Raw genomic sequence first — 143,702 nt, 5'->3', positions numbered from 1 at the left:
CTTGATAAAGTAGCGACGTCAATTGTATTGCCCACTTAGCCAAGTTCTCAAACCCACCAGGCACTGGAGAATTTCTACCATCAGTGTCTCCGCAGGATACTCTAAGTCATACGCGAAGAAAGGCTCCAGTATCCTCACTGAAAGCAATTCCTCCAGTATCACAACCATGATCGTGTGAAACCAGCCCCACCGTTCAGGACTCTGCGTCCACATGCAAGTAATCAGCTTCTGAAGGAGGACCCCTTTTCACAGCTTAAAGGTGCCACCTGATCTCAAAGAGGTCAGAGAAAACGTTCCAAGGATGCTCTGAGGGCCTCATACAAAGGCAGACAAATTGGAATGTGAGAGAAACCTGCCGCAAATGGTGCCACGTGGCAGAACCTCATCCAACAAGCCACAACACAGTCGGAAACTGAGCACATAAAGTCTGCCACGGAGAATAATAATAATCTTTATTATTGTCACAAGTAGGCTTACATAGAACATAGAACATACAGTGCAGAAGGAGGCCATTTGGCCCATCGAGTCTGCACCGACCCACTTAAGCCCTCACTTCCACCCTATCTCCGTAACCCAATAACCCCTCAGAACCTTTTTGGACACTAAGTGCAATTTAGCATGTCCAATCCACCGAACCTGCACGTCTTTGAACTGTGGGAGGAAACCAGAGCACCCGGAGGAAACTCACGCAGACACGGGGAGAACGTGCAGACTCCGCACAGACAGTGACCCAAGCGGGAATCGAGCCCGGGACCCTGGTGCTGTGAAGCAACAGTGTTAACCACTGTGCTACCGTGAAGTGATGCCAGCAGGAGACAGACCAGAACCCAGGCTTGAGAACCACCGCCCCCCCCCCCCCCCCCCCCCCCCCCCCCACCCCGGCCCCCCACTTTCCTCAGGGACACAACACAAAACCTGTGGCTCCAAGATTGACCTGCTGAATCACCGAAGGACACACAAATCATGAAGCCAGGGAGGCACAATCTTGTTTCGAGGGACTGTCGATAACAATGAGGAGGATGGTGGTCAAGCACAGATCATTTCAGCATTTAATGGGCTCTGGACAATAGTGTTCATTCATAGAATATCTACATAGTGCAGAAGAACGCCATTCAGCCCATCGAGTCTGCACCAACCCACTGAAAGAGCACTCTACCTAGGCCCACTCCCCCACCCCATCCCAGTAACCCATGTCCATTGATCATGACACTAAGGGGCAATTTAGCATGGCCAATCCATCTAACATGCGCATCTTTAGACTTAGGGAGGAAACTGGAGCACCCGGGGGAAACTCACGCAGACACAGGGAGAATGTGCAAACTCCACACAGACACTCAATGTCAGCGTCAAACCCAGGTCCCTGATGCTGTGAAGCAGCAGTAACTCCCCTTTGGCTCAACACTGATGTGATATCTGAGAAGGGACATATCTTACAGTTCATTCATCTAGTATTCTGATCACCACAAATAAATATGTTCAAATGACTTGCATCCAGAGAGTAAGGGGCAACTTGATTGAAGCATATAACTTCCTAAATAGTCTTGACAAGGTGGACATTGAAAGGGATGTTTCCTCTTGGGCTGAGTCCTGAACTCGTGACCACTGTTTTAAAATTAGGAGTCGCCCTTATAGGAAAGAAATTAGGAGAATTTTTTCTCTCAGAAGACTTTGTAACTTGTCTCAGAAGGTGGTGAAAGCGGAATCACTGAATATTTTTTTTCATTCTTTTTTTTATAAATTTAGAGAATCCAGTATGAATATCATCCTATCTCCAGTTCTCTAGCTTTGAGAAAGTCATCCAGACTCGAAACGTTATCTCCATTCTCTCTCCACAGATGCTGTCAGACTTGCTGAGATTATCCAGCATTTTCTGTTTTTGCTTCTAGGAACGTGCTGTGTTCCTAGCCGCCCCGTGACGTGGTGCCGGAGGACACACAAATCATGAAGCCAGGGATCATTACTGGCTTCCACAAACGGAGACGGACGTGATGACCATGCCAGGGGGCTTGAAGGCCATTGTAGGCATGGGTGGTCAGAGACATAACGGAACAGTGCCCTGGCCCCTGACCCTGCCAGCTTGGTACTTCCAGGGGAGACCTGAATAATGGGCATGGCCATTGAAGGGGGGGATTCAGCGATGATATCTCTTAAAACTGAATCGTTAGCATGCTAAAACAGTTAACTTTTGTGCTCCAATTCATGTATCTTTGTCATTTCTCTGTACTTACCCTTTTATCCGCAGCTGCTCTAAGCGGTGGGGTTTCAAACCCTGTTAAACATACAACCTCAGAATAACGACACCAGCTTTGTCTGACTGGTCACTTACTCTGAGCCCCTCTGGGGTTTTCTGTTTTGGCCTCCATCGAGTTGTCGTGAGGCCGTACCCTTTACAATCTTTTTGACGCGCGATGGTTTATCCTGCTCTGTTCATCGGCATGGCACAAAAGTCCGTCTTTGCCCACCCAACATTAGCACATTCTCAGTGTTGTGTGTGCCCACCGCTACCTACTCGCAACTTTCGCACAACTTATGGATCTGACCGCCTGATCCGTAACTCCTCTATCTACTGGGTGGCAAATTGAAATACACTCACCCGAATTTAGGAAGCGGATTATTCTGCCAGAATCCTGTGTACACCTGTGCTCGCAGTGCGCCAAATAATGTAGGAGCGAGTTCTTCCATGTGCGGTTATTCCCTGTGGCTCAGCTCAGTACAGAGAGAAACAAAAACACCACAACCTGGACAAGATGGCTACTTAATCAAGCTTGTTACGTGTACACGGAGAACGGACTGGATATCAGCCAAGACCTGTTCTACCGAACAAAGAGCCGAGCACAGTAATTATACAACGTTGAAAAATGCACAGCCCACCCCAGTTGAACACGATCCATTCCCTGAAGCTGCTTCTTTTAAACTTATCCAATAGAATTGCAAGCAGTGTTTAAACTTCACCCAATAGAGTCGGAAGCAGCGCATGATTGATCATCATCCTGACAGCTGCTGACAGTCCCAGCAGCTTGCTGACTGTTTGTAAGAAACAGTACATGTTTAATGGTTAATAATGATGACTCAGTCCTATAATTCATCTCAATCCTTAATAAACCAATTTATGTAAAACTACTCATGCTAACGATTCGGTTTTAAGAGATATCATCGCTGAATCCCCCCCTTCAGCCATAAGGGGGCAGGGTCTGAAAAGGCGGCGCATATAGGGTGATCCATTGGGAGGGCCCCAATTCTGGCGGTCTATACTGGGTGATGGTTGGGGGGGGGGGGGGGGGGGGGGGTTCCGGCGGTGGCAATATGCTATCAATGGCGGTGGAGAGGGAGTCCTGCTATCCTTGAGGGGGGTCTTTAATTACACTTTGCCCCGATCTCTGTAAAGTCAGGCTTGCTGGCGTGTTTAGGCACCACCCCTCACAATTATGGCATAACGCACGTCCCCTTCAAAAAAAAAGGCAAAGTGTGGATGGCTGAAACCTGGCCCACATAGGTTTTCTGTCTGAACCTGGCACTCTGCCATTTACTGGTAAAATTTCTGCCCTTTGCCAATTTGTTTCAGGTTGCTGCTTCTGTGACATTAAATTTACAGAGTGAAACATATTTCTAATTAGTGCACAATAGCTTGAGCTTAAGTGTTTATTACTGAATGAAGACATCATGTGCTTCTGTGGAACACATATTCAATATGGAATTGTACAGAGCGGCATGAGTGATAATCAGCATTGCAACATTTAAAGCAAATTTAAATAATCAAATGAACAAAACATCTAATTTTTTATTGCTGTAAAAGGAAGTTTAACTCCACCCCACCCTCCTAACCCCCGGTTATCTGAAGTGATATTGCTAAAAGAATATTAAAAATTTCAGCAGATTTTATCTCACAAACCATTTCGATTTGATTTTTTAAAATATAAATTTAGGGTACCTAATTCATTGTTTTTCCAATTAAGGGGCAATTTAGCGTGGCCAATCTACCTACCCGGCACAGCTTTGTTATGGGGTTATGGGGGTGAAACCTGTCTTGTTATGCTCCTGGCGTAGGATAAGCGGCTTCCTTGATGTGCACTCTGACAAAGGAAGGTTCAGACATGGAGATAACTTCAACACATTTATTAAACTATTTACGATTCTCCTACTCAGGTTTCCCACTACTGTTAATCCTTCTATAGCTACTCAGACTGACTAACCAGTCTGCTACAATCCACGTGGTGGATGTAATATAGAATCAACCCAGTGTCGCTACTCACTGACTGTCTCCACTGGAAAGAGGAAAATCATGTGTGTTGTGTCCTTTATATATGGGTTGGTGTAATGACCCCCTGTGGTCGTGTCACCTCTGTGTGTATCGTGAATTCCCATTGGTCGTGTCCTATCTAACTGTTCTATTGGTTGAGTGTCTGTGTGTCATGTCTCTGGTGCTCCCTCTAGTGTCTAGCTAGCGTACATGTATTTACATTAACCCCTTGTGTATTTACAGTGATGCATATCACCACAAAACCCATGCAGACACGGGGAGAATGTGCAAACTCCACATGGACAGTGACCCGGGGCCGGGTTTGAACCTGGGTCCTCATTGCCGTGAGGCAGCATCGCGCCGCCCCTATTTCTATGTGATTTTAAAACAATGTTTTCTTTATTTTAGGGGAAGTGGGCATCTCTGGCAAAGCCAGCATTTGTTGCCAATCCCTGATTGCCCTTGAACTGAGTAGCTTGCCTTCGTAGGACGGGGTATCAAGTACAAAAGCTTGAAAATTATGTTACAATTATATAGAATGCTGGTTAGGCCACATTTGGAATACTGTGTCCAATTCTGGTCACTGCACTACCAGAAGGAGATGGAGACTTTGGAGAGAGTACAGAAAAGGTTTACCAGGATGTTGCCTGGTATGGAGGGCATTAGCTATATGGAGAGATAGAATAAACTGGGATTGTTCTCCCTAGAGAGACCGAGGCTGAGGGGCAACCTGATAGAAGTTCATAAAATGATTAGGGGTATAGATAGGGTGAACAGTTGGAGGCTTTTTCCCAGGGCAGATATGACTATTACAAGGGGGCACAAGTTCAAGGTGAGGGGGGAAAGGTTCAGTGGAAATGTGTGGCAGAAGGTTTTTTATACAGAGGGTGGTGGGGCCTGGAATGCACTGCCATTGAGGTGGTTGAGGCAGATACGTTAGCGACCGTTTAGACTTATCTAGAGAGGCACATAAACAGATGGGGTATAGAAGGACACAGGAGGTTGGTCTAGATAGGACACGTGATCGACGCAGGCTTGGAGGCCCGAAGGGCTTGTTCCTCTGCTGTACTGTTCTTTGTTCTTGTTAGGCCCTAACAGCACTGTGGATGTACCTACACCACATGGATTGCAGTGCTTCAAGAAGGCAACTCATTGCCACCTTCTCAAGCGCAGTGAGAGATAGGCAATGAAACTGTTAGCTCAACCAGCGACACCCATGTCTGGTAAAAGGTTTTATAAAAATTTCAGAAGGCAGTTAAGAGTCAATCACATTGCTTTGGGTCCGGTCTCAAATGTAGACCAGGCCAGGTAAAGGCTGGCAGATTTCCTTCCTGAAAAGGGCAATAGTTAACCAGACTACAATTTACCACAACTGATGATAGTTTCATGCTCACCATTACTGAGACCAACTTTGCATTCCAGATTTATTAATTGAATGCAAATTTCACCAATTGGTGTGGTAGGGGTTGGCCCCATGCCCCAAAGGCATTAGGCTGGACTTTAGGATTACCAGGTCGGTGAGATTACCATTTATACCATCACCTCTCCAAAATCTATAAAATATCAGAGACTAGAGCCGAGATTTTATTTGTAAGAATACAGTAAATCAGTGAGCTGAAGGTGGTGCAAGCTATTTTGGAGACGAGGAAGGCCTTCAATTGTGGGATGCAGGAGGCTGACCCACAGAACCCTTAAGGAATCAAGCTTTGAAGTGACACACTGCAGTCCCAGCAAAGGCAGGGTGGATTTTGGCAGCGTAACAGAGTTGGAGGGAAGTGGTTTTGGGGAGGTACTGGATGTCTTGAAAGAGGAAAGCTCAGCTGATGGTCAAGTGAAGTGCCCCCAAAATATGAATGTAGTTCACACGATGTTCATTCAATCTTGGCTGTGTGGTTACAAACTCTTATCATGTAATTTAAAGACAATATAAAATGAATTATTTTGCCTTCCCCTTCCATTTGGATGGTGCCAATTGTGACTCAGTGGGCAATACTCTTATCCTCTGAGTCAGAAGGTTGGGAGTTCAAAACTTGACCACAAAAATGAAGGCGTATTCTCCAGGGTAGAACTGAGGAAGTGCAGCACTGTTGGAGCCGCTATTGTTTGGGTGAAATGTTAAATGGACACCATTCTGTTCTGGATGTAAAAGGGCCCATGGCGTTATTTCAAAGGGAAGTTAATGCTGGCCAATATCAATCCTTCAACCAAAATGACAAAAACAATGGTCATTATCAGTTTGCTGTTTGTGTGAGATCGCTGTGCAAATTGACTGGCAAGTTTTCTAAATGACAGAATTTCAAAACACTGAATTGATTGGTGATGATTTCCCCTTTAAGAGCAACATCACAGAAGAGGGTCACCTGTCTTGAGGGACCAATTGGGACGAGTGTGGGTAACTACCCCAGGGGGGCTGGAGTCCTCTCTTAGGCAGAAGATTTTCGAAGACATGTCGAGACCAGGGTGGTGGGGGAGGGTACTGCTGGCCTCTGTACAGTTTTCTTGTTCATGAATACCTTTGCGTTTCTAAAGAAGTCTGCAACATGCATCCTTACAATGATAAAGTACTTTGGTATGTCCTGTGGTTGTGAAAGGCATAAATGGGCAGCACGGTGGTGTAGTGGTTAGCACTTCTGCCTCACGGCGCCGAGGTCCCAGGTTCGATCCCGGCTCTGGGTCACTATCCATGTGGAGTTTTCACATTCTCCCCGTGTTTACGTGGGTTTCGCTCCCACAACCCAAAGATGTGCAGGGTAGGTGGATTGGCCGCACTAAATTGCCCCATAATTAGAAAAAGTGAATTGGGTACTCTAAATTTATTTTTAAAAAGTGAAATGCATAAATGTAAGTCTTTCTTTTTTATTGCCAGCCGCTCATACTAAACAAGATGTACAATTTTGAAATGTATCCCTACAGTAGACCAATTGGGCTTGTGATCCCCTCCCCCACAATCCTTTGGTGCAGTTTAGTTTACACACTGACGTGTTGCATTGATATGGAGGCTGTGGCATAGTGGTGATATCACTGGACTTGCAATCCAGAGAATTTAAACTCAATTAATAAAAATTTGAAATATTACAGCTCGACTCCGTAATGGTAACCCTGAAACTATCATCACTGGTTGTAAAAACTCATCTGGTTCATTAATGTCCTTTAGGGAAGAAAATCTGCCAACCTTACCTGGTCTGGCCCACATCTGATTCGAGACCCGCTGCAAGGTGGTTGACTCTTAACTCTTTGTTGGCTTCGCTAGCTCAACCAGCTGCCTGCTCCTAATTGCGCTTGAGAAGGTGGTGGTGACCTGCCTTCTTGAACCGCTGCAGTCCATGTGATGTAGGTACGCCCACTGTGCTATTAGGGAGGGAGTTCCACGATTCTGACACAGCAACAGTGAAGGAACGGCGCTATATTTCCAAGTCATGATGGTGAGTGACTTGGAGGTGAACTTCCAGGTGGTGGTGTTCCTTTCCCAAGTCACCCACTGTCCTGACTTATCCTCAATTCAAAGGCAATAAGGCATAGCCAACAAATGCTAGCCTTGCCAGCGCCACCCACATCCCACGAAAGAAAGCACCATGGATATTGGCAGCATGAAAGTTCTCCCAGCCTAAAATGCTGTTCAACAATATCCTTTTATCTTTGGGTGTTCTTATTGTGTTCTTTACAGAACAAGAATGATGAATGCTCCTTTAGATTATTGAAAGGGAAGTTACAACACTCAGGCAAAGTCCTAAAGCATATTTTACTCCTTGGGCATGCAGCACTCATTAATTTAAGAAATTGTATACATTTTACTCATTCAATTACCACGTCTCGCAAAAATTGTGTTAACAAACTACAAATTAATTGAGCCTGCAACGCTGAATGAACGCACATCAGTTTTTCACAGCATATTAACATCCTCAAATTTCTTGGACCGATCTTGTGCTATGTAGTACAAAGGACCACATCATTACGCATCTTGGAGCCTCCCATTGGCACGAGGCAGAGAGCCAAGATGTTTCTGCTTACAATGTGGTTGAGTTGCTACTGGGCAAGCAGCCCTTCTCAGGAGAGTGTGAGTGTCTGCCAGCATATTATGTTCAGCATTTGGTAATCCCAAAGAGATGGATCCATGTGTTTAGGGTGTTCGGAACATAGGCTTTCAAAAGAACACGAGTCATAAAGTAGCAATCTTCATTTTACTACCATGAACAAGATTTCAATAATGTTGCTCCAAGTGTTTCAACCAAATATATGAGTAAAGGAAAAAGACACACACCATTGAGCACTACAATGTGCCGTTAATGCAATAAATGTGGCAGAATGTATTAATCACCAACTCCCCATGTCTGCGTGGGTCTCGCTCCCACAACCCAAAGATGTGCAGGTTAGATAAATTGCCCCCTAATTGGGGAAAAAAATAATTGAGTACTCTAAATTTTAGAAAACAGTTAATCATGAAGACTGTGCTTCAGCTCGCAAAGAAAATCCTTATATTAATAAAAAAAAGAAAGTGTTTCTAGAGGCAGAAGGATCAGTAATCAGAAGAGACAGATTTGACGTGATTGACAAAGGAACCAGAGGCGAGATGTGGATTTCAAAGTATGTATACATAGTGAGCCACTGTGATTTGGAATGCAACGTCTGAAAAAGTGGTGGAAGCAGATTCAATAGAAACATTCAAAAAATAATTGGATAAGTACTTGAAGGGGGAATATTACACAGAATGTAGAGGTTCAAGAAAGGCAGCTCACCATTACCTGCTCCAGGGCTACTAAAAATGGTGAATAAATGCGAGTCTTAACAGCAATGCCCACATCCCATGAATTATTTATTTTAAAGTATAGGGCTTGTGGAAAGAACATGGGAGTGGGGTTGATTAAATAAGCTCAATGAGGACGGAATGGTGTTCTTTGTGCTGTATCATAATCTGACTTTATGATTAACACACTCTACTGTAATATGTGTTTAGCCCTTAATGACTGGTCTGCTAGTCATGGATAGAATTTGACAGCGTAGAAAGAGGCCCATTTGCCCATTTTGTCTGCATTGACCACCTGCTGATAACCAGAGAACAGTATTTCATAACTTGGCTACGTTGAGTTTGTTTAGTTTCAACCAAGTTAATAATTGGACATCATTATCGATAGGGTGAGGGTGGGAAAGGGAGTAGGCACATTTCCCAATCCAATAGTTGTTTACTGATTCTTGTTGGAAAATGTAACTGTGGGTGATTTTTGAATGCTATATTTGATAGAACCATTTGTCTACCATAAATTACTCTTCTTCACTTCCTTATGACTAATATTGTGCTCCTAAAATATGTACATTAAATTTCACTATCCTTTCATTGCAACGGTCTTTGTCAAAATCATGTGGATAACAAAAGTGTCTTTTTTGTTAACTGTAAGGACTTTGAATCCATTGAATCCCTACAGTGCAGATGGAGGCCATTCGGCCCATCTCCACCGACCTTCTGAAAGAGCACCCTACATGGGTCCACTCCCCCATCCTGTCGCTGTAACCCCACTTAACCTTTAAACATTCCTTTTGCAATCAAAGTGATTTCCATAGAATCCCTACAGTGCAGAAGGAAGCCATTCAGCCCATCGAGTCTGCACCAGCCCTTGGAAAGAGCACCCTTCTTAAGCCCACACCTACACCCTATCCCCGTAACCCAGTAACCTCACCTAACCTGCACATCTTTAGACAATAAGGGGCAATTTAGCATGGTTAATCCACCTAACCTGCCCACCTCTGGACTGGACACCCATAGGATTCCATCACAGACAAGGGGAGAAAGTGCAAAATCCACACAGTCACCCAAGGCCGGAATTGAACCCGGACCCTGTGAGGCAGCGGTGCTAATCACTGTGCCACAATGTCACTCCTCTGCTGCTGAGGAAATGAACACCCATTAGTTGACTGGACATCCATAGAACTTAGTGATGTCACTGGGTCACAGCTCACAGAAACCTCTATAAACACTAATTACAAACAAAGTGAGATACATGCACCTGATTGATAATGTGAATCGACCAGTGGGTGAGCATAGAGCACCTTTCACTGAGTGGCATCTCACCATTGACCTTACTCTACTGAAGAGATTGGGAAAACCATTGGTAGCAGTAACAGTACAGTGGGCATATTTTATAACCACGACTTTTGAATGAACTGCACTGTTTATACAGAGCATCCTACACGCACTAATATCCTGTGCATTCTTTTATCACATTGGCACATCCCTTTCCATATTTAAATGAATCTCCTGTTTATTGAGGATGGGAACTTATTGCCCATGCCAACACCTGCTTGAACAAAAAAATGAGCAGAGGTTAACTAGGACCATCTCTGCCCAACTCAGCACTCCATGAGACTCGGCCGACAGGAAAAGCTCAACAGCAGTACGTCACCAGAGGGGTATTAAAAAGCAGAATAGAGGAATTTGACATTATTGTTACACCCAAGATTCATGATACTGGCAATTGGTAGAAAAGTGGCAAATCCCTTTGAGAAGTTTAAGAATTTATCAAAGGAAAGTTGAAACATTTTTTCGGAGAAGTCTCTATGACAGTCATTAGATTCAGTGTGGCATTTGGCGCAGGGCACAGCTTCCTGTGCTCTGTGTTCAAATAGCACCTGATGCTCCACAGTGCATGTTCCTGGTCTCAGCTGTGCAATAACTGAGGAGAAACAATCAGGTGTGTGTGTTTACTGTATGGAAATACCTTGTATGCTAGGTGATAAAATCTCCACCTGGGGCTTTAACATAATTAAAAGGAAGACCGTCAAAAAAACCTTTCTGCATTTCTGTGCCCGGGATAGAGTAATAGAATGCCTGCAGAACAGAAATTGGCCATTCGGCCCATCATCTGTACCCTCTGAAGGAACAATTCACCTTCAGTCACACTCCCGCCTTCTATCCATAGCCCTGCACCTCCCTCCTTTTCAGATAACCTAATTCCCTCTTGAATGCTTTGATTGAACCCACCTGCACTTTACTCTCAGGCAGTACAGTCCAAATCCTAACTACTTACTCGGTAAGAAAATCTTTCCTCGTGTCCCCACATTACTTATTTTCCCAATTACCTTAAAGCGCTGCCCTCCAATTCTCAATCCATCCACCAATGGGAACCGACTCTGTCCAGACCCCATGATTTTGAATACCTCTCCTTTGAATAGATGTCATGCATAAACCACTGGCTCGGTCTCAACGGGAGAACTGCAGTCTGTTCTGGGCGGCACACTTTAGGAAGAGTGGGAAGGCATTACACAGGGTACAGAAAGGATTCACAAGAATGGCTCCAGGATAAAATTAACATCCAATAGGATCTCTCGGTTCAGAATTAAACTAACAACTTGATCGACAACAGCTTGCATTTATATAGCACCTATAATACCTTCAAGTTGCTTTGCAGGCATGTTACGGGACAAGGCTTTACACTGGGCCCAGGTAGCGGAAGGGGCAACCACCAATGAGAGAGGGATTAAATCAGGAATGCTCACAAGCCCAGATCAGGCAGAGCACAGAGATTCACTGGATTGAAGGGCCAAAAGAGAGTATAGGTAGGGAGGCAGCAAAGAGATGGACTGATTTGAAAACAAGGATGAGAATTTTAAAATTGAGGCATCATTGATACAGGAGTCACACTATAGGAAGGATGTGATTGCACCAGAGCAGGTGCAGAGGCAATTCACCAGGTTGTTGCTTGGGCTGAAGTGTTTCAGCTACGGAGAGTGGATGGCTAGGCTGAGTTGTTTCCCTTGGAGAAGAGAAGGTTGATAGGGGGTCAAGATCGATGTGCACAAAATTCTGAGGGTCATAGACAGGGTGATAGAAACAAACTTTTTCCCATAGTAGAGTGGCCAATACCCAGGGGCACAGATTTGAGGTAAGGGCAGGAGATTGAGAGGGGATGCGAGGGAAAACCTTTTCACCAGGGGGTGATGGCAATCTGGAGGAACTCACTGCCTGAAATGGTGACAGAGGTGGGAACCCTCACAACATTTAAGAAGCATTGAGATAAATGCTTAAAACGCCATAGCATACAAGGCTATGGATCAAGTGCTGGAAAATGAGATTAGAACAGATCGGTGCTGGGGTAGCACGGTGGCAGAGTGGGTTAGCCCTGCAGCCTCATGGCATCGAGGTCCCAGGTTTGATTCTGGTCGCTGCCGCGGGGAGTTTGCATGTTCTCCCCTTGTTTGCGTGGGTTTCGCTCCCACAACCCTAAGATGTGCAAGCTAGGTGGATTGGCCATGTTAAATTGCCCCTTAATTGTAAAAAATGAAGTGGGTACACTAATTTATAAAAAACAGATAGGTGCTTGACAGCAGGTGTGACAAGATGGGCTGAAGGATCTCTTTTTGCTCAGTAAATCTCGATGACAATGAGCCAAAGGTATCAGTGAACCTGCGACGGGGAGATGGGTGAGTGGAACTTGTGGTGACTTCAGATACATTCAGCAGTTTTGAAATCATCTCAGGTTTGTGGAGGGTAGGAGATGGAAGACTGGCAAGGACTGAATCAGAATAATCAACTGCAGGGGTAACAAAGGCATTCGGAACTCTAATGCCTCCTAAACAGGTGACTTACATTTATATGTCCCGCTTGATGACCAAAATGCTTTACAACTGATGGAGTAATTTTAGAAGCGTAGTCACTTTGGAAATGCTGCTGCAAATTTATGCACAGCAAACAGCAGTGTGATAATGACCAGACCTTCTGTTTTAGTGATGTTGGTGGAGGGAGAAATTTTTTCCAGGTAGGGTTGAGGGGCTCTTTCCGTACTGTAAAACTCTATGACACAAGGGATAACTGCCCTGCTCCTTGAAATAGTCCTTTATATCCACCTGAGGGAGCAGATGGGGCCTCGGTTTAATGTCTCATCCAAAAAAAGCACCCTCAGTACTGCACTGGGGTGTCAGCAAAGAATAGAACAAAGAACAAAGAAAGGTACAGCACAGGAACAGGCCCTTCGGCCCTCCAAGACTGCGCCGACCATGCTACCCATCTAAACTAAAATCTTCTATACTTCCGGGGTCTGTATCCCTCTATTCCCATCCTATTCATGTATTTGTCAAGATGCCCCTTAAACGACACTATCGTCCCTGCTTCCACCACCTCCTCCGGCAGCGAGTTCCAATCACCCACTACTCTGTGTAAAAAAAAACTTACCTCCTCTCTTATCTTACATCTCCTCTAAACCTTGGCCCTCGCAACTTAATCCTATGCCCCCTAGTAATTGAGCCCTCTATCCTGCGGAAAAGCCTCTGACTATCCACTCTGTCTATGCCCCTCATAATTTTGTAGACCTCGATCAGGTCCCCCCTCAACCTCCTTCGTTCCAATGAGGACAAACCAAGTTTATTCAACCTCTCCTCATAGCTAATGCCCTCCATGCCAGGCAACATCCTGGTAAAGCCTCTCTAAAGCCTCCACATCCTTCTGGTAGTGTGGCGACCAGAATTGAACGCTATACTGAAGTTCTATACAGCTGCAACATGACTTGCCACTTTTAATACTCAATGCCCCAGCCAATGAAGGCAAGCATGCCGTATACCTTCTTGACTACTGTTGACTAATCGTTGCACTCAAGTCCTAATCAATAGGGTTGGTATGATGGAAGCCTCCAACATTGAGGGGCTAGGCCTGCGCCGGAGTGGTTGGCGCCCCGCCAGCCAGAACAGCCTTTGGCGCCACGCCAGCCGGGGCCGAAGGGACTTCGCTGGCCGGAGTCCGCGCATGCGGCGGAGTGTCAGCGGCTGCTGACATCATCTCCGGGTATGCGCAAGGGAGGGGACACTTCCGCCTCTGCCATCGTGAAGGCTATGGCGAAAGCTGAAGGAAAAAAGTGCCCCCACGGCACAGGCACGCCCACCGATTGGTGGGCCCCGATCGTGGGCAAGGCCACCGTGGGGACACCCCCCAGGGCCCAGATCGCCCCGCGCCCGCCCATGCTGCCTGGTCCCACCGGTAAGGTAGGTGGTTTGATCCACGCTGGCGGGACCGGCATGACAGCGGCGGGACTTCGGCCCATTGCGGGCCAGAGAATCGCCGGGGGGGGGGGGGGGGGGGGGGCGGGCGCACCGACAGGCGCGGCATAATTCCCGCCCCCGCCGAATCTCTGGTGCTGGAGACTTTGGGACACGGCGGGGGCAGGATTGACGCCGGCCCCCTGTGATTCTCCGACCCGGCCGGGGGGGGGGGGGGGGGGGAGAATCTCGCCCCTGGATATAAGCAAATTCAAATTGCACAGACTGCCAATAGAAACAAACAGAATATGTTTTCTATATGTAGCTCAAATTACTTTGCTAATTAATTAGATGTAGAATGACTTAAATAAACAAAGATATTGAACTATATTGTTAACACAATAAAGACTGAGAACGTCTTGCCAGAAGGGATATAGCTCTGCTTGGACTTGAGCTTGCAAGCTATATCCAGGAATATATCCAGGTATTGATTATGTGCTGCCAATTTGCACACAGGAAACAACAATGTGATGGTGACCCGATAATCTGATGCTGAGGGGGATAAATATCACCCAGGACACTGGGGATAACCCTCCCGTTCTTCTTCAAAGTAATGCATCTTTTACATCCACCCAAGCAGGAAAAAGAGACCTTGGTTTAAAATGTCGCACCCGAAAGATCCTTTGATTACATGGGTGTTTTTGGGAGGCTGAGTTAGGTTTGGCCTTATGGAGGAGGGTGTATACCAAAGGGCCATGTGGTTATGCCATTATCCCGAGATCCCCTGCTCTTTTTGGTATACCTTTATTTTCCGTATAGAGGGAGTCACCGACCACGATGACTATTTTCTTGTCTTCTCTGCACGCAAAACCCGTACACACAGGATATGCTCAGAAGAGGAGGACCGTAACAGACATCTACAGACGCTGAAAGATGCCCTCGTACGAACGGGATATGGCGCTCGACTAATCGATCGACAGTTCCAACACGCCACAGCAACAAAACACACCGACCTCCTCAGAAGACAAACACAACCAACCCTTCGTCATCCTGTACTTCCCTAGAGCGGAAAAACGACATCATCTTCGCTGTCTTCATCAATGACGTGTTGAAGTCTAACAACTTGCCAAGGCCATTCCCACACCCACATTACTTGCCTTCAAACAACTGCACAACCTCAAACAGACCATTGTTTGCAGCAAACTACCCAGCCTTCAGAACAGCGACCACAACCTTGCCATGGCAACCTCTGCAAGTTGTACCAATCATTGACATGCGTACCACCATTACAAGTGAGAACACCACTTACCAGGTATACAGTACATACTCGTGCAACTGGGCCAACATTGTCTGCCTCATATGCTGCAGGAAAGGATGGCCTGAGACGTAGTACATTGGCAAGACCGTACAGACACTGCGACAACGGATGAATGGACATTGTGCGAAAACCGCCAGGCAGGAATGTTCCCTTCCAGTCGGGGAACACTTCAGCAGTCACGGGCATTCAGCCTCTGATCTTTGGGTAAGCATTCTCCAAGGCGGCCTTCAGGATGCACAACACAGAATCGGAGAGCAAAAATCGATAGCCAAGTTCTGCACACATGAGTACGGCCTCAACCGGGACCGTGGATTCATGTCACATTATATTCACCCCCCCCCCACCATTTGGCCTGGTCTTGCGAAATCTTAACAACTGTCCTGGCTTGAGACAATTCACACCTCTTTAACCTGTGATTATCCCTCTCTCCAGTTGCTCTGTCTGGACCTGTGGATTTAATTACCTGCAAAGACTCGCATTCAAAGTGTCATCTTGCATCATTGACTTTGTCTATACATGTGTTTCTGGAACCCACCTCTTCATTCACCCGAGGAAGGTACTGCGCTCCGAAAGCTAGTGATTCAAAACAAACCTGCTGGACTTTAACCTGGTATTGTAAGACTTCTTACTATATGTATGCAAAATAACGATCACTGTACTGTGCCAGATTTTGGGGATGAACTGCATCTTGTGGTTATTTGGGAAGTATCCTCTTAGAATTAATGTCTTTGCAGATTTTCTTCTGTATGTTTATTTTGGGGTTAAAGAATCCATAACTGGCTCCTGCAGAGATACAGACAGGCCTCATATCCAATAAAATTACATTGTAACTTGTCACTGGTGCCTCTGTTATAATTAGAGGTGAGAGAGGTATGCTCTGGTGCATGCTCGAACAGGTACAAAAATCTTATGCTATATTTTATTTTGTGATCGCTAATGTGCAGGCAGCGTTTTACCATGATATTGTCTTTATCCTCTTTTCCCCATTCTCTTGCTTATCTGTCCACCATTGGTGCTTCTATTTATACCAAGAACAAGTTTACTGATTAATGGATTGCTTAACTCCTATCCTTTTCTGTATGCATGACCCTTTGACAAAGGGTCATCTGGACTCGAAACGTTAGCTCTTTTCTCTCCCTACAGATGCTGCCAGACCTGCTGAGATTTTCCAGCATTTTCTCTTTGGTTTCAGATTCCAGCAGCCGCAGTAATTTGCTTTGATGCAGTACCATTTACGCTGCACTGTACTGGTTCTGAGGGTCTGTTGCAATATTTGCAAAAATGGAAAAAGTCGAAATATATATCAAACAATACTTCTTACAAATATAACAATTCACCATTAAAACAAAAGATTTAGAATGATCAAACATTGAGATGGCATTTTACTATGATTGAAAACTATATATTTTTCTGTTACGGTTAAAAGTTTGATTGATTTCTAGATTTGCTCACTCAGATCAACAACTATTCAGGCCATAGATCAGAACTCTGTCTGTTTGTTAGAACAATTAAAAGACCGCACACATTTTATTTTTCTGTTCTTGGAGTTGCTCCGTACATTCTACATCAGGGGTGGGAAAACTTTTCCGTTCAAGGGCCACATTCAGAAATTCACAATTTTAAAGGGCCACATAGTATATTAATTAATAGTCCCGGTTGTAACCAATTAGCGTGCGGCATATACTTCAGCGCTTCCCCCGGCGGCATCCTGCCTTTAGCCCTCTTTTTCTCTACTTTTCAAAAATGGCGCTTCACCCGGTTATGATTCTGGGCGCCTCATATAGAACATAGAACAGTACAGCACAGAACAGGTCCTTCGGCCCTCGATGTTGTGCCGAGTAATGATCACCCTACTCAAGTCAACGTATCCACCCTATACCAGTAACCTAACAGCCCCCCCCCCCCCCCCCCCCCCAATTAACCTTATATTTAAAAAAAAAAAAAATTTTTTTAATGACTTGATCTTGGTGGGCCGCATAAAGGCCTTTGGCGGGCCGCGGGCCGTAGTTTGCCCACCCCTGTTCTACATGGTTGCCTGTTCAATTTCAACAGCAATGGAGGGGAACTAGATAAGCGACAAGAAAAGCAAACATGACCCATTCTGATTAAACACCATCAAAACTCTTACAGTATCACTTGAGAGCATATTGTCTTATAAAGATTCCATTTGAAAGATTACTGTTCTGTTTAAGCCACTTTTTAAAACTACAAACTGCATAAAAACCAACTAAGAGCTGTAGTTGGTGCTTTAGGACAGCTCCTTTACCCTCTGAAAATGTAAAGATACCCGAATGTGGTATGAGCGAGATAAGACAGGAAGAATGGCCATATCATTTTTTTAGATAACCCTGTGACAAACAAATCAGGGGATGTACTGATCAGCACAGGAATATTGCTATACAGCACAAGGAAACTTTAAACAGGTTTTGTTCAAACTTTAACCTTATTTGTATATCCCGATTAACAGGTGGTCGACATTGCAGCTCTGGAGCATGTGTTTGTATAATCCAAATATGCTTTTATTTCTACATACTTATTTCACCCTCTCCCAAAACATGACAAATATCCTTCAGTGTATGACATCTATGTGACAAAGCAAAATGCAAATTCCAATGTTTACAAAGATATTCAATCGATCCTCTTCTCCCTTTCCAACAATTCACATACACCATGCATTATCATAATGGCTTTATGCAAATGAAAATCACTTATTGTCACAAGCAGGCTTCAAATAAAGTTACTGTGAAAAGCCCCTAATCGCCACATTCCAGCAACTGTTCGGGGAAGCTGGTACGGGAATTGAACTGTGCCGCTGGCCTGCTTTAAAAGCCAGCTATTTAGCCCTGTGCTAAAGCAGCCCCTATATGCAAACCTATTAAAACACCCAAGGGCCAGTGAACTTGTAGATTTCAACGTCAAACTGAAAAGTCTATGCCTTGCTTGGGTGTTGTCGTGAGCCACTGAGGTTACAATCTGAAGTCCGAGTCTGATCTGTGGTCATTCACCCCATCCCAGTGCGGGTGCGAATATTTGTACTTATCTGGGGGGGGGGGGGGGGGGGGGGGGGGGGGAAAGAGAGAGAGAATAGTTACTATTGCCACTCTCACCATCCTATCAGGTCAGAAAGTGCATTGTGTGTACACACAACTGCAAGGACCACTGTGATGAACTCAAAGTGCGTGACAAATCTCAGCATCCAGGTTTACTCAGAAGTGACCACTTAGGCACTTTTAACTTGCAGCACTCATGGAACAGAAACGTAACAAAGTTAGCATGCTTATTTCTCCACGGCCCAGGAAGGTAATTGGCAAAATCTGGCTGCTTGCAAGTGTAATTAAAAGTATGCACATCCATCCACAGATGAGAGCAGAAATGAAAAAGAGCCTTTTCATATATGCCAAGAATTAAGAAAAAAAAATCAAGCAAACTTTATTTTTTCTTATGATAAATACCAAGGAAAGAGATAATTAGAGCCAGTCACCGAGAGAAATCTCACTCCATTGAACCTATAAAATTCTCTGCCCATTTATGGGTAGGTTTCGACGCCACCAAACATCATGTTATGCAGTAATTATATCCCCTACTACCATATCCATAACGCAACAAGTTTTCAAACTGAATTCACATTTGCTCAAATTGTACTTTTCCCCACTTCTGAAAAATAAAATTATTAATACTGAAAACAGTAGGAACACCAGGACATTAGATACCTTTACTGCACATATCCAACAATTGCCGTCTCATTATTCAACCAGACATGAATCATTTTCATTTATATTAACACACACACACACTAGAAACGTGGATTATACAAAATTAACCACTGGAGTTTTAATCTTATATCTAAAAAAAGTTGACAATTTATTAAAAAATGACCATTTCAATGGTTTACAGTAAAAAAAAATCAGACGACATGCTGTCTAACCTGCTCATTAATGCACAGGAGTGTGGACACCTGGAAAATAATTAGTGACTGTTCACTGGCTGGTGATTTTTAAAGAACATTTTTAACATTTCTTCCGAGCAGGCACTTCCCAAATCTGAAGTAGTTAGTACTCGCCTGGTTAACATCCAACAAGCAAGCCCCCTGTGTCGCCAAAACAAAAAGGGGTGTGGGGGGGAACTGGTGCGTAGGTTAAAAAAATAGATCTCATTTTTTAAAAAGTCGATCCTGCAAAAAAATCCTAATCAAAATGTTTTTGTTTTTAAAAAAAGAAAATGACTGCCTCTGGAAAGCAATGAGTGGGGGAAGTAGGGCAGTTCCTGGTCCATGTTGAGGGAGGTGTGTCCAACCCTTTGGCGGGTACACAATAAAAGGAGAAGGTTGGAAGTGTTTTCTTTTCGCTGTTAGCTGAAGTATCTGCCGGCTCTGCCACTGCTGGGGGTGTGCAGGTTGCTGTATTGCTGGTTAATGTCAGACACACAGACCGGCTCCAGGTTAGCCCATGGGTCCTGCAGCATGGAGGCTTTGTAGTAATGCTCCACCGGGGCCGGCGATCTCCTCTCTCCTCCACCGCTGAACGGGGTGGACGACCTGGGCGAGCCCTGATACTTGCGGTGGGCCGGGCTGGGAGAGTGTTGCTGAGGGCCGGGGGAGAGCGGGTGCTGGAAGGGGGGCGAGGAGTAACGGCCCCGGTGCCGGGGGCTGAAGCCCTGCGGCGGCTGCTGGTGCCCGGGGGACGGGCTGTTGTATCGGTGCTGGAAGGGCCCCGAGCCCGGGCCTGGCTGCTGCGGGAGGGGCGGCTGCTGCTGCTGGGGGGACTTGTTGTAACACCGGTGCCGGCCTCCGTAAGGCGGCGTGGCCGTGCCGCCCCAGGGGTACATGCTGCCGGCCTGCCCCACCCCGGGGAACGGGCCTGGGCCTGGAGGCGGCGGACTCCGGAACCCCGGCTGCGACGCTCGGAAATTCGGCCGGAACATATCGACACACCGGGCTGGAAGTCTTCTCAACTAAAACGGGCACGCACACCGGCGGGCGGGCCCTCCGCGGCCGGCGGCTCACTCCTCAAATCTCCGCGCCGCGGATCCCGGGGCCTACTCCAGCCGAAGCTTCTCGAAACGTGTTCATTCCTTCCCCCGCCGCCGATTTCCGGCTCCCAGCTCGTCATTTCCGCACAGGCCGTTGCCTGGCAGCCACCACGTCCGTTGCGTCACTTCCTCTCTCTTGGGGGGGAGAGCCGGCCCATCGTCACTTCCGCTTCCTCTCCCATCGAGAGGCGGGCAGCAAAGTGGTTGCCCTGGTAACCGTTCCTCTTGTTTCCAGGGCTCCCGGGATCCTATTGTTCTCTCAGCCCAGGCCCCGAATCGGGGACAAAACCCCAATGACCTTCCCTGTCCTGCCTCAGGCACTGCTGTTTACCAGATAGTGATCGGTCATGACTGGGTGCAAACAAAGGTGTGGAAGCAAATCTGTGCTTGAGCTGAGCAGGCAAGTTAAGGTTCACTGTTACCCCCGGGGGCATCGTCTCCCGAGCTTTCTGCATCTTCACTCTGTGCCTGAATCTACTTGCAGTTTTGATTTATTCCAGATCGACCAGCTTGAGCTCCGGGTATATCCTCCCCGTGTCTGCGCGGGTCTCACCCCCACAACTCTCCGCAGTCACTTGAAGTGGGCAGCATGGTAGCATTGTGGATAGCACAATCGCTTCACAGCTCCAGGGTCCCAGGTTCGATTCCGGCTTGGGTCACTGTCTGTGCGGAGTCTGCACATCCTCCCCGTGTGTGCGTGGGTTTCCTCCGGGTGCTCCGGTTTCCTCCCACAGTTCAAAGATGTGCAGATTAGGTGGATTGGCTATGATAAATTGCCCTTAGTGTCCAAAATTGCCCTTAGTGTTGGGTGGGGTTACTGGGTTATGGGGATAGGGTGGAGGTGTTAACCTTGGGTAGGGTGCTCTTTCCAGGAGCCGGTGCAGACTCGATGGGCCGAATGGCCTCCTTGTGCACTGCAAATTCTATGTAAAAAAAAAACCAAAGATGTGCAGTATAGGCGGATTGGCGGCGCTAAATTGCCCCTTCATTGAGCGGCGGTGGGGGGCATAGAATTGGCCCCTCTAAGTTCACGTAAAAAAAACCTTGAGCTCCAGGTTTCGGAGCTTGAGCGTGGGTCGGACGCACTGAGGGGCATCCGCGAGGCTGAGAGTTGCGTGTGTAGCGGGGGCTGAAATGTGTGGTCACCCCGCAGTTTAGGGAAGTGCAGTCGGAGAGGGAAGGGGTGGACCACCATTCAGAAGGAGGGAGGCAGCAGGCGGAGTTGAAAAAGCTCTGGCAGAGTGCCTCTCGCCCGAGAACCGTGACTCCGTGTTGGAAAACGGAGGGAGCGACAGATCCCCAGGGGAGTGGAGCTGCACCGGGGGGGGGGGGGGGGGGGGGGGGAGCAAGAGTGGAAGAGCAATACGATTAAGAATGGCAGTGAAGGGTGAAGCCAGACGTTTCTGGGACCTTAGGCATGACTCCAGGATGGTGTGTTGCCTCCCTGGTGCCAGGGTCAGGGATGTCACTGAACGACTGCATGGCATTCCGAAGGGGGAAGGAGAACAGATAGAGGTTGTTGTTCACATTGGTACCAACAACATCGGTGAAAGAGGGGTAAGGACCTGCAACAAAATTTAGGGAGCAGGGTAGCAGATTGAAAAGCAGGACCTCAAAATTGTAATCTCTGGATTACTCCCAGTGCCACATACCAGTGAGTATAGGAATAAGAGGCTGGAGCAGATCTATGCATTGCTGAGGAGATAGTATAAGAGGGAAGGCTTTAGATTCCTGGACCACTGGGTTCGTTTCTCGGGATGGTGGGATCTGCACAAGTTGGACGGGTTGCACGTAAACGGAACATCCCTGGGGAGAGTGCTGAACCTAGTTTTAGGAAATGAAGTAGGGGAGAATTAATCTCCACTTCGGGAGGCAAGGATTAATCAACGATAGTCAGCATAGCTTTGTCAAAGGGAAATCATGTGTTACAGATTTGATTTAATTTTACGATGAGGTGACTAAGTGTGTAGATGAGGGTAGTGTAGTTGATGTAGTCTACATAGACTTTGGAAGGAAGTGATTACACTCAAGGGGGTGCAGAGGAGATTCACCAGAATGTTGCCTGTGCTGGAGTGTTTCAGCTATGAAGAGAGGCTCGGGTTGTTTTCCCTGGAGCAGAGAAGGCTGAGGGGGGACTTGATTGAGGTAAGGAGGCCCTTCGAGCCTGGTCCGCCATTCATCACGGCCATGGCTGATCATCTAACTCAATAGCCTAATCCTGCTTTCTCCCCATAGCCTTTGATCCCATTCTCTCCAAGTGCTATATCCAGCCGCCTCTTGAATATATTTAAAGTTTTAGCATCAATTACTTCCTGTGGTAATGAATTCCACAGGCTCACCACTCTGTGTGAAGAAGTGTCTCCTTATCTTTGTCCGAAATGGTTTACCCTGAATCCTCAGGCTGTGACCCCTGGTTCTGGACACACCTAACATTGGTAACATCCCTGCATCTACCATGTCTAGTGCTGTTAGAATTTTATAAGTCTCTATGAGACCCCCCTCATTCTTCTGAACTCCAGCGAGAACAATCCCAACCGAGTCAATCTCTCCTCATATGACAGTCCCGCCATCCCTGGAATCAGTCTGGTAAACCTTCGCTGCACTCCCTCGAGAGCAAGAACATCCTTCCTCAGAGAAGGAGACCAAAACTGCACACAATACTCCCAAGTGTGGCCTCACCAAGGCAATGTGCAATTGCAGTAACACATCCCTGCTTCTATACTCGAAACCTCTCGCAATGAAGGCCAACATTACATTAGCCTTCGTTACCGCCTGCTGCACCTGCATGCTTACCTTCAGCGAATGGTGCATAAGGACACCCAGATCCCGCTGCGCACTCCCCTCTCCCAATTTACAACCATTCAGGTAGTAATCTTCCTTCCTGTTTTTGCTTCCAAAATGAATAACCTCACACTTATCCAAATTATACTGCATCTGCCATTGGTTTGCCCACTCGCCCAACCTGTCTAGATCTTCATGTAGGATCCCTGCATCCTCGACACAATTCACCCTGCCACCTAATTTGGTATCATCTCCAAACTTTGAGATGTTACATTTTGTTCCCTCATCCAAATCATGAATATATATTGTGAATAGCTGGGGTCCCAGCACCGATCGCTGTGGTACCCCACTGGTTACTGCCTGCCAATTTGAAAAGGACCCATTAATCGCTACTCTTTGTTTCCTCTCTGCCAACCAGTTTTCTATTCACCTCAAAACATTTCACCCAATCCCATGTGCTTTAATTTTGCACAATAATCTCTTATGCGTGACTTTGTCAAACGCCTTCTGAAAGTCCAAATATACCACATCGACTGGCTCCCCCTCGTCAACTGTACTGGTTACATCTTCAAAGAATTCCAACAGATTTGTCATGCATGATTTTCCCTTCATAAATTCGTGCTGACTCTGACTGATCCTGCCACTGCTTCCTAAATGTTCTGCTATAAAGTCCTTGGTAATGGATTCAAGCATTTTCCCCACTCCCGATGTTAGGCTTACTGGTCTATAATTCCCTGCTTTCTCTCTGCCTCCCTTTTTGAATATCGGAGTGACATGAGCTACCCTCCAATCTGCAGGGACAGTTCCAGAGTCCATAGAATCCCGGAAGATGACCACCAATGCATCCACTATTTCCAGAGTATAAGATTATGAGTGGCATAGATTGGGGTGGATAGGAAGGAATTTTTTCCCTTACCGGTGGAGTCAATAACCAGGGGGCACAGATTTAAGGTAAGGGGCAGGAGGTTTACAGGGGATTTGAGTGATTCACCCAGAAGGAGGTTGGAATCTGGAACTCACTGCCTGAAAGGATGGTAGATGCGGGAACCTTCACAGCATTTAAGTGTATAGACGGCATTTGAAATGCTGTAGCACACAAAGCTACCGGCCAAGTGCTGAAAAATGGGATTAGAGTAAATAGGTGCTTGATGGCCGGTGCGGACATGATGGGTCGAGGGGCTCTTTCCTTGCTATGAAAATTCTATGACTGGACAACACCCTAAGGATGAAATGTGATTTCTTAAACCTGGACATTTTTCACCAACTGTTAATATTCATGACCATATGGAGGAACAGTGCCAGGGACCTGGGTTGATTCCGTCCTTGAGTGACTGTACAGTTTGCACGTTCTCCCCGTGCCTGCGTGGGTTTCCACCAGGTGCTCTAGTTTCCTCCCACAGTCCGAAGATGTGCAGGTTAGGTGGATTGGTCATGATTAATGCTTGGGGTTATGGGAGTGTGGTGAATGTAACGTAGTAATTCACACTGTACTTACCAATACCATTGTAAGCGCAGTAGCATTATCCGATCACTAGGGGGAGCAGCTCTGGGAATGCTCAGGAGTTTGTACAGGGCACCACCCTTGGCTCCGCCCACGACTCCTCTCCCTTGACTGCTGTATAAATAACCGTGTCCAGAGCCAGCCTGCAGTTCATCGAGAGTTTAACGGGTAACAGGCTGGCTGTGTCGTAAGTAGATTAAAACCACTGTTCATATCTTAAAGCACGTGTCTCGTGAATTGATGGTTCCATCAATTTAATCTAATTAAGAACAGTCAGGATCGATCATGGAATCAGCCCTCAAGTCTGGACGCCTGGAACTCGACCCACAGGATGCAGAGGCAAAATAAATCTTCTCCCACTGGCTGTGGTGCTTTGAGGCCTACCTGGCAGAAGCGAGCAAAGCCGAAACAACAGAGGAACAGAAGTTAAGTTAAGCACTGCACGCGAGGGTGAGCCACAGAATCTACGCAACTAAACTCGGCTGGTTCAAATACTGCAGCGCTAGTGATACTCGATAAGATGTATGTAAGGCCCATTAACGAAGTTTACGCATGCCACGTGTTCACGAATCGCCGCCAGCGGCCTACAGAATCACTCGCTGAATTTTTAAGAGAGCTCAATAATCTAAATAATGACTGTAACTATAAAGCGGTTACCGCGGCTGAACATATAGAACTTGCTGTATGCAACGTTTTTGTAGCGGGCCTCAGGTCTAATTATGTGCACCAACGACTGCTGGAAAAGGGGGCCCAAGACTTAGAAACAACTGCGGAAACTGCTACCACGATGGAGGTCTCCTTCCGCAGCCTCACCTCGTTCCCCGCGGACTCCGCGACCCAATCATGGGCCCCCGACCAGCGACTCCCCAGGCCTGTGCCACGCGGCCGCCCAGCCACCAGGCTGCTCCAGCCTGCCATTTCTGCGGCCAGAATCAGCACCCGCGGCAGCACTGCCCGGCCCGCAACGTGACCTGCAGCAGCTGCGGGCGGAAAGGCCACTACGTGAGAGTGTGCCTCGCAAAAAGGGCCCCAGCTTCCAACTCCCCAGCGGCACGAAGTAATCGCTCCCCACACCCGCAGGCCCGAAACGCTGCGGCCTATGCCCCAACCCCGCTCCTTCCCGCCACGTGCGATCCATGGGGGGCGCCATCTTGGCAAACCTCCACCACACGGGCAGCCACATGCGACTCATGGGGGCCGCCATCTTGGACGCCATCTACCTCGCCGCCCGCCACGTGCGATCCACGGGCCCTACCTGCATCTCCACGCTCGGACAATTCATCGGAAGAGTACGACCTCCCCGGGCGCTCATCACGCGGCCCGCAACTCGGCGCAGTCACCCTGGATCAATCACGCCCGAAGCATCTGCGAAATTCAATGGCAGAGGTCCAAATCAACGGGTACAACACGCCATGCCTTTTTGACTCCGGGAGCACTGAGAGCTTCATACACCCAGACCTGGTAAGACGCTGTTCGCTCCCCGTTTTCCCAGTGTGGCAAACTATCTCGCTCGTTTCAGGCTCCCATTCTATACAGATCCAGGGGCGCACCGCCGCGACACACAATCCGAGGCGCTAGCTACTCAAAATTGCAACTCTACATTTTGCCCGACCTCTGCGCGCCACTCTTATTAGGCCTAGATATTCAGTGTAACCTTAAGAGCCTCACCCTCAGCTTCGGTGGGCCCCTGCCCCCACTCACTATCTGCAGCCTCGCCACACTGCGAATCTCCCCCCCTCCTCTCTTCGCCAATCTCACAAAGGACTGTAAACCCGTAGCCACTCGTAGCAGGCGATACAGCCTGCAGCATAGGGTATTTATCAGATCAGAGGTCCGAAGGCTTCTCAGTGAGGGGATTATAGAGATCAGCAATAGTCCCTGGAGAGCTCAGGTGGTGGTCGTTAAGACCGGGGAAAAATTCTGCATGGTTGTCGACTATAGTCAGACCATAAATAGATTTACGCTCCTTGACGCGTATCCCCTCCCCAGGATTGCAGACATTGTAAATCAGATCGCCCAGTATCGGCTCTTTTCCACGGTGGATCTGAAGTCTGCATACCACCAGCTCCCAATCCGCCTGGAGGACCGCCATTACACGGCATTCAAGGCCGATGGCCGCCTCTTCTATTTCCTCCGGGTCCCCTTCGGCGTCACTAATGGGGTCTCGGTGTTCCAACGAGCAATGGACCGAATGGTGGACCAGTACGGGCTGCGGGCCACGTTTCCGTACTTGGACAATGTCACCATCTGCGGCTATGACCAGCAGGACCACGACGCCAACCTCCACCGTTTTTTCCTGACGGCACAGAAATTAAACATCACCTACAACAAAGAGAAATGCGTTTTCCGCACAAACAGACTGGCCATCCTCGGCTACGTCGTGGAAAACGGAGTCCTGGGCCCAGACCCGGACCGTATGCGCCCCCTCTTAGAACTTCCCCTCCCCCATTGCCCCAAAGCCCTCAAACGGTGCTTGGGCTTCTTCTACTACGCCCAGTGGGTCCCTCAATATGCGGACAAAGCCCGCCCACTCTTTAAGGCCACACGATTTCCCCTGTCAGCTGAGGCACGCCAGGCCTTCGACTGCATCAAGGAGGACATCGCCAAAGCGGCCATGCGGGCGGTGGATGAATCCACTCCATTCCAGGTTGAGAGCGACGCCTCAGAGGTAGCTCTAGCAGCCACACTAAATCAGGCAGGGAAACCAGTCGCATTTTTCTCCCGTACCCTCCCCGCTTCAGAACTCCGACACTCCTAAGTCGAGAAAGAAGCACAAGCCATTGTGGAGGCTATTCGTTACTGGAGGCACTAACTCGCAGGTAGGAGGTTCACCTTCATCACCGACGAAAGATCAGTTGCCTTTATGTTTGATAACTCGCAAAGGGGCAAAATAAAAAATGATAAAATTCTTCGGTGGAGGATCGAACTCTCCACCTACAGCTATGATATTAAGTATTGGCCCGGGAAGCTCAACGAGCCTCCGGATGCCCTATCTCGCGGGACATGCGCCAGCGCGCAGATTGACAGACTGAAAGTCATTCACAGCGACCTCTGCCACCCGGGGGTCACCCGGCTCGCCCACTACATCAGAGCCCGAAACCTGCCTTTCTCCAATGAGGAGGTAAAAGCGGTCACCAGGGACTGCCCGATCTGTGCGGAGTGCAAACCGCACTTCTATAGACCAGACAGGGCCCACCTGGTCAAGGCTTCTAGGCCCTTTGAACGCCTCGCGATTGATTTCAAAGGGCCACTCCCCTCAACTAACAAGAATGTTTACTTTCTAAACGTCGTAGATGAGTTCTCCCGTTTCCCATTTGCTATCCCGTGCCCCGACATGACCTCCCACACAGTCATTAGGGCCCTGCATAGCATCTTCACCCTGTTTGGTTTCCCCAGCTACGTGCACAGCGACCGGGGTTCGTCCTTCATGAGTGACGAGCTGCGTCAGTACCTGCTCGACAAGGGCATTGCCTCGAGCAGGACTACCAGCTACAACCCCAGGGGGAACGGGCAGGTGGAGAGGGAGAACGCGACGGTCTGGAAGACCGTCCTACTGACCCTCCGGTCTAGAAAGCTCCATGTCTCCCAGTGGCAGGAAGTCCTCCCAGAAGCGCTCCATGCTATTAGGTCCCTCTTATGCACAGCGACCAATCAGACCCCTCACGAGAGGCTCTTCATTTTTTCCAGGGGCACTACCACGGGGGTCTCGCTTCCGGCATGGCTGAGGCCACCGGGCCCTGTACTCCTGAGGAAGCACGTCAGGGCACACAAAACCGACCCCCTTGTTGAGAAGGTGCGCCTGCTCCACTCCAACCCCCAGTACGCCTTCGTTGAGTTCCCTGACGGCCGCCAGGACACAGTAACCCTCCAGGATCTGGCACCCGCTGGATCCAGCGCCCCCTCTACCCCCACAGAAGGATCCCTCACCCTACACCCCATGCTGCCGCCCCCTCGCGCTCCTGAGACCACGAGCTCGCTCCACCAGTTCCGTGCACCCGTACCGGCCAGCCCCCAGTCCCCGGCCGAACCAGAAGAGCATGAAGCTCGGACACAACCCTCCCTGGAGTCCGCCATTGTACCCCAGCACACAACACCCATCCAGCCACCGCAAGAGGCTGCAACCCCCGTGCTCCGCAGATCACAGCCGACAGTTTGACCACCGGACAGACTTACTTTGTAGACCACCACCCCCGCCGGACTTGATTTTTTTGCAGGGGGTGAATGTAACGTAGTAATTCACACTGTATTTACCAATACCATTGTAAGTGCAGTAGCGTTATCCGACCACTAGGGGGAGTAGCTCTGGGAATGCTCAGCAGTTTGTACAGGGCTCCACCCTTGGCTCTGCCCACGACTCCTCCCCCTTGACTGCTTGATAGCTTCTTTTAGTGGCCTGGTGTTCAGAAGCACAGGATTTTTCAGTTGAATCCCAAAGGTACAACAGATTTCACTGAGCACTAAAATGGGAATAAATAACTTGGGCAGATAGTTCAGCTGCATGGATAAAGAGTAGCAATCTTCTTCAATCATGCCCGGAGAATATAATGTTAATGTGTTTGATGCAGGTTAGTGCCAAGAGATCTGTAATTTGTGTGCAGACGATGTTGGTCTGATGATTTGTCACGCTTTGTATTATGTTTCTGTTGAAATAATTTGTACAATTCTGGACCTCAGACTGTGGAGTCACTCCAGGCCTTTCTGTTGTACGTTATTCTAGTTACATCTCACTGTATCAGTGAGAGAGCCAGCAATCGCCAGCATACAACAGAACTCTTTGTATAAATTGTTTGCTGTTTCCACAACTTGTGTTCTATCTGACCTACATCTGCAGATTTATAACAGTTTAAGTTCTCAGTTATCCATCCCGGATTTAATGTGTAATATTGTGGTTAGCCTAAGCAGCGACATAATCTTGGCTATATTAAAGTTCATTACAGCAAACTCTTAATTTTGTCAAAAATATTCAGGTTCTTTATTAACATGACTTGGGAGTTTCTGTGTCTGCGTCAAAATGTGAGAACGGGCAGCACGGTAGCATTGTGGATAGCGCAATCGCTTCACAGCTCCAGGGTCCCAGGTTTGATTCCGGCTTGGGTCACTGTCTGTGCGGAGTCTGCACATCCTCCCCGTGTGTGCGTAGGTTTCCTCCGGGTGCTCCAGTTTCCTCCCACAGTCCAAAGATGTGCAGGTTAGGTGGATTGGCCATGATAAATTGCCCTTAGAGTCCAAAATTGCCCTTAGTGTTGGGTGGGGTTACTGGGTTATGGGGATAGGGTGGGGTTGTTGACGTTGGGTAGGGTGCTCTTTCCAAGAGCCGGTGCAGACTCGATGGGCTGAATGGCCTCCTTCTGCACTGTAAATTCTATGATTCTATGACTGCTGTATAAATAACCGTGTCCAGAGCCAGCCTGCAGTTCATCGAGAGTTCAACGGGTAACAGGCTGGCTTTGTAGTAAGTAGATTAAAACCACTGTTCATATCTTAAAGCATGTGTCTCGTGAATTGATGATTCCATCAGGGGGATAGGGCCGGGGGTGGGGGGGGGAGGGGGGGGGGAAGCGGGGAGGGAGTGAGCCTAAGTAGACTGCTCTTTCGGAGGGTTGGTGCAGGTGCGATGGGCCAAATGGCCTGCTTTTGCACTGTAGGGATTCTATGGATTCTACATGAGCTTCAAAACAAGTTCTCAGGGGTAATCGCTGATGCTACAGGTGCTGTACTCCAGCCACAACCTGAAAATAAGCATAAAATTATGAGGGGCATTGATTGGGTGGATAGGAAGGAATTCTTCCCCTTACCGGAGGGGTCAATACCAGGAGGCACAGATTTAAGGTAAGGAGCAGGAGGTTTAGGATTTGAGTGAAAACATTTTCACCCAGAGGGAGGTTGGAATCTGGAACTCACTGCCTGAAAGGATGGTAGATGCGGGAACCTTCACAGCATTTAAGTGTATAGACGGCATTTGAAATGCCATAGCGCACAAGGCTACCGGCCAAGTGCTGAAAAATGGGATTAGAGTACTTGGTATCGGTGGGGTTTTCAGTAACTGGTAACTAGCAGTAAATTGAGACTAATAATAGGGAAAACTATTAAATTTAGGATCTGAAGTAACAAAAGAAAATTCTGACATCTAATCAAAGCATCAAAAGGAGAGTGGTAGCTTTAATGTGAGAATGAACTTCATTCACGGACAGGGTATTTCATGTTCTGTTGCTCACAGTGAGTCAGATAAATTCTATAATGACAGGAGCTTCATATTATTTAGGACAGAATATATTCATACAATCAGTAATAATTTCAAGTCTTACATCTCCTTTTAGCAGACAAAACTTTACTTCTTGTTGTCACAGTCAATGTCTCTTCTGTGTCACCAGGGCCATCTGTTCCCTCTTCCAAGTTGCCCAGTGACACTGCTTACCTTTGTTCTACCATTAACACATTCTGATCTCTTAATGTCAGCACCCTTCTCAGTCATGATCCACCATTTACATTCCCTTTGTCCTTTGTCCCCAGCTTCCTCCTATTGCTGGCCCTCTATCTAACCCACTGCTCCACCCCCCACAACAGTATAAATCTTAATCTGTTTTCAGTTCTGTTCAGCTCTGACAAAGTGTCATCCAGGTTCAAAACATTAGGTCTGCTCTGTTCTCTATCCACGGATGCTGTCAGATCCGCTGAGATTTTCCAGCTTTTTCTGCTTTTGTCTTTAATTTCTCTCGAATCTTCCTTAATGTGAAACTAATGTGACCTCTTGCTCCTTTGATCCCATTCACAATCGGTTGTGTTAAGTGACGCAAGCATTGTCAATAGCAGTCTCTTAACACTGGTGCTAACCACTAACCGCTAACCAAACCACTTGCTCTTATTCCTAACCGTAAACCTTAAATCACATGGGCAACATCACAATATAAAACTGGCTCAGCCTTGCTGTCCTTGAAAGTTACTACCACATCTTCAAGTTTCTTTTCCTCTTCAAACTATTGTTGCCTCACAACTCAATGCTCATCATTCCTGTAACTCTATGTTTGACCTCTCCAATCAGGTTCTGCCCATCAAACGGCTCGAATCCATTTCACAAATGATGTCTATATCTGTGACTGTGGCAGATCTTCCCCTCTTGCCATCCATCACCCCTCTGCAGTCTTTGACATAATAATAATCTTTATTAGTGTCGCAAGTAGGCTTACATTAACACTCAATGAGGTTACTGTGAAAATCCCCGAGTCGTCACATTCCGGCGCCTGTTCAGGTACACTGAGGGATAATTCAGAATGTCCAATTCACCTAACAAGCACGTCTTTTGGGACTTGTGGGAGGAAACCAGAGTACCCGGAGGAAACCCACGCAGACACGGGGAGAACGTGCAGACTCCGCACAGACAATATAAGACCGAGCGGGAATCAAACCTGGGACCCTGGCGCTGTGAAGCAACAATGCTAACCATTGTGCTACCATGCCGCCCATGGTCAACCATACCAGTTTCCTTCAATGCCTTCTCTCCATTTTTTACCAACTCAGTGGTACTGCCTTAGTTCCCCTTTGCTATCTTGTGGCCGGTGCATCTCTAACAATGGTTTCTCTTCCTGCTGTCGCAACATTATCTCTAGCATCCCTGTCAGTACTTGGCCCCTTTGTTTACTTGTGGAACCTTGACAACCCGAAGACATGAGTCAGCTTCCACGTGCAGGCTGACGACAGTCAGCTTTATCTCTCTTCCAACCCTCTCAACCCCTCTGCCACCTCTGTGCTAATTAAGTCAGATGATATATTGTTATATGCAGACAGTATGATTTATGTGATGCATAATGCATTATTTAGCCAAAACAGAACTAATGGTGTATCTATATATTTGGTTTTGAAAACATTTGAATCGTTGAGGGATGCCATGTCACCTTGTGACTTCCGTCATCCGATTCTGTATGATTGCAAACAAAAACGTTTGCCACACTGACGAGGAATTCTCCTTTAAACGTGGAGTAAATGATAGTCACTATATGTGAAACAAAGTCATTAAATAGTAAATAGGATGTCTTATTTAATGATTTTGCTTTACCTTGAATGTAATAAGGCATTAACTGCAAGCTTCACTTGTTTGACAGGTAAATTATCTAGCGAAAACCTTACTTGGAAAATGGAACTCCAGGAGGAAGGCATGGTCGACCGTAAAAGAATAGCATTCTCCAATACTCTTGAAAGTAACAATGAAATGGCGCTAAGTCCCACCCATTTCCTTCATTCCTGGGAATCTGAAAGAAAACTCATAGAAGTTCTGATCAAAGTCAGTGAGAAAACCTATGAAGATGACCAAAAGCAAATGGACCAGATCATCATCTATAATGGATGGGATGATGCAGTAAGTAGTCCGGCTTTCTCACTTCAGAATTCTCTCGTTAAATTTGACTAATTAGATTACATTTTAATTGTGAAGAAAATATTTAACATGGCTGGCTTACTTTATGGGACATTTTAAATGGAGGGAAAATAAAATGGGCTGACATTCCAGAGTTCAGAAGAATGAGAGGTGATTTCATTGAAACGCGCAACAGTCTTTTGACAGGATAGATGCTGAGTGCTGTTTACACTCGCTGGAGAGTTTATGACTCGGGTGGCAGAGTCTCAAGATAACTGATGAGGAGACATTTCTTCACTCTGGAGGGTTGTGAGTCCCAGGAATTCTCTATCCCAGAGGGCTGTGGATTCTCATAATTGTGTATAATCACAAATAGGTTATGAAAAGTACAAAAGTGGAGTTGACTTAGAAATTCAGCCACAATCTTATTAAATATTGGATCAGACTTGAGCCCATTCCTGCTCCTATTTCTTGTTACATTCTTCTTTCCATATTAACTGATGCTGGGTTGGAGTTCCACAGGTACTTTTACCCTTCAGACCCTCCATTATCTGGCCATCCTCCATACATATAGGAATTGTGCAGAGCGTAGCTCACCTCCTGACTCCCCAAAGCCTGCACCACCTACAAGGCACAGGTCCGGAGTGTGATGGAATACTCTCCACTTGCCTGGATGAGTGCAGCTCCAACAACACTCAAGAATCTCAACACTATCCAGAGCAAAGCAGCTTACTCGATTAGAATCCCATCCACAAATATTCCCTCCCTCCACCACCAATGCTCGGTGGCAGCAAGATGCACTGTTTACAAGATGCACTGTTTACAAGATGCACTGTTTACAAGATGCACTGTTTACAAGATGCACTGTTTACAAGATGCACTGTTTACAAGATGCACTGCAGGAACTCACTAAGGCTTCTCAGACAGCACCTTCCAAACCCACCAGTACTATCTAGAAGGACAAGGGCAGCAGATAAATAGGAACACCACCACCTGAAAGTTCCCCTCCAAGCCACTCACCATCCTGACCTGGAAATATATCCTTGTTCCTTCACTGTCACTGGTTCCAAATCCTAGAACTCCCTCCCTAACAGCATTGTGGGTGTACTTACAGCACATGGACTGCAGCGGTTCAAAAAGGCGGCTCACCACCAACTTCTCAAGGGCAATTAGGGGTGGGAAATAAATGCTTGCCAAGCCAGCAAAGCACATATCTCACAAATGAATAACAAAATAGACTTCACAGTATGAAAAGACCAGCTGATCCGTCAAGCCTGCCCAGACCTTCATTTGAAAAAGAATATTTTTATCAAGGCCCCAGACCAACCTTCACATTGCATTTAGTGCCATTTTGCCTGGAGTAAACTGTAGTATGAACTTTGATTACCTTGTGATAAACTCTGATATCCAATGATTCAACATTAAACCATGTTATTGGCAAGTGATTCAACTTCACTCGGCATAAGCAAGCCTTGATCTGAGCAGCTTCTGTCACACAACTTGCCAAATTTCTTTACTCGAGCTTGTTGAACTTCAGTCAAGCTTACCATTCTCAGTGTTCTGTTGCTAACACAACTGGCAGATTACAGAGTCTGACACCCCCAAAGTTTCCCTTCCTTAACTGGCCACATTACATTCACCACACCAGCCCTTGGACTTCACTCTCACTAAATAATTAAAAACTTAAGGAGTCAACTGTCCATCAAAGTCCCACCTCAGTTGACTATTTATTAGTTGTTGATAAACACTCATATCCAACCATTCAATGTTGACCCAAATTGGTTGTGGTAATTAAACTTGATTCAGCACAAGCACTTGATACATTACAATGATCAAAGACTTCAAGTGCAGGGGCAGCATGGTGGCAGAGTGGTTAGCATTGCTGCCTACGGCGTTGAGGACCTGGGTTCGAATCCCGGCCCTAGGTCACTGTCCGTGTGGAGTTTGCATATTCTTCCCATGTCTGCGTGGGTTTCACCCCCACAACCCAAAAGATGTGCAGTATGCTAAATTTCCCCTTAATTGGAAAACATAATTGGGTACTCTAAATTTATTTTAAAAAGACTTAAGGTATAACAGAGTTAAAATTACCCCATTTATACCTTGGGTAAAAGGCACGATGATATGTTTTAACACCCTCTGAATCAACCTCTGGTTCACCCTTGGAGTTTCTCCTGAACTACCTCAGCAATCTTTTCCACCTGCTGTCCGTGCAGACCCTCCTGTACCCCCACCCCTTCCTTGATCCTTTATTATCATTATAATTGATTGGATTTTGCAAGACTAATTATTGCTACAGTTACATCTGTAAAGTAGACACCATAAAGACATTATAGCACAGGAGGTAGCCATATGGCCTATTGATTCCATACAGGCTGATGTGACCATCAATTCACAAGACACGTGATTGGAAGTAAACAGTGGTTTTAATAGTCTTAAAACTGAGCCTGCCTTCGACGAGAGGAACTGAGAGCAGCCTTACGACTGCAGTGCTTTATACTTCTGGTTAGTGGGAGGAGCCATGGGCGGAGCCATGGGCGGAGCCAAGGGCAGAGCCCAGTACAAACTCCTCATCTCCCCTTTGGGCAGAGTCGCGCAACGGTTCGTATACAGAGCCCACAAGGACACAATACATGTACGGCAATACAGTGTGAATTACGAGGTATATAATTCACCACATTCACCCCCTGTAAAAAAAATCAAGTCCGGGGGGTGATGGGTCTACAAATTGAGCCGGTCCGGTGGCCGAGTCGTCCTTTGGGATCGGCGGAGCACCGGGATTGCAGCCTCTTCGGGTAGCTGGGTGGGGGCGGTCGGTGAGGGTACGATGGTGGACTCCGGGGGTGATTCGGTCCGAGCTTCGTACCCGACTGGTGCGACGGGCAGCGCAGGAAACCTAGAGGCGCGGGGGCGCAGAGCGCGGAGGGTTGGGTGGGATGTAGTGTGAGGGGTACCTCGGCGGTAGTGGTGGTGGAGTTGGATCCTGCAGGCGCCAGGTCCCGGAGGGAAACAGTGTCCTGACGGCCGTCAAGGTATTCGATGAAAGCGTATTGGGGGTTCGAGTGGAGTAGGAGCACTCTTTCTACGAGTGGATCAGTTTTGTGTGCCCAGGCGTGCTTCCGGAGGAGAACCGGGCCCAGTCTCTTCAACCAAGCTGGGAGCGAAACCCCCGTGGTAGTGCCCCTAGAAAAAACAAATAGCCGCTCGTGAGGGGTCTGGTTGGTGGCGGTGCATAGGAGGGACCTAATAGCATGGAGCGCGTTGGGGAGGACCTCCTGCCAATGGGAGGTCGGGAGATTCCTGGACCGGAGGATCAGTAGGACGGTCTTCCAGACCGTCGCGTTCTCCCTCTCCACCTGCCCGTTCCCCCTGGGGTTGTAGCTGGTAGTCCTGCTCGAGGCGATGCCCTTGTCTAGCAGGTACTGACGCAGCTCGTCGCTCATAAAGGACGAACCCCTGTCGCTGTATACGTAGCTGGGGAAACCGAACAGGGTGAAGATACTGTACAGGGCTCTGATGACTGTGTGGGAGGTCATATCGGGGCACGGGATGGCAAACGGGAAGCGGGAGAACTCATCGATGACGTTCAGAAAGTACACATTCCGATTGGTTCGAGGGGAGTGGCCCTTTGAAATCGATGCTCAGGCGTTCAAAGGGCCGGGAGGCCTTTACCAGGTGGGCCTTGTCTGGTCTATAGAAGTGCAGTTTGCACTCTGCGCAGATCGGGCAATCCCTGGTGATGGCTTTTACCTCCTCGGTGGAGAAAGGCAGATTTCGGGCTTTGACGTAGTGGGCGTGCCGGGTGACCCCCGGGTGGCAGAGGTAATTGTGGATAGCTTTCAGGCGGTCGTCTTGCGCGCTGGCGCACGTGCCATGGGACAGGGCATCTGGGGGCTCGTTGAGCTTCCCCAGTCGATACATAATATCATAATTGTAGGTGGAGAGTTCGATCCTCCACCGCAGGATTTTATCATTTTTAATTTTGCCCCTTTGTGAGTTGTCAAACATGAAGGCAACCGATCTTTGGTCGGTGATGAGGGTGAACCTCCTACCTGCGAGGTAGTGCCTCCAGTGTCGTATAGCATCCACGATGGCTTGTGCTTCTTTTTTGACCGAGGAGTGTCGTAGTTCCGAAGCGGAGAGGGTTCGGGAGAAAAAGGCGACTGGTCTCCCTGCCTGATTTAGAGTGGCTGCGAGAGCGACCGCTGAGGCGTCGCTCTCCACCTGGAAGGGGACGGATTCATCCACCGCCCGCATGGCCGCTTTGGCGATGTCCTCCTTGATGCCGTTGAAGGCCTGGCGAGCCTCAGCTGACAGAGGAAAGAGTGTGGCCTTAAATAGTGGGCGGGCTTTGTCCGCATACTGAGGGATCCACTGGGCATAATACGAGAAGAATCCCAGGCACCTCTTGAGGGCCCTGGGACAATGAGGGAGAGGGAGTTGTAAGAGGGGGCGCATACGGTCCGGGTCGGGGCCCAGGACTCCGTTTTCCACGACATAGCCGAGGATGGCTAGCCTGGTCGTGCGGAAAATGCATTTCTCCATGTTATACGTGAGGTTAAGTTTCTGGGCGGTTTGGAAAAATTCACCACACAGGCTTCTCTGCCAACTAATCCAGTCAATCCCAGTCCTCCTGCCCAGGTTTCAGTTTTCCCATTCTCCCTCTTTCCATCACTTATTTTGTCAGTTTGGAGCTGTTATCAGGTACAGCTCTGGCAGGATAACAAGAGATTTGTTTTGAAGCTGGTGACATTTGGCTTCTGGTTAGATAATGGTTCCTGTGAAACACACATTACCCCAGCCATCAGCTGAAGTTCTGGTATTCCCCTTTTCACAGCAATCCAATGACACTGTGACTGACCTTGGTTCCCATGCACAGCTGAGCTGAATCTGTGTGGGCTCAGGTCTAAAAGCACAGAAAATGACCTACTGATCTATCCCGTTCACCAGTACTTTAACCAGACAACATAAACCCAATCAGACAGGTTAGCTCCAGGCAGAGGTAAAGAAAGACCACTTTATAAAAAAAAAACTTCTGAACAACAAAATTCTCAAATTCATTTCATGGTTTAAAAAAAAGAAATGAGGGAAATTCCCATCTGGTATCAGAACAAGTTCTCGGGGACTGGTGACCAAGAAGCCAATCTTTGGAACAAGTCTGCAGATTCATTGCAGGTATTTAAAGGGAGCTGGACGTGTTCCAGGCAATGGCTGATATCACTGCGTAAAATAGCTCCCGCCTAAATACCTGCAGTGAACCTGCATATCCTGTTGCAAAAACCACTGATCCTTTGCAAAAAGAATATCCTGTGACATCTAAATTAACACGCTGCCTGTGTAACTTTATGCCTCTGCATTGTCCCTAATCAAATAGTCCACACATCGAACATTCTTGTCCCTGCAGACTTTAAATACATCAATCAGATCTGCAGAAACTGTCAAGTTTTATGTAGTTAAAAGACCCAGTTCTCTAAGGTCAACAGGATCAGGCCATTGAGCTCCTCAGGCCTATTCTGTCATTCAGTTAGATCATGGCTGATTGACACCTTATCTCTGTCTACCTACCTTTTTTCTGTATCCTGTTATACTGTCATGAATCAACATGTTATCAATTTCAGTCTTGAAAATCTCTTTTGACCCAGAATCCAGTCTTTTGAGGAGAGAGTTTCAGATTTTCACTATCTTTTTCAAAAGAAAATACTTCCTGATTTCAGTACCGAAAATCCTAGCTCTAATTTTATGAGTTCCCTTGGCCTGGAAATGAAATGTAAACTGCTTATTGTCACAAGTAGGCTAGTAAATGAAGTTACTGTGAAAAAAAACCCTAGTCGCCACATTTCAGCGTCTGTTCGGGGAGGCTGGTACGGGAATTGAACCCGCGCTGCTAGCCTGTCTTGGTCTGCTTTAAAAGCCAGCTATTTAGCCCTGTGCTAAATCCCTAAGCGGGATTGCTCCACTAAAGGAATTTCTTTGTAACAATCATTTCCAACACCTCAATTAAATCAGTCTGTTAAGAGCACAAAGGTATATAATAAGCTGGAGGGCTCAAGGATATAGATAGCTTAAGTGAGTGGGCAAAGACCAATTTTGGCAGGAAACATTTGGAAATAGAGATAAGTTATATTTGTTTTGTGGGTGCTAAGAATAACATTTATATTCTTTATTTGAGTTGGAAAGTTGAAACCTTGGGCGGGATTCCCCGACCCCCCGCCGGGTCGGAGAATCGCCAGGGGCCGGCGTCAATCCCGCCCCCGCCGTGTCCCGAATTCTCCGGCACCAGAGATTCGGTGGGGGCGGGACTCGCGCCGTGCCTGTCAGCGGGCCTGCCCGGCGATTCTCCGGCCCGTGATGGTCTGGAAGACCGTCCCACCGCTGTCATGCCGGTCCCGTCGACGTGAATCAAACCACCTACCTTACCGGTGGGACCAGGCGGCGCGGGCGGGCTCCGGGGTCCGGGGGGTGGGGGGATCTGGCCCCGGGGGGTGCCCCCACGGTGGCCTGGCCCGCGATCGGGGCCCACCGATCAGCGGGCGGGCCTGTGCCATGGGGGCACTCTTTTCCTTCCGCCTTCGCCCTAGTCTTCACCATGGCAGAGGCGGAAGTGACTTCCGCCGGCCGGCGAAATCCCTTCGGCCCCGGCTGGCATGGCACCAAAGGCCGTTCCCGCCGACCGGCGGGGCGCCAACCACCCCGGCGCGGGCCTAGCCCCTCAATGTTAGGACTTGCCCCCTAAACGTTCGGAGACTTCCGCACTTGTGGGGCGGCCCGACGCCTGAGTAGTTCACGCCACTCCATCCCGCCGGGACACCCCCCCCCCCCCCCCCCCCCCCCCCCCCCCCCCCCCCCGCCCCGCCGGGTAGGGGAGAATCCCGCCCCGCAGTCTAGTTTCATTGAGAATTTTCCCTGCAAGAGGGAGACTGCAAGTCATAGCTTTGTTGGTATTCCTGCATTTTTAATGAGGGTTTATGACTCGAAAGGAAAAAAACACAAAAGTAGAAAACACTGGGCTGTTGACTTGCAACAAGAGGCCCACAGATAGAGGGAGAAACAGGAAAGTAGTTTTAGTTGAGTTGGAAGCAGGTGCCAGAGGAATTGGACCATCGAGGGAATTGCAGAAAGCAGATTTCCCAAAAGAGCAGGACAAGGTAGCAGAAACCAGGGAGTGGGACAAAAAAAGGCGGCACAGGTAGACACCAGGAACAAGAAGTAGAATCTGAACAAGATCCTGTTCAGTGTAGGTAAAGTAAGGAGCAGAGGAATGGCTCCGAATTAAAGAGAGAAAGCTGCCGGGAGCAGAATCAAAGTAAAGTGGGTTTGCGAGCAGCCAGAAGATCAAAGGAGACAGCCAAAGATTGGTGACTCCTGACGATGGGCCTGTGAAGCAGTGGTGTTCCGTTGATATGGCTGAGTACCTGAGAGTAGGCATGGAAGGTGATGCTTATTTCACATTGCTAGCCTATTCACCAAAGGAAGTCATAGATATTTGCACTGCAGTACTATATCATGGTAATCTCTCCCCGCCACCATTGCGTTAATTTGTACTCAATGAGCTTGTGAACTCAGCAACTCATGCAGTTGAGTTCACTTTAACGACATTGTGTATAACCAAATGGATGGTGTTGCTATGGGATCCTCTTGGGCCCATCCTCTTTGTTGGGTTCCCTGAAAAATATGCCTTTGATAGACTGACACCTAACCTCCTGCCCTTTGACTATTTCCGATATGTGGATGATACATTTGCTACACTCCAGGGTTCTGAAGGAGATAGCTGAGGAGATTGTGGAGGCATTGGTGGTAATGTTTCAGGAATCACTGGAGGCAGGGAGGGTCCCAGAAGATTGGAAAATGGCTAATGTAATACCCCTTTTTAAGAAGGGAGGGAGGCAGAAGACAGGAAATTATAAGCCGGTTAGCCTGACTCGATTGTTGGTAAGATTTTAGAGTCTATTATTAAGGATGAGATTGCGAAATACTTAGAAGTGCATGATAAAATAGGACTGAGTCAACATGGATTCATCAAGGGGAGGTCATACCTGATAAATCTGTTAGAATTCTTTGAGGAGGTAACGAGGAAGTTAGGCAAAGAAGAACCAGTGGATGTGATCTATTTGGATTTCCAGAAAGCCTTTGACAAGGTGCCATACAGGAGGCTGCTAAATAAAATAAGAACCCATGGTGTTAGAGCAAAGGTACTGGCATGGATAGAGGATTGGCTGACAGTGGGCAGAGAGTGGGGATAAAGGGGTCCTTTTCAGGATGGCAGCTAGTGCCTAGGGATGTTCCGCAAGGGTCAGTGTTTCGACCACAGCTATTCATGATATAGATTAATGATCTGGAAGAAGGAGCTGAGGGTATTGTTGCTAAGTTTGCAGATGATACAAAGATATGTAGAGGAACAGGTTGTGCTGAGGAAGCAGGGAAGCTGCAGAAGGACCTGGACCTAGGAGAGTGGGCAAAGAAGTGGCAGATGGAATACAATGTGGAAAAGTGTGAGGTTATGCACTTTGGTAGGAAGAATAGAGGCAATAGACTATTTTCTAACTGGGAAAAAGCTTCGGAAATCAGAAGCACAAAAGGAGTGCTAAAAGAGATGGCTAGGGAAATTGCAAATGCACTAGTGATAATTTACCAAAATTCACTAGACTCTGGAGTGGTCCCGACGGATTGGAAATTAGCAAACGTGACACCACTGTTTAAAAAAGGAGGTAGGCAGAAAGCGGATAATTATAGTCCAGTTAGCTTAACTTTGGTAGTAGGGAAGATGCTGGAATCTATCATCAAGGAAGAAATAGTGAGGCATCTGGATAGAAATTGTCCCATTGGGCAGACGCAGCATGGGATCATAAAGGGCAGGTCGTGCCTAACTAATTTAGTGGAATTTTTTGAGGACATTACCAGGGTGGTAGGTAATGGGGAGCCAATGGATGTGGTAAATCTGGATTTCCAGAAAGCCTTTGAAAAGGTGCCACACAAAAGGTTGCTGCATAAGATAAAGATGCATGGCATTAAGGATAAAGTAGTTGCATGGATAGAGGATTGGTTAATTAATAGAAAGCAAAGAGTGGGGATTAATGGGTGTTTCTCTGGTTGGCAATCAGTAGCTAGTGGTGTCCCTCAGGGATTAGTGTTGGGCCCACAATTGTTCACAATTTGCATAGATAATTTGGAGTTGGGGACCAAGTGCAATGTGTCTAAGTTTGCAGATAACACTAAGATGAGTAGTAAAGCAAAAAGTGCAGAGGATACTGGATGTCTGTAGAGGGATTTGGATAGGTTAAGTGAATGGGCTAGGGTCTGGCAGATGGAATACGATGTTGACAAATGTGAAGTTATCCATTTTGGGAGGAATAACAGCAAAAGAGATTATTATTTAAATGATAAAATATTAAAACATGCTGCTGTGCAGAGGGACCTGGGTTGCTAGTGCATGAGTCACAGTTGGTTTACAGATGCAGCAGGTGATTAAGAAGGCAAATGGAGTTTTGCTAGAGGGATGGAGTTTAAGATGAGAGAGGTTATGCTGCAAATCATAGAATTTATAGAATCATAGAATTTACAGTGCAGAAGGAGGCCATTCGGCCCATCGAGTCTGCACCGGCTCCTGGAAAGAGCACCCTACCCAAGGTTAACACCTCCACCCTATCCCCATAACCCAGTAACCCCACCCAACACCAAGGGCAATTTTGGACTCCAAGGGCAATTTATCATGGCCAATCCACCTAACCTGCACATCTTTGGACTGTGGGAGGAAACCGGAGCACCCGGAGGAAACCAATGCACACACGGGGAGGATGTGCAGACTCCGCCCAGACAGTGACCCAAGCCGGAATTGAACCTGGGACCCTGGAGCTGTGAAGCGATTGTGCTATCCACAATGCTACCGTGCTGCCCCCAAATGTATAAGGTGTTAGTGAGGCCACACCTGGAGTATTGTGTTCAGTTTTGGTCTCCTTGCCAGAGAAAGGACGTACTGGCGCTGGAGGGTGTGCAGAGGAGATTCACTAGGTTAATCCTAGAGCTGATTACGAGGAGAGGTTGAGTAGACTGGGACTGTACTGATTGGAATTTAGAAGGATGAGGGGGGATCTTATAGAAACATATAAAATTATGAAGGGAATAGAGAGGATAGATGCGGGCAGGTCGTTTCCACTGGCGGATGAAAGCAGAACTACGGGGCATAGCCTCAAAATAAGGGGAAGTAGATTTAGGACTGAGCTTAGGAGGAATTTCTTCAGCCAGAGGGTGGTGAATCTGTGGAACTCTTTGACACAGAAGGCTGTGGAGACCAAATCACTGAGTGTCTTTACAACAGACATAAATAGGTTCTTGATTAATAAGGGGATCAGGGGTTATGGGGAGAAGGCAGGAGAATGGGGATGAGAAACGTATCAGCCATGATTGAATGGTGGAGCAAACCTGATGGGCCGAATGGCCCAATTCTGCTCCTATGTCTTATGATCTTTGAACTGTGGGAGGAAACTGGAGTACCCGGAGGAAACCCACACAGACACAGGGGGAAAATGCAAACTCCACACAGTCACTTGAGGCTGGAATTGAACCCGATCCCTGGCGCTGTGAGTCAGCACTATATTCTGATATAAGCTTCTCTCAAACTAGAGCCCTCCCCAAAAATGGGCGGTATTCTCCGCTCCCCCCCCCCCCCCCCCCCCCCCCCCCCCCCCCCCCCGGCCGGGTGGGAGAATCGCCGGGGCGCCGTGCGAATAACCACTATAACCACTGTGCCACCGTGCTGCCCCAAAATAAAATAAGTCATAACCATTCATTGGTTCATTACTCAGGGCAATGCTTTGACCAATCAGTCAATTTTCAAACAATGCTTGGCAGCTAACAGTCAAATACCATTTGGTGCATTCTTCACAGCAATGCCTTGACCACCTGTCACCCACTCCTCATTCAGTTTGAAGTTGTTTTTTCCTCTGACATTGGTATACTTGTGATTGTCCTGATGAGTCCAAGATAAAGAACTTCGACAAAATGTTCTTTTTCAGCATTACACTAGTTCTGTACTACCAAACGACTATTTGAAAGCTTTTAAAAATAGTGTTGCTTCTGTAACAAGGATAATGTCTTCATGTGCACGCACTGCTTTTAACAAAAATATTGGGTGGGATTCTCCCAACGGGAGTCTAAGTGCCGATACTGGAGTAAAAACCGGAGTGTTTTACTTCGGCATCAGTGCCCATTCCCAGACCCCTATTCTCCCCCCTCCGTGGGGCTAGCAGGGGCGTCGCGTGATTTACTGGGTCGTGGCATCAGAGATCCGGCGGCGCGTAAAAGATGCGGCGCCTTGGGTCCCGCACCTGCGCAGTTGGGCCGGCGCCAACTAGCGCATGCGCGGTAACCTCGCGGATCGCTCCGGCCCCTCACCAACATGGCGCTGGGGATCTAGGGCTGGCCGCGGAAGGAAGTAGGCCGGTGGTGGGGGGGGGGGGGGGGGGGGGGGGGGGGAGAATCGGCGCTCGCTATTTGCGGCGATTCTCCGAGCGGCCCAGTGCGATTCGCGCGGTGCTGGTTTCAGGTAGGTGGGAGAATCGTGTGTGGGTGTCGGGGCGCGTGGCGTGACTCGCGTGGCGTGACTAACGCGGTGCTCCGGCGATTCTCCCACCCGGTGGAGGGGGGGAGAATACCGCCCATTTTTGGGGAGGGCTCTAGTTTGAGAGAGGCTTATATCGGAATATAGTATCTATCTTTATGCTGGTTCGGAGGGAGAATCATAGCATGGTTACAGCCCAGAAGAAGACCATGCAGCCGATCGTGTCTATCCAAGTTGTCTGCAAGAAAAACTCTGCTTTTCTCACTCCCTCACCTTCTCCCCGTCGTTCAACAACTTTGTTCTCTTCAGATGTTTATCCGATTCCCTTTTGAAAGCCATCATTTCAGCTGTTGCCTGATATTAGGCTGTTGCAGCTACTCAAGATATATTTCTTCTTTACTTTTATGGTTACAGCAATGATATAAAAAGACATTTATAAATTGCCCATGCTGTATCTGGCCAGTCAAGGGGGTCAATCACTGATGAGAAACAGAAATCACATTGCAGGGACTCCTTCTTCCAAATTGCTCATGTCATTAAGCTGGTGGTAAAGCAGAATATTTGGGCAGGCTCCCGGCCCATCGAGCATGTTCTTTCATTCTGTGAGACCATAGTTGATGTGTCTTAACTCCATCCCAAGTCTCACTTGTCTAGGAACAATCTACCAAAAGCCGATAACTTCTTTTTTCTATAAAATGTTTTATGTTGGGTAATGTACACCGCACAGTAACAAAATCAACTATGTTTTTTAAATCTGTTTTATTGTTAAACAAATTTATTTCATCCTATTAATGTACAGCAACATGTTTTTTAACAACCTCAGGGATCAGTTCATCCACAAAGTGTAGGCGCATGTTTCAACCTTGACATCTGGTATTTAGGATTAAATTCTTCTGGTATATTCAGTCTCAGGCAGTGTTTTCCACATAATTGTGAGGCATTCGTAGCACAATCTTATTGAGTCATTTCACCATCAGCTATGAACTGACATTGATGTAAAAAGTGATATTACTAGAAGATATTTTGGCTCCCAAGCATTCCAAAATTAAGTGGAATGTGATCAAGGTCATGATAGTCTCTGTTTCAGTTTCACAAACAATGCAGTGTAACTCTGACTCAAAGCAAATGTGAGTTTTAAAAATGTACCGAAAATGGAATACCGCTAAGTGATATTAAAATTAAATCAGTTGAAGGGTGGCACGGTGACGCAGTTGTTAGCTCTGCTGCCTCACGGCGCCGAGGACCCGGGTTTGATCCCGGTCCTGGTCACTGTCCATGTGGAGTTTGCGCATTCTCCCCTTGTCCGTGTGGGTCTCACCCCCACAACCCAAAGATGTGCAATGTAGGTGGATTGGCCACGCTAAATTGCCCCTTAATTGGGGAAAAAAATTAATTGGGTACTATAAATTTAAAAAATAATTTAGAGTACCCAATTCATTTTTTCCAATTAAGGGGCAATTTAGCATGGCCAATCCACCTACCCTGCACATCTTTTGGATTGTGGGGGCGAAACCCACGGAAACACGGGGAGAATGTGCAAACACCACAAGGACAGTGACCCCGAGCCGGGATCGAACCCAAGACCTCAGCGCCGTGAGGCAGCAACGCTAACCACTGTGCCACCGTGCTGCCCCCTATAAATTTATTGTTAAAAATTAAATCAGTTGCAGCTTTGCATGTGCATGTAGAATTCCTTTGTTGCCCAGCAGAGTGCAATGGATAGCAGATGTGCCACATGCGAGCTTTTTACAGGTGTGGTCTGAGATCAGTTGCAGTAATGTACAGTCAAAGTTTTTAATTAGTTCTTCCATGGAGTTTGGGTGGCACTGGCAAGGCCAGCATTTGTTGTCTCTAATTGCCCTTGGATAAAGTGGCTTGCTGGGCCATTTCAGGGGGCAGCTAATCCACATTACTGTGGATCTGGAGTCATGTGTAGGCCAGGCCAGGTGAGGATGGCAGATTTCCTTTTCTAAAGGACATTGGTCAATCTGATGGGTTTTTACAACAAGTTACAATTGTTTAATAGTCACTATTACTGAGACTAGCTTTCAATTCTAGATTTTTATTAATCAAATTTGAACCCCATGTCCAATGAGATTACAACAACGTCACCATCTCCTCCCATACTATAAAGTTCTAACTAACTATTGTTAAAAGGGTTGTATTGGATATGATGGAAGGAGTTTAATTTAATAATACTGGCATTTATAGCTTGTCAAATGTTTCTATTTTACATAATTATGAGTGCTGTTAGTTGTGTGGCAGTTATTGTAAAATATAATGGAAGGGAATAAATTATTTTAAAATTATGACCACAGGGAAGTTCAAAGCCAATAATTGTAAGAACAGTTAGAGCTTGGATATCTAAATTGCATGTACAGGTAAATTTTTTATCAATGTCTAATTTTATAGGATGTATAAATGGCTGACGGAGAGTAATTGTTTTAATGTCTTAGGGCTATTTTTTGAATGGAATTTTTATTGAAGCTTTATCCATCTTATTCCATCAAACCTGCGTTTTGCTTCTGCTGTGTTTAAGGTAATTGGCAAAAAAACAGAAGGGAGAGCAGAGGTTTAATGAGTTATAATCTGAAATGCGCTGCCTGAAAAACAGAGGCAGATTCAGAGGGGCTGGTTTAGCTCACTGAACTAAATCGCTGGCTTTTAAAGCAGACCAAGCAGGCCAGCAGCACGGTTCGATTCCCGAACCAGCCTCCCCGGACAGGCGCCGGAATGTGGTGACTAGGGGCTCTTCACAGTAACTTCATTGAAGCCTACTCGTGACAATAAGCGATTTTCATTTCATTTCATTTCATTTTTTATTTCAGTAGTAACTTTGTAAAGGCAAAGGGGAAAGAGCAGGGCAGTAGGACCAATTATATACACAGTGCTTTCTAAGAGCTAGCATAAGCATGTTAGGCTGAACGGCCTCCTTTCATGTTGTATTATTCCATGCTGTCACCAATGCCAAAAAAGAAAGCTTGTGGCTATCTCGGAGCTAAACTGAAAAGCACAAGATTCTTTTTTTAAACTCAATTTCACATTTCTAAACTCCAGTTGACTCAGGCTAAGGGAATCTCTCCTTCCCAGTGTGCAATATGTGACATTATTCTGCAGAGGTTCACTAACTTTCTCCATATAATTGGAAAAGGCTTTAAACACGTCACAATATTAAAATTGAGGGTGACACGTGGCGCAGTGGTTAGCACTGGGACTACAGCGCTGAGGACCCGGGTTTGATTCCTGGCCCTGGGCCACGGTCCGTGTGGAGTTTACACATTCTCTCCGTGTCTGCGTCAGTTTCACCCCCCCAACCCAAGGGGGGGGTTAGGTGGATTAGAACATAGAACATTACAGCGCAGTACAGACCCTTCAGCCCTCGATGTTGCACCGACCTGTGAAACCACTCTAAGGCCCATCTACACTATTCCCTTATCATCCATATATTTATCCAATGACCATACAGCATGCTTGCCTTCATCGGACGGGGTATTGGGTACAAGAGTCGGCAGGTCATGTTACAGTTGTATAGGACTTTGGTTAGGCCACATTTGGAATACTGCGTGCAGTTCTGGTCGCCACATTACCAGAAGGATGTGGGTGCTTTAGAGAGGGTGCGGAGGAGGTTCACCAGGATGTTGCCTGGTATGGAGGGTGCTAGCTATGAAGAAATGTTGAGTAGGGTTGTTAAGAAGGCGTATGGTGTGTTAGCTTTTATTGGTAGAGGGTTTGAGTTTCGGAGGTCATGTTGCAGCTGTATAAAACTCTGGTGCGGCTGCATTTTGAGTATTGCGTGCAGTTCTGGTCGGCGCATTATAGGAAGGATGTGGAAGCATTGGCCACACTAAATTGCTCCTTAATTGAAGAAAAAAAGTAATTGGGTACTCTAAATTTATTTTTTATAAAATGATCTAAAAATTGAGTTCCATGATTAATCACAAATTGGTTCTAAGTGGAAGTAGTTGGTTATCTGACTTAAATTCCATCATATGGAGCAATGGTTACATATGATTAGACACTGGTCAATGTAGAAATGTTTAAACTTTCTCATCACTTCATTTTTCACATGCAAAAACAAGTAAATAGTCTTTCCGTGCATAGGCTCTTTACGCTATAGTCATTTGCCATCTTGGCTAATGTAATTTTAAAAGGTTTCCTCTCTTACAGGTGCATGGCTGGAGAAGGGATATTTCCTCCTACTCTTTCCATACTTTGAAAAAGTCGAAGAAATCAAGGAGAGAAGAGAAAAATGGGAGCAATTGTGTGTTCTGTGCGGAAATGCTGCCCACCTCAGAAAGGAAAACTGTCCAAGGTGTTGGCCAACCCGGGCGTTCGTCCAAATCATCCGACAGTACAGTTGCACCTATTTTCACAGGGAAGATTACTAACTCCTTTGCAGAGAGAACAACTCCTCCTGTTTCACAAACTAAGTACAGCTCCGCAGCTTCACAGAGGTACACGAGCGAATTGACTCAAGAATCCTGCGTCCAAGACAACAAGGCAGAGACTGAAGTCAACCCGTCTCAGGAAACAGAATGCGAGGTTACCCACACCCCTCACCAACCCACCCCAGTAAAAAAACACTTCTCCGTGCTGCCTCCTGTAAAAATGGCCAGTGGCGATGAAATGTTTGTCTCAGGTTTCAAAGCAGGGAGAATGTTTTGTTTGGGCAACCGAGATCTGCAAACTGTGAGTGTAGTGTCGAAACACGATGACAAAGACAATTTGCGCATTAGAGCCCATGGTTGCAATATGGCCATGTTACAGGTGAGCAAGATCCAAAAGGCAGAAACGCCTGTTCCTTTTGGATTGACAAGGATTCCCTACATGAACGCCATGGGTCACTGGTGCTGGCAATATTCTTTGATGCAAGGCCACGAGAACCTGGCCATCAATGGTGCCCCAGCCTCCAAAGTAATGGAGTGCGGCAGCATAAGGGTGCAGCCCTCAAAAATAATAAAACAGCACACAAAGCACCTTAAGCAGGACAACTTCAGCAAATCTACTTTCAGTCACAGTTCCCCAAGCAATAAACATTTAAGTAGAATAAGACAAAGGAATGTCGCAGCGAGTGCGCTTCTCCGTGGGATCCCACAGCCAGGCACCCCACTGTTGTCAGGCACCAGTATACCAATCTCCATATTGCCACATTAATTTCTGTAGACTTCTCAAATGTCCCCCAAGCTTGCCCTCCAAACTCCCAGAGTAATGGCTGTCAAGACCGATTATACTGCCCCGTCCTGCCACCTGAGCCAAGATCATCTAACTCAGTACAGACCTTCAGTTGAGCCCGAGGCCACACTGGACTGGAAGGGTTATTGTGGTGTCTCAGGGAAGGGGAAGGAGCAATCTCAAAATAATAACACACATGATTTATTAGATGACGACTATTAGGGAACAACAAAGATCTATTTGGACAGCTGTACTCACACTTGCATAGTGATAAATGTTTCTGTAATTTATGTACAAAATGCACCTAATATTGCAGTATCTTATATGATGTTATACTTCAATGCACCTAGTGGTCTTAAATTATAATATTCATAATGCATTTGTCTCGTGTCAATGATTTAATTTTGGCATCAGATGAAAACAACAAAAGCAAGACAGATGAAAACAACAAAAGCAAGACAAAATATTTACAAGCTTAGTAACATTTGTCTGTCTCCTGTTCCTCAGCCAAATTCCTAACCAGATCAATAATTTGTTGCCAATTTTACAGCTTCAACTTTTACGAACAGTCTCTTCTAAGGAACTTTTATCAGAGACCTTTGGGTGGCACTGTGGCACAATGGTTAGCACTGCTATCTCACAGCACCAGAGACCTGGGTTCAATTCCAGCCTTGGGTGGCTGCTTGGAGTTTGCACTGTTTCCCCATGTCTGTGTGGGTTTCCTCCGGGTGCGCCCGTTTCCTCCCATAGTCCAAATTTGTGCAGGTTAGGTGCATTGACCATGATAAATTGCCCCTTAGTGTCCAAAAGGTTAGGTGGTGTTAGTGGGTTACGGGGATAGGGTGGGGGCGATCTGGGTGGGGTGATCTTTCAGAGGGTCGTTGCAGACTTGATGGGTTGAATGGTCTCCTTCTGCACTGTAGGATTCTATGATCTTCTGGAAATCCATATAAATAACATCCATAGACATTCCCATTTCCACTATTTTAGCCACCACTTGTAAAAATCAGTTGGGTTTGTCAGACAAGGTGCAGCATGGTGGTACAGTGGCTAGCACTCCTGCTTCACCATGTCAGGGACCCGGGATCGGTTCCGGCCTTGGGTGACTGTCTGTGTGGAGTTCGCATCTTCTCCCTGTGTCTGCGCGCATTTCTTCCGGGTGCTCCGGTTTCCTCCCAATATCCAAAGATGTGCAGGTCAGGTAGATTGGCCATGATCAATGCGCTGGATTACGGGGATAGGGCGGGGTAGAGTGCTCTTTTGGAGGGACTCCGACTCGATGGGCTGAATGACCTTCTGCACTGTAGGGATACTATGGATTCTATGAACTCCATCTAATATAATAAAGCAAAATACTAGAACGCTAGATATCTGAAATAAAACCAGAAAATGCTGGAAAGATTCAACAGGTCTAGCGGCGTTTGTGGAGAGAAACAGAGTTAATGTGGAGTCCATATGATTCTTCTATATGGATTCGGTATGGAAACTCTGTTTCCCCCTCTCAGATGCTGCCAGATGCCAGACCTGCTTAACCTTTCCTGCATTTTCAGATTTTATTTCATTTAGTATAAGCCAATTGTATCAGAACAAAATCATTGCTCTTTCACGAAAAGGATCGACAATCTGGGGTAGAATTTACACCAATTCTCTGGGCTTTCTGCTAAGTTGCAGCAGGTGGGATGGGACTACTTATCCTCCTTCCCTCCAATGAAGATGCTGAATCATCCCAGTATAAACACTATTCTACCCAAACACCACACATCCAAAGCGGCCACTTTTCGTGTGTGAACCTACATAGTTGAAAGTCCATCACATTTGTGCACAATCCTCACCAGCTCTCCACACCTTTCCCTGGATAGCAATCAGGAGCAACAACCCTGGATAACATTTCCCTATCCAAACCCAGACATCAGCCAATTTTAGTACAGTTAGTCTATGTTGTTTACCGATGAAGATATCTGCGTATGCCGTAATATGCGCAGATATTGTGACACAGAAATTAAACAGTCACTGTAAGCTAAAGGGAAAATGCAGTCATCAAGTCTGGCAGCATCTGTAGGGAGAGAAAAGAGCTAATGTTTCGAGTCCGATGACTCTTTGTCAAAGCTTTGAACTCCATCTAATATAATAAAGCAAAATACTAGAACGCCGCGTTCTCCGAGCCCCATGTCGGGCCGGAGAATCGGCGCCATTTGCGCCAGCGAGTTTGACGCGGCGCCGGCCGCTGGAATCAGCGGGGCCGCCGAATCTCCGGCCCGGATATGCCGAGCGGCCGCACGGATACGACAGAGTCCCGCTGGTGCCGTTCACTCCTGGTCGCTGCTGGTGGTAACTCTGCATGAAGGGCCGGGAGGGCGCGGCCTGCAGTGTGGGGAAAGGCGATCCTACACCGGGGGGGGGGGCCTCCGATGGGGTCTGGCCCGCGATCGGCGGGCCGGCCTCTCCCCTCCGGGCCTACTTTGTTGCGCGACCGACCCCTGAACACCGACGCCATGTTGAGTCCGGGCCGGCGCGCAGAAGAAGTCCCCCACGCATGCGCAGGTTGGCGCGGCCCAACTGCGCATGCGCAGCGCCGGGAAGAGAGGCTGGAGCGGCATGAACCGCTCCAATGCCATGTTGGCCCCCTGTGGGGGACGGAATCGGTCGTACCCGGGCCCGTTTCGCGCCGTCGTGAAATGCGACGGCGTTCACGACGGCGCGAACACTTGGTCTCCATTTTGGAGAATCGCCCCCTATGTTATTATTTTATTATAAATGGAGTTACAATTTGAAGGCTATTCTCCTAAGACTTGTCAGGAGAATATGAACGCTTGAAGAAATATCAAAAATTGCAAGGCTGACATTGTTGCTGCATATCGAGGCGAGGGCAGGTGGGTGAGAGTGGCGGGAGGAGGGGGTGTTGAAAGAGGGGAGAATAGCAGGCCCCACTGGAAAATGTAGACGTTTCACATTTTAAAAAATTGGTGAATTTTTGGCATTTTTAATGTATCTGTTTATTTCAAACAGCAAACATCTCATTTGCCTCAAAATTCTCCTGATGGTCTTTCTCCCAGATACAACCTTCCTGTTCCACCAAACTGGGAGCTAGCATTCCCACACATTACATCCTATTTAAAACTCCACTCTTGCAGAGATGCATTTTGTGTTGATCAAACATAATCTGACACTCTCTCTCTCAAGAAAACTAGAGCAGATAGGAAATAAGAGAAGTAGGCCACTTGGCTTGTTGGATCTGCTCCTTCAGGCAAACAGATCATGGCTGATGATCTACCTCTACTCCACTTTTGCCCAATTTCTCCATATCGCTTAATGTCATTAGACTTCAGAAATCTATCAATTTCTGTCTTGAACAGGTTCAATGGTTGACTTTCCACAGTCCTCTGGGGTAGATAATTAATTCCAAAGATTCATCGTCCTCCGAGTGAAGTAATTCTTCCTAACCTGTGACCTAAATGACCTGCCCCTTATTCTGAAACTATAGCCGCGATTGTTCGGCTTCGCCCGCTACAAGAATCGTCCCGGACGGGACGGGGATCATTTAAATGTCCATTGACCTTGGAGAGATTTCCAGTCTCGTGGCGGGTGTGGCCGAAACCACCCCCCACCCTTTACCCCCACTTCTAGACTCACAGGCTTGGAGAAACCGCCTATCCATGCCCACTCTGTCATGCCCTGTAAGAATTTTGTAACTTTCAACGAGATCACCCCTCATTCTTTGAAACTCTTGAGAATACAGGCCGAGACTCCTCAATCTCTCCTCATAGCACCATCCCGCCAGCCCAGGGATTAATCTGCTGAACCTCCGTTGCACTCCCTCCATGACAAGTACATCCTTCCCTAGATAAGGAGGCCAAAACTGTACATAATACTCCAGGTGCAGTTTTACCACAACTTTATACAATTGCAGCAAGACATCTTTATTCCTTTTATCAAATTTTCTTGCAATAAAGGCCAACATACTACTTGCCTTAATTGCTTGCTGCACCTCCATGGTAGGTTTTAGTGACTCAAGAAAAAGAGCACCCAGGTTCCTTTGGACATCAAAACCTCCCAACCCCTCACCATTTAAATACTCTGCCTTCCTGTTTTTTCTACCAATGTGAATAACCACCCACTTATTCATATTATATTTCATCTGTCATGTTCTTGCCCATTCACTTAGCCTGCCCAAATTTCCTTCAGGCCTCCTCAACTCACATGGACACAAAAAATATTGTGTCATCGACAAATATCAACATCTTTGGTGTTACCATTTGCCAAAAACTGAACTGAGTATATAAATACTGTGGCTATAAGAGCAGTTAAGAGGCTGGGAATTCTGCAGAGTAGCTCACCTCCTCACTCCCCAAAGCCCGTCCAGGAAATAAAATCTGCAAGACGCAAGTCAGGAGTGTGATGGAACACTCTCCACTTGCCTGGATGAGTGCAGCTCCAACAACACCCAAGAAGCTCAACACCATCCAGGATAAAGCAGCCCACTTTATTGATACCTTCATCCGCCACGTTCAATATCCACATTTTCCACTAACGATGCGCAGCAGCAACTGTGAAATGCAATGAAAATCGCTTATTGTCACAAGTAGGCTTCCAATGAAGTTACTGTGAAAAGCCCCTAGTCGCCACATTCCGGCGCCTGTTCGGGGAGGCTGGTACGGGAATTGAACCGTGCTGCTGGCCTGCCTTGGTTTGCTTACAAGATGTATTGAAGAAACTCACTAAGTCTCATAGATTCATAGAATTTACAGTGCAGAAGGAGGCCATTCGGCCCATCGAGTCTGCACCGGCTCTTGGAAAGAGCACCCTACCCAAGGTCAACACCGCCACCCTATCCCCATAACCCAGCAACCCCACCCAACACTAAGGGCAATTTTGGACACTAAGGGCAATTTATCATGGCCAATCCACCTAACCTGCACATCTTTGGACTGTGGGAGGACTGTGGACTCCTTTGACAGAACCTTCCAAACCCGTGACCTGTACCACCTGGAAGAACAAGGGCACAGTGGTTAGCACTGCTGCCTCACAGCGCCAGGGACCCAGGTTTGATTCCAGCCTTGGGTGACTGGACAGAGTTTGCACATTGACCCGGTGCGGGTTTCCTCCAGGTGCTTTGGTTTCCCCCCACAGTCCTAAGATGTGCAGTTTAGGTGGATTGGCTATGCTAAAAATGTCCCCACAGTGTCCAAAGATGTGCAGGTTAGGTGGGGATGGGGGGGGGGGGCCTAGGTAGGGTGTCCTTTTGGAGGGCCAGTGCAGACCTTGATGGGCCACATAGCCTCCTTCTGCACTGTAGGGATTCTGTGGCAGATGTATGTGAACGCCACCCCCTGCAAGTTCCCGTCCAAAGCACACATTCTGACTTGGAACCATATCCACATTCCTTCACTGTCACTGGGTCAAAATCATGGAACTCCAAATCATTCATCTAGATAGTGAATAGCTGTAGCCCCAGCTCTCATGCTTTCCCAATAACATTAGCAACAACCTAAATACAAAACGGTTTGGTGTAAAAAGTTTTGCTCAGACCCCATTTAGAGTAATGTATTCAATTCTGGGCACTGCGCCTCAGGAGGGATTAGTCTTGGAGGATTGCGGCGGGGTTCGCCAGAATGATCCTGGGCTAAAAGGTTGAAATTATGAGGGCAGATTCAGTTCAGATTTGTATCCTCGTCTTGAATGTAATTAAGGGGTAATTTAATTGAGGCATTTCAAAATGCTTAATAAATGGGGTCGATTAGTGTAACTATATCCTCTGGTGTGAGAGTCCAGAACGAGGAAGGCATAACCTTGAACAAACAATTCAAAATTTCCAATGGAAATGCACACTGTTGAGAAAGGAAAACGACAGACTTGGTCCAGAAGATATTAGATTAAATGAAGAGGATTATAATGTGCTGCCAACGAGGCTTGAGAATGTTTTAGAAACCAAATAAATGGATGAAAGGGGAAAATATTGAAATAGAGTAAACAGGAAATTTTTTAAAATGTTGGATCTTTTATAAACAGGTTTTAATAAAAGGACGAGTAGCAGCAAAAGTATGCAATTTTACCACAGAGGCGGGGGTGGGAGAAATTACACTGTGGAATAAGCAAACAGCAGAGGCATTAAACAAATATTCTGTACCTGTTTTCACCAGAGAAGACAAAGAATATCAGAAATAGCGAGGAGCCAAAGGGGTAACAAGAGTAATGAACCTGCAAGTAACAAAAAACTAATGAGACTCAAATTGGACAAATTTCCAGAACTCGATGATGGCCTCCACCCTAGGGTTCGAAGAGGTGGCTGCAGAGATGGTGCATGCATTGGCTTTCGATCATCCAAAGTTCCAGAACAGACCCAGTGAATTGGAAATTAGTAAACACAACACCTCTATTCAAGGAAGGAGGGAGAGAGAAAAAAAAGGGGAGGGGAGACAGTTTTCCGTGCCCATTGAGGTGTCTTTCTCAGTGGCCTGTCCTTGGCCAGCAGCGGGATCTTCTGGTTCCTTCGCTGTCAATGGGATTTCCCATGGAAACCCCCCCCCCCCCGCTGCCAGGAAACCATGGAGGGAGTTGTCACCGTCGGCAGGACCGGAATATCCCGATGGCGAGAATGGACCCCCCCCCCCCCAATGAAACTACAAACCAGTTAACCTGATATCAGTCGTCAGAAAAATGTTGAAATCCATCAACCACGATTTTACGGAATGGTGGAGTCAGCTTGATGGGCCAAATGGCTTAACCCTGTATTCCGACATGAGCTAGTGTTTGGGCGGGTAAGATTCCACGGATTCGCAGGATGTTTTTTGCAGAGGGATAGGCAGTCATGTGTTTGCCTTCGCGCAATCTATTATTTTATTATTGGGTGGGGAATATTGAGAGAGTGCGGGGGTAGTACAGGGGGAAGGAGTCTGGGTAGGGGCGGATGGAGGGAGGTGCCTATAGACTCCAGTTTGAGAGCCTTCATTATGGGTCCTCTGTTCTCTCCAGTCCAATGGTGGTGGTGGCTACCTTGAGGAATATGGAGAAGTTGAGGCCACATTTTAAGCTGGGTGCTTTGTCATTATTGGCCCCATCTGTGAGAATCATCATTTTATTCCGGCGACCTTGGACCCACTATTTGGGATGTGGAGCGAGGAGAGGTTGTAGCGGTTTGTAGATTTGTTTATAGATGCGAAGTTCACGGATTTTGAGGCTTGGGTGGGCAAGTACTGGCTTTCGAGAGCTAATCTATTTTGGTATTATTCGATACTCGCCTTTGAACAATGGACAGGGGCGGGTCAGGCTGATGGGGCAGGGCCCGGTGGTATGCTGATGGTGGATAAGAAGGGTGGGGGGGGGTGAGAGACCCCCAGTTAGGATAATCACGTGGAACATGAGGGGGCTAGGAGGTGAGGTCAAGGGTGCTTGCGCATCTTAAAAGTTTGAAAGCCGATGTAGCAATGCTGCAGGAGACTTACTTGAGGGTGAAGGACCAGGTGAGACTTAAAAAGGGCTGGGTTAGCCAAGTGTTTCACTCTGGATTTGATGGAAGGGCTCGAGGGGTAGCGGTGTTGGTCAGCAAAAGGGTACGCTTCCAGATTGAGAAGGTGGTGGCAGATCAGGGGGGTAGATTGGTGATTGTGGCCGGGGCGCTGGACGGGAGATTAGTGGCGCTGTTAAATGTATACGGTCCCAACTGGGACGATGTGGGATTCGCGAGGAAGGTGTTTGGGGCCATTCCCGACTTGGACACACATGAGCTAATTGTGGGGGGGGGGGGGGGGGGGGGGGGGGGGCTGGAACTTGATACAGGAGCCAAGGTTGGACAGATCACGGCCGCACTCGCTGGTCCCATCAGGGGGGGCGAAGGCGCTGGCTGGGCAAATGGCGGAAATGGGAGGGGTGGACCGTTGGAGGTTCCTGCACCCAAGGGAATGGGAGTATTCGATTTTCTCAGCAGTCCACAAGGTAGACTCGCGGATCAACTTTTTTGTGATGGGAACGGCTTTGCTGGCTGGGGTTATGGGGTCGGAATACTCGGCAACTGCAGTGTCAGATCACGCTCCGCATTGGGTGGATATGGTGCTGGAGAAGGGGGTAGCGCAGAGGCTGGGGTGGAAACTGGATGTGGGACTTTTGGGGGACCAAGGGTTCCGTGAGAAAATTGGAACGGTAATTAAGGAATATGTAGGTTTCAACTGTATGGGTGAGGTGTCGAAGGAGCTGTCTGGGAGGCTCTAAAGGCGGTGGTGAGGGGTGAGGTAATTTTGTTTAAGGCCAGGGTGTACAAAGAGGAGAGGTTGAAGCGGCAGGGGCTAATAGATGAGATGTTGGAGGTTGATAGGAGTTATGCAGAAGATGGGGACCCAGTGAAGCAGGAAAAGAGGAAGGAACTACAGGCGAGCTTCGACCGACTGTCCACTAGGAAGGCGGTGTGCCAACTGAGCAAGCAAGGGGTGCAGTTTATGAGCATGGATATAAGTATGTTAGCAGGTCAGCTCCGGAGGGAAGCAGCGGCAAGGAAAATTCTTCAGGTGAGGGATAGGGCAGGGAAGTTGGTGGTGGCCCCGGAGCTGATTAACAAGGTTTTTGAGGAGTTTTATGAGAAGTTGTATAGGTCAGAGCCACCCAGGGGAATTTCTAGATGGGTTGGAGTACCCGAGGCTAGGGGAGGGGGACAGGGCTACATTAGAAGGAGCAATACTGGAGCAGGAGATAAAGGATGCGATTGAGAGGATGCAATCGGGGAAGGTGGCAGGGCCGGATGGGTTTCCGGTAGAATATTATAAAAAATTAAGGATAAGTTGGCACCCCTGATGTTGGGGATGTTTGAAGAGGAGACAGGGAAGGGAATGTGCCACAAACCTTGGGGCAGGCATCGATTTCACTGTTTCTAAAAAAAGATAAGGATCCGACGGAGTGTGGGTCGTATAGGCCCATATCACTTCTGAATGTGGACGCAAAAGTGTTGGCAAATGTATTGGCCGGTAGGCTGGAGGAGTGCCTCACGCAGGTGACAAAGGCGATTGAGCCTTTGGCCATTGCATTAAGACGTTCGGGAGCATGGAAAGGAATAGTGAGGGCGGGAGATAGAGCATAGAGTGCCCTTATATGCCGACGACTTGCTGCTGTATGTGTCGGAACCGAGTGTCTAGATCGGGGGAATATTGGAGCTAGTGCAAGTATTTGGGTCTTTCTCGGGGTACAAGCTGAACCTAGACAAGAGTGAGTATTTTGTGGTGCTCGGCCGGAGGTGGGGGCAGGGGTGGGGGAGCTGCCATTCCATAGGGCAGGGACTCACTTTAGGTATCTGGGGGAGAAGGTTGCCTGGGAATGGGGGAGGCTTCGCAGATACAACATCACTAGTTTGGTGAGGAGAGTGAAAGCCGATCTGGCGAGGTGGGGTGGTCTCCCTCTGTCACTGGCAGGTCGGGTACAGGTGGTTAAAATTAATGTTTTTTTTCAATGCCGACCAATTTTCCTGCCAAAGGCTTTTTTCAGGGAGATAGAGGGAAAGATTACCTCATTCATATGGGGAGGGAAGGTGGCCAGAGTGCAAAAAGTGCTGCTACAGAGGGGAAGGCAGGCAGGGGGTTTGGGTTTCCTGAACCTGATGTATTACTACTGGGCGGCGAATGTGGAGAAGGTGCGGATCTGGGTCAGAGGGGTTGATTCCCAGTGGATCAGAATGGAGGAGAGTCTGTGCAGGGGGTCAGGACTGAAAGCACTAGCAACAGCGCCGCTCCCGATAGCTCCGGGGAAATACTCAGGGAGTCCGGTAATAATAGCTTCATTGAAAATCTGGAGGCAGTTTCGCCAACACTTCGGGCTGGGGGCAGGGTCAAAGGAAATGCTGATTCGGGGAAACCGCAGATTTGAGCCAGGGAGGTGGGATGGAAATTTCCGGAAATGGGACGAGAAGGGGATTAAGACACTAAAAGATTTGTTTCTTAGGGGTCAGTTTGCAGGATTGAAGGAGCTGGAAGCGAAGTATGGGCTGGAGCAGGGAGAAATGTTTAGATACATGCAGGTTCGAGATTTTGACAGAAAGGAGATAGAGTTTCCCAGAGGAGCCGGCCTCAACATTGCTGGAGAAGGTGCTGACGACAAGGGGACTGGAGAAGGGGGTAGTTTCATCGGTGTACGGAGCTATTTTGGAAGAGGATAAGGCACCACTGGAAGGGATCAAAGCGAGGTGGGAGGAAGAGTTGGGAGAGGTTACAGAGGAGGGGGTCTGGTGTGAGGTGCTCTGGAGAGTAATTGCCTCCACGACACGTGCAAGGTTGGGGCTGATACAGCTGAAGGTAGTATACAGAGCACACCTCACGAGGGCGAGGATGAGCTGAGTCTTTGAAGGAGTAGATGTGTGTGAGCGTTGGGGGGGGGGGCTCTAATCACGTTCATATGTTTCGGTCCTGTACAGAGCTAGAGGATTATTGGAAGGAGGTTTTTAGGGTAGTCTCCAAGGTGGTGCATGTGAAACTGGACCCGGGTCCCCGGGAGGCCATATTCGGGGTGTCAGACCAGCCAGGGTTAGAAACGGGTGCGGAGGCGGATATTGTAGACTTTGCCTCGTTGATCGTCGAAGGCGGATCCTGTTGGGATGAAGAGCAGCCTCTCCACCCTGTGCCCTGGCGTAGCGGGGGGACCTGTGGGAATTCTTGACTCTTGAGAAGGTTAAGTTTGCCCTGAGGGGTAGGACAGAAGGGTTCTACAATTCATGGGCATTGTTTATTATGCACTTTCAAGAACTGGATAACATCAAACATTAGTTGGGGGTGATGGGTGGGAGGGCTGGGGGGAGGGGGTCTGTGTGTGTTGATGGCGACTATGGGTGATTCCTGATTCCTTTTTGTCAGTTTATGTAAACATGCGGACTAATGTTTGGGGGTTGGTGGGGGAACGGGATCTTTGTTATTGTTATGGGGATTGACATATTTGTTGCTGATTATTGTTTATTGTTGGTGGGTGTAAATTTTGGGAGAAAATGTGAAAAAGGAGAATAAAAATATTTTTTTAAAAAGGTACTCGCCTTTGTGCACAAGGAGATTTCTTCCTTCCCCTTGCTGCCCCTGCCTCGTTGGTGAATAGGGTTCTTTCAGTGGTGGATGTAGAAGGGAAGATGCTGGACAGTTAAAGTCGTCTCGTATTGATGGACCAGGTTCTGCTGGATGGAGTTAAGAGGAAGTGGGAGGGGCATCTTGGCCAGGTGTTTGGGAGGAGGAGGTGTGGTGCGAGGCTCTACACAGTCAACTCCCTCATGCACTAGGCTCAGCCTTATTCAATTTAAAATGGTTCACAGGGCACATCTGACTGGGGCACGGATGAATGGCTTTGTCTCAGAAGTAGATGATGGGTGCGAACAGTGTTCTAGGGGTCTGGAGCACCATGAGCACATGTTCTGGTTTTGTTCTGAGCTTTTGGGTCACCGGGATAATGTCGGGTATTCTTGGGGTTGAGTTGGGGCCTTGCCCTTTGGTGACTATATTTGGGGTTTCAGATTTGCCAGAGCTGCAGCCGGGGCGAAGGCAGATGCCCTGGTCACCGTTAGAGGGGGGGGGGGGGGGGTTGGTTTTTCTTCTTTTGGGGTTTTGGTTGTGGGGGGGGGGGGGGGGGTTGAAATATTATAATTGTTGTTTGGATATGGTTGTGATAGTATTTTAAAATACACTGTCTATAATGCATTACATTTTTTATATATACCCCAAATGCTATTTGTGCATTGTTCCGAACTATGTCTGAAGCCGTATCCTTCTGCCACCTCGATGGAGCTTCATTAACTCATCATACACAGAACAACATAGGAGCAGGAGTATGCGATTCGAACCTGCTCTGCCACCATTCACTAAGATCTGACGTTGGGTGTGCCTCAACTCCTCTTTCCTGTCTACCCCCACCACATAACCCTCAACTCCCTTCTCTGTCAAAAAATCTGCCCAGTGCTGCTTTGAAAAAATCAATGGCCCAGCCTCCACTGCTCTCCGGGGCAGAGAATTCCACACATGAGCAACCCTCGTGTAAAAGTTCTCCCCATCCCCGTTATAAAAGGAAGGCATCTTATTTTTAAACTGTGTTCCTTAGTTCATGTCTCTCCCCACAAGAGGGAGCATCCTCCATTTATCCACCCGATCAAGTCCCTTCAGGTTCTTATGTTTCAATAAGATCCTTTCTTCTAAATTCCTATGGATAGAGGCCGAACCTTTCTTCATAGGACAAGCCCTTCATCCCAGATATGAGTTGAGTGAACCTTTTCTGTTTTACATCAAACACGATTATATTGATTTCAAGTACGACTACCAAACCATAGACGGCACTCCAGATGTGATCTCACTAACGCTGTTAATGACTGTAGCAAAGCGTCTCTGCTTTTGTAGTCCATTCCTTTTGCAATAAATGACAACATTCCATTTGCCTTCCTAATCACTCGCTCCACCCTCAAACTAACTGTGATTCACGTACCAGGATCCCTCGACCACCAAACTTTTGCGATCTTTCAATTTAAGTAAATTGCTTTTCCATTCTTTCTGCGACAGTGGACAAGTACACCTTTTTCCATATTTTACTCATTTACCAAACTTATGCCCATTCATTTGACCCACGTCCCTTTGCAGACTCTCGCTCTCCTCTCGACAACTTACTTTCCTACCCATTTTAAGGTCATTTGCAAATTTAGTTCCATTACATTCAGTCTTCATCCAAATCATTCACGTAGTCTGTTAATAGTGGAGACCCTAGCAGTGATCCCTGTGTCACTCCACTAGGTCCAGCTTGCCAACCCAAAAATACCTATTTATCCTTCTCTCTGCCTTTTGTTATTGCACCAATTCTTTTTCCATGTGCAGGTACCTCTGATTGGCACCATATCAGTTACCTTTTGGAAACCACAAGGACACATCAACAGGTTCCCTTTATTCACTTCGCTTGTTACTCCCTCAAAAATTCTAATATTAAACAAGATTTAATTTGCACAATGCTATGTTGTCTCTGATTGATCCAATGATGATTAATCTCCTTAATAATCGATTCATCAATTTCCCTGACAGATGGCAAGCTAACTGGTCTGTAATTTCCTCTTTCCCTTTGTCTCTCACCTTTCTTGGATGTTAAATTAGCCAATTCCTATCCACTGGGACCCTTCCAGGATCTAAGGAATTTTGGAAGACACCAGTTGATCTACTATCTTTAGAGCCACTTGTTGGTCGTTCTGGGTGAGTGTGCTTAACACTCAATTTGGCTCTGTTTCTTTACTTAGCTCTGGAGTCGCCATGTATCGTTAAGATACCGCCACAAGTTCAAGGTGAAGTTCAAAGCAATAAAACCATACACCAATTAGTAAGTTCAAACAACTGAGTTTATTATAATACAATTATAATAACTACCCATGCACACGCTAAAAGGATTAAGCTATTCCTACCGCTAAATAAACTAATACTTATCTCGAAGGAACTGCCGGGTCAGGGAACAAGGCCTCTTGCTCTGCTCTGGTCTGCAGACTTCAGGTTGGTATAAGTTAAAAGGGGTCAGGAGTGTCTATCTCTGGTAGCGATCGTTGTGAGACACTTACTTGCTGGCGGCTGCTGTCCGAACCTCTCTCTCTCTCTCCTTCAGGGTCTTCTTGGCAAAAGCTGGTCGAGGTGCTGGTCCACGGAGCAGTGCTGGTCAAGGAGAGAGGAGGGCTGGATAAGAAGACTGAACCATGTGTGGAACCTGTCTTTTATAGGTCCCAGGGATCCACGCCCCTTTGGGCGGACTCCCTTACCTGCTTGGAATCGATTGGGTCTCTTCCCAATCGATATGTTTGAATCCCCCCAATACTGAGGCTGTTCCTTAGCTACTGGGCGGGCTCTCAGGCTCTTTGTTTTTGAACCTTGCTGGTGCCTGAGTGTCTGGTATCCTTTACAATGTTGCAGTTGCTTCCCCATTTGTGTCCATTGTCTCTGGAATTGTTCCATTAACATGTAAACTATCCCGGAGATTGCCTCATTAGTATGCAGAATGTTCGTTTCGGTGCTGTCTGCTTTCTTAGCAGACAGAATCCACACCTGCTAGGTGCAGCCTGCTGGCGCTGCAAACATTGTCCATTTTATCCTATATGCTTTGCGTTCCTCCATTTTGTATTCAGGGAATGGCCAACTTCGGTGGCTACACACTTCTCTTAAAACGATAAGATGCAACCATCTGGCTCTGGGGGGATTTACCAGCCTTTAGGTCCAACAGTCTTTCCAGCACCTTTTTCCTAACGATGATGATTGCTTTAAAATTCCTCCCTCGTGTTCACCTTTTGATTTTCAAGCACCTTTGAGTTTTCTAAGTCTTCTAGAGCAGGCATTTTCAAAGTATGGGGTGTGACCCGTGGGTGGGTCGCAGAACCATCCATTGCGGCATTCCCGATGGCGTGAATTGAGGCGCAACGGCCACAGCAGCCACTTTTAAAAATGCCGGCTGTGGGAGCATGATACAAATGTCTAAAATGTTTGCTGTCTCAAATCAGAATTATGTGGAGATGGCAGTGTTGAGCACAGGAAGCAGTCTTACAACACCAGGTTAATGTTCAACAGGTTTGTTTCAAATACTAGCTTTCGGAGCACTGCTCCTTCCCTCAGGTGAATAAAGAGGTCGATTCCAGAAACATATATAATATATATATATGTTTCTGGAACCTACCTCTTCACTCACGCGAGGAAGGAGCAGTGCTCCGAAAGCTAGTGATTTGAAACAAACCTGTTGGACTTTAGCTGGTGTTGTAAGACTTCTTACTCTACTCAAATCAGAATGAAATTGGAACCGTACTTTTCCACAGGCTTGAATTTGTCCAATAACCTGACCAATAGGCTAGAAAGGTGGCTGGAAAGCGTGTAATCTAATTCATCTTTCAGTCAGTAGGAGAGCTGCAATTGATCTCACAGTAGTTTCCACATTTGGAATAGTTAGAGACCCCTCTTGAAGTACGTAAATGATGACAAACAATCCCAGGTGTGGGCCCACCTGCAAGAAGCCACTGTTGTCGGATAAACTTCAAAACTTGCCCGAGCGATTGCTCTGCTGAAATTAACTGAAAGCAACTGTTACCTGAAGGAAGTATACTCCAGAAAGAGATTAACACCTCCAGAAAGACTGTTGCCAAGGAGGGCAAAAGAAACACAATTTAGAACCATACTGCAAGACCTCCAGGCAAGGCTGAAGATTTCACAAACATTCAACCCAACCTCTTAGAAACGTGACCTGATCATTTTACACACATATTAATCAGGTCAAAGTTTCAGTGAACAAGCGGTTTTAAGTCAAGGTAGAAAATGGTCCTAAAAAACAAAACTTCAGAATCTGGAAGGAATTTATATAGCGTTTGTCATGATAACCGGACATTTCAAATACTTTGCAGCCAATTACTTTCTTTTTGAAGTGTAATGCAAGAAAAGTGGCAAAGTACACCCGACATATTCCTGCAAACAGCAATATCATGACCACACAATCTTTCCTTTCTGATGTTGATTGAGGGACAAATATTGGCCTGGTCAGTTCTACAATTCAGGTTTTGAAAATGTAGTTCCGGTCTTTAAACACATGTGCCTAACTGCAAACTAGATTTCCTAAGCCACACCCTAAAGTTTTTCTCCAATTGCTGAATGCATTGTAGGAAAAAGTATTCAGTTGCCTCAGTTCAATTTGCCAGTGGCCATGGGTAACACACGCAAACTTCTACTCGTTTTCTTCTGCATTTTAGAAATCACCGAGGTTGACTTTGTAACCAAATTCAATTAGTGCAACTCAAAACTGCATGACAAACTACACGACACAGCAAATCATGCCTACAGCAACAAAAGTGATTCAGATGTGCTGCTCATATCCGAGAAGGAACTGATCTTTATTATGTAACTTTGCATAATCTTGACCAGCATCCTCATGCACAAAACATCCACTGATACTATACACTGGGAAAATAATTTAATGCACAATATTCCAGCTTATTGGAGTACAATAAAATAGATCTCATGTTTAGCATCAACTTAAAGAAATGCTCATTCACATGACAAAATATATTTAACACTGAAAAAAAAACAACCTTTTGGCACAGTATTTTACATGCATGGATATATTTGAGACATTTACAGTTAAACAGGATTCTCAATGCATCTTGTACAGCCAAAGGAGAAATGTTACCACAGAAGTGAGTGCAAGTACACTTGTCAAGGTCACATCGAGCAGCGTTTGTCAAACACATTTTGTCACACAAACCCTTTTTTGTTTTGTGCAAATGCAGCTGAAATTCATGAACCATACAGCTTTTTGTTTGGGTGTTAGTGTCAAATTAATGAAGCAAAACAAAAAAAAACTCAAACAGGAACTTTAGTGAAATCTTGTCAGTAATCAAAAAACAAATTCAAGCTTGGCGGCATTTTCTGTGTGCCAATTTTATCGCTGCCTCTCCAAAGGGCACCAACTCCCATTCCATAAACGTCAGAAGCCTTCCAACAGTCCATCTCTGTATGAGAGCTTAGAGTATTTTAACAATGACCATGCAAACCAGATCCCGTCTTTACCCAACCCGAGCAGTAATCAGCAGCATGAACAGTGGTCGCTTTCTCTCCTTCCCAACCCAAGGATACCAAAACTGGTGGTGTCACGTCTAACCCGAAAACCTGACAGGTGGGTAAAAGTGCCACATGACATGAAACAAAAGATAATCGAAGAACAGCGAAACTCATCAATTGACGGAAAATTTTAAGTAGCATAGTTCACCGACCAAAAATGAAAGTCACAGCGCCACTTATTCCATCTCTGAACAATCGTGGACTTTGGCAATCTTAAACCAAACAATCCTTTTACATTCCAAGTAAGGATATGGAAGAACACTTAATAACTACTATTTATATACACAGTAAAACAGAAAAAACACAAAAAATACTGCAATTGACTTATCTATATAAAGTTTACTTCTGTAAAAGAATAGTGCAAAGCCTGGAACATGAAGTATGTTAGCATTAAGAATAAGGACCTCAAGCTTTACAATGCAAATTACTTCACTTTCTTCATTCATTATACGTGACTTGGAAGCAACCCATTATAGCAATGAGTGCATGAGATGCATTAGTGAGGACAGAGCAGGTCTAGCCTATAACACTCAAGTACAAATGCACAGGATACTCCTCAGTAATACAGAAGTCCTGAAAGTCTACATTGCAGAAATTACTCCAAGTGGTCGCTGAAATGCCTGTTAATGCGGTCACATTTTCTGCAGCTGTTAACAAAGGCCAACAATTCCAATCAATGTGCAAAGGTTTCTTTTGAAACTCTATTCATATGCTTGAAAAGAAGGATTTAATTCAGTGCCATTGATTCCAATGAAATGGGTAGAAAATGCTAACACAGCTGCACTATTTGCCACACCAAATTTCAGTAAATCACTGGTGACCATAATCAACTGGATTGGGGGAAAATACTGAGCGGTTCATCAGGGGACAGCAGTTTAAACTTAATGATGCAACCATGAATACAGTGCAAAAAAGTAATAGTGTCAAAAGCGGTGTAGTGGAGCATTAAGAGTGCAGACTGGAGTACTGTTTTATCTGAAGCAAACTGGTACCAATGATAAGTAGGCTAATTTAGTAACAGTAGTATAACTCTGAATATTAAAAGAACATTTGAAAACAGTTAATTCCAGAGGTCACAGATGTTGGAGCTTGCCATTTACTTTGAAATCAAACTACTGGTGAGAACAAATTACAAACTAATTCAGCACAAGGAGGAAGGAAGTCTGTCTGAAAATATTGTAGCACATCAAATGCAGGATGAATCTCGAAACATAAATACACACTTCAAAAATGATGAGAGATATGTGCAGGCATACTTGTCAGTGCTGTGTGGAGCCACTGTTTCCTTTTAATTAAAAAAAATATAGAAACTGAACTATTACAGAGACACAAAACTATAATGGGACACTGAAAAGCAGCAATGTAGCACTAATACGGGCAATGTCATCAAGTGCCCAGTTCAGTTTTTGGTCTGAACAAGTAAATGCCACATTTATGAAATGACTGAAATACACATCAACCAGAGAGAGCCCTTGGGAGCGAGCAAAATGTAGGAAACGGGAAAATATAACAAGTTATATAATAAGTCAGGACTTGCATTAGAGTTGCTCTATCATCACACTTCATTAATGAAATAAAAAAAGTTAAATGAGCTTCAGAAATTATGCTAATGTTCCAATTTGAGCCATGCACTTTGAAACAGTCATTCCAAGACACTGCCTTGGGTGGTGTTTACCAATTCTTCCAACCGGGAAGTGCCCAAGTCTAGCAGAGTTATTGCTGTTGCCGCCTTGAAAGGGCTCTTTATGCCTCATACTCAAAGACTGCACCAGACAGGACAGTTAAGGCTCAACTAACTAAATTAAGCCTCAAAAAGGACTTATTCTTCCCTCCGGCAAGGTATCTAATGGTTCCCAAGCACCTGTGAAGCCAGGAATGATGAGTGCAAATTAATTTTGATCATAGTTTGCAAAAATAGAAGCTTAACCTCCAAATTTTGGATGGGAGAATCGAACAGAACCAGACTTGTGCAGGCACTTATAAATGGGCCGCAGACATGATGAGGCAGGGTGATTTGCAAAATTCTTTGCAACTCTCCTCACTTGGTGGGATAAACTCATCATGTTTTCCCACAATACGAGATATATATTTCATCCTACAGAATATAAAAAAATATATATAATGGTGATTTACTCGTTGCTTAGAATCACCAATTCTGGACACCTACTCCGACGAGTTACTTGCAATTCAGTACTTTATCTCCCAATGTGGGCATGTTGTCCGGTTTCCAGAGGCAGGCTTTTGGTTATACTAGAATTCCATTAAACTTGCCAGTGGCCGAAAAAAAACAAACACGAGAGATTCTAAATAAGAGCGTCCACCGGGTGTCTGGAATACACAAATGTAGAAGTCGAGGAACTGGAAGATTAAAATTAAACATCGTTCTCGAGATTCAGGCAAAAAAGATTCAGCCACTAGATGTAGCAGACAAAAAGTTCTCCTGTCTCTTGGAAGATGTAGCAGACAAAATGTTCTCCTTTCTCTTTGAGGCAAATTCCATTTAGGCTAACCTTGCAAAAAAGGTCTCAGAAATTACTCAGTGACGTAGCAAGGGCACAGTTGCACATATGATTTGGAGTAGGTCGGGATGGGGCCCCATCGGATTAAATGGAAATGCTCTCATGATATTGGTTGCAAGCCTGGATTTGTTCCAACAAAGACGATCTCCATTTCTCCAAATAGCTACCGTTGTGCCTGGGTGACAGTAATATGTGTGGAAAGATGATCTTACTGGGTAAGTTGTAACCTGGTCAAGATAGAATCACAGCTAACAGGTACAGAGGCCAATGTCAAGACCCGAGTCTGCAATAATGCAGAAGCACCCAGAACAAATAATTCACTGTAAGAAAGAAGCATGGATGATGAGAAATACCAGCACAATTTTGCCCCAGATACTAATGCTCTGCACTGGGATTGTAGGTGGATGAAGAGAAGTATTTCTTGACTATTTTCTGGACACCTACTGAAATATTTGCCTGTTTTAGCGGAACTGATGGTACCATTAAAGGTTGGACCCTCAAGAGCTTTTTTAAAATAAATTTAGGAGTATCCAATTATTTTTTTCCAATTAAGGGGCAATTTAGTGTGGCCAGTCCACCTACGCTGCACATCTTTGGGTTGTGGGGTTGAGACCCATGCAGACACGGGGAGAATGTGCAAACACCACACAGAGACCCGGGGCCGGGATCGAACTTGGGTCCTCGGTGCAGTGAGGGTGCAGTGAGGCAGCAGTGCTAACCACTGCGCCACCGTGCACCCTGGGCCCTGAGCTGAGAATTCTTTGCTCTTAGAATCATAGAATTTACAGTGCAGAAGGAGGCCATTCAGCCCATCGAGTCTGCCTCGGTCCTTGCAAAGAGCACCCTACTCATGCTCACACCTCCACCCTATCCTGGAAGCCAGTAACCCCACTTAATCTTTTTGGACACTAAGGGCAATTTAGCATGGCCAATCACCTAACCCGCACATCTTTGGACTGTGGGAGGAAACCGGGGCACCCGGAGGCAACCCGCACAGACACGGGGAGAACGTGCAGACTCCACACAGAACGTGACCCACGCCAGGAATCGAACCTGGGACCCTGGAACTGTGAAGCAACTGTGCTAACCACTTTGCTACCGTGCTGCCCCTCTTGAAACCAGGAGGTTGCCCACACGTAGCTCATCAACTTTCTGGACTGCTTCGTGTGAGCAACTGTATTAAATCAAAATAGTTTGACAAAATGTATTTTACAGGAATAATTCAAACTTATAACCAGTGAAGGAGCCAAAAACGAATGCATGTGCAAATTCAGCAACCAATGAAAGCAGAAGAAGTCAGGAACGCTTTGCACTAAATTTGGTTAGGTTAAATAACTATAATCCAATTCATGTCATAAATAACGTTTAGCATGAACTGCATTAAGCAACAAATCTATTGGAACACAAATGGACATTCACTTCCATTCAATGATTTTTCTCAGAATTGTGTTAAAAACATTCAGCTCCATGATTGCTCAACGTTAAGCTGAGTAGCTTAATTCCACACACTAGTACAGTCCCAATTTCAATCTGCTGCTTTTGATCCCAGCTTTCAGGCAATGATTGGAGTACTGCGATTAACCTCAGTGCCATTAGGTTAGGTAGGCAGCAATTGGCAGCACCCATGCCTAATATATATCCTGATTTGGGGTAGGCTGTCATTAGGCTTGCCAGTCCTCCAAATGTATCCTGGATTCGTCCATACTCACAGGGATATCAAAAACAAAGATTTTTAAAAATCTTTGAAAACTTTCATTTATTGATTGTACTGATACTGGTGATGGTGAAAAAGTGCTGTGAGACTGTGTGGCATGTTTGGAAGCAGGAGGTTGCGATGAAATGTCCAGGAATACATCCGAACAGAGTTCACCACCCTAGCCATGATGCGGTTTTTTACTGAAGAGCCGATCTACCCAAACTAGATAGGACCACATGTGAATAACTGCCCCTTGGACAAAGTACTTGATGATCTCTGGTATTTAACTCTAACACTTAAAGAAACCAACGGCTTCAAAGGGTGGAGGAATGCAGAGAAGAAAGAAAATAGAATCACGACGCATCAACATGAAATGGTGGGCAATTGGAAGGTATGTGCTGCCTTACTTTTAAATCATTCTATAGAATAGAAAACTCTAGCAGCATGTCTGAGGAAGTTGTCATGCAGAAAAATCAAACTGGAGGGGAAAGGTGGAACAGGAGACTACTCTTAGTACAACATTGGTTGAAGCCTAAACATATCAAGCTTAGTTGCTTTTTGATCCAAGGCAAAAAGGAAGCAGTCACCCAAAAGGGAGCCAGCCATAGGGAAAGACCCTTAAGGATAGGGCGAGATGAAGGAGGGGGAGGCGGCTCCTCTGAAACATCGACAGCAACATACAGCATTTGGGCCAAATGGCATGTTTCTATGCTCTAAATTCTACGACCCAAATAAGTAGATCAGTTCAAAATCGGATTTCTTGCCATTTTTGTCCCACCAAACTTTGTACCCCATCCCCCCACATACTGCTGCCACAGAGATGCAGTATCACAACTTTAAATTTTGAACTTTCGACAATACACACTGATACTCAAATTCAAGCTCCTTTTCAGTCTGTGCCCTTCAGTCGCTGCTTTTATCAGTATTTCGAAATAAGGAAAAGATTTCGTCACATGTTTGCGTCTCAACTGAGCTGAAATGAGATTCCATTGTGTTCCATGCCATATCAGCCAGGAGAAAGTCATCCATTACAGTCTGTGTTTCATTGCTAGTGAAGAATAGACTGCTGAGATTTTCAAAGGAGCTGCTGGTTGTCTGCGTTTCAGCACAGTTTAACTGGATATGGCTCTCGGGGACATTACTGAAATTATTTCTACAACACAAATCATCAGTCTGGGCTTTGGAACCAGAAGACTCTGCACTGAGGGAGAAACTGGACGGTTTCAAAATGCTGTCTAGAGGTAGATGCGAACTGCTGTTCATTAAGAAATTGAAGTCTGTTTGAGTCTGCGTGTCAAACATTTCTAGGCCTAAATAATTGGACTGTCCCCTGCCATTGTATGCTTGCACAGGATGGTCCAAAAACAAGAAATCTGTCTGAGTCTCAATATCTAGCGATTCCAAAGCAGACTCGGTCTGCAAAGCACCAAATTCATTTTCTTCTGTCTGCGTTTGTATGTTGCTTGCAGATAAAAACTCTTCCATATCAAAGTCAATACCCGCACTTTGTGCCTGACTGCTCGTCATACTCTCACCAGAGGCATTGATGGCATCAGATAAAAGACCACGGTTTTCTAATGAATGATCAGCCATGCTTTCAGACAGGATATTTTCCAAGTCATTAAACAGGTTAATTGTCTGAGTTTGATTGTCAGTCATAGGGTTCTGTTGAAGTAACGGGGATTGAATGTGAAAATCGACAGCTGATTTAGAGTTCTGCAAAAGATCATCATGTCTTTGGTCCACGTCCATGACATTCAGGGCAAAGGAAGTTTGAGTCTGTCTACAAACACTGTAAGAGGAAACTAAAGAATGGTCAAAAATATCTTCATGATTATTTTCATTAATTAGTGCCTGAACTGTAGAGTTTTTATCTTGAGCAAAATTTAATGAACTAGTTTGTGTTTTCCTGGAAACACCATAGAATGGAAAACAAGGCTGGTCAAAGGTATCTGTCTGAGCACTTATTGACGTAGTGATTTTAGTGTCTGGTTCGAATGTTTGCGTCTGAACACTTACAGGTAGCAACACTTGAGCACTGAAACTAAGATCAGTCTGCGCACAAGCTGACACAGAGTTGTCTGTAGAGCAGCACATAGCTAGCGATTCTGGTGCTGTGCTCTGTGCAAGATATGATATGTCTGTCTGAACATTCATGGAGTTAAACTTGTCCTTTTGGCCCTGGTCTCCAAGTGATGGCAATCCTTGATTATTAGCAAAACCTGAATCCATGTTGACTTGCACTGCAGTGGTAATTGGCTCAACCATCATGACGTTGGTCACCTTGAAGATGGGCAGACCGCTTTTAAAGTCCAACCCTTTTGTCTCCACAGTTGGTGCCAGAGTTCCCATTGATGAGGGCAAAATATGCATTGTGCTCAGAATAGACCCTTGATTGTCAACAGCAACAATGGACTTGACAGAATTATCCATGGAGGGGCCTGAAGATAAAAGAACTGGTAGATGTGTCAAATGCATCACAGGAAGTGCAACTTTGGGCTTTGGTAATAACAATTTGGGAATTTGTTTTGCAGGAGCTGGAGTCTGATTAATGCTCTCATCACCACAGGAGTTTGTGACACAGGTTCCCTTGTTCATCTCTGTTGGATTTTGGGCCATCTGGACTTCCTGCTTCACTTTTGCTACCTGGTTCAAGTGATTCTGATTTAACCACTCACTTTTCCTCTTCTTTCGTGGCGGATCCCTAAATAGTAGATAGATAAATTAGGTCATTAGAATTTCAGTCATAGAAACATAATATAGCTCACCTTTTTTGCAAAACCCTTTTCATTTTTGAAAGAACAGCTAGCAAATTCTTTTTTTTTTTTAAATATAAATTTTATTTTAAATTATGTATTCTAACCCCATTTCATTACTGTTGCTCTTTATTCTCCCACCTTCGATTTGTATCTCAGAACAGTGGGCTGGATTCTCCGATTTTGAGGCTATGTCTGGAGGAAGTGTCTAGTTCTACGATTTTGGCGAGGCCCCAGCACCGACCGGCGAGGGTTTAGCAGCCGTACCACATAAAACACACTATCTTTACGAAATAAATGGCCGGAGAATTGGCGGGTCCGTGGCCGCGCATGCACACAGCGCCGACCTGCAGCGGTCGCGCCGTACAACATGGCGCCAGCCGCGAGCGGACCCCACCTGCCAGATAGCGTCCCCCTGGACACAATTGGCCTCTGTCCGCTCATGCATGAATACTAAAATCAGCCATTCTTTCTTGATTCCATGTGGACAACAGATTATCGAGGTACAGAGAGGCACTTGCGTATTGTCACTGGAATACATCCAGAGACCCTGGGTAATACTCTGTTTTGAATCCCACCACGGCAGGTGTTCAAATTTGAAGTCAATAAAAATCTGAAATTAAAAGTCTAATGACGCCCACGAACTCATTGCCAATTGATGTCAAATCCCAATTGGTTCACTAATGTCTTTTAGGGAAGGGAATCTGCCGTCCTTACCTGGTCTGACCTATATGTGACTCAGATCCACAGCAATGTGCTTGGCTCTTAAATGGCCTGGCAAGCCACTCAGTCAAAGGACAATTATGGATGGGCAATGAATGCTGGCCCAGCCAGTGACCCTCACATCCATGAAAGAGTAAACAAACTGCAGATGTTATATCTGTGCAGTTTAAAATTCCTGTGAAGCAACCATATCTGTCAACCCAGACATTGTCGTGACCTTTAAATGTCTGCATGGGGGAAAATTAAGACTATTTTCAGACAAATATTGATAAACTGATTTCTATGTCTAGAATTTGCTAGCTTTAGGGCAGCACGGTGGAGCAGTGGTTAGCATTGCTGCCTCATGGCGCCGAGGTCCCATGTTCGATCCTGGCTCTGGGTCACTGTGCATGCGGAGTTTGCACAGTCTCCCCTTATTTGTGTGGGTTTCACCCCCACAACCCAAAGATGTGCCGGGTAGGTTGATCGGCCACGCTAAATTGCCCCTTAATTGGAAAAAATGAATTGGGTACTCTAAATTTATATAAAAAGAATACATAATTCTGATGGGGAGTAACACAGGCATTGGTATAAGCACAGATGTAATTTGAGCTAGGTTTCCTACAATTCTGTTGTTCCTTGTTTGTTATGAAGAAACCTTACACAGCATTTTGCGGAGAGTGAAATCAGAAATCATTTAGTTTCTAAATTGTTGACAAACAAGCAAAATCTAAAACTGTATTGAACACAAGTTTTGGAAGACATAGAAGAACAAGAGATATAGGGCACAATCAACCTGCTGTGTTGTGAACAAAAGGCAGCACAACCGGTAGATGTCACAATATCCCTCGTTTCACTCTAATATGCACTTGCTGGATCTACCAAGGCCCTGGGATCTAACCCCTTCGCCTTGGGCGAGCACCATTCAGTGCTGGTTCCCACAAATGGGCACCTGATGGAACGGCAATTGGGGGGGGGGGGGGGGATCGTCATCTTAGGGGATTGGAAGTTCCCAGGTGGTGGCCCTCTGGGCAGGATTACAGCTGGGCACATGGTACCACCTGTGTGTCAGTCTGGCACTGCCAGTCTGCAGGCATTTTCCACGGCGGGGATCGGACCTGGGGCGCCCTGTGTGTGAGAGGTGGGCTGCAACCCCCCCCCCCCCCCCCTTCCCGGAGGACCCCCTTATAGACAAGTTGGGGCTGAAGGGAGGGGGGGGTGGGTTTCAAGAGATCAGGACGCCATTTAAAAATGGAGTCCCGATCTCTTCCTGCATTGAGTTCCGGCGAGCGGAGTTCCTCAGTGCAGGAAACGGGACTAAGTGCAGCATCCAGCCCAGCCGAGGCCACAATTGCAACAGAGATCCGATAGATAGCACTGGAGCACCGGGAAACACTCAACTGAATGTGCTCGACCCAGGACTCTGTTGCCATTTGGTTAGATCACTCCCACAGAGACAGAGATGATCAATTAGCCCTTTGAACCTGTGCCGTTCTCCTCACCTTAGGCTAAATGGCCAATCACTTCTTCGGAGACTGGAACCAAGTGTTCTAGATTTTTCAGCCAGGGAAACCTCTTTAGCATCTACCCTGTCAAGCCCCTTTGATCATATCTCATTCGTTCATTCCAGGGTATGTAGGCCAGTTCTCGATGCGACAGTTTTGGAAAGGGGAACTGCGGGGACATATACGGCGACTTTTAGAAAGGACACGCTCCCCATTGGACCGAACAAGGGAGGAAACGGAAGTAGGGTGGTGACTCTGGAGCGAAGCACTGAACAGGGCCAACTCTACCTGCGTAAGGTTAAGCCTCATGCAGCTTAAAGCGGTGCATAGAGCACATGTGACAAGAACCCGAATGAGCAGGTTCTTCCCAGAGGTGGAGAACAAATGTGAACTATGCCAGGGAGGCCGGGCCAACTACACCCACACGTTCTGTGCATGCCCCAGACTTGTCGAGTTCTGGACAGCCATCTTTGAGGCGATGTCTAAGGCTGTGGGGTGATGGTGGAACCATGCCCAAGCGTGGCAGTCTTTGGGGTAGGGACCAGCCAGAACTTCATCAGGGGATGATGGCTGACACCCTTACTTTCCTAATTGCCCACCGGAGAATCCAGCTCGGCTGGTTATCAGCAGCACCACCCACAGTTGTAGACTGGCTGGCAGACCTTTCAGAATTTCTCCACCTGAAGAAATGAAATACACCATCTGAGTGTCTGAAGAAGGCTTCCACAAAGCGTGGAGGCAATTCATCGATCTGTTTCAAGACCTGTTTGAAGCCAACAACTGATAGAGTGGATGGGGAGAATGCATGGGAACCACCAGGACCACAGAAAGCAGACAGGAACGTGGGGGCGTAAAAGGGGTGGGGAAAGAGGAGAGAGACCAAAGAAACACCAAAGGGGAGCCCAGAGAGAGACCGACATGGGACCAGAGGGCCCAACACAAAGCCACAGGAATACGATAAACACCAAACAAACCACCTACAGTGAAAGAAAGGACCTAGGATAAGACCTGGAAACAGCAGAAAAGGGGAAATAGGGACGGGAGTCGAAACGGAACAACATGTAAACTATTACCGTCTCATCTATTTCTTGTGCAGTGTAAAAATGCAAACTTTAATAAAAATGTTGGGCAATTGTTCCAATGCAAGGAGCTTTCGTAAAGTAGGCAATGGGTGACCCCTGCCGCTGGTGTTTCTGCCTCCCAGTGAGGAAATGGCTGGCTTTCATTCAGTGTCTGGCCACAACTATGTGGCTGAAACTGGGTTTATAGCAGCTCTCGGTAAACCACAAGTCTGAGTCCAAGCCCCATGCCTGGGTGCTCCAATGTGGAGCTTATGATCCTTGAATTTGCCCATTGATTTCAATGACCAATTCAAGTTTAACTTAGTCCTGCCTCAATGCTTCATAGTTAACGAAGACTGACACCATAGCCAAAAGATGTGGGTGCATTGGCTCAGCCAACAGTTGCAGCAAATGAAAACAATCTGCACCATATTAGTGCCCACAGGGCAGAAAGTCTACATATATCATAACAGAAGTGACATACAGACATCAACAGCTACAATTTGACAACATTTCATGGCTGGGTGAAGTATACCCCAAGACAATGGGGATCAATCAGGCCAGCAGTTTTAGCAGCTATCGACCTATCCAGGGAGTCATAGAGTCAGTAGGCACATGAAGATGTTTGCCAGCCCGTCAAGTCCATGCAATCCAATCTGTCCCATTTCCTTCCTCTATCCCCATTGGTACATCGGTTTAGTTCCTTCAAGCGTCCTTCTAATTTCCTTTTGAAATCATTCATGGTCTCCGCTTACACCACCCTCATGAGCAGCGGGTTCCGGGACACTGCATAACATCGATCCACACATCCTTCCTGCATCTCAACTAATAAATTCCTATTCTGATGAATTTCTTCACCATTTAATATCTCCTGGGCACTCAGGTCAGTTTAAAATGTCAATAATAGAAGCAAAGTAGCACTTTTATTTCTCAGGCTGTACAACACTGAAATAAAAGGTATCTCCCAAAAAAATATCTAAATCTCTCAAAGGATAGCCACGTTGTACCACGTTTGTGATTAAATATATGCACACCGCAGAAGCATTCAGATTTCATGGTTTCTAATCAGAGTACTTATATTGTTGAAAGTCAAAGGATTGACAGACTAGCCTACTGAAAGAGTTGCAGATTTGAATGTCATGTAATAGGTATAGGAGGCAGCTGCGCAAATACATGCAATCTTGTTAGATTTCTCCAATGACAACATTCAGGCTAATATGTACGAAGGTGAACTTGCATTATTGACATCGCCTCAGGAAGCAAACATTACTGAGGCTCAGGGTAATCAGGGTCACATTTTCTAACTTTAATTTGAAACATTCAGAATAGTATTTGCCATTAATTTTGGATCTCTGACATCTTTAAAGATTTACTTCTTTGATTTAGTATTACTCCTTCAGGGAGAATCAGTGCTATAATCTCCTGATAACAGCAAATAGTTTCCATGGAAAAAGGTTTTGAAGTTCTTTGATTCGTTCTGAAGTCTTTCTCACTCCGTTAATGTGTGTACAGCTGCCGAAGGTGAACAAACAGGTTTCTGGACGTGGCAACTTTTGCGAGTCAGTATTCTTGAAAATAATTTTCCTTTATGTAAAAGTGTTCTTGTAACTTAATAAAGGGAATTAATTCCTTAATCCATAGGTGCCTAACATATGTAACAAAATTATAATTTAATAAGGAAATTGATCCTTTAACTAGAAACAGTAATTTAAGGTCATGGACCCAATCTGGCCTACAAACTCTTCACTCACTTCTTTTTACGTTAAGCGACAAAGCTGCTTTGAGCTGAGTTACAGCTCTTTAAACCTCACCAGGTCTGAAAGAGTAGAAAAGGTTGATCCCAATTAGTGGCACCATTTCTTTTGCACATTAGCCCATTTTTCAAATGTAACAGGGAAGGCAAGAATGGGAGTAAGCAGTGCAAGTGGAAAGAATTGAGTGGGGGAAGGGGGTGGGGGGGGGGGGGGGGGCGCAGTGAGGTCTGAAGCAGTCGGAGAAAAAGGAGAGTTTGAATTTTTTAAAAACATGATTTTAATGCTCGGAACTTTTATTATTGGGTGGTCTTGCTTATTATTGCGTTGTCTAATTTTATGTATGGAACCTTGCTGTGTATATTCTGAGTGAACATGGCTTATCATCAGAGGCCTTTTTGATGATGGTGTCTAGCTTTATGCTTAGCGAGAACTGCATCATGGATGGTTGGAGCTGACCATTCTTTCAACAGACCCCCTGGCTTCTTTTTTGTCAATGTATTTTGGGGAGGTGGGCTCAGGTTTCTGTGTAATCATACATCACACTCATCTGGTACTTCCGTTCTTCACCCAATCCCTGTTAAACCAGTAAATATACATAGAGCCTGTTTTGATTGCAAAATAGGCAATTTTGTTGTTTTAGGAGGGTGGGGGAGTGGAGTGGATGGGAACAATACCAACAGTATGGTTGCATCATGCTGAAATTGATAGCATTGTATTAGTTATTTCATGATCCCATGCAAATTCAAACTTAAAAATGTTACATTATTAAAATACTGCATTGAAGTGTGCAATGTTATTGGAGACAATTGCATTCTGCATCAGGAAAGTTCAATACAATTACACGTTTTCATCACATGACAAACTAAACAAAGATGAAACTAATTGGGAATGATTTCCAAGAAGGTTCACCCAACTATCTATGCGGTAGGGAGTATTGTGAAAGCATGTTTTTGGCACATACAGGTAGTTTGGAGGTACAATCCACTTACATATAGTTAGGAAAACAATGGTAGCCAAGGGATTTATATTTGGATTAGAACTAAGGTATAGTTCATAAGTTGTTTTAATTTAATGTTTCTGTGCCTAGAAGGGTAAAACCTATAGTTAAATTCATGCTGGACAAAGGTGTTTGTATATGTGGGGGCTGGTTCAGTTACAACGGTGTTTCTATTGTGCTGAGAGAGGGCTACGGCATGAAGAAAAAATAGAAAAGAGCGTGGATGTTGCGTAGCAACAGGATTCCCCTTTAATGGAAAAAAAGCTTTTTAAAGTTTTAGTTCTAGCTGGATATATTGCAGTTTAAGGCAGGGCACTGGGAAGTGAACCTCTCACAACTCTGCCAGGAGAAGTTGGACAGGACAAGGGACTTGTTAAGATGCAGCCTTCTTAAGGAATAAGATATAACCAGGGAATTGGAACAGAAAGAATGTCTAAGATGACTGAAAAGAGACCAAAGTATTGCTCAGAAGAATTCAAGGAAGAGTAAACAAAAAGTGTTCTGAGTTAAAGATACAACTGCAGTAACTTGATTTAAAGTGAGACAGCAGACTTCCAGGGGTAAATGATGCACAAGAGTCTGAGAATAGAGTTAAAGCAATTGTGAACAGTTTGTACAGCAGTCAAGACAAAGAAATCCTAAAGAAATCCAAAGAACTCCTGGACTGGATTAGCTATTAAAAGTGGAGTGGAGGCTTTGTTTAAAGGAGTAATTTGTAAAATCTGGTCTGGATTTCAGAATACAAACGGTTAGCATTTTTGTGAACAAAGATTTTAAAGCAAGGTTCTTTTGGAGTGGTTTGGAAACTCGTGTGACAATCATCTGTGTGTGTGTGGTGGTGGTGGGGGGGGGGGGGGGGGGGGGGGGGGTATAGTTCATAATCAGTGTTAATCCTAAAATCTGTGCATTTGTTAAGGTGAGGAGTAATGAAGCATTGTATCATAATGCAATTTTTCCACATTGATAAAACATTTTTGTCTTGTGAAAACTAAGTAGCAGACCCGTGATTCTGTACCTCCACATATTATTAAAAAGTAAGTTGCAGCCTTTGATCCAGGGTTCCATTCTGGGATCTTCCAGTCCAGTTGTAACACCAACTGCAGTTATAAGTGGCGTCTGGCAATATGGGTTGCTCAGAAAGTCAATTCATTACATGAGTTGCTCAAAGACAACAGTGCAACAATATAAATGCCTGACAAGGCTCACTCAGTACCTTGTTTATAGGCAACTGAAATATTTGCATCTAGATAGTTTTAATACATATATTATTTAAAAATAAGGTTTGAGTACTTTGTATTGATGCTTGATAAAGCAGAACAGATAACTTGTCACACAAAAGGCTTGATAAAATAAAAACATTTCAACTTGTCCGAGGGGTGGGGTGTGGGTGTGTGTGTTAACAGATTATTTACTCACCGATGTTCAGCAGGGATTTCATGTCCGGTTCTGTAGATGTGGCACAGCAGGGCGGGCCTGCTGGCGTAAGGACACCCACAAGTGCACTGAAAGATCTTCCCACAATCCTCGGCATGACGTTTCAAGTCCCATTCTGTGCCATACGAGTTATTACATTTGTCACACTTATGTTTCTTTTCAGCATGAATTTTCATGAAGTGCTTGGGGGAAAGAAAACGACAAAGAGCAGCGTAAGTCCCAACACCCGAAGTGAATGGACAGCATAAAACTCTCATCCGGACCTTTGTTACATCCATACTTCTCTGTTCGAACGCTCACATGGCCTCTCCATTTTGCACCCTCCTCCATAAACTGGAGTTCATCCAAAACTCTGCTACCATATCCTAACCTTCAAGTCCCATTCAGCCATTATACCTTTGCTCGTTGATCTCCATCAGCTTCCAATCTGGTCCAGCAACTTCAATTTAAAATTCTCGTCCTTGATTCACAGTCCCTCCATGGCCACCCCACTCCCAATCTCTAATGTAGCCTCCTCCAAGATCTCTAAGCTCTTCAGATTTTAGCCTCTTGTGCATTTCCCATTTTAATCACTGCATCATTGGTGACTGCTTTGTTACCTATGCCCTGAAGTCTGAAATGCCCTCTTTGCTATACAACTCTCTCCACTTAAAATGCTCCACAAAAAACTCTGTAACCAAATTTATAACCATCTGTTTTAATATATCCTTGTGGCTCGGTTTTAAATTTTATTTAATACCATTCGGAAAGGTCTTGGTATGTTTTACTGTGTTAAAAGTGGTATTTAAATGCAAGTTGTACAAGAACATACGGGCGACTTTCAGAAAAAATGTTTCCAATTAAGGGGCAATTTAGCGTGGCCAATCCACCTACCCTGCACATCTTTGGGTTGTGGGAGTGAGACCCATGCAGACACGGGGAGAATGTGCAGACTCCACACAGTGACCCAGGGCCCGGATCGAATCAGGGTCCTCAGCACCTCCGTGCCGCCTGATATATTGGCAACTTTAGATCCACTCACAAAAGTTGAGGGTTGGTTCCAATCTTAAAAGTCTAGCGTTCAGGTTTTTTTTTTAAGCACATCACATACAGATAAATTTATCACATCCCTCCACCCAACTCCATAATAGTCACAGAAGTCAATGAGCAATCAAAGGTTGGTTAAAGATTATTAATAAATTGAAATAGTCTTTTAAAAAGTGGGTCTGAAGTTGAAAATCTAATTATTTTTGATCTCCAGACCTGCATTAATTATTAACCATTTCAATGTTTCACAATTCCAATAGTGAATTGCCCAAAACAATATACAACCCTGCCTCATTTCTTAACAGCCACCCAAACCAAACAATTACAATACAAGGTTCCAGGATCATCAGCGGTTTGTACTGTCACAACATGGAAGTGATTCTGTGGATGAAAGTATCTCATGAAATTTTACTCCGTCATTAGGTTAAATGTGACAACAAAACACCAGAATGCCTGGAGCAAGGTCCTCTGTGACCTCGCACATCTCTGCCAAGCCCACATGCAAGTGGAAAATTGGCCACTGAAACCACAACTAGGGCCATAAAGAATCACTGGCAATTTTACAGCCAATGAAGCCATTCTTTGAAGTGTAGTCACACTGGCATTATAGGAGAGAGACAGGGCAACCTATTTGCATACAGAAAGCCCCAGAATCAACCACATGACATTTACCAGGCAGATGGACTTTAACGTGGATAAGTGTGAGGTCATGCATTTTGGTCAAAAAAATGGAAAGGCAACTTATTATCTAAATGGGGAGAGACTTCGGGGTGTTCCGATGCAGAGGGATCTGGGTGTCTTTGTCAGAGGAATCTGGGCGTCACAGAAAACAGCATGCAGGTGCCGGAGATAATAAGGAAAGCAAATTGAATGTTGGCATTTATAGCAAAAGAAATTGAATATAAAGATAAGGAAGTGTTGTTACATCTATACAAGCCATTGGTAAGACTGCACTTGGAATATTGTGCACAGTTTTGGTCCATTTATTGGAGGAACGATATAATGGCATTGGCGGCAGTTCAGAGGAGGTTAACTAGGTTGATTCCAGAGATGAGGGGTTTGCTGTATGAGGAGAGATTGAACAGTTTAAGCCTATACCATCTAGAGTTTAGAAGAATGAGGGGAAATCTAATTGAGGTATACAAGATGCTAAAAGGTGTGGATAAAGTAGACATGGAGCTGATGCTTCCTCTTGTGGGGCATTCTAAAACGAGAGGCCATAATCTTAGAATAAGAGGTAGCTAATTTAAAACAGATTTGAGGAAAAACTGCTTCTCCCAAAGGGTTGTGAATCTGTGGAATTCGCTACCCCAGAATACGGTGGATGCAGGGACAATGAGTAAATTTGAGGAGTTGGACAGACTTTTAATTGACAATGGGTTGAAGGGTTATGAAGAACAGGCAAGACAGTGGAGTTGAGGCCGGGATGGGATCAGCTATGATCACATTGAGGGTGTTTAGGCTCGGGATGCTAAATTTCCTACTCCTGTTCCAAGGTCATGTGTTCGAAAGAGGAGATTCTCTGGCTGATTTCGCAATCCAGCTCTTGGTCTGTAACATTATGAGAAGTCTTACAACACCAGGTTAAAGTCCAACAGGTTTGTTTCAAATCACTAGCTTTCAGAGCACTGCTCCTTCCTCAGGTGACATTGTGGGCAGCAGATGAGGAACATATCAGCCATGATAGAATGGCAGGGCAGACTCGATTGACCGAATGGCCTAATTCTGCTCCTATGTCTGATGACTTTATGAGAATAAACTTTGGCCAAGAGTGAACATTCGTTCACCATTAAATCACTGATCTAACTTTTGCCTTTCCACAAATTCAACGCAGCCATAATTGCACAATGTGCTATGTGAATAAGTGGCATTACAGGTTGGCAGCGCTTACTTGTTTAACAAGGGCAAACTGGGAAAATGGTCTGTTCGGTCCTCTTGGGCAACCTTCAATGGGGCAGCAATACAGTTTCTGAACAGACGACTTCAGATCTTTCCTAACAGTTGGGTTAATGCTGCAATCCTGCAATTAGAAACAAATGGCAGTGAATAAAACGCAACTCCTGACCAAAATCTCTCTTTATACATGTTTATTCAGCGTCACTGGCCACAGCAACACAAGTTACATTGCTTCTTTTCAGCCCTGTAATAATCATACTATCTGGCAAAGGAAGATATTTGTAATGATATCAGTCATATCAGTCAAACTCATTGCACAATGAAGCTTCCGACAGACTCATTGTCCCTAGTCAGAATGTGGACTCACTTTTAACTTTAATCTATTAAAATTGGGGCAGCACGGTAGCATGGTGGTTAGCATAAATGCTTCACAGCTCCAGGGTCCCAGGTTCGATTCCCGGCTGGGTCACTGTCTGTGTGGAGTCTGCACGTCCTCCCCGTGTGTGCGTGGGTTTTCTCCGGGTGCTCCGGTTTCCTCCCACAGTCCAAAGATGTGCGGGTTAGGTGGATTGGCCATGCTAAATTGCCCGTAGTGTCCTAATAGTAAGGTTAAGGGGGGGGGGGGGAGTTGTTGGGTTGCGGGTATGGGGTGGATGCGTGGGTTTGAGTGGGGTGATCATTGCTCGGCACAACATCGAGGGCCGAAGGGCCTGTACTGTTCTATGTTCTAAAATGTGTATTTGATTCATTCAAATTGAATTGTTTTGTGTTATTGCATTCAATTATTATTAACGCATACACAAAATATATCTTGATATCTCCTCAATTTCACTTTGTGAAGCTCGTAGCTGACTGGTGCGTCAAACTCTTTTATCAACCGTCTGTAAGGTGTATGATATTGGACCGGTCTTTGCTAGGATCATAGTACGTACCCATTTCTCGTTGGTCGTGTAGCTTCTGGGAGGACTCTTTCCTCAATTTAACACTCACTTTTAGAGTTCGGTTCTCTCCCAGCAATCTGTGCTGTTGTTGTCGTTGTTTGACAATCTATCAGGTGGCATCAACAAATCAACCTGCGTCCAGTTTCCTATTGAACAGCAGAATTGCTGGTGAACTCATTGCACGTGCAGCGTTCCAGCAAGACATTAAGAACTTGTTCACTCTTGCCAATTTACCATGGTTCTTCGGTGCTTTGATGAAATGTTTCAATGATTGAACAAAACATTCAGCCAACCTATTTGTTGCAGGATAGTATGGAGATGACTTTATGTGCCGCATACCATTTCCTCTGCGTAGACCTTGAATTCCTTGGAGTACCATCGTCATTAATGGCCTGCTCTGGTTTACCAAATCCTGTGAATATTTTGTCTAGCTTCTCAATCTTTATTCGATCATCCTGGGTTTCATGATCACGACTTCTGGCCTCCCAGAGTGTGCATCCACAATCACTAGGAACATGTGACCCTCCACTGGACCAGCATAGTCTATGTCTATTCTTTGTCATGGCTGTGTCCGCCATTTCCACGATGCAATGGTTGCAGTGGTGAAGTATCTCTTAGTTTTGCACAGAACTGACATTATACTACTTTCTCTTCAATTTGAACATCTAATCCTGGCCACCAAAAATAATTGCATGCCAGTTCCTTCATCTTCGCCACACTAGGCCAATCCTCATGTAGTTGGCCAAGGACTTTACTATGCAAGCACAGAGGAATAATCACTCTGATTCTCCATAATAAACCTCCATTCTGAACTGTCAATCCAAGTCTGCATGCGATATAGGGGTTTACGGTCTGGATCTGACATTGTTCCTTTTTGGACAATGTCCATCACCTTACCCATCACTGGATCGGGTCTTGTGCACTTGAGATGAAATCATAAGTACATTAGCCATGAGTGAGAAATACAAGATGTCGACGAATTGTTCTTTCGGTTCATGCTCGACTTATCACCAATCTAAGACAAAGCATCAACGTTTGCATGTTGTTCTGACTTATGATATTGAATACCATATGTGTGGTGGAAATATCAAAGACCAGCTTTGTAACATACTAGCTGCCAAAGGAGAAATGCCTTTATACGGCCCAAAGATTGGCGTCAAGGATCGATGACCCGTCAAGAGTAAAATGAGGTCCATTAAAAGGTACCCCAGAAATGCTCAAAGCTTCTTTTTCTGGCAGAGCAGAATTTGTTTCTGCGCTAGTAAGTGTTTTGTGAAGCAAATGCTATCAGTCATTCCTTTCCTGAAGGCACGATATGCGACACAACTTCACCAACCCCACAGGGTGATGCATCACAAGCAAGTTGTAACTTCAGCTTGGGATTTTAGTGAACCAACAGCTCTGACTTCTGAGGAATTATTTACCTCGTTGTGAGCAACTTCGCATTCTTCTGACCAGTACCATACCTGTTTGGCACATAATAAAGAATGTAAAGGATTCAAACATGTTCAGCACAAATTTACCACAATTGATCAATGCTAAAAATGACCTCAGCTGTGATACATTTGGACGCCATGGTGCTTTTAAGATTGCAGTCATCTTCTTCCGCTCCTTGTGCAAGCCATCTTTATCAATAATGTGGCCCATGTAGTTGATGGATGTCTTGAAAAAGTCGCACATTTCCTTTTTAATTCAAAGATTATGGTTTTAAGTTCTTCAAGTGTTCTTGTTCACTCGAACTGGTGATGAGAATGCCATCTAAATAATATTGCACCCCCACTTAGCCCACTCAGAATTTTATCCATGGACCCCTGAAAAAGAGCAGATGCTATTCCAAAAAGAAGTCACGATAGTGAGTAACAGTTATGATTTCGCAGCCACATTCATTGGTAAATAAGCCTGTGATAGATTAATTTTACTGAATTTGTCCTCCAGTAAGTCCAGAATCAAGTCTTCAATCAGCTGCAGTGGACAGTGATCTGTGCACAATACTGGGTTAATGCTTGTTTTTGAATCTCCACATATTCTCACTGAGCCTGTTTCAGTACAGGAACAATTGCTGTTGGCCACTCACTTGTAGCAACCGGTTCAATGGCTCCGGTTTCATATCCATAGAATCTCCACAATGCAGGAGGAGGTCATGCCCATCGGGTCTGCACCAACCTTCCGAAAGAGCACTCTTAACTAGGCCTACTCCCCACCCTATCCTCGTTATCTCCATGCATTGATCATGGCCAATTCACCAAAACTCCACGTCTCAGTGACTGAGGGGGGAAACCGGCGCACTGGAAGGAAACACACGCAGACATGGAGATAACATGCAAACTCCACACAGGCAGTCACCCAAGGCCGGAATCAAACCGGTGTCCCTGCACTGTGAGGCCATGCCTCTAGTTTGGACTAGCCTGTCTAGTCCCTTTAAAAAAAAAATATATATAAATTTAGAGCACCCAATTATTTTTGCTTCAATTAAGGGGCAATTTAGCATGGCCAATCCACTTAACCTGCACATCTTTGGGTTGTGGGGGTGAAACCCACGCAGACACAGGGAGAATGTTCAAACTCCACACAGACAGTGACCTGGGGCCAGGATCGAACCCGGGACCTCAGCGCCGTAGGCAGCAGTGCTACCCACTGCGCCGCCAAACTTTTCTAGTCCTTGCCCTGATGGGGCATGGTACGGTTGTAGCTTGGAGACATTTTGGTATATTGCTTGGCTTGATGATCTTTAGTTGCACTTCCAACTTTGGTCATTGAGCCTAGTGAATCTTCAAATACCTTCTGATACTTCTCCAGAAGTTGTTGTAGGTCATTCTCGAATCCACTATTGATTTTAGGTTTTGCCAACTATGCTCTAACGAATAAAGCAGGGCAATGTGCACAGACAATGTGAAGAGACAACTCCACTGCTTGTCCATTTGCTCCTACTTTCACTATAATGCATCCTTTTAATGGTACAACCTCAGGATCACATTTTACGGTTTTAAAGGCAGATTTCTTCAACTTTTAATTATAAACAGATATTAATGATACAGCTACACTGCATCCACTTCCATTAATTTGTTTGCCATCAAGTTTTGGAAATGTCCAGAAATGTTGATCGCCCTGCACCGAAGGGGCCGAGTTTCAGCTCCTACAGTTGCTCAGGTATACAGTCTTCTGAGTGGCCTAAACTTTGTCTAATTCATTGATATGACTAGTCTGCTCAAATGTGTTTTCTTTCTTGCACATCCTTGGCGTTGGTAAACCTTTCTAAGCCCAAAATGCCATGGCAATATGGTCCTTTTCCCCACAGTTCTTGAACTTATTTTCTCTACTCCTGCATTCCCTCTCAGAGTATTCAACCAGTGTACATCGGTGCTATGGCTTCTCCTTGCAGCTGTTTCTTGAGGATCTTCACTCCAACCCCCATCTGGGAAGCTTCTCTTGTTGCTAGCTCCATAGATGTGGCAACTTCCACAGCAGCTTTGAGAGTTAAATCGCTTACAGGGAGCAGCTGCCTCAGAATAGCTTCACTGCAGAGTGCACAAACTAATCTTATCATGAAGAGCTTCATCACGTGTTGCACTAAACTCGTAGTATCTTGCTAGCCTTCTTAAAAGTCACCACCAGTCAGTCCTCAAAGGAGAGACCAGCCCATGGTCGCTATGGTGACATTTACATTTTTCATGTCCAACAACTTTAAGTATAATTTAAGAAAATAACTTTGTTTTTGATATTCTAAATGTATCCTCTCCAGGCCATCAACTCAACAGGAAAATATTTTTCTCCATTTACCTTTTAAAGGTCCCGCCTTAAAGTATATTCTCTAATCTACAGCACAGGAGGTCATTCAGCCTGCGGTGGCTTTCTATTGGATGCAATTTAGCTCAGCCCACTCCCTCACCATTCCCCACAAGGGGGGGGGGGGGGGGGGGGGGGGGGATGCAGAATATGGAGCCAAATGACATTTGCAAACTGAAATCATACAGAATTTACAGAAAAGAAACTGGTCATTTAGTCCAGCTGGTCGATACTGGCATTCAGGTTTGCATGAACCTCCATCCAACCCTCATCTCACTTTATATGCCTCTTTCCAATCCTCATGTACCCCTCATCTGGTTATATGGCTTCTTTTCAAATGCACTTGAAGAATAAAGATCGGTGGGTGGGAATGGGGAGGGCAGGGCGGTGGGTGGGAATGGGGAGGGCAGGGCGGTGGGTGGGAATGGGGAGGGCAGGGCGCTGGGAATAGGGAGGGGTAGGAGCAGGGCAGTCCTGGGAGGTTGGGGGGTGGGGACAGAGGGAAGAGGGGTGGGGACAGAGGGAAGGGGGGGTGGGGACAGAGGGAAGGGGGGGTGGGGACAGAGGGAAGGGGGGGTGGGGACAGAGGGAAGGGGGGGGGTGGGGACAGAGGGAAGGGGGGTGGGGACAGAGGGAGGGGCTGGAGGGGACAGAGGGAGGGGCTGGAGGGGACAGAGGGAGGGGGGCTGGAGGGGACAGAGGGAGGGGGGCTGGAGGGGACAGAGGGAGGGGGGCTGGAGGGGACAGAGGGAGGGGGGCTGGAGGGGACAGAGGGAGGGGGGCTGGAGGGGACAGAGGGAGGGGGGCTGGAGGGGACAGAGGGAGGGGGGCTGGAGGGGACAGAGGGAGGGGGGCTGGAGGGGACAGAGGGAGGGGGGCTGGAGGGGACAGAGGGAGGGGGGCTGGAGGGGACAGAGGGAGGGGGGCTGGAGGGGACAGAGGGAGGGGGGCTGGAGGGGACAGAGGGAGGGGGGCTGGAGGGGACAGAGGGAGGGGGGCTGGAGGGGACGGAGGGAGGGGGCTGGAAGGGACGGAGGGAGGGGGGCTGGAGGGACGGAGGGAGGGGGGCTGGAGGGGACGGAGGGAGGGGGGCTGGAAGGGACGGAGGGAGGGGGGCTGGAGGGGACGGAGGGAGGGGGGCTGGAGGGGACGGAGGGAGGGGGCGGACGGAGGGAGGGGACGGAGGGAGGGGACGGAGGGAGGGGACGGAGGGAGGGGACGGAGGGAGGGGACGGAGGGAGGGGACGGAGGGAGGGGACGGAGGGAGGGGACGGAGGGAGGGACGGAGGGAGGGGACGGAGGGAGGGGACGGAGGGAGGGGACGGAGGGAGGGGACGGAGGGAGGGGACGGAGAGAGGGGACGGAGGGAGGGGACGGAGGGAGGGGACGGAGGGAGGGGACGGAGGGAGGGGACGGAGGGAGGGGACGGAGGGAGGGGACGGAGGGAGGGGACGGAGGGAGGGGACGGAGGGAGGGGACGGAGGGAGGGGACGGAGGGAGGGGACGGAGGGAGGGGACGGAGGGAGGGGACGGAGGGTGGGGACGGAGGGTGGGGACGGAGGGTGGGGACGGAGGGAGGGGACGGAGGGAGGGGACGGAGGGAGGGGACGGAGGGAGGGGACGGAGGGAGGGGACGGAGGGAGGGGACGGAGGGGGGGGGGGGGAGGGCAGTGGGTGGGAATGGGGAGGGCAGGGCAGTGGGTGGGAATGGGACAGGGGGGGGGGGTGGTGGGGGGGGGACACAGAGGGGGGGGTGGGGGGGGGGACACCAGAGGGGGGGGGGGTGGTGGGGGGGGACACAGAGGGGGGGGGTGGTGGGGGGGGACACAGAGGGGGGGGGTGGGTGGGGGGGGACACAGAGGGGGGGGGGGCGGTGGGGGGGACACAGAGGGGGGGGGCGGTGGGGGGGACGCAGGGGGGGGGGGGCGGGGTGGGGGGGACGCAGAGGGGGGGGGCGGTGGGGGGGGACGCAGAGGGGGGGCGATGGGGGGGACGCAGAGGGGGGGGCGGTGGGGGGGACGCAGAGGGAGGGGGGGTGGGACGCAAGGGGGGGGCGGTGGGGGACGCAGAGGGGTGGGGGCGGTGGGGGGGACACAGAGGGGGGGGCGGTGGGGGGGACACAGAGGGGTAGGGGGGCGGTGGGGGGGACACAGAGGGGGGGGGCGGTGGGGGGGACACAGAGGGGGGGGCGGTGGGGGGGGAACACAGAGGGGGGGCGGGTGGGGGGGACACAGAGGGGGGGCGGTGGGGGGGACACAGAGGGGGGGGCGGTGGGGGGGACACAGAGGGGGGGGCGGGTGGGGGGGACACAGAGGGGGGGGCGGTGGGGGGGACACAGAGGGGGGGGCGGTGGGGGGGACACAGAGGGGGGGGCGGTGGGGGGGACACAGAGGGGGGGGCGGTGGGGGGGACACAGAGGGGGGGGCGGTGGGGGGGACACAGAGGGGGGGGCGGTGGGGGGGACACAGAGGGGGGGCGGTGGGGGGACACAGAGGGGGGGGCGGGTGGGGGGGGACACAGAGGGGGGGGCGGTGGGGGGGACACAGAGGGGGGGCGGTGGGGGGGACACAGAGGGGGGGGCGGTGGGGGGGACACAGAGGGGGGGGCGGTGGGGGGGACACAGAGGGGGGGGCGGTGGGGGGGACACAGAGGGGGGGCGGTGGGGGGGACACAGAGGGGGGGGCGGTGGGGGGGACACAGAGGGGGGGGCGGTGGGGGGGACACAGAGGGGGGGGCGGTGGGGGGGACACAGAGGGGGGGGCGGGTGGGGGGGACACAGAGGGGGGGGCGGTGGGGGGGACACAGAGGGGGGGGCGGTGGGGGGGACACAGAGGGGGGGCGGTGGCGGGCGGTGGGGGGGACACAGAGGGGGGGGCGGGTGGGGGGGACACAGAGGGGGGGGGCGGTGGGGGGGACACAGAGGGGGGGGGCGGTGGGGGGGACACAGAGGGGGGGGGCGGTGGGGGGGACACAGAGGGGGGGGGCGGTGGGGGGGACACAGAGGGGGGGGGCGGTGGGGGGGACACAGAGGGGGGGGCGGTGGGGGGGACACAGAGGGGGGGGGCGGTGGGGGGGCACAGAGGGGGGGGCGGTGGGGGGACACAGAGGGGGGGGCGGTGGGGGGGACACAGAGGGGGGGGGGCGGGTGGGGGGGACACAGAGGGGGGGAGGTGGGGGGGACACAGAGGGGGGGCGGTGGGGGGGACACAGAGGGGGGGCGGTGGGGGGGACACAGAGGGGGGGCGGTGGGGGGGACACAGAGGGGGGGCGGTGGGGGGACAAGAGGGGGGGCGGTGGGGGGGACAGAGGAGGGGGGGGTGGGGGGGACAGAGGAGGGGGGGTGGGGGGGACAGAGGAGGGGGGTGGGGGGGGGACAGAGGAGGGGGGGTGGGGGGGACAGAGGAGGGGGGGGTGGGGGGGACAGAGGAGGGGGGGGTGGGGGGGACAGAGGAGGGGGGGTGGGGGGGACAGAGGAGGGGGGGGTGGGGGGGACAGAGGAGGGGGGGGGGGGGGGACAGAGGAGGGGGGGGGGGGGGGGACAGAGGAGGGGGGGGGGGGGGACAGAGGAGGGGGGGAGGGGGGGACAGAGGAGGGGGGGGGGGGGGGACAGAGGAGGGGGGGGGGGGGGGGGACAGAGGAGGGGGGGGGGGGGGGGACAGAGGAGGGGGGGGGGGTGGGGGGGAGAGAGGAGGGGGGGGGTGGGGGGGACAGAGGAGGGGGGGGTGGGGGGGGGACAGAGGAGGGGGGGGTGGGGGGGGGGACAGAGGAGGGGGGGGTGGGGGGGGGACAGAGGAGGGGGGGGTGGGGGGGGACAGAGGAGGGGGGGTGGGGGGGGACAGAGGAGGGGGGGGTGGGGGGGACAGAGGAGGGGGGGGTGGGGGGGACAGAGGAGGGGGGGTGGGGGGGACAGAGGAGGGGGGGTGGGGGGACAGAGGAGGGGGGGTGGGGGGGACAGAGGAGGGGGGGTGGGGGGGACAGAGGAGGGGTGGGGGGGGACAGAGGAGGGGGGGTGGGGGGACAGCGGAGGGGGGGGTGGGTGGGGGGACAGAGGAGGGGGGGTGGGGGGGACAGAGGAGGGGGGGTGGGGGGGACAGAAGAGGGGGGGGGGTGGGGGGGACAGAGGGGGGGGGTGGGGGGGACAGAGGGGGGGGGGGGTGGGGACAGAGGGGGGGGGTGGGGGGGGACAGAGGGGGGGGGTGGGGGGGGACAGAGGGGGGGGGTGGGGGGGACAGAGGGGGGGGGGTGGGGGGGGACGAGGGGGGGGGGTGGGGGGGGACAGAGGGGGGGGGGTGGGGGGGACAGAGGGGGGGGGTGGGGGGGGGGACAGAGGGGGGGGGGTGGGGGGGACAGAGGGGGGGGGGGGTGGGGGGGACAGAGGGGGGGGGGGTGGGGGGGACAGAGGGGGGGGGGTGGGGGGGACAGAGGGGGGGGGGGTGGGGGGGGACAGAGGGGGGGGGGGGGGGGACAGAGGGGGGACGGGTGGGGGGGGGACAGAGGGGGGGGGGGGGGGGGGACAGAGGGGGGGGGGGGGGGGGGGACAGAGGGTGGGGTGGGGGGGGACAGAGGGGGGGGACAGAGGGGAGGGGGGGGGACAGAGGGGAGAGGGGGGGGACAGAGGGGAGAGGGGGGGGACAGAGGGGAGAGGGGGGGGGACAGAGGGGAGAGGGGGGGACAGAGGGGAGAGGGGGGGGACAGAGGGGGGAGGGGGGGACAGAGGGGGGAGGGGGGGACAGAGGGGGGAGGGGGGGACAGAGGGGGGAGGGGGGGGACAGAGGGGGGAGGGGGGGACAGAGGGGGGAGGGGGGGGACAGAGGGGGGAGGGGGGGGACAGAGGGGGGAGGGGGGGGACAGGGGGGGGAGGGGGGGGACAGAGGGGGGAGGGGGGGGACAGAGGGGGGAGGGGGGGGGACAGAGGGGGAGGGGGGGGACAGAGGGGGGAGGGGGGGGACAGAGGGGGGAGGGGGGGGACAGAGGGGGGAGGGGGGGGACAGAGGGGGGGGGGAGGGGGGGGACAGAGGGGGGGGGGAGGGGGGGGACAGAGGGGGGGGACAGAGGGGGGGGGGAGGGGGGACAGAGGGGGGGGGGAGGGGGGGGACAGAGGGGGGGGGGAGGGGGGGGACAGAGGGGGGGGGGAGGGGGGGGACAGAGGGGGGGGGGAGGGGGGGGACAGAGGGGGGGGGAGGGGGGGGACAGAGGGGGGGGGGGGTGGGGGGGGGGACAGGGGGGGGGTGGGGGGGGGGACAGGGGGGGGGGTGGGGGGGGACAGAGAGGGGGGGGGGTGGGGGGGACAGAGGGGGGGGGGGGTGGGGGGGGACAGAGGGGTGGGGGGGGACAGAGGGGTGGGGGGGTGGGGGGGGACAGAGGGGAGGGGGACAGGGGGGGGGGTGGGGGGGACAGAGGGGGGGGGGGTGGGTGGGGACAGAGGGGGGGACAGAGGGGGGGGTGGGGGTGGGACAGAGGGGGGGGGGGGTGGGACAGAGGGGGGGGGGTGGGGGGGGGGACAGAGGGCAGTGTGGGGTGGGGACAGAGGGAAGGGGGGTGGGGACAGAGGGAAGGGCAGTGTGGGGACAGAGTATTGGTACCTACCTGAACCCTGTGTGATTTGACCAGGTGCATGCTGAGGGCCGGCTTGTTGGGCAGGATTTTGCCGCAGTCCTTCACCGTGCAGAGGATGTTGGTCCTCACCTCCCGGCTCAGCTCACTGACCGAAGGCTTAATGATCTGGTAGCTCGGGGCTTGGCCGGCGGCGGTTGTCGGCTGTTGGGGCCTCTGGCCATCGTCCGGAGGCGGTAGCGGCCTCTCGCTCTCTCTCCCTCCCACAGCGCACGCCGCCATCTTGCTGCTCCCGTCCAGGCCGGGCTCCTGTCAATCAAGCCCGGGCCCGCCTCCCCGCCCTTTGCCATTGGCCCCTTGCGACCATCCACCCCGCCCCTTCGCACCAATTGGCTGACCGCCACGTCAATCACAGCTGCCTTATTGATCCACTCCATCATGTCTCATTATCTCTGCCCTTATGTCATAATGTCATCTTGAGCCACCCTTCTCACACTGAACCCACTTTAGTTAATGAAGATTTTAAAACGTTGCGAGTGGCAACTTAAATATCTATGCAAAACCACATTTATATATATTTGCGCACTGAATTTGCAAGAACAAATTCTCCCCTCCACCCCCAAAATGTATTATTCCAGCAGTGTTGCTTTGATTTCATCACCCTGGCTGCAAATCCTTTCTGTATTACTAGATCCCAACCCCTACAGCAGAGTGATAATATATCACCGCAGATATGCACAAAGATCCACAGGGATTACAATTTTTAACAACCTTCATTCACACAGCACCTCCTGAAATACAAACATCATCATGTCCCAAAGTGTTTTTAATCTAATGAAACACTTTTGTAGTCACTATTGCAATTAAGGAAACAGAGTTGCCAATTTGCACACAGCAAAGTCCTCCAAACAGCAAAAGGATAATCTGCTTTTAGCTATGTTGGATGGGAGATAAATATTGGCCAGAACCATGAGGAAAACTCCCTTGCAGCTCTTCAATATACTGTAAGAAGTCTTACAGTATGAGGTGCATACCTCTTCATTCACCTGAGGAAGGAGCAGTGCTCCGAAAGCTAGTGTTTGAAACAAACCTGTTGGACTTTAACCTGGTGTTGTAAGACTTCTTACTGTGCTCACCCCAGTCCAACGCAGGCATTTCCACATCTTCAATATACTGACATGGAATAATTTACCTCCAATTTTGTTTAATTTCTCATCCAAAAGAGAGAAGTCCCCATCAGTACTGCATTGGTGTTTTGTGCTAAGTCTCTGCACTGACACTTGAACCAAAACTCTGATTCAGCTGGTGCCGTCACTGGGCCAAGGTTGATGCCTGGTAGTTGACACAAATCATGTTCTGTTGGCACTCACCTGGATACAACTTTTAAATGTAATTCCAGTCCATTTACTGACTGCATCACTGAAATGCATATGTCCAAAACATAAATATTTTGGTAAACAATTAAACTCACAGAAAATTAAATAATTTAAATGAAACTGAGATGAACACCAAATCTGGGATTAACAGAAAATCTGGATTGACATATCAGAAACAGGAAGTCTTTAAGACTTGATATCGTTATTACATCCTCCATTAGCTCCTATTTTAACTTGTAGCTTCTTTCAAACTCAGTTGTAAGGGATGTACTTGTATTTAAGTTCTTTTAATTTAGACACGTTAAAAACCGCCAACTAAATTGCCTAATTTTTTGAGATCATTCAATGCAGAACAGAGCTGTCAACATTACATGGAACTGTATTTATTGTTTCAAATGAGAGCTGCACCAAAATATGTTACTCGGTTAACAACATGAATTTATTCGTGGGTGAAATGTGACAGTAAAGTTCTTTCCTTTTGCCAAATTCAAAATCAGCCAGGGGTGAAAAAACATGGGTTGAATTTTATGGATGCTGATGGAAACCTACTTTATTATAGGTAATAAATGTTTAAGGAAAGAAATGATTTAGTGACATTCTACTATTAAAAATCATATATATTAGCCATAACAGAAGAAAATGCTGAGAGCATGGGAAACATCTTATAAGAAAGTCAGTGTTTAGACTGACTATATTATCTCTTAAAACTTGATAGACATTTCAGCGAATTAAATAAAGTATAATTATCTTAACCCAATCAGTTAGGAAGGGGATAGAGCCTAAAAGGATTATGATTTCTTTAAGAGACCAGGAGATAACTTTTGCTCTCTCTCTGAATTCATCTTTAACCCAACCTTGGAAACTTATTTCTACTTTGCTTTGCAAACAGCTATCTACTTTTGTTCCAGTTTTGTATCGTGCATTTTGCAAACTGAATTGTATCCCAAATTCAATTCGATCGTATTTGCGTTGAACAAACAACTTCTTGGATGCTGTATTCGTATACAATTTGACTTGATCAATAGACTTTGAACCCGACATAATTAAAAAAAATATATATTTCTTTATTCTCCTCCTTTTTCACATTTTCTCCCAAATTTACACCCACCAACAATAAACAATAATCAGTAACAAATATGTCAATCCCCATATCAATAAGAACAATCCCATCCTCCCACCAAACCCCAAACAGTAGCCCGCATGTTCACATAAACAAACAACAAAAAGGAATCAGGAAGCACCCATAGTCATCATCAACACACGCTGCCCCCAACCCTCCCACCCACCACCCCCAACCAATGTTCGAAGCTATCCAGTTCTTGAAAGTACATGATGAATAATGCCCATGAATTGTAGAACCCCTCCATCCATCCCCTCAGTTCAAACTTCACCTTCTCAAGAGTCAGGAATTTCAACAAGCCCCCCTACCACACCAAGGCACAGGGTGGAGAGGCTGCTCTTAATCCCATCAGGATCCGCCTTCCGGCGATCAACGAGGCAAAGGCTACAACATCTGCCTCTGCACCCGTTTCCAACCCTGGCTGGTCCGACACCCCGAATATGGTCACCCGGGGGCCCTGGTCCAGTTTCACGTGCACCACTTTAGAAATTACCCGAAAAACCTCCTTCCAGTAATCCTTTAGTTTTGGACAGGACCACAACATATGAACGTGATTAGCGCCCCCCCTACCACGTTCACACACATCTTCTACTCCTTCAAAGAATTGGCTCATCCTCGCCCTCGTGAGGTGTAGTCTGTACACTACCTTCAGCTATATCAGCCTCAACCCCACGCACGAGGTGGAGGCATTCACTCTCCGGAGCACCTCACACCAGAACCCCTCCTCCATATCCTCTCCCAACTCTTCTTCCCACTTTGCTTTGATCCCTTCCAATAGTGCCTTCTCCTCTTCCAAAATAGCTCCGTAAACCACTGACACTACCCCCTTCTCCAGTCCCCCTGTCGTCAGCACCTCCTCCAGCAATGTGGAGGCCGGTTCCTCCGGGAAGTTCTGTATCTCCTTTCTGGCAAAATCTCGAACCTGCATCTATCTAAACATTTCCCCCTGCTCCAGCCCATACTTCGCTTCCAGCTCCTTCAATCCTGCAACCAACCCCAAAGAAACAAATCTTTCAGTGTCTGAACGTGACATAAATAAAGATATTCTTGACTTTACTCAAGGGGCTCAGTCTTGAGTTCTGTATGAATGCTATATAGTGCGGCGAATATATTAAAATACAGATCCATCAGGTGCTCATGCCCCACCCTTAGCGAGAGTAAGGGGGTGGGGACGAGTTCAGCACACCAACAATCCAGAAGGCCGCCCTGTAGTAATTTAACACTGGGAGCAGTGGACATTTCTGGAACTACAAGGTGGTTCGTGGTGGGAAGACCACCCACTGGATTCTATGCACACCAGCGGCGGAATGTTTCAGAACAACCCAATTGATGTTAACAATGTTTCATGTCAACAAAATTTCTTTCAACTGAGAAAAATAGATCTTTGAAAAAAAAGGTGTGTGAGAAAAATAGATCTTTGAAAAAAAAGGTGTGTATTAACTGATATTACACTACAAAGTTACTTTCTAAACACTTTACAATTTGCATTTATAACTATTACATTTTTCACAATTAAAAAAAATAATTTCCCTGACAATCCAAAATTTCACTTTACTTTGTTACAATCCCAGTTGATGTTGAAGTCTGATGAACTTTTAGCACAAAGAATAAAATATTAAACAAGCAAAATTAATATTACACCAGACAAAAAGATCAGGAAAATCTCAATACAAACACAAAATGATGATTCAGATATTCACTATTCCTTCATCTCAACAAGACCTTTACAGAAACATACAAATGAAGAATAGAACATTTACAATATCTATCATATACATACAACATTCAGGATGAGGTACGTGAATTAGACAGACTGTAGTCAGACACACCACACTCCAAAGTAAATTATAGCTGCGACCATAGTCGCTTCCATGGATTTCTCAATGACACCACCCAGACATTTGTCACACTGTGAGCCAACCAGTCTCACTGAAACGTTCTCTTTCTCACTCTCACAAGGCTCTCTCCAACGTGAAGCCAATTGCTCTGCTCCTTTCTTTTAACTTCTTCTGGGGCCTTTCGGATCCCAATCTTTATTCCTTCCTGGGACTTTTCTCTGTCACCCTCCTGTGACTTGCTCCCTTGGACACTCAGCTCAATGGCATCCCATATTGGGTCACCTCACCTGTTTTTCCACACCAGTCTACTTATTTTACTCTGCACAGGTGTGCAAGGTTGGTTGCTGGTCTAAAAAAATGTATAAGGCATGTACCATGCATTTCAGCCATTTCCCGCTGGGAGAAATGCGAAAGGCCCAAAGCACACAGGGAATTGGAGTTCCCACCCTCCAAAAGATAAGTATTTTATTTTTATCACAATTTGAATTGATTCAAGTCTCTGTATATTCTTCTGGAGAACAGGCACCAGGATGCTGTAAAGAAAACAGTCCCTTTGGAATGCTGAAAGGCAGGGTGGGGGAAAAGAGAAAAGAAGGGTGCATAGGGAGGCGAAAAGCTATCTAAAAGTGAGACTGCAAGTTATACAACATGCCAAAATTTCTGAATCCAAATTGAAAAGTGTGGTCTCTTTTGCCATTCACATCTTTGTCAAATTTCACAACTTTTATATAGATTACATAGAAAGTATAGGCATAGAAGCAGGTCACTCAGTCCAACCGTCCTATGCTCCTGCTTATGCTCCACACGTGCCTCGTGCCCACCCCTCATTATCAAATCTCATTCGCAGACCTTCTATTCCTTTCTCTGTCATGTACTCATCCAGCATTCCCTCAAATGCTGGTGGGAGTGCCCAAATCTCCGGGGCGGCAAGAAAGCAGCGCACCGCCACCTTTGAGAACCATAGAATTCCTAGTGCAGAAGCAGACCATTTAGCCTGCACTGATCCCCTTAGCCCACTTCATGTAATCCCACCTAACGTACATATCCTTGGACTGTGGGAGGAAACCGGAGCAACGCCATGCAGACACGGGGAGAACATGCAAACTCCAGTCACTCAAGGTCAGAATTGAACCTAGGTCCCTGGTGCTGTGAGGCTGCGAGTGCTAACAACTGTGCAACTGTCTTTCTACCGAGATATACCACAGGTAGGCGGCACAGTAGCACAATGGTTAGTACTGTTACTTCACAGCACCATGGTCTCTGGTTCGATTCCCACTTGGGTCACTGTCTGTGCGGATTCTGGACTTTCTCCCAGTGTCTGCGTGGGTTTCCTCCCACTAGTCCCAAAAGATGTGCTGTTAGGTGAATTGGACATTGAATTCTCCCCGTGTACCCAAACAGGCACCGGAATGTGGTGACTAGGGACTCTCACAGTAACTGTATGGCAGTGCTACTTGTGACAATACTAAAAGATTATGATTAGGGGAGAATGTTGAGGCATTTAAACCCTTATGAAGTCATTAAACACTGGAGCTGACAATAGATTGGAACCATGCTATTTCGATCCACGTGTTCAGAAGGCCAATATGCAAAGACAACTCCAGATGACACAGCCAATACCCAGAAGATCATGAATCAATTTGATTTTCTTAAAAATTAAACCTTGTAACTAATACATGAAAATCTGTGTTGGCAGTGCTGATGTCTGGTCTTCAACTTGGATATGTGATCCTCAAATGTGTTGAATGGTTACCATTACCTCCAATGCAAACATTTTTACCCCAACATGATAGTTAAAGATCGTAAGACATAGGAGCAGAAGTAGGCCATTCGGGATTGGAATACATGATTTATCCTGATTTAAGCAACCATATCCAGAATTTGGTCACATGTTTCAACACTATTTGCATGGTATGTTTTTTGGTGTAAGACCAAAAAAAAGAACTTGCTCCTATATTGTGTAGTTGAAACAGATGGCACAGATGAATTTTAAAATTGACGGGATTTAGGCATCACGTACTAAGCCAGCTTTATCGTCCCTCCCTAGTTGCCTTTGGAAAAAAAAAACTGGACAGCATGGCGGCACAGCGGTTAGCTCGATTGCCTCAGCGCCAGGGGCCCCAAGTTCAATTCTGGCCTTGAGCGAATGTGTGTGGAGTTTGCATGTGCTGCCAGTGTGCCTGGATTTCCTCCAGGTACCTCCCACAGATGTGCAGGTTAGGTGAGGTTTCAGGAGGGTGTGCCGGGGGGGGGGGGGGGGGGGGGGGGGGGAGACGGTCCTACGTAAGGTGCTCTTTCAGAGGGTCGGTCCAGACTCTATGGGTTGAATGGCTTGCTTCTGTACTGTAGCGATTCTATAGTGTCCCAAAGTATTTATTTTGAGCCCCATTGTTAATGATATACAACTTCAATTTCATTTGTACTGAAGTTCTCAATTTCATTTAGATTACTATCGGCCACGATTTTATTGAATGGTGGAACAGGCTCAATTAGCTTACTCCTGCTCTTAATACACATGTTCGTATGAACACCTTACACCAGAATATATTCTGGATTACGGGAGAAAAATACAGACCTGATATGTCCATACAGCCTGTGTGCAGTGGGTGTACCTAATAGGGGTGGTCAATAAATGCTGGCCTTGCCAGTGATGCTCACATCCTATGTGCACAAAAAAATTACAAGCTGAGCTATAAACTGAAATACCAAAACAAACTAAGATGTGAAGTAACCACAAAAATTTATTACATTTACATAAAACTATCAAACATTACACTGTGCAAATAAATGTCAATAGTTTTTAACAATACTTTAAGAGAACAGTGAGGGCCAGGTTCCTAATTTCACAAGCAAGACTGGACTTCAATTCAGCCCCAACAAAATTAGAAGGAAGCTGGAATGTCAGTCCTGCTGACAAATTTCCTTTGGACTGCATGTAGAAAAGCTTTAACAAGGAGAGACTATATTATTTATTAATCCAGTTAGACCTTCACCTTTAGTGAGTCGGTTTATCAAATATCTGAACAAGTTTACACATCAAGTAATTGAAACGTGTAGACTTTTAAAGCGAGGTTGAATTCCCCAGTCTGTGCAGAGAGTAATTTCGGCCAGGATTCTGCACCCAAGGATTTAAAAAGAAAATTGGTCGAGTTTTTATTGCAGTTTGCTAGCTGCTGGAAACAAATGTGTGGCGAAGGAACAGGGATGAGCTGTTAGCAAACATTCACTGCCGAGTCTCACAAACGTACATGAACCTCACATGAAGGGTGAAGAACTGGGCAGCCACAGGACAAAAAGTTGCCAAATGCAAAGTATTTGCTGGTTTCCAGTTTTAAACTGCACTCAAGACAGTGCAACAAATCATTGAAAAAACAAAACATCTCCTTATGGGAAACAGACTCAAGCGGTGATCACTGGATATGGAAATTTTGTAGCTTGTGAAGTTAACTAGCCCTTATGCAGATATTCAATTATTTTAAACTAGATCCACAAATTAAGCCCAGTGCCAGATCTTGGATAATCAAGCGCAAGCAATAACTCAAATGGGCAAAGTGCAAGTGAATACGAAAGGGAAAAATAATCGGCAAGAAATTCGAACCAAAGCCCAAGCTTCTAGGTTAAAACTGAAGTGAAGTGGAGTTCCGACTATTTTAACACTCCAATCTTCACTCTCCTCAAAATGAAACCCCTTATTTGTATGCTTCCCTTAGGTAGAAATGGAGAATGACCTTTGCAGCACATTGTTGATTATTCTTAACGACCTATTAATTGGAGGTTAGTTTGGTGGAGCAAGCCTGTTAAATTCCCATTACTTCCCTACCCAAAATGGGAGTCACCACTGACAAATGGGCAAGTGCAACTTGTCTAAGTGAATCAAGTCCAAATAATATTCAAAGTAGGGATTTTAACCAAAGTTTACTAGCATTCTCACCTAAACTTAACACATGGTTATGAAGTCATTTCCAAGAATCTGGCCTTGTCAATTAAAGAATGAATGGATTTGGTTTCAAAATGTCTGCAACCGAATATAGCAAGAGCAAATGAAGATGTGTCCGACCACACTGATAGCACAACAGGCTTTCTTTAGAGAAAACAATGCATGCAACCTTCATAATATATGCATTCTTCCCAATTGAAGATTTGAAATCAATACATATTCAACATTAGATAACAATCCACTTGTAAAATACAGGAGATTGACAGGAAGCAGGCTGGAAATGTGAAGATGTACATCAAACCCACTACCTTGGATTTACATTAAAAAAGGTAAAGTCCATTGTTGTGAAGCTTTGGTTAGATATCCCAAAATTATTAGTGCGTGACATTGCAATTTATAAAAACTGGACTGGTTGACACTGACAGAACTTGGAATTTCACCATACTGTAGTATCAAAAAGGCGGCACCAGCTGGGATAGAATCCAGTTGGTCATGGGAAAAGTAGCCTTTTTGAATCCTGAAGACAAATAGTAGGAGCAACAAAATCAGAGACAACTGCAGGAGGAAGAGTGTTGGAAGAAAATAAGTGATGGAGAATATTTTAAAAGCAAAAATGGAGAGAAAGTAAAATTGTAGACGTTTCGAAGAGGCAATTTGCTAAATATAGTGAATAAAATCTCTTGGTTATTTTTTAAAAAATGTGTGGCAAGCCCATTGACCAGTGAAACGTTTTTCTGAAACTTCCATCTGAAATGGAATGCCTTAGGTTACGTTGTCACTTTCTCAACGCCATTTAAAACAAACTGCAATGGCACAATATTTCCATCTTATGCAAACCAAATTGCAGGGAAGAGGGAAGTTTTAGATTTCGTAGTGTCCATTTTAAAGGTTCATTCAGAATGGGATCGAGGAATCAGAGATATCATGAGTGGATTAGGGCTATGGTTTAAAGGATGTCAAACACTTTTTGGATACCTATACCAATGCCAGTAAGCACATATGGATCTAGACAATCATCAACAGATCAAATACTGCAAGGGGCAAAGTCCAGCTTGATTGCTCTACTCCTACACAAGGGGAACCTCATAAAAATAGACTTTCAAATGTATGCACTCCCTATCTTCACAAGAGATCTTATGCAAAAGGGTATAGTTCTTTATTTTTTAAAACACAAGGAATATATGAACTGCTTCTCCTGAAAAATTATGATTAATGTCAGGTAACAACGTTAACAATGTCAAATTCACATGTGCAAAGTAATTGCTCAGCAATCATGGGGAAAGTTGAAAGCTTCATTACAGACCAGAAGAAGGAAGAGAGTTTTCCACAGGAAACATAAAAGTATTTACAGAATGTCCTTGGACTACGAAGCTTAAGGACCTGGTGTATTCGGCCCAACAGTCTTTTTGTCTGTTATTTTGAAATAATTCTTCCCCTTCTCTGGAATACTACTGAACATGGTCGAAATGGGAACATCAGCAATCCCTAAAAAAAAAGAAGAAAATGGTCATGGATATAAAACATAATTAATGCTACAAGTCTTCCATCAGCAAGCTTTAGTTTTACATATTCCACAAACTTTTTGCCCTGTTACTAATCCGAACAAATTGCAAATATTAATTTTACCAATTTAAAATTGAGGTGTTCATTACCAACAAATAGCAACCAAATAAAATATCACTAATGGAGGTCACTTAGAAGTAGATAATATTTTTTCTTTTTTTTTAAATAAAACATTTTATGGAGGTAATTTTGGTATTGCAACAAAATAAACAATACACATGAAACTATAAACAGTGCAAAAGCTGTCTCCCTTCCTGACAGGTCCCATCTTTATTAAACCCCTACTCCAAGCCTTTTCTGCATCCATTGCGATCACTACCTCCACCTCCCTACCTTCTGGGGGCATCATGATCATGTTTAACAACCTTCTTACATTGTCCACCAACTGCCTACCCTTAACAAACCCCGTCTGGTCCTCCCCAATAACATCCGGAACACAATCCTTAATCCTGGAGGACAAAATTTTGGTCAGCAATTTGGCATCCACATTCAACAGCAATCTCGGCCAGCAGGACCACACAGCTCTGGGTTCTTGTCCCGCTTCAGAATCAGCGAAATCATGGCCTGTGACATTGTCGGGGGCAGCACCCCTCTTTCCCTTGCCCCATTGAACATCCTCATCAATACCGGCCCCAATATCCCAGAGAACATTTTGTAGAACTCTGCTGGGCACCCTTCTCGCCCCGGGGCTTTACTGGACTGCACGGCCTTCAGACCCTCCACTATCTCGTCCAACCCGATCGGGGCCCCCAGCCCTTCTACCAGCTCCCGTCCACCTTTGGGAAATTCAGCCCCTCCAAGAAGTGCCTCATCCCCTCCGGCCCCGTAGGGGGTTCCAATATGTACAGCCTACTGTAGAAATCCCTAAACGCCTTATTCACCCCTGCTGAATCTCCAACCAGGTTCCCACCTCCGTCATTTACTTTCCCTAGCTCCCTGGCTGCCTCCCTCTTTCTAAGCTGCTGTGCAGGCATTCTGCTGGCCTTCTCTCCGTGCCCCCCTCGCCTTCAGCTGCTCCACGCCCTCTCTGTGATTAACAAGCCAAACTCCACCTGTAGCCTCCGCCGTTCCCTTAAAAGCCCTGCCTCTGGGGTCTCCGCATACCTCCTATCGATCTGTAGTATCTCCTTTACCAGTCGGTCCGTCTCTGCCTTGTCCACCTTCTCCCTATCGACCTGTATAGAGATCAGCTCCCCTCTGACCACCGCCTTCAGTGCTTCTGAGACCACCGCTGCTGAAATTTCCCCGGTGTCATTGGCCTGCAGGTAGTTCTGAATACACTTCCTCAGCCGCTCGCACACCCCTTCGTCAGCCAAAAGTCCCACATCTAACCTCCATTGCGGGCGCTGGTTACTGTCTTTACTAACCTGCAGGTCAACCCAGTGCTGAGCATGGTCTGAGATTGTGATCGCCGTGTACCCCATGTCACCACCCCTGCCAGTAAGACCCTGCTCAAAATAAGGAAATCAATCCAGGAGTACACTTCATGCACGTGTGAGTAGAAGGAGAACTCCTTCGCCCTCGGCTGCCCAAATCTCCATGGATCCACTCCATCTGCTCCATGAACCCTTTTAGTTCCTTTGCATTGCTGGCACCATGCCCGTTTTAGAGCTTGACCGGTCCAAGCCAGGGTTAATAACTTTGTTGAAGTCCCCTCCCATGATCAACCTGTGCGAGTCCAGGTCCTTTATCTTCCCCAGCATCCTCTTTATAAACTCCACATCATCCCAATTTGGTGCATACACATTTACTAATACCACCTGCACCCCCTTCAGTTTCCCACTGACCATAATGTACCGACCTCCCACAGAGATTATTCTACCCACTTCAAACACCATCCACTTATTGATCAGGATCGCGGCCCCTCTAGTCTTCGAGTCTAGCCCCGAGTGAAAGACCTGACTGACCCAGCCTTTCTTCAATCTAATCTGGTCACCAGGTGAGTCTCCGGCAACATTACCACATCCGTCTTCAGTCCCCTAAGATGTGCGAACAGCCCATTTAACCCTCAAACATTCCAAGTGATCAGCCTAGTTGGGGGGCTCATTCCTTTCCCCCCCCCTCGTCAATCAGCCATCCCCTTTTTTGGGCCCGCTTCCAGCCCATACTCCGTGCCTCCACCAGTCCACCCCTAGACAGCCTCCGCCCCCAACCTCATCTCTGTCCCTTAGCCCAAGTCCCTCCCACATCAGCAGAACATTTACCACCCCTCCCCCCAGTAACAACCCTCTGTAACCCAACACATTCAATAAACCCAACATATGCACACCCCCCCTACTGCGCTTCCGTGAGCTAACCCGTGCAGCTAGCTTAGTGGCCCCAATCCCTGGCGCCAGATAGTCTCCCATCGATTGTTCCCTCCCCACCCTCCACTCATACAAACATACTCCAACATCAAACAGTCCCCACACAATTTCCCGACAGAAAAACACCAAGATGTAAACAAGCACACCTCCATCACCCAACAGTGCAAATGAAAACCGTAACTCACTCAGCTCTACCATTGGTCCCAAATCAATGCTAAAGGCATTACAAACAGCTTCCACAAAATGAAAAACGAGAAACTTTTTATTTAAAAAAAAAAGAACAGAAAAACAAAAACCAAAACAAGAACGTTGCAAAGTTCAAAAGTTCTCAGTCCACCACCAGTCCTTTCCTTTTCGCCAAGTGCAGAGCGTCCTCAGGCGACTCAAAATAAAAATGCTGTTCCTCGTGTGTGACCCAGAGACGGATACAACAGTCCAAACTTCACCTTTTTCTTAAAAAGGATCGACCAAATCTGGTTGAAGCCTGCTCTTCTCCTGGCCACCTCCACACTCAGGTCTTGGTAAACCTGCAGGATACTATTCTCCCCTTTACAGCTCTGTGTCTGCTTGGCCCACTGTAGAATGCGCTCCTTATCCAAGTATCTGTGGAATCTCACCACCACTGCCCTCGGGGGGTGGGGGGGGGGTCTCCCATTCGCGGCTTCTTCACGAGCACTCCGTGAGTCTTGTCCACCTCCAACGGTCGGGAGAATGTCCCCTCCCCCAGCAGCTTCTCAAACATACCCGCTATGTATGCCCCAGTGTCCGCTCCTTCGGACCCCTCCGGGAGCCCAACGATTCTCAAGTTCTGCCAGCGGGACCTATTCTCTTGGTCCTCCACCTTCTCCAGGAGCTTCTTCTGCTGGTCGCTCAGCATACCCACCTCCAACTCCACCGCAGTTTGATGTTACGCCTCCTCTACTAGTAGAAGGCATCTTCTCTACTTTCTGGATCGCCTGATCTTGGGCATCCTATCTAAGTTCCAGCCGCTCAATTGACTGCTTTATCAGGGTCCAAGGAGTCCCGTTTCTGCTTAGCAAAGCCTTCCTGAATAACTTGCATCAGATGCTCCTTTGACTACTGGGTCAACGAACCAGAGGTCCGCCATGCTGTCTCCTGCTGCAGCTTCAGCCCAAGCCTTCTCTGTCTTTCCGTTTCTGCCTTTACAAGCACTCTAATCCTTCTCTCCACACACCGATGTGAGAATTCAGTACACAATTACCTTGGTCATCAGTTTTACAATTCAAGTCCGGTAGAAAATCGGGGGATAAAGGTCCAAAAGTCCGACCAGAGCGGGAGCCACCAAACGTGTGACTTACTCCTTCATAGCCGCCACCAGAAGTCAGCAGATAATATTTCTTACAATAAATTCAGAAATTGGGGTACTGGAATTTTTCAATTTAAAGCTAGACTCTTAATTCGCATAGTGGGTTTAATGGATTATTAACCGCGACATCAAACTAAGCTACACAAGTAAAAACAAAGTATGGTAGGAATGAAAGGGCAAAGAAAATAGGTAGACATAGGTGATGGAATAAGCTAAGAATTATACCTACCTAGTGCTGGCAGTGCTCTCAATGATTCGAGGATATTCGGACTGGAAAATTTTGCTACACATCGGAATGGTTTTCTTCTGTCTGATAAAATCCCCATGTTGCGTTCATCTTTAAAGACAGTTTGTAACTGAAAGAATAGATTTGGAATTTGTGTTAGAGATATAACAATTGGCAAAGGAAAGCAGCGATAAAATAGCTCAGGAACATAGGACCTCCGGACATCTGCCCTATTAAATCCCCTCAGGATCTTGGGCATCTACCCTAATAAATCCCCATAGGATCTTAGGTTTCAATAAGACCACCTCTTCTTCTTCTAAACTCCAATGGGTATAGATTGGCCCAATCTTTCTTCATAAAATAAGCTCCTCATCCCAGGAATGAATTGAGTGAAGCTTTTCTGAACAGCTTCTAAAGCAATTATATCTTTTCTCAAATAAGACAGATGTGGCTTCACAAAGGCCCTGTACAGCTGCAGTAGAACCTCCCTACTTGTATATTCCAATATATCTCATTAGAAAAAGCCTTTAGATTGGGCAGCACTGTGGCTTCACAGCACCAGAATCCCAGGTTCAATTGCTTGCTGGGTCACTGTCTGTGCGGAGTCTGCACGTTCTCCCCATGTCAGCGTGGGTTTCCTCCAGGTGCTCCAGTTTCCTCCCATAGTCCAAAGACGTGCAGGTTAGGTGGATTGGCCATGATAAATTGCCCGTAGTGACCAAAAAGGTTAGGGGAGGTTATTGGGTTGCAGGGTTAGGGTGGAAGTGAGGACTTAAATGGGTCGGTGCAGACTCGATGGGCCGAATGGCCTCCTTCTGCACTGTATGTTCTATGTAAATAAGGAGACAGTATTTCTTCTTCTACAAGGGTTTTTCACCGCGTTTTAACTAGGCGGAACTTTCTTTTAATTTAACGTTCGTTCATGTGATGTGGGCATCACTGGCTGAGCCAGCATTTATTGCCCATCCCAGAGGACATTTAAGACTTGACCATATTGCTGTGGATCTGGAGTCACATATAGGCCAGACCAGGTAAGTGCGACAGATTTCCTTCCCTAAAGGACATGAGTGAACCAGATGGGATTTTATGACAATTGACAATGGTTTCATGGTCATTAGAATTTTAATTCCAGATTCTTGTTGAATTCAAATTTTACCATCTGCCATGGTGAAGAGGTGGACAGAAGAGATGTAGGGGGTGTCCAAAGAGGAAATGGGGAGGGTACAGGCCCAATATGTTCCCTCGAGAGTAATAGGAAGGGGTAGCAAGCCCAGAGAACCATGGATGACCCGAGATATTCAGGATACAATGAGAAGGATGGGAGAGGCTTACAAGGGGAGTAAATCAATAGAGGCATTAGTGGAGTACACAAGTGCAGGATGGAGCTTAAGAAAGCAATTAGAAGAACAAAAAGATGATATGAGAAATCTCTAGCTGGTGAAAGTAGGGAAAATCCCAAGATATTCTATAAGTATATCAATGGGAAGAGGATAACTAGGGAAAAAGTAGGGCCCATTTGGGACCAAGGAGAGAATCCATGGATGGAACCAGAGGACATTGGTAGGGTGTTAAATGCATATTTTCCATCTGTCTTCACCCAAGAGAATGAGTAGTAAGATATGGAATTCGGGGAGAGAGACTGTGAGGTTAGTGAGCAAGTTGTCAGAGGGACAAGGTGTTTGAGGTGCTGGCAGGCTTAAAAGTGGAGAAATCTCCACGTCCGGACAAATTGTTTCCAGGTTGTTTTTTAAAAATAAATTTAGAGTACCCAATCAATTTTTTCCAATTAAGGGGCAATTTAACGTGACCAATCCACCTAACCTGCACATCTTTGGGTTGTCGGGGCGAAACCCACACAAACACGGGGAGAATGTGCAAACTCCACACGGACAGTGACCCAGAGCCAGGTTTGAACCTGGGACCTCGACACCGTGAGGCAACAGGGCTAACCCACTGCGCCACCGTGCTGCCCCTTTTCCCAGGTTGTTGTGGGAGATTGCAGGGGCCCGGATCAAAATTTTTAATTCTTCTCTGGCCACGGGAGAGGTGCCAGAGACTGCAGATCCGCGAATGTGGTCCCACTATTTAAGAAAGGCTGTAGGGGTAAGCCAGGGATTTACAGGCCAGTGACTCTCAAATCAGTGGTGGGGAAACGAATGGAGAAAATTCTGAAGGAGAATCTATCTCCACTTGGAGAGGCACGGATGATCAGGAATAGTCAGCATTGCTTTGTTAGAGGGAGGTCATGCCTAACAAATTTGATTGAATTTTTGAGCACGTGACTAAATGTGTAGATGAGGGTAGTGCAGTTGATGTAATTTAAAAAAAAACTTTTATTAATAATTTTCAATTAAGGGGCAATTTAGCGTGGCCAATCCACCTACTCTGCACATTTTTGGATTGTGGGGGCGAAACCCACGCAGACACGGAGAGAACGTGCAAACTCCACACGGACAGTGACCCAGAGCCGGGATCGAACCTGGGACCTCAGCGCCGTGAGGCGGCTGTGCTAACCACTAGGCCACCGTGCTGCCCCAGTTGATGTAATTTACATGGATTTCAGAAAAGCATTTGGCAAGGTCCCTTATGAGAGACATAAAGAAGGCAAATGCACATGGGATACAGGGGAACCTGATATGGTGGATTCAAAGCTGGCAGAGCTGTAGGAAACAGAGTGTGGTGACAGACGGCTGCATTCGTGACTGGAAGCCATTCTCCAGTGGCATAACACAGGGATCTGTGCTGGCTCCCCTATTATTTGGCATTTATACAAATGACTTGGATGACTACGTGAGTGGGTGCAGAGAAGTTTCAACAAGATGCTGCTGGGATGAAGATTTAAGTTTATGAAGAGAGGTTGGGTAGGTTTGGGTTGTTTTCTCTGGAGCAGAAAAGACAGAGGGGCAACCTGATCGAGGCCTACAGGATTATGAGGGGCATGGCCAGGGTGGAATGGGAATAGCTGTTCCCCTTAGTTGAAGGATCAGTTACGAGGGGACACAAATTCAAGGTGAGGGGTGAGATTCAAGGAAAACATTTTTGACCCAGAAGGTGGTGATGGTCTGGAACACACACTTTGGGAGGGAGGTAGAGGTGGGTTGCCTCACATCCTTTAAAAAAGTACCTGGATGAGCACTTGGTACGTCTTAACATTCGAGACTATGGGCCAAGTGCTGGCAAATGGGATTAGGATTGGCAGATCAGAAGCCAGTCATGCGGTGGTGCAGACTCGATGGGCCGAAGGGCCTTTTCTGCGATTCTATGAAACCTGGGCTCTGGATTACTAGCCCAGCGACAATACCACTGCTACCCTCAGTCAGGATTCCTTTTCTTTCATCATCATCAACCCTAGTTGGAAATACAAATGCCGCAGAATTGGCTGTGGTGGTTTGCTACCAAGGATTACATCAAAGCACTCAACTGCACTCCAGCAAGAAGTAATCATAATCACTGGAACAGGGGAAAGAGAATCATAGAATGATATCGGGATGGGCAATAAATGCTGGCCTTGCCAGTGACGTCCACATCCCTTGAATAAATAAAATGCACAGAAGGAGGTAGTTAGGCTCATTATGTTAATAATGGCCTTCTGAAAGCTATCCAATTAGCTCATTCCCTTCCCAACAGCCAGGCAAAATTTCCAACTTTAACTATTTATCCAGCTCCCTTTTCAAAGTTACTATTGAATCCCTTTCTACCAGCCTGAAGCAATACTTTCCAGATCATCATAACTTGCAAGACAAAACAAAACTAAATCTCACTCCTTAGTACTTTGTCAAATGACTATAAAACCGTACCAGAAACCTGGCAAAAATAAATGGTGGTGTTGGTCAAGGAATAAGCATGAACCAAGACATTGGAAGACTCCCTGTCTGCTTCAAATTATGGTAAAGGGTTACAAAGCTGAAAATTGTTTCTCTCTCAGCGGTATGTTCTGCTTTATTTCAAGCATCAAGCGTTTTGCTTTTGTTGCATTTAGATGGGATCTCAATTTAATACCTCATTTGAAAGACAAAATCACAGGCAATTCAGTGGACCCTCAACAATGCTCTGCGTCGAAGTGCCAGCCTAGACTACTATCCAATCCCCTAGAGTGGGGCTTGAAGCAATAACCCGAGTACCTTTTGGGCTAAATGGACTGTTTCGGTGTCGTGACTACAATGTAAAAGATGTGCTCCATTACTGAGCCAAGCTGAATCCTTGGAAACCTCAGTACATTATCTAGCAGAAGGTTACATGGCTTCCTAATTGAGAAATAGAAAAGCCAAGCGACATCCAAAAGCTAAACGACATACATAGAAGACCATGGCATATCGATCAGGACACATTTCAATACAATACACACCCTGTAATGAACCTCCTCTAGTTTTGGTAGTGACCCTTCTCCAAATGCCGCTGATGTTAATCGTTTGGCATCTTCTTTCTCTCTTAGATTTTCTATTGTGATTCTCTTATCTTGTATTTGTGGGAGAGGAGAAAGAGAAGGAAATTAGATGAATACATATAGTCAGTGATCATTTTGTCTAGATTAGAGAACAATTTAACAATTCCCAACATCCGGCAGAACACAATTCAGTTTGAATCAGAGAAGCAAGCAGATTAGTTAAAGCAGTGATGAGGAGCTTGGGCTAGTGAGTGGCTCATGAGTGGCCCCCAGCCATCCCTGGGCACAGGTCTGAAATCAGGTTCTTTCACTAATCATGACCCCATGAAATACATTTATAAATGTTGAATATCTCACAACGAGCTACAGAATATGCATAATCATTTATATGGGGTGGCACAGTGGCTAGCACTGCTGCCTCACAGCACCAGGGACCTGGGTTTGATTCTGACCTTGGTGTGAAGTTTGCACACTCTCCCAGTGTTTCTGTGGGTTTCCTTTCCTCCGGGTACTCGGGTCCCCCACACCAAAGATGCACAGTTTAGGTAGATTGGCCATGTTGCTGCTCGGGTCCAAAGTTTAGGTTACAGGTGAGCGGGCCTGGGTTTGGGGTGCGCTTTCAGAGAGTTGGTGAAAACTGCATGGGCCAAATGGCCTCCTTCTGCACTGCAGTGATTCTATATTAATAGAACTATCAACATCAAATAGTAAAAGCAAAATAAATATTTACACTTGTAATGCAGAGGGAGCAAGACGGCTTCCAGTCAATATTGTGAGCATGCACCTTCCTTCACTTGCCCTTGCTTTATGCGTACATCTCTTCAGTCATACCGGTAGGACAAAAAATGGAAATCAACAGAATGTGCCAACCCTACACGTGGGCAACGGTCAACACACATGTCTCATGTCCCACACCGAAAAGAGTTGCATGCGGCCCCCGGGTCACAGGTTGTCTACCAGAGAGTCTAAGACTTCAGTTCGAGCTTGCTTATCTTGTGTATTAAAGTCAACAAGAGGGCACTGGGGCTGGTTTAGCACAGGGCTAAATCGCTGGCTTTTAAAGCAGACCAAGGCAGGCCAGCAGCACGGTTCAATTCCCGTACCAACCTCCCAAACAGGCGCCGGAACGTGGCGGCTAGGGGCTTTTCACAGTAACTTAATTTGAAGCCTACTTGTGACAATAGGTGATTTTCATTCATTTAATTCTATGCAGGGCAGCTGCACTCCCACAATATGGGGTCAGTGAAAAATTGAAAATCACTGCAATAAATAACTCATGTGATAATATTCCACTGTTGTATATACCAGGTCTGTTTTATCACAGGCCTACACAAAAATAACCCAAGCTAATCAATAACAGCACTTACCAAATTTAAACTTATAACCCACCACTGCCAAGAAAAAACAGTACAGCATAGGAACTGGCCGTTCGGCACTCCAAACCTGCACCCATCATGATGTCTGTCTAAACTAAAACCGTCTGCACTTCTGGGGTCCCCAACCCTCTATCCCCATCCTATTCATCGAGTCACGTTTTAAGAAGCGTCAAGATGCTTCTTAAAACGTCGCTATCATAGTTTCTTCCACTGCCTCCCCGGGCAGCACGTTAAAAAGCACTAACCATCCTCGGTGTAAAAAAACCCAATACAAAACAAAACAAAAAAAAACCAAAAAACTTGCTTTGCCTCACACACCTCCTCTAAACTTTCCCCCTCACACCTTAAACCTATGCCCCCCCCCCCCCCTCCCCCCGGCCCATGCGTCTGACTATTCACTCTGTCCATGCCACTCAGAATTTTGTAAATCTCTACCAGTTTGCCCCTCAACCTCAGTCGTTCCAGAAGCAGAGTCAAAGTGCAGAAATTTATTGTCTAGACCTCGCCTCCTTCTCCACCAGAACCGTCCACAAATAAAGGTTTCCACAAATGAGGGCAAGGACACCTGCAAATACACAGAAACAAACACTCCTACCGTCCTAAAGTAAATACAAGTTTACAGGCTAGTGCTAGACACTTCTCACACAGCAAATTAGGGCGCTACCCTTCTATTTCTGCAAATCATTTGACTCCTGTCACAACAGAGGAGATTACAACTGCATTGAAATAATAAAATAAAACAAAACAATACCAGATTCCTGGTTGGTGTTTAGCTGTTGTAAATGCTTCCTGTGGTGTGTAGGAAGTGCCTGAAGTTAAAATAAACAGATCATGAGTAAATCCTCAACACAAATTTCATTTATACAGCAACTTTAACAAAGCAAAGTTTTCTGAGGTGACTTTGCATACAAGGGAAGGAAAAGATGACCAAAAACTTTGATCAATGAACTGAGTTTTTAAAAAAAATTTTAAAGGCAGAGGCAGCTTTCTGGGGAAGAGGGATAAGACAGCGGAGTGTGCGCCTGTGATTGGGGAGCGGGGAGGATAAGACAAGAATTTGGCAGACAGAGGTCATTAGGACTTTGTATTGGTGCGGAGAGTAAACAATAACAGATATAGGGAGTGATCGAATGGCCTCGTTGTGCCATACTCTGATCTGACAAGATCTCGCAAAACATTTCGATCTGGGCGGGATCAAGATTTACATATTTAGTTGAGGCACTAGACTAATTTAAATATGCCAGAGCCCAATTCTCCCGAGGCCTGGGAACGAACGGCAGTGAGACCATGGCATGGCCCCGTTTAGCACTTGTCCACTCAAATGTGGACCAGACATAACAGTACCTGGGGGAGAGGGGGAAAGAAAGAGAAAGAGAAGAGAAAGAGAAGAGAAAGAGAGAGAGAGAGAGAGAGAGAAGAGAGAGAGAGAGAGAGAGAGAGAGAGAGAGAGAGAGAGAGAGAGAGAGAGATAGAGAGGAGAGAGAGAGAGAGGCTGCAGGCGCCTAGAAACACCCCGCTATATTCGGCAAACGGGACTTGTTTTTTGGGTGTTAAATGTCTTCTGCAAGTAACAGGTCTGCACTGTCACTGTCCAGAGCAAAATTCAATAAAATCAAGGACGAAATTGGTAATGCTCTACCTCACATGGGGTGAACAAAAGCAGGATGTCCATTTTCAAGCTATAAAAAATTTTTTTTAAAATAAAGAGTATCCAATTATTTTTTTGCCAATTAAGGGGAAATTTAGCGTGGCCGATCCTTCTACCCTGCACATCTTTTGGGTTGTGGGGGTAAGACCCACACGCAAATACTGGGAGAATGTGCAAACTCCACGGACAGTGACCCAGCGCCGGGATTGAACCTAGTACCTCGGCACCGTGAGGCAGCAGTGCTAAGCACTGTGCCACCGTGCTGCCCTTCATTTACGAGTAATTAATTAACATCAGTGTCAAATGATCAATTTTGGTTTGCAAGAAAATACTTTTGCTAATAGGGAAAAATAATGCTTTTTGTTACCGGATTAAAACTTTTAAAAGCGATGTCACGGAGAGAGTCTAAGCAATGTCCTCGTAAGTCCATCTCCTTGAGTACGTTATGCTCAGTGGCAACAACCAGTGCCTGGAAAACAAATTCAGTCAAGTTTCAAAAGGGCCTCAAGTTGAAACTTCTGTCCTTCAACAGTAGCTCCGAGTAACAAGCAACTAATTCTAAAGCAAGGAGTGACAAAACAGTTCAATGCAGTCCAGCAAATTTATGCCAAAGTTATGCAGCAAGTAGCAGGTTGGAACTCAGTTGCTTGCAAAGATCAACTTGGAAAAAAAGACTAGAGCTGCTTCAACTTCAAAAAAGCAAAAGGTTTGTAGCCAAAAGGAAAGCTGTGCACCAATTCAACAAAATGGAATAGGAACAAAGAAAAGAACATTCACAACAAGTCACTTGCGTCATGCAGAAACAATGCAGTCAAAGGCCCTAGCCCTTCGGTAGTCCACAAGGAAGAGCTTTTTCTTTCGTTCACTGACTATTTGCATGCATTTTCTGTTACATGACAATGAACTACAATTTCTGCAATCATAGTACTGTATTCCTGACACTGTCCAAATATTTTTTTAAAATTTAGAGTACCCAATTTATTTTTTCCAATTAAGAGGCAATTTAGCGTGGCCAATCCACCTAGCCTGCACATCTTTGGGTTGTGGGGGCGAAACCCACGCAAACACGGGGCAAATGTGCAAACTCCACACGGACAGTAACCCAGAGTCGGGATCGAACCTGGGACCTCGGCGCCGTGAGGAAACAGGGCTAACCCACTGCGCCACCGTGTTGCCCTGCCTGTCCAAATATTAATCATGGATCCAAGGAGTGTAGTATTTGCAGATCTTGCCCCAAATTCCACCAAACTAGGGGATCAAATAACCAGTGTCCGGACACAACTTATATTCAGATTTTACTTTTTGAAACAAGCAATCATTTAATCAAGGCTGATCTTTCATCTCAACTTGTTCTTGGGACTTTTAATGAAAGGTCATCAACCCCGAAACATTAATGTTCCTCTCTCTGCAAATGCTGCTTAGCCTGTGGGGTATTTCCAGCTCTCACAGTATTTTGCTTTTGTTCTTTGGGAGAGTTGTTAATGAACTGTATGAACAGTTTGGTTTACTATCAGAAATATCCAAAAGACAGGCTAAAATAGTGCACAGTACTCTTAAAATCATAGAATTTACAGCGCAGAAGGAGGCCATTCAGCCCATCGAGTCTGCACCGACCCTTGGAAAGAACACCCCACTTAAGCCCACACCTCCACCCCATCACCCCACCTAAACCTTTTTTTGCACACTAAGGGCAATTTAGCATGGCCAATCCACTTAACCTACACATCTTTGGACATGGGAGGAAACCCACGCAGGCACTGGGAGAACGTGCAGACTCCGCACAGACAGTGACCCAAGCCGGGAATCGAACCTGGACCCTGGAGCTGTGAAGCAACTGTGCTAACCATTGAGCTGCCCTAATACTCTTTAAATAAGATTTTAAAAATGTGAGAGAACACAACAGTCTTCCACCCAACATAATCCAGATTACAGGTAAAATCCAAGTAGCACCTTTTTACCTGAGAAATATACACCCTATACTGTGCAGGAAGATTAGCTATGAAAACGTAAGGAGTCTGTGGATAGTATACTGCATACGAAGCCCTTTGCTGGTTAGGTGGGGTATGGCGCTTTCCCCATGCGATTCGGATCCAAACTGCTTCCCCATGTTCCAAAATATTGACCATGGCCTGTGGAAGGAAAAATAAATTAGGATTTCAAATTAAGAGAGGTAACAGAACTGTTCAAGAGAAAACGTTCAAAAATGACAACCTGCAGTAAGTCAGTTAGCAGGATGCAAATCAAAATGGATGAGGCAATAGTTTATTAGAGTGAAATAACAACATATAGATTGATGGCAAATCAAAGTGACAGTTTAAAAAAAACTGTCATAGCTTTATCATATCAGCCAACTGTTCTAGGATCTTGGATTAGTCAGTAAATCTGAAAACAACCCAGAAGAGAAGACAGAGGTTTGATTTGAGAATAATTCCAAATAGGAAGTTTAAAAAGAAAAGCAGGATATTCTATATTGAAACTGACAAAGTTTTTGAGGCACACCATTGTCTCGTCTAGAAACTGGTCAATCTGCTGTGTGCCTCAACGTGCTAATATTTATGTCTTCCAACCATTGTGTGTCAGTTTTAATTTTATCAAACATGTTTCAGTGGCTGGCACTCAGTCCAGGATTTAACATAAAATTTAGAAACATACAAATCCTGATGGGTTAAGATCGGGTGTGACGGAGCAGGCTGGAAGGGTTGAATGGTCTACGACCGCTTCTTGCTCATTATTAATTCTGATCCCGGTGTTTAGGTAAATACTTTTCAGATTTGATACCAGTATTGAAGTGCGGGGGATAGCATCCAACAATATTAAAATCATATTGACTAATCATTCACTTTTTTGCTGTGTGGGGGAATTATCCGATAGATAATGCTGAATTTGTCTGCATAACAGTTACTACATCTCAAAAATGGGGGTTTGTGAAAGGGATAAAGAGACCTGGCTGCAATTTGCATACAGAAAGTTCCCAGAAACAGCAATGTGTAAATGATCACATAATCTGTTTTTTTTAGGAGTGTTAATCAAGGCTAAATATTGGCTGTGACACTGGAATTCCAGAGACGAATACAGTACAAAATATCCCACTGTACTGATCTCTTGATGTGAAAATGTAATTTTAATATATACCACAAACAAAGAATAATTTTAGCTATTGCAGCTACATTATCAGCACTGCAGTCAATCAATTCCTAAAATCTTCATCAGATGGGACTTCAGTGCCCATGTATAGAGAATCCCTAGTTTCTTCAACAACTCATGCTTCGACTGATAAAGTCTGTACTTGGTGTCTGCATGAAGGTCAGAAGGATATGTGGGAACACTGATAATTAAAAGCATTCTATACTGCTGCCAGAATTTATAGATGAGATCCAACACAAAAAGTAACAACTTTTAAAGAGTCTGTACTCAAATACAATTATTTTGTTTCCCTGTTGTTCTTCTGCTTTAACGTCTCATTCAAAAGCCCCCAGGACAGAGTACGACTGGAACATCAGCCTAAGCTTCTGTGCTCAGGTCACTTAACAGTGACTTGAATCCACAACCTTCCGACTCACAGTGGCAGTTCTATTCACTGAGCATCAGCAGACAAGTTTTGACAATGTAATAATATGTTTACTGTTTCTTAGGGCTGGATCTTCCCAGTACCCTGGAGAAGGGGCTGGTGGTGACAGGGGTGGGCAGTGTTGGGAAAATAGGGGAAGCAGCTCTGGGATAGTTTGACCCATAGGGATGAGCTGAGATTCAGTGACTGTTATGCAGACAAATTTGGCATTCATTATCTATCAGATAATTCCCATACACAGCAAAAAGGTGAATGTCTAATCAATATGTTTTTAATATTATTAGTTGTGGTTGGATACTTCTCCTCACACTTCATAAGAGGTGAATGCTTTTCAGATTTGATCAGCATTCGGAGGCTAGCAGCCAACTGATCCAAGTAAATCCTCACTTAGAGCTGGCATTTTAGCCCCCAGAGCGATTCCCCCACCATGGAGGCTGCCGAAGCTGGAGGCTCCACGGCCTAATGGTGGGGTCAGGGATAAAAGTCTGAAGCCCCATCCCCATCTGCTAAACTTGGAGGGTTTTCCCAAATGCCCACTGAAAAATCCAACCTAGTGTTGCAACATTGCACTTGGAAAGACATAACCAAAACTGTGTCCCGGCTGATTGCACGAGAGCGAAATGCAGTTTGACATGCCTCAGGTGATGCATCTTACATTTCTAATGAGCATTTTGAGATTTCTTTCAAATGTCATTCTGAAGTCTCCAAGATCAAATAACTTTATTTCTTCGCCACCTGAAAAGCAATTATACAATTGTGAATCATCAGTATTTTGCAACAGATAGGAAGCTGTAAATGCTGCGAAATGAAAATGGGGATGGGAAAGTGAAAGATGATTTACATACCTTTTGGCCTAAACATTTGATAGGAATTCCATCTTTTCTTCTGAGGGAACGCGCAATTATCTGAAGACATATGCAATTCAGAAAGTAAAACAAAAAAGTTAAGCACTATAGGTACAGAGACAGAAGTCAAGTCGAGGCTGTAACACTATCATCTTCAGATGCTTAACTCGTGCAAGCTCAGCATTTTCCATTTCTCTTATAAGATTTCTGGTATCTTCTGTTTTCTTGTATGCTCTAATTCAAGTAACCAGTCACATGCAGATGAATATTCTGCAACGTGTTTCTTATCAAATTTCACGAACAGTACACCACTGTTGATGGCATTCAATCCTTCCACTAAATAAAAAAGCATTTATTAACTTGACATTTTTATAAGATGCAAGCCATGTAAAAAAGACCTGACAAGCTTAATGAATAAAATCATAAACAAAATTAAATTAATGGACCAGTCCTCTACCCGACTACAGGCTTGACTGATAAAAATTCTCCAAGGAGCGAAGCATTAAATTCTATACAAATTTACTTTGAAAGTCTTGCAACTGGAGCCTCCTTCACACTCAACATTTGCCCATCATACAGCATGCCCAGCAATCATTCTTTTTAAGTTACTGTCACTTGTACAAGATTTAAAAAGGTCACAAAAGGCATAACATCAAAATTACAAACCTCAAAATTGCAACTTTCATTTTACAACTATTTTAAATGAACAAAAAAAGCATCCACAAAAACACCTGGCCCGCGCTCTTCCTTTTCCCTGCCAACATCAACTTACACCTCCAAAAAGTGGAACAAGGCTATTGTCAGCTGTGGTTCAGAGGTAATACTCTGAGCCGATCAAAAGATTCTCAGTGGGAATGTCAGGTGCCCTGGAGGTCCTAATCACAACTCATGAAGCTAAACAGTGATCATTTGACGGGCTATTTAACATCAGTCCCAATGTGTACTAGCTTCCAGTAGAGGTTACTGAACAGAAATCAGCATCAGCCCTTTTACATTTAGAGGAACTAGCAATTGGAGTGCTAAACATCAAGATCCATTTGAAAACAAAAATTATTCGCCTATCGGATTTTATGCGCATCCTTTATTTAAGATAACAAACATTTCTTTTGATAACGCTTCAAGCAGAATGCAAATTAGAATGTTAGCATCTCTCACAAGCGCCAACTGTGAATAGATGGCAGGTTCCTTTGTTTTAATAAGAAAAAGGTCTGTCCAAGTCGTTATTTAATAGTAAAAGTTGCCATTTCTGAGAATGTGAAGCAAGGGTTAATAGCTAGAACAAGCCAGAATTAATGGGACACATTAGTGGAAAGTTACAAATAAGGGAGTTGTTATTGAATTTGTGAGCCGACTCATGACTGTAAGCCGAATAGTCTTGAGAAACAAGGAAGATGGCTGGATGACGGAATATGAAATGTGGGAGCCGTTGATACTGTGGCTAAACACCTGCTGTTTTTGCTAAAACTACTACATACTCATGTGCCAATAGATAACTTCAAAGTCTGTAAAATCATGTATTGAAATTATGGCAATAACAAGTTAATCATGTATTGGATCTATGGTAAAAACAAGCTATGCTTTGTAATGGGGGCAAGCTCAAGTGAATGCAAGGGATAGCCCTCTTAAAAAACATATAAAGAAAGGATGTTTTGAGCAATATTTTGGCACTCTCAGAGGTGGACCTTTGGAATACCTAGAGAGCTGCCCCGATCGCAATAAAGAATATTCTAAAGTACGAACGTGTTCGAGACCGTTTCTTCCGGACTGAGAGACAAGTGAATTAGAGATGCATTCACATTCCTAACATGAAAATGAAAGCAATACTTACAAATAATGTCCAAATCTGCTACTTGTTTTAGAGTTACTCCATTGTCCTAGAACAAATTTCAAGAAACACAAAAATATTTTATACAGCTAGAAAATGTCAAAGCCATCAAAAAACATTAAAATTTTCCATTCTCCAAACCAATCGAGTCAGCATATTGTGCACACATGATCTTTCTTGAAAGGAATGGCACATTTTAATATTCATAAATGGGCGTGTTCAAAGCTCTTCAGCACTGAAACTTATTCTCTGTCAAAAGGGCGTTTCTGGAAGATGCCGTTCAAATCCCACCATGGCAGGCGGTGAAATTTGAATTCAACAAAAATCTGGAATTAAAGACTACAATGAGCATGAAATCATTGCTGTCATTAAAAACCCATCTGGTTCAGTGTCCTTTAAGGAAAGAAATCTGCCATCCTATCTGGTCTGCCCGACATGCGACTCTTAAATGCCCTTGAAAATGGCCTAGCAAGCCACTCATTCAAGGGCAATTAGGAATAGGCAATAATGCTGGTCCAGGCAGCAACACCCACATCCCATGAATGAATTTTAAAAAAAATGTTCCGTACAAATGAAAACAAAACTCAGTCACCCGTGAGTTATTACACATATATTACCTCACAAAGTTGAGCTAACTTCAAAATCAGGTCTTTCCGTGTAGTTTCCTTGAAATTTATTTCTTGCAGCTGCCTTGCAGAAAGAAAATTCCAGGATTTCAGTAACTTGGGAAAGTCAACTATTCGAAACCTTGACAGCACCTTAATGAGGTATTCTGTTGAATCCATCTCCAGGCACCTTTATAATAACACAAAAAAATTGCTATAAATATGTGAAACCTGCTGTAAATATGTGGGGTTTGAAAACAACGAACAAATTGTCAGCTGTGGCTCAATGGTAACATTCTCATCCGAGGCCAAACCCCACTAAAATATGAGCACTCAATCTAGGCAGTATAAAGGAATGTTGCAGGTAAAAGGTAAAGTCACCATATCCCAGGGCTGCTTTCCCCTGTGAACCCACAATGCTGGCCTCGCTCTGCATCACGGCCCATCTGTCTAGCCAACTGAGCTAAACCAGCCTCGCTTCTCTTGTAGACAAAAGGATTATTGCACTGCGATAATAAAAGATTGCTGCACTGTCAGAGGTAGCAATGAGATGTTAAACCTAAACCTGTTCTGCCCTCTCAGGTAGCCATGAAAAATTCCACTGCACTATTTCAGGGGCAGAACAATTTTCCCAGTGCTTTGCACAAAATTTATCAATCAACATCAAAAGATGATGCAAACATTTATTAACTTCCTGTTGTGCGAGCTTGCCGTGCACAAACTGACTGTCATTTTTCCTAACTCACTGTTTCTTAAAACGAGAGTCCATGGACACCGGGTGATTTGTTGTGACCTTTCAGAGGATCCACAAAAATGCGAAAGTGTTTGCTGATCGCATAGTGCTGGAGTGTGGCTGTCTCAAATGCAGTCAGAACAAATGGGTCACCTCACCCAAGAGGGAGAGCACAAGGACAGGCAAACTATCCTCGCATAAAACAGGCACACATTTTGCTTTCTATTAGTAAATACCCCTTTTCTTAAGTGCATTGTCGAAACTACCCTTACATACAGCACTTTTATATTAAGTAATACATTGTAAGATAATTTAGATGGGTGGGGTATTCAGTGATCACCAATCCATTTGGAAAGGGTCCCTTCATTCAAAAAGATTTGAAGCTGCTTTCCTATATTCTCATGACCGATCACCCTCACCCTTCAAAAGTATGTACTTTCTGTAAAACACTTTGAAATGTCTCAATGTTGTCATACACATATAAAGTTTATAATAATTGCTTGGGTCTGTGATAAATGCCATTCTATTAAACTATTGAAAGTCACAATAAAATAGTTAAATCATATAAATAGCAAGAGGGAGACTGATGTATGTCAGTTTAATTACATATCATTGACAATTTTCTAAACCATAAATGAGTGGTCGGGAGAAGCCTTTTTGACAAGATAGTGGAAATAAATAGTTATAATCCATTCTAATGTAAATTAGACAGATCACTATCAGAAAATATTTTGAGATCCAGTGCATGAATAATTTGCTAAAAAGTACATCATGTTAGAGAGGAACAAGTAATCTTGGGGCCAATGACTTCCAAAGATTTACACCGTTGGAATGTTCTTATGTTTGTCTGGGACAGAGATCTATTGTGATTAGTCATCAATTGCACTATCGTTTTATCATGCCGCTACTTGGATGGTAGAATGGGGATCCTGACCAGAGAGTTTCACCTTAAAATTAGAGACAGGTGATGGGTGCAATGTCCAGTCAACCAAGTACAGGTTGAGTTTGCACCAGAACAGAAACTCCAGCCTACTTTAACTGAGGAGGCAAATCTATACTCAAATTCACAGCAAAAGATATCCTTGTAAAAATTATATTTTCTAAAACCTATACAAGTGGAACTCCTTGTCCACTAGATGCTAGAAAACACTTTTCTCTTATACAAAAGAATTAACATCCAGCCTCAAGGAATCAGGTGGGTATAGCTACAGAAGTTAACAGAACAGGAAACGTCCAGCTCAACATGTATACCTACATGGTCTGCAGTTTCAAATTTCCCTGTAAAATGTCATATTCTTTGCTTCAAACATTCCCTGACCAATGCCCTGAAGATATCACTGAAGTGTTTCAACATCACCTCCAAGACATGGGATCACTGTGTATGGCACAGGTTCATCTGCAAAGACACCATCTCCTACAAATAGGAGAGAACCACATTGGGCAACAGGAAACACAATCTTCACAATTCCAGATCTGTTGCATCTCGTTCACACCAAAAATACATGCATGTCCAGCATGCAACATACATTTTTGTGCTCAAATTGGGCAGATTACATCACCTTGAACATATTTCACCTGAAGCTTAATTTTTTAAATTCTAGCTGGTGTCATGGTCATGAAGAACAAACAATCCTCGTGGCAAAGTCTTCGGTGTTCCCAATTGTCCACATAAAGAAACTTCATCAACCTCTCTCCTTATTCAATAATATTAAAAGATCCCTCATCACTGAATCTATAAAGATCATTTTTACCTTATTAATCATCAAAACACCAACTCAAATCTCCTTTAAATCTTCCCTTTTACTACTCACACAGAAATTTACTCAGCACCTCAATTTTCAGCTCATAACTAGCTTCCCATCCTGATCTTCGTTCTGGTGGAATCCCTGGCACTCTTTCAAAACTCTTTCTTATAACGGGACAACTAGAAAATGTGCTCCAATTGTGATGTAACCAAAGTTCTGCAAATATATCAGCTTCCTGCATTCAATACCCAAATTTCTAACACAGCAAATACCATTATACTTTTTTTAAAAAGTAAACATTTAAATAGCATCCCTCACATGCTGAAAACACCCCAACCCTCACAGTCAATGAAATCTCACTTGTGGTGTGGCCACTGTTGTATAAAAATACACCAGTCAGTTTCCAAATAGCAAGACACCACGAACAACAATGAGATAATGAGCAGATGATTCACAGGAGCAGCAGCCTGGAGTTTTGTACGGGGCTTGAACGTGGAACTTTGCATTTCAGAGATGCAAGTACTACCAACTGAGCCAAAAACAGATTCCCTACAGCAAAGGAGGAAGCCATTCAGCCCATCAAGTCTGCACCAACCCACTTAAGCCCTCACTTCCACCCTATCCCCGTAACCCATTAACCCCTTCTAACATTTTTGGTCACTAAGGGCAATTTATCATGGCCAATCCACCTAACCTGCACATTTTTGGGCTGTGGGAGGAAACCGGGGCACCCCGGAGAAAACACACGGGGAGAACGTGCAGACCCCGCAGACGGTGACCCACCGGGGGAATCGAACCTGGAACCCTGGCGCTGCGAAGCCACAGTGCTATCCACTTGCGCTACCCTGCTGCCCATTAAGGGACACTCAGGGACAATTTAGCATGGCAAATCCATCCAACCCGCACATCTTCGGATTGTGGGAGGAAAGCGGAGCAGTCAGCGGAAACCCACAAATGACATCTAACTTTGAACAAAAAAAACAGAAATCAGTGTGATACACAATGTACACTAACATGATGCAACACATGAAACAAAAATGGAAAAGTGCTGGGAAGAGTCAGGTTTGGGAGCCACAGTGGAACATCTTGATATGGATATTCAGAATTCGGGGAGGGGGAAAGAGGGTGTGGAAAGTGAGAGATTAACTAACAAAAATGTCATTGAACAAAAGGCAAAGGGAGTGGCCCTGGCTGCAGTGAGGAAGCAAAGCAGTTAGTTCGCCAGTGAGTGGCGGGAACGGTCCGAGGGCGGCTGTCCGAGTCAGGCCGCTCTGTCCCTCGCGTGGAGCCTCTGCTGCAACCAGGAGCCGCTTTCGGCGACCCAGAGAACGAGCGCGAACGGGACGGGGCCCTTACCTCCGTCTCTTCGGCCGCCTCCCGGTTCCCGGCTAGTTCCCCCAACCCCCTTTTTCAAAAACAGCCAATCAGCCGCGCGGCCGTTGGGCGCCCTCCCGCTGGCTGCTGCTCCTCCCGTCACCGCGCCACCCAGCCTGGCGTGGCGGTACTGCAGCCCCGCCCCGCCCCGCCCCGCCTGCCCTCCCCATCGGCAGCTTCATTCATCCCCAAAGCAAGAATAACTTTTAGGGCAGGGGTGAGGAGAAATGTCTTCACCCAGAGAGTGCAATTCGCTGCCACAGAAAGTAGCCGAGGCCAAAACGTTGTGCAATTTCCAAAAGGAATTAGATATCGCCCTTGGGGTTGAAGGGATACAGTAATAATAATCTTTATTAGTGTCACAACTAGGCTTACATTAACGCTGCAATGAAGGTACGATGAAAATCCCCGAGTCGCCGCACTCCAGCGTCTGTTTTGGGACACTGAAGGAGATTTCAATTCACCTATGTGATCTAGGTGAAGACGGGATCAGGGTATTGAACTTGATGATCAACCATGAGCAGGCTCAAAAGGCCGAATGATCTAGTCCTGCTCCTATTTTCAATGTATGTTTCTACATATGGTCAATTTTGACAAAGAAAGGGCAGCACGGTAGCATAGTGGTTAGCACAATTGCTTCACAGCTCCAGGGTCCCAGGTTCGATTCCCGGCTTGGGTCACTGTCTGCGCGGAGTCTACACCTCCCCATGTATGCATGGGTTTCCTCCGGGTGCTCTGGTTTCCTCCCACAGTCCAAAAATGTGCAGGTTAGGTGGATTGGCCAAGCTAAATTGCCCTTAGTGTCCAAAATTGCCCTGAGAGTTGGGTGGGGTTTGGGTTATGGGGATAGGGTGGGGGTGTGGGCTTGGGTAGGGTGCTCTTTCCAAGAACCGGTGCAGACTCGATGGGCCGAATGGCCTCCTTCTGCACTGTAAATTCTATGAGGTCCCAGGTTCGATCCCGGCTCTGGGTCACTGTCCGTGTGGAGATTGCACATTCTCCCCGTGTTGGCGTGAATTTCGCCCCCACAACCCAAAATATGTGTAGGGTAGGTTGATTGGCCACGCTAACTTGCCCCTTAATTGGAAAAAATTAACTGGGTACTCTAAATTTACATAAAAAAAGAAAAAAAACTTTGACAAAGAAAAATGTGAGCTCCCTTCTCCACAGATGCTGTCAGACCTGCTGAGATTGTCCAGTATTTTCTGCTTTTGTTTCAGATTCCTGCACCTGCAGTAATTTGCTTTTATAATACTGTGTGCATGCTGGAAATCTGAAATACAAACAGAAATATGCTGGAAAAGCTCAGCGGTCCTGGCACCATCTGTGGCAAGGGAAACAGAGTCAAAGCTTCCAGTACAATGTGACTCTTCATTAGAATACCTTCTGAACAAGAGTACTACTGGATCCGAAACATTGACGTTGTTTCTCTCTCCACAGATGGTGACAGACCTGCTGAGAGTTTTCAGCATTTTTTGTTTTTAATTCCAGGAATTAAAGATCAATCTCCAGGCCACTGCTGTGTGCAATCCTAGTGAAAATCATCGGGGGCATTAAAAGCTATTATTTTTTTAAAAATTAGCTTTGTACATTTTGCTTCACCAGATATAAAAATATTGAAAATAGGGGGGTAAATGGCTGTTTTGCTGACAGTTAAGCGTCATCCGATTGGGTAATGAGTCTTTTTGCTTTCCAATTGGAGTAGGAAGGCAGTGCTTCACAAGGGTGGATGTATTGGCCCAGTAATGGCTGGAGCGTGTGAGCAACTGATGCGAGAAAACCTCCAGGCGTACATTTTCTCACAGTTGGCAACCCTATACATCCTCCACAGATGCTGCCTGACCTGGATATTGCCAGCATTTTTGTTTTTATTTTGGGTCTAGAAGTTTTTGGACAGCAGAGCCCAGAGTGGTGTTGGGCACCAAGGAATAGCGAAAGGGGAAAAAAGTTATTTTTTTTCTTAATAGACGGAAAATAAAACAATTAACTGGTTACCTCACTTGAAAATCCAGTCAGGTTGAAGCATTTAATTTAATACTATATACAAAATAAGTTATACTATAATTTATACAGCTCCTTCACAACCTCTCAACATCTCAGTTTCATTTATAGCCAATTGAATACTTTTTGAAGTGTATTCACTGTTGCAAATGAGGAAACACGGGGGGTCAGTTTGTACATATAGCACTTTTAATGTAGCAAATCATCCCAAGGTACTTTATAGAACGAGAATAATTTAATAAAACTTGACTTTGAATCATGGTTAGCACTGTTGCTTCATAGTGCCAGGTTTCCAGGTTCGATTCCCCGTGTTCTCCCCGTGTCTGCGTGGGTTTCCTCCAGGTGCTCTGGTTTCCTCCCACAAGTCCTGAAAGACGGCTTGTTAGGTGAATTGGATATTCTGAATTCCCACTCTGTGTACGGAGTGTGGCGACTCGGGGATTTTCACAGTAACTTCATTGCAGTGTTAATGTAAGCCTACTTGTGACACTAATAAAGATTATTATTACAGAAGGACTCTGGTGGCAGCCTTCCGTCCTGTAAGATGATTGTGCGTCTATGCCCCTGGGTACTCATGACCGTTGCACAGTGTAAGGTCTGGAGTGCGTTGTGTATACAAGAAACCTGCTTTATATATTTTTGCAGTTCATTGTTTGTGTTTTTATCATTTAATTGATTCCAATTCAGGAGTTATTGATTTAAGAAATTGGAGATAGATTGAGCCATACTCCACTCTGCTTTCCCATTCAATATTATAGCTGATTGATCATCCCTAATGGATAGCCACAGATGATACAAATGTTCACTCAGAACTCATTTTTTTGTGTTTGATGTGCCTGTCCCTTTAAACCCTCCCTTGCCCATTGACAGCTGCCAGTTCCTGCTCTACAGCCCCCGCCTCCCTTATTCTCTGATTGGTTGAGTCCGGACACACCCGCCCCTTCCTCCCCTCCCTATTGGAGGTTTATATTTGACAGGCGTTGGAATGGGACTATCTGAATGGTCCGTTCACCTGTCAATCACAAACAAATTGTTACTTCCTGCCATGCGGTTACACAAGGCTCTGTGATACCTGAAAGCAGAAGGTGAGTTCTGTATAGGGGGCATTGAAATCTGGGAGTCATAAATAAACTTGTCAAACTGACTAGCAGTTGGAAATAAAATTAAACGCCGAAGTTCCAAGGCAGCAGGAGTTGTGGGTGTGAGAGCAGGAATGAATGTATTTCTTCCTGTGTGACCTGCCTGAGCTCTGTCCACTGTCCCAGGAAGACTTTATGCAACAATTCACTGCTAATTTATCTCTTTGCCGTGCCCCATTTGCTTATGTGACCACAACAACTGCATTTAGCTGTGCTTCTGTGCCAGCACTCATTCCCCCTTGAGTCCGAAGGTCATGGGGTTGTATGGCTCCAAATACATTTCAGTTCAAGGCTTGGGAGTGTGTTTCTGCTTTTTGAGTGTAATCAGGATATTGGGTGTAAATTATGCTGCTTTGATGTAGTGAACCTTATGGTTAATATTTAATAAACCCATGTATGCATAATTGTAAATTTCTATGAACCAATGCAATCAGTTGGTGTAGTAGAATGACAGACAGTTTGTATATTTACCCATCCGCACGTGCCCTTGAGAAGGTGGTGGTGAGCTGCTGCCTTGAACTGTTGCAGCTCATATGGCATGGGTGCACCCACAGTGCTGTTGGGGAGGGAGCTCCAGGATTTTTGTCCCGGTGGCCATGAAGGAACGGCGATATGTTTCCAAGTCAGAATGGTGTGTGACTTAGAAGGGAGTTTGGAGGTGGTAGCGTTCCCATGCATCTGCTGCCCTTGTCCTCCACTGTGGTAGAGCTTGTGGATTTGACAGTCCAAGTAGTCTTGGTGAGTTATTGCAAATCATCTTGTCGGTCAGTGATGGGCAACCTGCGGCCCAGGGTCCACCTGCGACCTGGGGTCCACATGCAGCCCACCTGGTTTCTGAGAGCAACCCATGCGGCATTTTGTTGACTTGCCCACACGTGGGGTTGCTGCATTCTGCTGATTTCCGTCTGTAATTCTTTTTCCTACTGGTGTGTCTGAAGTGATTCGGGCATAAAGCAAGAACAAGTGAGATGCCTGCCGATTGCCCACAACGTAGACTGTGAGAGCCTTGCGCTCCCTCTGTGTCCAAAGTGTAAATATTTATTTTGCTTTGACCATTTGAAGTTGATGGTTCTGCTATTATATGAATAATTAAACATTTTCCATAAGTTTTTTTATGACATTTTTGAATCTTATTCATGAGGTCATGGTTAGTCAACGGCCCTGATTTCAATCTTGTGGCCCACTGAGATGAAGGCAGGCCACTCATGCGGCCCACTCACTCGTCTAGGCTGCCCATCACCGTTGTGGATGGTACACGCAGCTGCTGCTATGAATTGGGGCATGGTGGACAGAGTGAGTATTTAAAGTGGTGGATAGGGTGCCGATCAAGTGCCAAACGTTTTGCGTATTGGGAGTGCGCACCCAGGCAAGTGCAGAGTATTTCATCACTTGCGACGTGTAGATGCTGGACAGGCTTTGGGGCATCAGAAGGTGAGGTTCCACTCCACAGAATCCCCAGCCTCTGACCTGCTCTTGTATCTACAATATTATTTACGTGGCTGTTCCATTTCAGTTCCTGGTCAATTTTACCCCCCCCCCCCCCCCCCCTTTCAGGATATTGATCACAGGAAATTCAGTGACAGTAATGCCATTGAATGTCGAAGGAAAATGTTTGGAGATGGTCATTGCCTGGCACTTGTGTTATGTGAATGATCCTTGCCATTTATCAGCCCAAGCTTCAATGTTGCCCAGATCTTGCTGCATGCGAGCATGACTGCTCCAGTATCTGAGGAGTTACCAATGGTGCTGAAAACTAATCAATCAGCACTGCTTAATCCCCACTTATGACCTGTCTGATGAAGGGAGGTCGTTGAGCAGCTCAAGATGATTCATAAACTCTGCAGTGATGCCCTGGAACTGAGATGATTGACTTCCAACAAACTCAACCATCCCCTTTGTGCTTGGTATGACACCGACCAATGGAAAGCTTTCGTCCTGTTTACCATTGACTTTGCTAGGGCTCCTAAATGCCACACTTGGTCAAAGGTAGGGCAGCACGGTAGCACAGTGGGTAGCACTGTTGATTCACAGCGCCAGTGCCCCAAGTTCGATTCCCCGCTGGGTCACTGTCTGTGCGGAGTCTGCACGTTCTCCCCGTGTCTGCGTGGGTTTCCTCCGGGTGCTCCGGTTTCCTCCCACAAGTCCCGAAAGACGTGCTGTAAGGTGAATTGGACATTCTGAATTCTCCCTCTGTGTACCCGAACAGGTGCCGGAGCATAACGACTAGGGGATTTTCACAGCAACTTAATTTCAGTGTTAATATAAGCCTACTTGTGACAAAGATTAAAATGTCTCCTTTATGTCCAGAATAGTTACACTCTTGTCTCTGCAATTCAGCTCCTTTGACCGTATTTGGTCTAAAACGTTGTCAATGACTGTGTTATTTTGATGATGACTTCCAGGAGACTGATCGGGCAATAATATTGGCTGGATTGGATTTGTTCTATTTTTATTTTAGCAGGACACGCATCTGGGCAGCACTGTAGCTTCACAGCGCCAGGGTCCCAGGTTCGATTCTCCGCTGTGTCACTGTCTGCGCGGAGGCTGCACGTTTCCCCCTCCCCGTGTCTGCGTGGGTTTCCTCCCGGGTGCTCCGGTTTCCTCCCACAGTCCAAAGACGTGCAGGTTAGGTGGATTGGTCATGATAAATTGCCCTTAGTGATCAAAAAAGGTTAAGAGGGGTTATTGGGTTACAGGGATAGGGTGAAAGTGAGGGTTTAAGTGGGTCTGTGCAGACTCGATGGGCCGAATGGCCTCCTTCTACACTCTATGTTCTATGTTCACCTGGGTAATTTTCTATGTTGTCTGACAGATGCTAGTGTTGTAGCTTTAGCAAAATGGGCTTATTCAATTTTTTCTGTGATAAGTGTCAAATCGATCGGTCACCTGTGAGTAACCTGACTTTCAAACCTTGAAATTGGTTCAGTGCGTGTTATATTTTCTAGGTATACACCTGGTAATATTGTTGTACTTTTGTTTAAATGAAAAACCTTTCAATGTCTAGTGGTTGTTCTGACCTCCATGTGAAGAGACTCCTTGATGGGACACAATTAGTGGAAACTGGCCATCCTCATTATTTCGAACTGGTTTTTATATTAGCTTTATAGTTTGCAGAAATTGGGGTAACTTGTGTTTAAAATTTCTCTGCCTTGTGAACTGATTCAGCCAATTTCACCTAATGTTGTGTTGATGAAATGAGTGATACCCTTTGCCCGTGATCTAAGCGGAGACTCCCAGCTCCCCTACCCAGGGTGTGCTGCTGTGCCAGGGGCGTCGTTCCTTTTGAGGTAACCTTAAACCGAGGCCTTTGTCGTCTTCTCTTTTCAGGTCGATGTCTAAGGTCCAACAACACTATTTCAAAGAGCAGAGGAGTCCCTGCCTATCCCTGTCTCTATATCAGCTGCACTAAAACAGGTTACCAGCTCAGCATCACGTTGCTGTGTGATAGCTTAACTGCTCCATTTACTACAGTACTGTCGATGGCCGTGTTACAGAAGTAGTTCTTTGGCTGTCGAGTGCATTTTGGCATCCGAAGGTTGTGAAAGATGCCGTATAAATTCAAAATTCTCATTTGGAATTAATGGTTGCACGAAGTGTGGCCTCCTTCTTCTGTGCTGAGACTATTCTATAATTCTCTATCTAAATAATTATGCTACTGGCAGACTCCTTGTGACATGGCCCACAACAAGCTGGAGAAACACCTTGAAGCTTGACAGGAAGTGTAAGAAATTAAAAATATCAAACATTATAATAACTGCCCAAAGTTGAAACCAGCGGAGAATACTCTGTGTGGGATGATTTATTTTCATTAAGAACAACTGAAATTCATTCAGTCACCATCCAGTCTTGCCTCACCTAGTAGTATTTGCTTGAGTTGGTGTAAATAGGAGGCGTTTTGCTGATAATGTAGAAGTTAGTGATTATGGAAGTGTGCGCTGACCTGTACATATAAATCTGACTTTCAGAGTCGATTTTTTAAAAATCCTGGGTGTCTGTATTAAGGATCGACTTCCGAGTTGGCAAAGAATAAATCATAACCAAACATGCACCCGGACCTATCTCCGCATTTGCATTCGAAGGAATGCAACATTATCATTGAGCGTCTCCAACAGTGTCATCGAGAAGTAAGTATGAATTAAAATGGAGCACTTTCCTTTCTGAAATGTTGTTTTGTGTATTTTAGTGAATTCCTTGGCACCATTGCTGATTCCCTTTTTTTTGGGAAAGTTAATTCCAGGCATTTTACTGTTGCTAATTTAGTTTTTCTAGTGATCACACAGACGTTCTGTGTGGTGGCACTTGCAGTGTAACGTTGGGATAATTGGACAGACATCTTTTGCTTGACCAAGTGAAGTAAAGTAGCACAGTTGATTTATTCACGAGACATTGGTTCCTTGGGAAACGATTGTGTTGTTGTTGGCTGATTCAGAAATGACCGTGTACTGAAACTGCAGCCTGACCCTGGACTTCCATGGGCAACAGTGTTAGAAAATCGGGATCCCGGGCGTCAATTAACCCTTTAGCTCCTTGTTCTCCAGTTCCAAATTGATTGATTCAAAGTGATTTATCCTTATTGGTACAGTGGTTGTATTTTAGGGATAGCGTACAAACGCCACACGGACAGTCACACAAGGCCGGTATTGAACCCGTGTCCCTGGCGCTGTGAGGCAGAAGTGCTAACCACTGTGCTGCACAGACTCCCTCTATCTTTCTGTGCCTCTTGTGTTTTATTTCCCTGTTCCCACAGAGCAGGCTGTGTGCTTTTACACTGGATGATTTCTGCTAAAGCGATTCCTTTATACCTCCCTAGACCAATAAATCATTGGGTCAACAAATGCTTAAATCATCATTTCCCATCTTGTAACCTGTCAACTATCCTTAGCCAGCGTATAATTGTAACAGGAATAAAAATAAATGTTTTTTTTTTGTGCTCGATTATTTTATTTATTGTGTTAATAAATAGTTGTTTGGTGTGCAGAATTCGAGTATTGCTGAAAACAGAGGCTTGCAAGATGAAACAACAATTTATTCTGTGTGAAATGTGTGCCAATTAGTTGGCAAGTGGACTCTGATTGGCATGGTGAATGCAGCAGAGAACAATTAACTATTGACCACCAAGCTTTTTGTTTCAAATTCAAACCAGGCTTATCGACTGATTGGCCAAGGCATTGCCATTGGTGATGAGCCAGGGAATGGCTGTTTCCCAAGCTTATATTCATTTGTAAAAGGTGTAATATGTGGACATCTCCTTCTGTCTACAAAGGGCAGGGCACTGTCTGTGTATACATGCGGCTTCCAGTGTGGTGATATGCATCACTGTAAATACACAAAGGGTTAATGTAGGTACACTGCAACTAGGTAAACACTAGAGGGAGCACCAGAGACATCATGACACACAGACGTTCAACCAATAGGTCAGTAAGATAGGACACGACCAATGGGCAGTAAAGACACACCCAGACGTGACACTACCACAAGGGGGCTACCCATATAAAAGGACATGGCACACATGCTCTTTCTCTTTCCATGGGCGACACTCGGAGAGACGGGGGCAGATCAGAGTATCGCACCCACCGCATGGATTGGAGCAGACTGGTTAGTTAGATTGAGTTACTATAGTAAGATCAGCAGTAGAGTTGAACCCATGTAGGTGAATTGTTAACTGTTCAATAAATGTGTTCAACCTATCTCCAAGTCTGAACCTTCCTTTGTCGGAGTATACATCAAGGAAGCAGCTTATGCTACGTGAAGAAGCATAACACAACATGGTACCAGTTAGGTAACTGACCTGTTGAATCCCTATAGTTCAACTCAACAAATCCGTGACTGCCAGCAACAGCACCCAGGCAAGATGTTCGAGATTCCGGTTCCATAGCAGCTCAGGTACCATGACAATCTCAGTGCAAACTGGCGTGCATTCAGGCAGAGATTCGAGATCTACCTGATAGCGTCTGACCTCGATGGCGTGGCGGATGCAGAGAAATTAAAGCTTCTGCTGACCATTGCGGGTGCAAGAGCAGCAGAAATCTTCAGGACCTTCAAGTACATGTGGCTACCAGCTGTGAGCCTGACAATTTTAAATTGGTTTTCAGTGTAATTCTTAGCACCATGTTGGAAACTTGAGTTTTTACAAGCATGGGCTGGTTGGGAACGGTCTATAGTTTACCCGTTGCGAGCAGCCAAAGGGCTGCACTGTTTGATGCGATCTTCCAGTCTTTGGATGCGATCTGCCAGTCTTTGGGACGTACGTTGCACATACCTACATACATCACACTGGCACTGAAATTCATACACCGCATTACACAATTGTATGATGGGCAGAATGTCTTTTGGCTTGGCGGTGGCATACTGTTAGCGGAGAAATACCACTTGCGTTGCATTGTAACAGTGTGAAATGGCCAGCTTCACCTGTTGCTCAAACATTTGAGAGACCTTGCCTTTCCATTACACCTTGGGGAGCAGCCATTCCCTGGTTTGATCCCCAATTGATCGACATGCCTGGCTTGAACTTGAAACAAAAAAAAACTTGGCGGTCAACAGTTAATTGTCCTCTGCCGCATTCACTGTGACAACGCCGTTACCAATCTGAGCCCACTCGCCAACTAATCAGCACTCTTCTCATGCTGTATAAATTATTGTTCCTTTACTGTTGCAGGCGAAATGTCTTTTTGTTTCAGCGATGTTATATCAGCGGTGTGCTGAAAAGACACTTGGCCAAATTGATTTTATATTTTTACTCTGCTGGTTATTTTTGTTTTTATTTTAGAGACATCATATCTCTGCTTAAAAAGACATCCTGTGACAGTTGAGGTCCTGTTCAGAATTTTACTTCTTTTTAAGATGTGGGTGCCATTGGCAAGTCTAGCATTTATTGTCTTTGAGAAGGTGGTGGTGAACTGCCTTCTTGAACCACTTCACTCCATTTGACATGTGGAGATAGTTGGTACAAATGAGTAGCTTGTTAGGCCATCTCCGAGGGGCATTTAAGAGTCAAACATATTGTTGAGGGTGAAAGAGCATTTGGAACATGTTGATAATCAGCTGGGGGATCCTTCCACCACTTCTTCTCTCACTATTCCCCAAAGGGTAACAAGGAGCGGAGTTGTGAAGGTGCAGTGAAAAAGAAAAAGAAATTGCAGTGGGTCTGTCGTCACATGTAGACCAGACTGGGTAAGGATAGCAGATCCCTTACCCTAAAAGGGTATTGGTGAACCAGATACGGTTTTCCAATCATCAGTGATAGATACATGTGCCATTACTAGGACTAGCTTCTAATTTTCAAAGTATTAATCAGCTGACATGGTGGGATTTGAATTTGTGTCCTCAGAAGATTTAGCCTGGGCCTCTAGATTACCGCTCCATTGAGATCACCACTATGGTTCTGTCTCCACTGGAACTGAACCTAAAGCCTGTCGAAGACCATGTCTCTGCTGATGTGCAATGGCATATCCACGTTAAAAGATGTCCTGTCCTCCGTGTCAACCTAGAGGAAACCAACCCTCTTTTCCCTCCCACACACACACACACGAGCCCTGCGGTGATCAGAGAGAAGTAACGGGGACAGCATCATGAGATCTGGAAGTCCCTAGCGTTGGACCGGCACATAGGTGGTGGAGTTTGATTCAGTTGTCTCGCTCTTGTTCAGACGGTTGTTTATAGCACACCCGGGTGCTCTCATTCAGCAATGGAGTATCCATGACCAGCTGGGGGGGGGGAGAATTCCAAAGATCCACAACCTTTTTTAAAAAAATGAAAACTTTTCTCCTCCTCGCAGTCCTCCGACACTGACCCCGTGTTTTAGATTTTCTGACCAGCGGGAAATGGAAACAATCTCCCAGCGTGTACCCTGTCGAGCCCCTTGAGAATCTTGGATGTTTCGATGAAATCACCTCTCTATACCCCAGAGAATAGGGACCCGGGTTGCTCAGCCTCTTATCGGAGCACAAACCCCTCGACCCAGGGACCTATACGGTGAACTTTTGCTTTTTTAATTCGTTCTTGAGACATGGGCGCCATTGGCTGTGCCAGCATTTATTGCCCATCCGTAATTGCCCTTGAGGAGGCAGTTAAGAGTCACCCACATTGCTGTGGGTGTGGAGTCGCATGTAGGACAGATTTCCTTCTCTAAAGGATGTTAGTGAACCAGATGGGTTTTATGACAATCGGCAAAGGTTTCATGGTCATTATTAGACTTCCATATTTTTATTGAATTGAAATTTCACCATCTGCCGTGGCGGGATTTGAACCTGGGTCCCCAGAGCATTACTCTGGGTCTCTGGTTAACTAGTCCGGTGACGATACCACTGTGCCGCCATCTCCCTTTTCTATCACCTCCCATGCAATGTGGAGACTAAAACGGCACGTAGTATCCCAGATGCGATATCACCAAAACTCTCTACATTTGCAGCAAGACTTCTTAATTACTGTCCTCCCAAACCCCCTTGCAGTAAAGGCCAATATGCCATTTGCCTTCCTAATTGCTGGCTGTACTTAATAATAATCTTTATTAGTGTCATAAGTAGGCTTACGTTTACACTGCAATGAAGTTGCTGTGAAAATCCCCAAGTCACCACATTCCGGCGCCTGTTCGGGTACACTGAGGGAGAATTCAGAACGTCCAATTCACCTAACAAGCATGTCTTTCGGGATTTGTTGGAGGAAACCGGAGCACCCAGAGGAAACCCACGCAGACACTGGGAGACTCCTCACAGACAGTGACCCAAGCTGGGAATTAAACCAGGGTCCTGGCACTGAGGAACAGTGCTAACCACTGTGCTGCCAGATGCATGCTAGCTTTCTGCACTTCTCGTATGAGCATGCTCGAGTCTCTAAAAATCTTAAATTTCCCACCTTCTTAGAAAGAAATGCAGCTTTTCAATTCTTACAATCAAAGTGAATAACTTTGCCCTTCCCTGCATTATACTCTTATTTCGTTTCTTAAAATATAAATTTTAGAGTATCCAATTTTTTTTTCGAATGGAGGGGCAACTTAGCATGACCAATCCAGCTGCCCTGCACATCATCTTGGGTTGTAGGAGTGAGACCCACACAGACATGGGGAGAATGTGCAAACTCCACACGGACAGTGACCCGGAGCCTCCCACAGTCCAAAGGAATGTGCAGGTTAGGTGGATTGGCCATGATCAATGCGTGTGAATATGGGGATAGAGAGGGGCAGCGGGCCTGGGTAGGGCGCTCTTTCGGAGGGTCGGTGCAGACTCGATGGGCCGAACGGCCTCCTTCTGCACTGCAGGGATTCTACAGATCTCGTTCAAAAGCATCCACTTAGATTTTGAGCCCCATTTTTAACATTGTCAATATCCTGTGACAGGTCATGTGGTGGCATTGACTGCAGTAATCCGGAAAAGTTAATTTGCTTGTCACCGCTTGCTAGTGTGACCAATGCTGTAACTGGCTGCGTATCTTCTCACTTTGTCAACAGCACACGTTCCTGAAGTTTCTGGGAAAATGTAATGATCTTGATCGAGAGATGAGACGTTGCTTAGAAATGGAGGTAAGGTGGTCTTAAAAGTTGTAGGTTTTGCTGTTTGGTTGTTGTTGGCACCACTTTGGTTTCCCCCCCCCCCTTCCAACACAGTAGCCCTCTTTCAGGCACCCCTGGAAAGAAATGTTATTCCTGCTTCTGCCTTGCCCCATGGTCTGTAGATGGAAAGCTCCCTCTCTTGACAGCACCTGCAAACTGCAACTTTGCTTGTTTGCCTATACATTTATGTACTTTATTACAAACCTATATCAAAACAGGTTACACCCCAGGAAACATACTTTTGTTTGCCTATATTATACGGTGGGCGTATCTGTTGTTTTGTCTGCCCTGCCGTCTCGCAGAGCGCTGTTGTTCAGCCGCATCCATTGGGGCGTCCCATACTGCAGGAAACGAGTGGAGGAGGTGGCGAGCTCCAAACAGCAATAGATGCAGTGGAGTTCGGACTGATTTCTGACCGCTACGAGGTCCCTTTTTAAACTGGCCCTTGAACTGAGTGGTTTGCTGGGCCATTTGGATAAAGAGTCACATGTAGGCCAGACCAGGTAAGAACTGGCTGACAATTTCCCTTGCAGCAAATCAGATGGATTTTCCCCGGGTCTCTGAATTATTAGTCCAGTGACTACGCCACCACCCCTGCATGAGTATCTCGGTTACTGGATCCATCCCGTTTACCCTGTTTAAACCTCCTAAAGTTTGCTCTTGTTTCCCCCCTTGTCCAACAGTTGAAAACTAAGAGAGCTAAAAGCAGGGAACACGCAGACAGGATGCAACGCCGATTGAATTCTTCATCCGAGTAACCTCCTCTACCAGGCAGTGCACCCAGACTCACCGGGGCTGTGAGCCTATCTCTCAAACCTGGCTGAGGCAGTCTGGACATTTACAAAACTCGATGCCAGTTTTTTTTTTTTTGCTCTTTGCATTTCTTCATGGGTGAATATTTTCTAATGTTCAATATTTATACTCTGGTTTGCCATCTGTTAAATGGATTGTTACCAAACCCGTGATGTTTTAAACCCCTGCATGTTTTGTTCTGCTCCGATGGAATGTGTTCTCTTAAGCCAGAAGTGGGTTCTGGAAACCAGACTGAACCACAGCTTGGTCATGGAGCATTCTTATACCGACACCTGCTGGCCATTCAGTGTGTTGCAGTGGAATTGAGATCTTGAAATTTGATACTGAAATTTGAGTAACTCTGCGCTGATGGTGATCATCATGGTTGGCTGAAGATTTGACAGTTTTAAAAGGGAACAGTTTTGGAGATTTCAACAAGAATAAAATTCGCCTTTTATTTTTTATTTTAAACAAAAATCTATTTTGCAAACTAGACCAGTGCAATATTTACACCACAGTATGGAGATTGTAGGAACAGCAAGTGGCCATTCAGTCCCTGAAGGTTGTATCCAAAAACTGTCTAATTTCTGTCCCTTACTGCCCCTGCTTAACAAAAATCATCTCATAGTTAATTTTAATTCTCAAATGAACTCCTGTCTGAACAGTAAGGGAGAATGAGCAGTGATAATAGATTTCCAATAGTAAGATCACTTCCAACACCACCCCCCCCCCCCCCCCCCCCCGCAATTGTCCTTGTCAGTGGCAAAGGCCAGAATTTCTTGCCCATTCCTAATTGCCCCGAGAACTTATCAAATCCTCCAATCTTCTGTATTTAGTTTGCAGCTTATTTCTTTTCTTGCATTCAACGGAACCTCCGCCTCAATAATTCCCCACTCGCGAAAGGTTCGAGAATGAGGGGGCACGGGTTTAAAGTGATTTGCAAATGTGATGTGAGGAGGGAAAAAAACCTTTCCACAAGACGCGTGGGTCGAGTCTGGAATGCGCTGCCCTGGAAGTGTGGTGGGAGGCTGGTTCAATCGAGGCATTGAAGAGGACATTGGAAGGCAATGTGCAGGGGTAGGGGGTAAAGGGCAGGGGAATGGCACGGAGTCATAAAGCTCGTGAGCCTGTGCAGACACGGTGGGCCGAATGGCTCCCTTTTTGAACCGTAACAATTTTATGATGCATCTTCACCATGAACCCCTTTTTGGCTCTGGCAGCTAAAATGGTAGTTCAGGTTTTTTTTGGAAAGTGTGAGCCACACAGGATGAGTTTCTGGTGGAGGATACTTGCTCTATTTAGGAAGGGTGTGAGCTGAGAGAGGGGGGGAACTGGCTCCCATTTATTCAACCTCCCCCATTTGATCACAATAAAGACTTCTGCACGGTGGGGATTTTGGGGATTCCATGTTGCAATTATTGCAAGATCTTGGTTCGCTGGTAGGCTTCTGCAGTTGGCTTCTTGAACTGGATGAAGCTTTTATTCCAGAGAGTCTTCAACAGAGGAAGCTGGTGTTCTTGATACTGCCTGCATCCCTTGCAATCTTCTCCACTGGCAGGCCCGCCTTCCCTTGAAATACTTCACCCCTTGTGTATTTCCCAGAAGTTTTGGGTGGACCTGTTTGTGGCAAATATTGTTTCAATTCCCAGAACTTTACATTTTTGATGCTTTCTTTGAGACAGTTACGTGTTTCAGTGGCTGTCTGGATTATCGGAAATGCCTCTCTCGCTCTCTCGCTCTCTCTCTCTCTCTCTATTTATTGGCGTCTCGCCTTCGCTCAGATACGTGGTCTTGCGTTTTTATGTAGTTTTCTCTGTCCTCCGTGCAAATCGCCAAATGTCCAATCAGGTGAAAGCTGAAAAATCAAACTTTCGAAAATGAAGGGGCACCCCCTCGTAACTGCCCATTTAACATTGAGCCTCAAGCGTGCTATTGTTGCGATCAGGCAAGCAGCAGACAGTGGAGCTAGTTACTGTGAATGAACTTTTATTTGCATGAGGAATATGCCCGGTAGCACAGTGGGTTGCACAGTTGCTTCACAGCCCCAGGGTCCCAGGTTCGATTCCCCTCTCGGGTCACTGTTTGTGCGGAGTCTGCACGTTCTCCCTGTGTCTGCGTGGGTTTCCTCTGGGTGCTCTGGTTTCCTCCCACAGTCCAGAGAAGTGCAGGTTCGGTGGATTGGCCATGATAAATTGCCCTTAAGTGTTCAATAAGGTTGGGTGGAGTTACTGGGTTACAGGCATAGAGCGGAAGTGTGTGGGCTTGGATAGAATACTCTTTCCAAGGGCCGGTGCAGACTTGATGGGCCGAATAGCCTCCTTCTGCACTGTAAATTCTATGACATCTTTGTCAATCTCCACCTGTTGCTGGCCCCCTATCCAGCCCCTCCGCTCCACGCCACCCCTCCCACGCCACCCCCCCCCCTCTCCATTACCGCCTAAATCTGACCTTATTTCCCGTTCTCTCCAGCTTTCACAAAGAGTCGTCCAGACTCCAAACGTTAGCTCCGTTCTCTCTCCATAGACGCTGTCAGACCTGCTGAGGTTATCCAGCATTTTCTGCTTTTGATTTGGATGAAAATGTTGCATTCTTTCACCCGACTTTAGTCTTTAACGGGTTTGGTTACCGGTTATGGCAATCTAGACAGGATTACCCGATTCATTGCTGCAACTGTAATGTTACATCACTTGATTAAGGTCGTTGACTAGTGGGAATTACGGCTATTTTCCCCCTCCTAGCAAAGCCAAGGCGATTGATGCCAATTAGCGTTCCTACGACTGACACCCGATAGCTCAAGCAGGCCCAAGGACCGAAACTAGGCTTGGCAGAGATTGGCCTGAATCAAATGTTTTGAAGTTTTATTAATAATAAAAAAAGAATCAAAATAGAATAAAGTCTCAGCTTGCTTTATTTTTTAAAAACCCATGTGAATTGTGAAGTTTGCACACGCTGCACATTGTTCAGGAAGGTATTTCTCAGGTCATTCAACACCTGTAGAATTAGGTCAGTTTGCAGAGGTTTCAATTTTCCTTTATTTTTGGAGCCGGACATTCTTTACGTCTCCTGTATCAATGAAGAACAGACTGTCATCTGTCTTTTCAGACTGAAGGCAGTGCTCCGTCTTCTCCAGCAGCCGCACATCCTCCGTTCGAACCTTCTTAAGGGCCTCAATTTTGTTTGAAGAAATCGTGGGTTTACTGCGCAATACCGTACCATAGGTTCCTTCGCAAATTCTTTTCCCCACATCTACCTCTTCCCAGCTAAAAACATGGATGTTCAGTGTTCTTGCAGGGACCACGGAAAACAAGTTCAGTGAACGCACTGTCGAGTTTACGAATGGGCATCTGGATCGGGCAGCAATGGGGACATTGTCCTGATCTACTTTGTATGCAGAGGCCAACCCAAGTTGAGATGTTTGTGAAGGGAGTTGGCAAGTTCTCGGTGGGGGGGTGGAGAGTGGTGGTGGTTTGCCCACTTATGACTGTGTGGTACTTTGTCATCATTCCTACTTCGATTCCCTAGACTCATAGTCATTACAGCACAGAAGAATACCATTCGGTCCATCGAGTCCATGCTGGCTCTCTGCAGAGCAATGCACTCGGTTCCTTTTCCCTGCTCTATCCGCATTGCACTCTGTTTATTACCCTCAAAAGGCCATCCAATTTCTATTTGAAATCTTTCATTGTCTCAGCTTCCACTATCCTCAAATTACCACTCATTGGGTAAACAAGTTCTTCCTCACGTCCCTCTTAAAATTTTGCCAAAACCATAAATTTGTGCCCTTAGTCCTTGTACGATCAGCCGATGGGAACAGAATTTGATTGTCTACGTTATCATTCCTGATGATGCTTTCATCGGCAGATGCATTTGCGACAGATAGATTGTTGGGGACCTGATCAAGTTAATTTTTCCCCCGTATTGGTTCTCACACCACTGACTGCTGGCCTGATCTGGCAAATACGTCCTTCAGGATTCAGTCAGCTGCATCAGCAGCAGCACTACTGTTAGGAAATCGAGATAGTATTTTTATTTGTGGGTGTTACAAATATGTAATTGCTTTTAAGTTTTAGTTTTTTAAGTTCAATTTGGATTTCTGTATTTGTGTTAAGGGGAAACCTGCACGTCTGTGGTTTGTATATCCTGCATTTCTAATGAGGTTTTACGACCCTTGAAGCGGTTTAGGGAAGTTAAAACAGAGCAGAAAAACCGTGCTGGTGCCTAACAACAGGAGGCCCACAGACACGCGGAGAAATAGAACAGATTTAGTTCAGTTGAAAGATGATGCCAGGAGGAGCTGGGCGCAGGAGAGAGAACTGTGGAAAGCAGATTTTCCAAAAGAACCGAAGTCTCAGAAACCAGGGAGTT

General features: G+C 46.4%; 5 protein-coding genes across 9 annotated transcripts; 2 read left to right on the top strand and 3 right to left on the bottom strand.

Moving 5' to 3' along the window:
* Nucleotides 1-18,006: 18,006 nt before the first annotated feature.
* Nucleotides 18,007-20,614, bottom strand: LOC119971112 (M-phase specific PLK1 interacting protein). The gene has a single exon (XM_038806270.1). The coding sequence runs from the start codon at nucleotides 20,427-20,429 to the stop codon at nucleotides 19,857-19,859; it is 573 nt and encodes a 190-aa protein (XP_038662198.1). The 5' UTR covers nucleotides 20,430-20,614; the 3' UTR covers nucleotides 18,007-19,856.
* A 65-nt stretch (nucleotides 20,615-20,679) lies between these two features.
* LOC119971110 (uncharacterized protein C16orf46-like) lies at nucleotides 20,680-50,271 on the top strand. Of its 4 annotated transcripts, none has more exons than XM_038806268.1 (3): nucleotides 20,680-20,904; nucleotides 32,916-33,169; nucleotides 48,888-50,271. In XM_038806268.1, the coding sequence occupies exons 2-3, from the start codon at nucleotides 32,948-32,950 to the stop codon at nucleotides 49,872-49,874; spliced, it is 1,209 nt and encodes a 402-aa protein (XP_038662196.1). In that variant the 5' UTR covers nucleotides 20,680-20,904; nucleotides 32,916-32,947; the 3' UTR covers nucleotides 49,875-50,271. The 4 variants fall into 4 exon arrangements, with proteins under 4 accessions (XP_038662196.1, XP_038662195.1, XP_038662197.1 ...); XM_038806267.1 differs by having other exon boundaries at nucleotides 20,680-20,937; XM_038806269.1 differs by lacking the exon at nucleotides 20,680-20,904 and adding an exon at nucleotides 22,663-22,682.
* A 19,718-nt stretch (nucleotides 50,272-69,989) lies between these two features.
* Nucleotides 69,990-94,361, bottom strand: atmin (ATM interactor). Its single transcript, XM_038806265.1, has 4 exons — nucleotides 94,099-94,361; nucleotides 83,784-83,912; nucleotides 80,849-81,048; nucleotides 69,990-73,361 (listed from the first exon to the last, which is right to left on the bottom strand). The coding sequence occupies exons 1-4, from the start codon at nucleotides 94,345-94,347 to the stop codon at nucleotides 71,561-71,563; spliced, it is 2,379 nt and encodes a 792-aa protein (XP_038662193.1). The 5' UTR covers nucleotides 94,348-94,361; the 3' UTR covers nucleotides 69,990-71,560.
* Nucleotides 94,362-101,122: 6,761 nt separating this feature from the next.
* cenpn (centromere protein N) lies at nucleotides 101,123-125,967 on the bottom strand. Of its 2 annotated transcripts, XM_038806264.1 has the most exons (12): nucleotides 125,639-125,790; nucleotides 125,271-125,452; nucleotides 122,022-122,199; nucleotides 121,408-121,453; nucleotides 119,580-119,639; nucleotides 119,390-119,469; nucleotides 117,125-117,295; nucleotides 115,534-115,635; nucleotides 114,270-114,327; nucleotides 112,104-112,213; nucleotides 107,762-107,888; nucleotides 101,123-103,821 (listed from the first exon to the last, which is right to left on the bottom strand). In XM_038806264.1, exons 3-12 carry the CDS (start codon nucleotides 122,187-122,189, stop codon nucleotides 103,709-103,711), a joined length of 1,035 nt encoding a protein of 344 aa, XP_038662192.1. In that variant the 5' UTR covers nucleotides 122,190-122,199; nucleotides 125,271-125,452; nucleotides 125,639-125,790; the 3' UTR covers nucleotides 101,123-103,708. The 2 variants fall into 2 exon arrangements, with proteins under 2 accessions (XP_038662192.1, XP_038662191.1); XM_038806263.1 differs by lacking the exons at nucleotides 125,271-125,452; nucleotides 125,639-125,790 and adding an exon at nucleotides 125,844-125,967.
* A 2,907-nt stretch (nucleotides 125,968-128,874) lies between these two features.
* On the top strand, nucleotides 128,875-139,813 carry cmc2 (C-x(9)-C motif containing 2). The gene is made up of 4 exons (XM_038806262.1): nucleotides 128,875-128,947; nucleotides 132,967-133,125; nucleotides 138,444-138,515; nucleotides 139,229-139,813. Exons 2-4 carry the CDS (start codon nucleotides 133,045-133,047, stop codon nucleotides 139,301-139,303), a joined length of 228 nt encoding a protein of 75 aa, XP_038662190.1. The 5' UTR covers nucleotides 128,875-128,947; nucleotides 132,967-133,044; the 3' UTR covers nucleotides 139,304-139,813.
* Nucleotides 139,814-143,702: the final 3,889 nt, after the last annotated feature.

This window comes from Scyliorhinus canicula, chromosome 9 (assembly GCF_902713615.1).
Source record: "Scyliorhinus canicula chromosome 9, sScyCan1.1, whole genome shotgun sequence".
NCBI lineage: Eukaryota > Metazoa > Chordata > Chondrichthyes > Carcharhiniformes > Scyliorhinidae > Scyliorhinus > Scyliorhinus canicula.
The sequence above is the reverse complement of the archived record's forward strand: the minus strand, read 5'-3'. Positions and strand labels throughout refer to the sequence as shown.

What these genes read in the sequence shown, in the direction of transcription:
- cmc2 (XM_038806262.1), top strand. Translation starts at nt 133,045, where the DNA reads ATGCACCCGGACCTATCTCCGCATTTGCATTCGAAGGAATGCAACATT. An exon ending in TCCAACAGTGTCATCGAGAA is followed by an intron (nt 133,126 to 138,443) that starts GTAAGTATGAAT and finishes CTTTGTCAACAG; the next exon opens with CACACGTTCCTGAAGTTTCT. An exon ending in GACGTTGCTTAGAAATGGAG is followed by an intron (nt 138,516 to 139,228) that starts GTAAGGTGGTCT and finishes CTTGTCCAACAG; the next exon opens with TTGAAAACTAAGAGAGCTAA.
- cenpn (XM_038806263.1), bottom strand. Translation starts at nt 122,189, where the DNA reads ATGGATTCAACAGAATACCTCATTAAGGTGCTGTCAAGGTTTCGAATA. An exon ending in AGTTAGCTCAACTTTGTGAG is followed by an intron (nt 121,454 to 122,021) that starts GTAATATATGTG and finishes AATTTGTTCTAG; the next exon opens with GACAATGGAGTAACTCTAAA. An exon ending in ATAGGGTGTATATTTCTCAG is followed by an intron (nt 115,636 to 117,124) that starts GTAAAAAGGTGC and finishes TTTGTTTTCCAG; the next exon opens with GCACTGGTTGTTGCCACTGA.
- LOC119971112 (XM_038806270.1), bottom strand. Translation starts at nt 20,429, where the DNA reads ATGTTCCGGCCGAATTTCCGAGCGTCGCAGCCGGGGTTCCGGAGTCCG.
- atmin (XM_038806265.1), bottom strand. Translation starts at nt 94,347, where the DNA reads ATGGCGGCGTGCGCTGTGGGAGGGAGAGAGAGCGAGAGGCCGCTACCG. An exon ending in TCAAATCACACAGGGTTCAG is followed by an intron (nt 83,913 to 94,098) that starts GTAGGTACCAAT and finishes TTCTAATTGCAG; the next exon opens with GATTGCAGCATTAACCCAAC. An exon ending in AGTTTGCCCTTGTTAAACAA is followed by an intron (nt 81,049 to 83,783) that starts GTAAGCGCTGCC and finishes CTTTCCCCCAAG; the next exon opens with CACTTCATGAAAATTCATGC.
- LOC119971110 (XM_038806266.1), top strand. Translation starts at nt 29,348, where the DNA reads ATGCCCGGAGAATATAATGTTAATGTGTTTGATGCAG. An exon ending in TGTTAATGTGTTTGATGCAG is followed by an intron (nt 29,385 to 32,915) that starts GTTAGTGCCAAG and finishes CTTGTTTGACAG; the next exon opens with GTAAATTATCTAGCGAAAAC. An exon ending in ATAATGGATGGGATGATGCA is followed by an intron (nt 33,170 to 48,887) that starts GTAAGTAGTCCG and finishes CCTCTCTTACAG; the next exon opens with GTGCATGGCTGGAGAAGGGA.